This window comes from Lonchura striata, chromosome 11 (assembly GCF_050655825.1).
Source record: "Lonchura striata isolate lonStrDom1 chromosome 11, ASM5065582v1, whole genome shotgun sequence".
Lineage (NCBI taxonomy): Eukaryota > Metazoa > Chordata > Aves > Passeriformes > Estrildidae > Lonchura > Lonchura striata.
The window spans coordinates 22588837-22733015 of NC_140713.1; the positions used below are offsets into that span (position 1 = coordinate 22588837).

General features: G+C 43.8%; 2 long non-coding RNA genes across 10 annotated transcripts; both read left to right on the top strand.

Moving 5' to 3' along the window:
- The first annotated feature begins 16807 nt into the window (after positions 1-16807).
- Positions 16808-50915, top strand: LOC110474494 (uncharacterized). 9 transcript variants are annotated; one of them, XR_014958002.1, is made up of 4 exons: positions 16808-16851; positions 26087-33855; positions 39129-39208; positions 41107-50914. It is a non-coding gene; the product is annotated as an uncharacterized LOC110474494 (long non-coding RNA). The 9 variants fall into 9 exon arrangements; XR_013340736.2 differs by lacking the exons at positions 39129-39208; positions 41107-50914 and having other exon boundaries at positions 26087-26315; positions 27608-27793; positions 33572-34493; XR_014958000.1 differs by having other exon boundaries at positions 39129-50915.
- Positions 50916-81967: 31052 nt separating this feature from the next.
- Positions 81968-89279, top strand: LOC144247041 (uncharacterized). The gene is made up of 2 exons (XR_014958003.1): positions 81968-84305; positions 88006-89279. It is a non-coding gene; the product is annotated as an uncharacterized LOC144247041 (long non-coding RNA).
- The last annotated feature ends 54900 nt before the right edge of the window (positions 89280-144179 follow it).

Genomic DNA, 144179 nt, shown 5'->3' on the forward strand with positions numbered 1-144179 from the left:
CATCTGATGGCTTTGGTGTTGACCACCACAGGCCCTCACTTTGTCATTCATTAATGTGTCTATAAAAAAGCCTTTTTATTGTGATTAAGCTTTCACACCTACATCCTGACACAGAAAGCATATTTTTTTCACAAATGCTACATAAAATATCTACTTTCCTTATTCTGTCTGTTCAGTGATGCTCAGCTGAGACATTGGAAAATATTCCTAGAAGTTCTGTTGGCAGAAAATGCTGATTTTGTCACTAAAATAAATGTACTGGAAACACTAATGAGTGGGGGAAAATCTTTTCCAAGAAATATCCATATTTTAGGATGCAGGACCATCATCTCCTTACAGTGGTGATGATCAATATTTGTTCCCAATCCTGCTCTCAGAGGTGAGTCCCAGTCTTGTGCTCCAAACTGGGATTTGGGGAACCACGAGTAATTTGTGACCACAATTAATGTTGCAGGTGCTGTTTCCATCATTAATATTGTTCGTATAATTTAAATAAAATTGCAGGGTATTCTGGGATGGAAAGGACCCACATGGATCATCAAATCCAAGTCCTGGCCCTGCACAGCCCCATCTCCAAGAGCCACACCCTGAGCCCAAGAGCATTGTCCAAACACTTCTCTCCCCCCCAAAACAGGAGAAAAAACTTGCTTTAATCAGGTAAAATGCAGTCCTTGCTGGTTTTCTCTGCTTGGGAATGTGCTCAGCTCTGCTCTGAGTGGTTGGGCTGAATCCCTGACCTCTGGATGCACACAGGGTGGTCTGACAGCCACCACAGTGCTCAGGGACCTTCTCCTGACGCTTTCTTCCCTATTTCAGCACCTCTCTTCTGGGTCTCAAAGGATGTGATAGAGTGGGAAGCAGGGCCTGGGAGTTCATGGAAGGATTTTCCCCTTGTCCCCAGATGCTTTTTTCAATTAAATAATCTGTAGGCTCAGAAACTGCTGGTGGATTTACATACCATTAAATATCCCTGGGTGTGGGTAATTGAAAAATGTGAGGAGTGAAGCATAAATCTGTTAAAAAACCCTCCGCAGAACCTGCTTTGGAGATTATTACTTAAGTCAAGGATATTAAAAACTGTGGTGAGGTTATTGGCTAATCCACCAGCATCCTGCCACTGGGATTTCCTACAATTCTCCAAGAGATAAAAAATAAGGTGATCCCAACTGTCTTCCAACTCCCTTGTGTCAAAAGGAAGCCTGTTTTAATTACAGGAGACAGACAAAAGAAAGATTTGGTTTAATTTAGCAGAAGACCAGCACAGCACTGATATCCTGGGGGAATTTTTTGGTTTTAGACATTTGTAAAAAATTAGAATTTGTGGTAATGGCACCCAAAATAACTGTAAAAGCTTCAAACCTGGATTTTACACCCTCAGAAGTGGATCTGCAACAGGTTCATAGGTCAGTCTGCAAGATTTGAGGTGATGTTTTGAACTTTGAACAAGTTACAAATACTTCCTTGAACAGCAAATGCAATAAATATCTCAGCAGAAGAAATTTCTTTGACTTCTTTCCCTGGATGAAATCCAGGGAAGAAAGTGGGGCCAGAGCCGTTACATGATGAGGAGGAATTTGAAAAGTCAGCTTTAGGAACCTCAGCAGAAAGCTCATTTCAGGCTTCGTGTGAGTTTTTGATGAACATTTAAGGTGTCTTGAACTATTTTACTCATCCCTGTTAAATTGGGGTTGCATCTGTTAAGTCCGTCAGCCAGGAGCCGCCGTAAATGTGAAAAGCAGAAAAGCCTCTGCTGAAGGTTTGAAACCAGCCCTTATTTATCATTTTGGGTGGAATTGAGAGCTTGTTTTCCTTCTGTCTGGAAATGTCACCTTCAAGATCTTCTAAATCCTCCATCCCTCACAATTTGGGTTTGCATTTGATTGGAAATTCGTCTCCAAACTCGGCAGGGTGGGCTGGGATCCCCAACTTCCATGACAGACAGTCCTTTTAGAGTAAATACATTTTTATGCTACATTTACGAACGGTGAATGATGGAGGGGGAGTGACACATTTTCCTTGATGTATTTTGTCACCCAGAGCTGTTCAAACTCGGGGCAGTCAAATTAGTTTAGGCCTGCAGGAAGTGAGTGATGTGCCCTTTTCTCTGAGGTAAAGAGATATTTGTAGTGGCATGAAGCGAGCTGGGAACATTTCTTGTAAGATTGCCCAAAGGAAATAGCACCGTGAACAACTGGCTTCTTGTAGGGAAGACTATATTAAAAGGAAAAAAAAAAAAAAAACAAAACCCAACAGCATAGTTTAAAGCTATATTTATAAAAAAAAAAAGGGGGTGGGGGGGGAAGATGACATATTTCAGGTCTTTCTGAAACGCCTGAAAAGTTTCCCTGTGACACCAAATGATCTAAGTCTTGTCTCCAAAGAGTAGCTCATCATTTCTCAGACAACAGCAGGAATTTGTGGCTGACCTCCTGAGGGAAATGGTCAACTTTCTCCATCTTTCCTCTCCATGCCAATGTTTGCCTTTAATTTATGTTGGTCAGTTGAAAATGGAAAGTTCAGCACCAAAGCTGAACTAAAAGTGGGGGGAAAAAACGCAGCCTAAGAAAGGACTTGTTTTGTGGGATGTTTTCCCCAGCACTCTGGTTTCACCCAGGCTGTTTCCGTGTGTTTTCCAGCCCGTTTCTCACCCCGGTGCTGCACAATCCCAGTGTCCTCCCCAGATGGAGAAATGAAAGGCTGCAGTAATTGAGGTCAGTTCTCGTTCCTGCTGACTGTTTGCAAAGGGTTTTTTACAAGCTGTCAGGCCACCTCCATCTGGTAAAGAAGCTCCACATCTCTCCCAACCAGGGAAGGGTGTTTTCTCTCAAAATATCTTAGAGGGAACGTGTTGCTTCAGGGAAGATACAGGGAATTTTCAGTGAAAGCCAGGAGCCTGGACTCCATGATGGCCATTGGTATCTCAGCCTCTTGTAGATCTGGAGATTTAATATTTGGTAGTAACTGTCCTGCAGATTTGTAGAATTTTGTTTAAACACTACAACAAAGTAGCACAAATCATGTGAGTGCCTCAATTAGGGTGAAGAAAATGAGGTGCACCAAGAGGACAGCACCCGAAAATGGCACAGGAGAAAATCATGCTCCAGGACATGAGATGAAGAGGGGTAAAAGAAGCTAAATTTTGGGTTTGTTGACCCTGCTTTGGTGGGATGAGTGCAGGGTGAACTTAGCTGTGCATCTTCCTGCACCAAAGGAAGATCTGAGGGACAGCAAGGAGTTCTGAGCTACTTCCATGATGCCTCCAGAAAAGCACTGAGGTGTTCCTACTCCAGGAAGACACAGCTGCTTCTACCTTCACCAGGATAATATTTAACACCAGAGCAGGTGGACATTGATTTTGGATGGGCTGAACATGCCCAGTCTCACAGACACCTACAAGAAACCCTTTTGCTCTGACCTCTTTAAAAGTTCCCTTAAAAAATAACAATCCAGGTCTCCAAAAAAAGCAATGAGAAGCTGATTAGGATGCAATCTTCATGGCAAAGGTGATGAATATTCTGTGATGAGTGGAAGATTTTATTTCGCTGGAAGGACCATCACGGTGATGCTGTTTACCTGACAACATGAGGCACAGATTTTGTCAAAGACAATTAGAAGGAAGATTTGAGATTTGTGATCTATCACAGTTTGGAACAGATCTCCATCCTTCAGATATTTATTACTTTTGCAATTCCTTTTCTATCTGTAATCTGCTTTTTATTTCTTTGTTTTTCTGGTAAGGAGACTTTATCAATCCATGTGAGGTTTTTATCATTTCCAACAGGCTGTTTTTGCAAAATACAGCTTCCAAAACTGGCAAAATGGAGAAATTTCTATTTTTCTTCCAGAAAAAGGCATTTACATCCATGGCAAATTTAAATGCCACTTAACTTGAATTTAAAATAATATTTATGCCAAGATAATCCCTTGAATGCTGTTCCACCCACTTGGGAGAGACCATAGGCTCATGAAAAGATGAATTTCAGCAGGTCACACACTTTATGGTCCAAATGAACAGTCCCGAATTGTGTAAACCTGAATAGCAAAGGGGTTGAGCTGTCTGTTTGTCCTCTGGTGGTTTGTTTTTTCCCCTTCACCCCAGGCACATCGTGCTGTCTCAGGCTTTTCCACACCCAGGACATCGGAAAGAAGTCACTCCATAGTTCAGCTCCTGCCAGAATCTCTCAGGCACGAGCTCATTTCCAGGGCTCCCACCCAAGATTGCCACTACCTGACACCTCACCAGACTTCCTCCCTGATCTGGAAACTTCTGCACTTCCCTGCAGTGCACATGTGGATGAGGCACAGCTGCTGGAGGGTCACTCCCAGCAAGGGAAAAATCAGAGATGTTGGGAAGATCTCAGAGCACCAGCCAAAAACCTAATCCTACAATCACCATCAGTCCGACCATGGTGGGCTCCTTCATGGCCGAAAGGTTTCAGCTTTTTCCCATATAATCAACCCTTGGCACAAGCTCCAAATACATCAAACTGGATTCACCTCTAACCCCCCAGGTTTCCTGGGTTTTTCCTAGGAAAGAATCTCCAGCTGATGAGGGGAAGAAGAAGATGCTCCCATTTCCCAGCATGGCAGTGAGAGGATGATCCACACCCTGCACTGGCTGCTCCATCCCTCTCAAACTCAGAGCTCAGCTGAAGCACAGCAGACTCTGAGTCCTGCAGACCACGGGGCTCTGTTAGTGATGAAGAGAACTCTCCGAATTTTGGGCCAGATCTGGAATGACGTATTTTATTCACAGATTGCTGGGAACGGCCAACTTTTCCCAGCTGGGAGTGGGCAGAGGGTGCTCCTGTAGCCCAGGGCGTCTGTGCATTGTCTGTGACAGCCCTGGCAGTAGCAAGTTGGGCCCTGTATATGAAATATGGTATTTTCACACATCCAGGGAATGCCACAATAAAACAAGGAACTGGTGCAGTTTACGACTGGGCTTCATGCTGAGTCCAATTAAACCTACTGTTTCCAATCAGGTTTAATGTGAGGATAAAGTGAATGCTCCCTGAGATTTGGAGGAGGATAATTTGTCAGTAATAATAAATGTAGACAAACAGGATGTTCCACAGTGCAGGGGCCTGATTAAAACCAAATGTGTTTCCAGGGATCCTCTCGAAACTCCTGGCAGCCAGCGCAGCCAGCCTTGCTTGCAACTACAGCAGTTCTTCTGCAAAAACTCACAGCCTTTGCAATTCTTCCTAAATCCCATGGAAAAAAATCAGAGCCAGGCCATTGGGTCACCCAAGAGCCATTTCTGTGCATTGCTGTTGGTTTTTGAGGGTTTGTTTCAGAGTGTGTTTCAGCTTTATAACCTGTCAATGCAAGGACATCCTAACAGGAAAGGGAAAATATCTTGGATTTTCAGCCTGGCCCTATCCTACTTCCTGACAAGAGCCTGTCTAGCTGGTCTTAACATTGGCAAAAATGCATTTCCTGATCAAAATGAGGTTTTCTACAAGAGGTGAATTCTTTCTTGATGAACTTTACCATTGAAACAAAATCTGCCGTCACCAGACCAAGGTCCAAAAAATCACTTCAGCTTGGTCAAGTTTATTGAAAAGAAACACGGAAAGTTTTAAACTATCCCAGACTTCAGGTTTTAAATTAGACTTGAAATCACTCTAATAACCTTTATTTCTATTTCCTAGAAAAGGATTTTCTCACTTTTTTGGCCAGATGGGAGCCTGGGTACCTCAGTGCTCATTAGTCAAGTTACAGTCCCTGGGAAATCAGTGGTTACCTGGTGCTTTTGTTTATTAGAGACAACCAGCCTGAGGTCAATGTGCAGAGCACTTAACATACTAACAAACCACTAATTAGCCCAACACAGAAGCAGGAGCCCGTGCCCAAAATGTGTCTCTAATTCTCCATCTTTCTGTGCTTCCAGCGGCACAATGGATCGTCCCACTGCTGCAAATTCCAGAAATCTGAATTAGGATGGGGAAAATCTCTGAAATAAATGCAAACCTGGATGTTCTGTACTGCTAATTTTCCATGTATATAATCACCTTCTTTGGGGCTGTAACTCTCTATTTCAAATTTACATTTGCCATAAGGATGGTTCAACTTTACTGGAAATTTTCTGACTGGATCCTCTCTCTGCATCTGCTCTGGTGGCACTTGCTTTTTTCAACAGCAGATTATGGGAATCACTGCAATCCTCAAAAATGGGAATTCTGTAGGTCTCAATGCTTTTTTGGTGCCTTATTTCCAATAACATCCTCAGAAACCTCCATTACTTCCTTACATCTCATTCCTTAACAACTTCTTGTTGGGAAGGTCTGATGGGCTCTTCCATTGTCCTCAGGACCAAACATATATTCTTATATTTTAAAATATACTTTATATATATAAACACAGTTAATAAACCCCATTCTAAGCTATAAACAGGGAGACAACCCCAGCACTGGAATACCAAAGACCACTGTGGATGAATTCCCATCAAAAATGGAGCACAAGTAGAAAAAGGTGGAAGTTTTAAAGTCCCAAAATAAAGCTCTGATGTGGTTTTTGGGCATGTCCCCAATGAAGTGGCCTTGCTGGAGAAAGGCTGCACAGGCACTGAGGGGTTTATTTCAGTCTCAAATGGGTGGAAAGCTCTCTCCTTCCTTTCAGCCTGGAAAAAAAAATGCAGGTGAATTCACAGGGTTGAAGAGGCCTGGAAGAAATCAAACTTTGGAAGAAGATGTTTTGAGGCACCTGAAGATTTCTATGTGTCTGGCGTAAAAAAAATAGAATTTCCACAAAATTGGGAATTGAGATGGGAAAATGGCACCAAAACCACATCCTGGATGGGAGCATGGATTGAAAAAGCCCCCAAAACGGGGATGCCAATATGACAGAGTCATGCCTGACTTTTTCCTGACAGAAGTGACAGTGGCAAAGATTTCCTTCCAAACAGCAGCAACTTCTCCAGAGAGCCCTCGACATCTCTGAGCAAAGCTGCCCCAGACAAATAAACCATTTGATTTAATTTAGAGCCACAGCTTGTTCCCAGGGAAGGGTAATTGGATCCGTGGTAGGGAGCTGGGAAGGGGGCCTGGGATGAAACAAAGGAGGCTTGGGATACTTCTGTTCTCCAGTGGAAATTTCTTATGGAACAGAAGGGAACAGAAGCCCTTCTCCAAACAGCAGGGTAGTTTCTGTGACCTAATTTCCTGCCACTGTTCCTTCTCCTCTGATAATGGGGAAGAACGCTGGTTTTCTCCTACAACTAACCAAACAAAGCATGGAATGAGTGGGAATGTTTAATGCCAAAAGCCTGCAGAAGGAGAGCTGCTGTGGCCTGGAGACCTTTGCAAACAGAAGGTGAAAGCAGGGTTATAACGTGATTGTTTCTGCTGCTGCAGCTTCCAGGCTTGGTGCATCCATCTGTGCTGAGAACTTCCCTGGAGTGGTGAGGGGCTGGGAAAGAGGAGACGCTGCCTCGGAGCTGAGAAGGGTCTGGAGCAGCAGAAGAGGCTGAAGGAGCTGGGAAATGGGCTCAGCTTGGAGAAATGGATGTTCAGGGGAACCCTCCTGGCCCTGCACAGCTCCTGCTCCAGGGAACAGGGACAGGAGCAGAGGGAACGGCCTCAGGCTGGGCCAGGGCAGGCTATGTAAAGATAAAAAGATATATAGAGGCAGATACAAAGAAGATTTCCTCTCAGAAAGGGTTACTGAGCTTTGGAACAGACTGCCCAGGGCAGTGGTGGAGGGATCTAAAGGTTGTAAAGGTGTCACAGGTGGGGACATGGCTCAGTGGTGGCCATGGCAGTGCTGGAGTTGGACTCGATGACCTGAGAGGGATTCTCCAACCCAAACACCTCTGTGGTTCCATGCTTTGCCTCCTCCCTTCCTGACTCCAAAGTCGAAGAGCATTGGAGGAGGAGAGGTGGGGTTTCAGCTGTTGGCCATTGCTCCACGCTGGCTCTTGGTGGGACACCTCCCACAGGTGCCCAGTGCAGGTGATCCTTGGTGCCTGGTGTGGGCTGGGAGGTGGCAGTGAGGCCCTGTGGTGCCAGGGGGTGGTGGCAGCCCCGCGGGTGGTACCATGGACAGTGTGCCCATCACACGATGCTCTTCGATGAGTGAAAACCTGACATTAAATGACCAAAAAAAAAAAAAAAAAAACGGGGGAGGAAATTTAAAAATATCCCATCCCAGCACATGGCCACAGGCTGATCTTGGGACTTGCAAAGAGCCTGGAAAATCATATCAGTGTCTGAACCTGATTTGAATCTTCTTGGGTCTTCCTGACCCGGAGTAACTCAATTCTGACCTTTTCTTGGGTTGTCACCACTTTGGAACAGCTGTGGAGCAGAGCTACATGGATATATCTACAAGATAAAGCATTTGCAGTTTTGTATTGGTTTGGTTTTTCTTTTTTCTGTTTTGGGATCGGTAGAGAAGTAATAACACTTGTTTGTGGTGTTGTTTGATGGGATTTTTAACATTTGAATGGAAGTTATGGCTATTTTCCTCTTTCCTTCTCCCCATTGCACATCATTAAACATGCAGCTCTGGGCTAATCTTCCCCACACTTCTCAGATGTGTCATTTTCTCTATTGAAAAGAAAGAAAAATCCACAGCTATTCAGGATAAAAAAACAGTTGTTTGAAATTCTAATGCATAATATAAACATTTCCCTCAATGTTGGATTTCCTTTTTCTAGGCAAGTGCTGTCACTATCATTGCTTTAAATCTGGGCAGAGTTCTTGTAACTTTATATACTTGTTTTGTAACTGTGACTGGCTTAAAATTCAGATTGAGGATTGTAGAAAGCAAATTGGAGATGTTTTTTCCTCTTTTTTTCATTGATTGTTTAAATTTCATACCCCTGAATAATAGACCTGGTCCTGCTCACAAGACTATTTTCTTGTTTTATATTCCTCTCCTAAAATGAGTGCTCAGTGCTAATTATTTTGGGAAGATTACTTTTAATAAGATCCATACAGTTATAAAACATAATCAAAATATATTAACTCTTCTTTAGCTTTGCTTTAGTCTGGAATTCTCTCTGCCTTTTCATGCCTAGAAAATGAAAAATATGTTATAAAATATTCAGCTTTCTTCCCAAAAAGGCAAAAAGATGTTTGCTCCAGAAGGTTTCTGTTTCATGTCGTGATTTTAAATTTATTTTATATAAACCTGGGGATGTGTTGAGGAGCTGCTCAGCTACGCGCTTGGCGGGGATGGAAGTTGCATTTAAAGCTCTTTTCCCGATTTTTTTTCCAAAGGAAAATGCTCTGGGAGTCCACTAGAGGGTCCAGCTCGGAGCAGGCTGCAGCCTCCGGGTGAGGCAGGTGGAGCAGAGCCCCTGCTCCCGGCTGGATGCTGCTCCAAGCCCTCCCCAGGTCAGAAAACACCTGCGGGCGGAGGAAGGGAGGAGATCAGTGGGGAAATTCATCCCAACCGTGGTCAGAAAAGGGTCAGTTGTTCAGGTGGTCCTTAGTTCAGTTAATTCGGAGATGGGCGTTTACGGGAAACGGAATTACTGCTCCTTCTCTTTGCTCATTTCTTCTCCCTTCGCATTCCCTCAGGAGCTCTCTGGACTGCTAAAAAATCTGTTTTGTTTCGGTTTGAGCATTTTTCTTGCAACTCAAGGGATAAATAAATAAATAAATAATAAATATTATAAAATTATATATATACACACACTATATACATACATACATATATACATATACACATACATGCATATATACATATATACATATATACGTACATATATATACACACTATATACATACATACATATATACATATATACATACATGCATATATACGTATATACGTATATACGTATATACGTATATACGTATATACGTATATACATATATACATATATACATATATACATATATACATATATACATATATACATATATACATATATACATATATACATATATACATATATACATATATACATATATACATATATACAATCACCTGGAGCCTTTGGAATTCCAGCTGGCTTGAGCTGCACTCAGCAAGTCAGCCTGAAATACAGAGTGGCAGCAAAATTCATGTCTCACCTCCGGGTTTCTTTGTTTGGTTGTTTTTTGGTGGGTTTTTTTGCACTTTTTTGTTTGGAAAGCACAGAATTATCTGAAATGGACCTTTCTAACACAGCAAGGGGCCCTCAGGGTCGCTGTGGATGCCAAATTGGGAGGGCAATAAACCACTTATTGGCCCATTTAGCACCTTGGCCAAGACCAAAAGCAGAAGAGGACCAGAAAAGGAGCGGATTTTATGGGAGCACAGAATGGAGCTGTTGGATGTCCTCGGGAATGCCATTTTGGGCAAGAAAACCCTATTATAGCTCCATTTTACTGATCAGTCTCCTGTCTTACAGCCCTGGGAGTGTTAAATAAACACGGGGAGAAAACAGATGGGACCCCAGGGGGGCAAATGTGGGCACGGGGAAGGGGAGCAGCCCCACGCTGTGCCCACCTCCTTTGGCACCTCAGTTCCCAGAGCTCTCAAGGGACACCTTGGAAGGTTTGACCTAAAAAATCTCACGGTGCCCCCAAACCTCAGCGCCACGTGCGGTAGGAGGATGCCCGGGTGCTGCAATTCTGCCTGGCACAGCTCTGCTGAGGAAACTGAGGAGATTCCTACCCCAAATGAGTGAGATTGCAGCAGATTGTTTGCATTGCTGCCAGCACCCAACAGCAATTGTCCAAAACCAGCTGCAATCCAACTGGAGTATTGTTTTATCGAGAGATTTCATCTCTTTCTTGCTTAAGTCAGTGACAATAATTTCCCCCTGTTTTCTGGGGCTCTGGATTTTGGTTTCATCCTGGGGATAGGGAGATGATATCCACAGTGTTATCCTCAGAGCTGACAGCTCCTGAGAAAAACCTGCTTGTAATGTGGCTCCATGACTGGGATTAGGGCTAGGTTAGGAGATTCCTGCTCCTGCCTGAGCCCAGAATTCTGTGTGTGCCATGCCATGGGGAGTTCTGACTTGTCTTTCACAGGAATAATTCACTCTGCTACTGCCCTGCGTTCTGCTGCCAGCATGTTGGAATTTGTGACTGGTGATTCCCAGATTGTAAAAGTCTCTGTCTTTCAGCCCCGCTGCCAAAGCAGAAGCCATAATTGGTCTGTGCTGGTTTCCAGGTTGTTTATTCTGTTTATCTCTCACATGTTCTGCTGCCCTGCTCAGCTCTGTCCTGCAGGGCAGCGTGTGGGGCTCTGCCCTCAGTGGGATGTGACAAACATTCAATACCAGAAACTCCCTGGGCTGGATTTACAAGAACGTGCCAATATCTGTCACCTACGTTGGACAGTGTGTCCCCAGCCTGAACCAACAGAAAAATGCCAACACCACAGTGAGACATGGAGGGCATGAAGGAGAAAAAGGACAAGGCACACCCAATTTCCTCCAGCTTGTCCCCTTTGGACCCCTCATCTAGAACCCTAAAATTTTACTTTTGCACCCGTGCCACACTTAATTATTACTGATATCAAACCCTCATAGCTGGTAATTCATCCTGTAAGATTGAAAACTCTTTTCCATGGCCAGAGATCACAGCTAGTGTCTCTGGGGGCTCTGTCCAGGGGGTTCCTGTCCCCTGCCAGGGTCCCTGAGCTGCCAGGGCAGCCAGAGGGAAGCCCTGGATTCCCACACCAGCAGAATTGGCATGTTTGATGGATAGATCCACAAGTGCACCCTTCTATAAATGCACAGTTTCAATGGAGAGAGCAGGCTCAGATTGCAGCAATCCCAATTTGAAAATGCAGCTTGGAAGGCTGATTATTTTCCTTCCTCCTGCACCAAAGCTCCCATTTTTCTCCAACCCCACCACTCCAAAGGCCAGGCCCCAGAGTTGAGAGCTTTGCTTATGTTAAATAAAACAAAACACAGAGAGCTGCTCAGAAAGGATCAATAACAAGTGATCCTTTACCAGGCTGCTCAGCCTTCCCTTTGAAAGCAGTGCTAAAATTTCCATCGACTTCAGCAAGAACCAGAGCTTTACCTGCGAGTCAGCGTGGCTTTGGTCTGAGCACAGCAGGCTGGGATGGAAATAAAGCTGTGGTTTAATCCTGCACTCTGCCACTGAAGTTGCACCTTGAATAGTCCTCCTTTTTCTTTTTTTTTATTCCCTAGTACCTCACTTTCCTCACCTATAAAAATAAAAACAAACATTGCTGGTTTTCATATTAGACTTCAAAACTAGAAAATAATTAGTTAAAATAGCAGAATATCTTTCTAGTTACCTCCCAGATTTGTTTTTTTCCTGCTGTTATTACTTTTATTAAAATCTGCTCTTTCTGGTCTCTACTCCCCTGCAGTCCACTCGAGCATCCTTACATTGATAAAACTCTACTAAGGGGAAAAATGAGGATCCAGGATGAGGATTTAAATCTTGTCAATCCTACTTAATCCATGCAATTATCCAGCCTCACACCGTGGATTTGACAAGCAGTGCCAGTTCTGAGGGGCTCTCACAGCTCCTTCCTTGCTGTGACCATCTCCAGGGCCAAGGGGGACTTGCTGATGACTTTAATTTGAATTTAGCTGGACCACACAGCCCTGACTCAGCACGTTCCAGCCTCAGTGACAGCTAAAAGGATTGGCTCCTATTTTCCATATTTTTTTTTAAATATACATAAACCTGCTTCTATGGAGAGCCTGTGTATGTGATCAAAAGATAAAATTCACTGAGAAGAAATGACAGACAATATTAAAAATGGATGTCAAGACCTCAGTCACTCCACCCAGATTATCTTTTATTTGTTTTGTAGGCAAACAAGATTTTAAGGATTTTAATCCACAGAATTACAACCCACCAAACAAAAACAAGGAAAAGGTTTCTCCTGGCACATCAAGTCGGGATTAAATCCTCCCATTCCAAAAGGGACTAAATAAATATTTCCCTCTGGGAGCTGACAGCCCCAGCCTCTCCATAGGCTAGGGAGGTGAGTGTGGCTTTAATGGTGTGTAGATAAGCGCTTATCTAAAGGATACAACTTCACTTTACAGCCTGCACGCTTATTTAATTTATTTACCAACTGCTAATGCCCCGCCTTGGTGGCACTCCTGCCTGGGTGACAACAGCCCCGCTGATCTGGGCTAGGTAACCCGATTTTACAGTCATGCCCCAAACGGCCCCGAAAAGGAGTTTTTGGTAAAAAAACCCCATGATTTACAGGAAAGAAAAAAAAAGTGTTCTGCTCACTCCAAACGCTGCTTTAAGCGAGCAAAGTTTGCCCCGGACGCTAAACCGCGCGGCTTCAGCTGAATTTCAGCCGCCTTTGGGAGTTTGGATTTCTGGGTCAAAGCGATCACGAAGGTGATTCTTTTTATTTTTATTTTTTTTTTCTTTTTATTCTTTTACGCAGAAGAAAAGGAGGGGAAAGCCTCTGCAGCCGTGTCCCTGCTGCTGCCGGAGGAGGGATGCTCCCTGCGCAGGGATCTCCTCCCAGGTGATGCTCAAGGCACAGAAAAATCTCCTCATGCCGGCGCACAATGGCCACATTGTAAACGCGTCCCTTCCCATCACGTAGGACGCTGGGATCGTTAGTTTTGGCTGGAAATAAAATATATATATACTACACGCAAAGCGCTCTGCTAGCGGGCAGCAAACGCGCGCTGCCGCTGTAATGTTTCTCATTATATTTCCCCTTTGTTCCTAAAAAAATGACTGAGTTATTGCATAATGCAGGAACCAAGGAATAGGGAAAATACAGCAGGAGGATGGAAACGAAGGCAGCCTGTCAGTTTTAAGCGCAAATGAATGCTCGGTTTCTTTTATAAAGAAATCCCGCTAGAAGACTAACCGTCTGAAAAAAAAATCCGATTTTGACAAGTAAATAATTTGTTTTCCTCCCCGTTTCAAACAGCCTTGAAAAGCCTCCAGCACCTAGTCAGAGGATTTATTTAGGCTTTCTCGATTCTTGAGTTTTCTCCCGAATTTTGCGTGCGTGCGTTTTATTAGGTTAATAAAACTCGATTTCCAAGCTTTTGGACGCCTCGGGGGTACAATGAGCTCGGATGTCAGATGCATCAAGCAGCTAATGAAGGGATTTCAGAGGTCTCCAAGGTGTCCATAGCTGCAATTTGTAGAGTCTCAGAAAGGTGAAACCCACTCTGGCTCCAGCGTGTTTTGTCTGACACTTTTCCGGGCGCTCTCACTCCGATTTGCTGGTTTATTCCGATTTTATGTCGTTTTGAAACGCCCCGGTGGCGCTGTCACAGGGATTGTGGGCAAAGCGAGTCAAACCAGCATCCCCAGGCGAGCTCATGCCACTGGTACAGGGCAAGGGAAAACAGGGGGAAAATCCCAAACCTATCGTGCTTTACAGGGATTTACCAAAAGGGACCCAGAGGCGAAAACCACGCAGGGGAAATCCTTATCCAAGGAAAATGTTACTGTGTACAGGTCTTGTTGGGAGTGGGGTGGGGGAAGCTGAGTAGTTTTTTCTTTTTTTTTTTCTTTATTTATTCTTAATTTATTTTCATTTTTAATGGAAAAAATATCTCTTCTATCTTCCCTTCCCTTCCCTTCCCTTCCCTTCCCTTCCCTTCCCTTCCCTTCCCTTCCCTTCCCTTCCCTTCCCTTCCCTTCCCTTCCCTTCCCTTCCCTTCCCTTCCCTTCCCTTCCCTTCCCTTCCCTTCCCTTCCCTTCCCTTCCCTTCCCTTCCCTTCCCTTCCCTTCCCTTCCCTTCCCTTCCCTTCCAATCCCAATCCCGGCCCATCCCGGGGCTCTTCTTCCCCCGGGACTAGTGCGTTTATGGAATTCTGGGCAGATGACCTTGCCACTGCCGGTTTTCCTGCTCCTTTTCCATTTGCAGAGGTTCCCTAAAAGCCGAGCAGCGCTGCCGGTTCTCCCTGGCCGGGCTGCGGGAGGTGGGGAAGGCGCTCCTGCCAAGGGGCCGCTGGAAAACCACGCTGGCAGCTCGCTCTGACATTGCTTCCCAGCTCTTCTCGACCGCCAAATTAAAGATTTCATCATGATAGTAATAATAAAAGATATAATTTGAAATTAGAGGGGTTTTTGAAGCCGCTGCTTCTGCTGGGAGGACACCTCGAGTCCTCTGTAAAGCCCAGGCATGGGAGAGATGGGGATGGAGGAGTGGGGGGACACCAGAAACACGGACAGGGAGAGATGGGGATGGAGAAGGACTGGGGGGGACATCCAAAACCCCGGGCAGGGAGAAATGGAGATGGAGAAGGAGTGGGGGGACATCCAAAACCCTGGGATGGTGATGGAGGGGGACTGGAGGGACACACCCAGAGCCCCGGAAAAGGAAAGATGAGGATGGAGAGGGAGTGGGGGGACACCCAGAACCCTGGACAGGGAGAGGTGGGGATGGTGGGGGACTGGGAAGACCCCGGGAACCCTGGGCAGGGACAGATGGTGACAGAGAAGTGGGGGGACACCAGAGCCCCAGACAGGGAGAGATGGTGATGGAGAGGGACTGGGAGGACATCCAAAACTCCGGATAGGGAGAAATTGTGATGGAGAAGGAGTGGGGGGACACCAAAACCCCGGACAGGGAGAGATGGTGATGGAGAGGGACTGGAGGGACATCCAAAGCATTGCTGACTCCCAGGGAGGGGAGAGATGATGATGGAGAGGAATCAGGGGGAGACCTAGAGCTCCGGCTGGTGATGGAAAGGGACCCCTCTGGGGGTGTTGGGACCCCTCTGGGGGTGTTGGGACCCCTCTGGGGGTGTTGTCACCCCTAAAACCGAAGGGCCCTTCTGGAGAGTACAGATGAGCAGCGGCAGAGCTCTCGCCAGGCAGGGCTCTCGCTGTGACCTTAGAAGAGCAGTGTTAATCTTCTCCGCAGTGTTTGCAGAGCCACCTCATCATCCGTGGGGCGGGTGCAAGGCGGCCAGCTCGCCCGAGAACGCTCTTTATTAAAAAATACAGACTTGTGTTGCTTTTAGCAGTGATCCCGGTGCGCATCCCGCATTTTTGGGGGAGGGAGGCTCCCCTCGCCCGTGGGAGACGGGAGGTCCCGGACCGCTTCCAGCAGCACCTGGGGGAGTGCCTGCCCGGAGAAAATCCCTTTGCGGGGGTTTAGGGGGTGATTTTCAGCCGAACTGGAGCCTAAGGAGCCACTCAGCCCCGGGCAGGACAGGGCAGCCCCGCTCCGCACAGCTCCGCGCATCTTCCAAGGATCCTCCCGTTTGTTTGTTTTACCTCAGGGAGTCGCGGAGGGGGATGTGAGCGTCTCGCTCCGCAGAGACCCAGATTCCAGGATGAGGGGGGGACGGGTGAATTGTAGTAAAATTAGGAAAATATAATATATATATAAACCAAACTCCTCTGAAACCTCTCCCTGCTACCTTCGTCCTTGTACAAACGGCGCTTGTGGCAGAAACGCCAACACGGAACTCGCTCATTCCTCCATCCTGCTTATCCCAGCCCGTGGGAAGGGAAGATAATTCCTGGGAATTGATGCGCATCCCGCACGGGCGCATCTCCTTTAGCGGAGAGATGTGGGCATTTCTGCCGGGGGTGGGGGACGCAGGAGCCCATCCCTGCCCCGCGTACCTGGCCGCAGAGAATGGGTGTCCGTGGGATAAAAAATCCCGCAGGAATGTGAGGGAATCGCGGCTCGGAGCCCTGGGAGCGCTGCGCAGCTCCCTGCGCTGCCTGCGCGCCGCCCGCCCTCGCTCCGCCGCCGCCAAAAAAGCGAATTTGTTGCATTTCCTCCATTGTTTGTTTAGTCGGAGGTTTTGCCAACTTCCTGACGGTTCGTTTTCTGATTCCGAAAAAAAAAAAAAGAAAGAAAGAAAAAAAAAAAAAAAAGAACCGCATTTCCTTTTTGACTTAAGAGGGAGAGAGAGAGAGAGAGAAGCGGAGGCTGGGGGCTGGAGGACGCATCGAGCTGTAGGTACTGCACTTTTTCTCTTCCCTCTCCCCATCCCGAAACCCTCCTCCTCTTCCTCTTCCTCCCCTGCGAGCCGGGGTTTGCAGCGTCCCCGTCCCCGCTGGCAGCTCCAGGGACGGAGCCCGAGCAGGGGCAGCGGCTCTGCGCAGCTCTTGGGTTTGCTTCCTTCTCCTGAAATTGCCCTTTTTTTTTTTTTTTAATTTTTTGTTTCTTTTTCCTGTATTTTATTTCCCATTCCGTACCTTATGCTTGCAGTTCTTGTGGCTACGACAAGGGATCCAACTGCAGAAAGAAAAGTAAACATGGAAATCTGTTCCATTCGCCTTTATTTGCTTCGGGTTTTTTGTTGTGGGGTTTGTCTGAGCTTGGTTTACTATTATTTATTTTTTTTTAAAAGCAGCAAAGCTCCCTTTGCATTTTATTCCCAGCTCTACTGTCTTTAATCCCGCTGAATTGTAAAAACTGTAGAGGATCTGTGCAATTAAAAACCTGTAAATCTTAAATCTGTATCTTTCTCATAGTTAATTTTTATCCCTAATCTTGCCATACCACAGTGTGCTTAAAATTGGTGGTGACGGGGTGTAAAGCTTGGCATGAGCAGAGCAAGCTTTATGGAAAATTGATGTTTTTCCTCCCCCTTCAAGCCCCCTTTCTAAACTTTTTTGTGTGTTGGCCGATATTTATCATTCAAATCAGCACAGATTCACCCCTGGCTGCAGCAGGTCTGGAGCTGCAGAAGTGCAGGGCCCTACCCCAAACCTCCCGAAATCAGCGGGAGCTTTGGATCCAGCCCTAGAGAAATAAATCAGAGGGAAATCCTAAGTATGGTGTAAATAAAATACATTCGGGTCAGAGAGAATGGGGCTTTGTTCAGCTGCAAGGGGGACAGGGCAGAGCAAAATCACAGCTGCTTGCTGGACTCCAGGGGTGTTGCACCGGGAAATCTCCAACCACCTTCAGTGGGAAATCCCAAACCATCTTCAAATTGGGGCCTGCTTTGGGATTCAGTCCGAAAAGCTGTTCCCAAAAGCGGTTTGGCCCTGTGTTTATCTTTGTGCATGGCTAACCTGCGTGTGTGCAGCGCTGCCCGGCGGGTGCGGGAGCATTCCCGGGGATGTGCACGCACGGGGAGTGTGCTGGGTGTGCTGCAGAGCCCCGACCCGACACGCCGAGGGCAGCCGGAGGCCAGGACAGATTCATCCTCAGCCTGTCCCCGCTCTCGGTGTCCCCACGTGTGAGCCGAGCCACGGGGAGGACGCACAGAGTGCCCCGGCCACGCCTCAGGGAGGGGGATTTACGCATCCCGGGTTAGTTGCGCATCCCGGGTTATCTGTGCATCCCGGGTTATTTGTGCATCCCGGGTTATTTGTGCATCCTGGGCTATTTGTGCATCCCGGGTTATTTGTGCATCCTGGGCTATTTGCTCATCCCGGGTTATTTGTGCATCCTGGGCTATTTGCTCATCCCGAGTTATTTGCTCATCCCGGATTATTTTCTTCACATCCCGAGCCATTTTCACATCCAGAGCCATTTTCACATCCCGGGCTCTTTTCATATCCCGGGCTATTTGAGCATCCCGGGTTATTTGCTTATCCCGGGTTATTTGCTGATCCCGGGTTATTTTCTTCACATCCCGAGCCATTTTCACATCCCGGGTTATTTGTGCATCCTGGGCTATTTGAGCATCCCGGGCTATTTGTTCATCCCGGCTATTTGAGCATTCCGGGTTATTTTCTTCACATCCCGAGCCATTTTCACATCCCGAGCCATTTTCACGTCCCTCTACACCCGGACCAGCGTTTTCCTCCCGTCAGGAGCTCGGGATTTCCGCGGAGATCCCAAATCCGAGCCTCGCACCCCAAAGCACCCCCAAAATCCCACTTGAGGCACCGTGAGCCGCTCCTTTGGAGCGCCGGCATCCAGCCAGGCGATCCCAACATTTGCCGCGGGATTTTGGGATCCCACCGCGGCAGCCTCGGCTTTCTGGAGCTTTTTTTTGGGGCTGGAAAAGGCCAGGAGGGATCGCTGCGAGGTGCGGGCTCTCCATTAGGTGGCATTGGAAGTTTGGAGCTGGGACAGGCAGAGTCGCCTCCGCCTCGCCTTTGGGAGCGTATTTATCTTTTCAGCACTTGTTGGATACTCGCGGCATAATTTGCTTTATCAACAGGAGGTTTAATGGTTTTATCGGGGGAAAGCGACCCTCCCCTGTCCCCTCGCGGGGCGTTGTCGCTGTTTTTTAGTCAATGAAAGGCGTCATCAAGATAATTAGTTGTTGCGCAGCACTTAAAACCCGCAACAATGTGATGTATATATAATATACTATAATGCAAAGCAGATATACATAATGTATATATAATAATGTATAATGTAGAGCAGATTAGACACAGCCCTTCCCTGTTTTCTACAGTTTCAAACACCTGAGAACTCAGCCATGCCTTGCTGCACCCATCGGCAAAGGAATTTTACACACATTTTGTGGGGGTGTTGTCTGCTGAGCAAAGAAAAAGATGAAAATAAGAAGAAAACCCGTTTTTTAATGTCTATAGCATGAAGTACTTTTGTCCTGGTGAGTCATGGATGCAGTTTTAAATAGTAAAAATTAATAATTTTTTAATAAAAGCAGATATTAATAAATATTTAAAAATAATTTTCTGCTCACAGTTATTTTGCGAGTTCTGCTTTTACATTTCATTCCAGCAGTTTTTGTTAAATTAGAAAAAAAAAAAGTCCTTTAACTGTTATTTTTTTTTTCTTTTGCAATGATAGAGATCGTTTTAATCATGGGATAATGAACCTAATTCAATTTACACTGTTGAAATCTCATTAACTGAATTAGAGCCAGCCCCTTGTTTACAATGAGCAGAATCAGTCTCAGACTGTTTGCTATTGTTTGGTTTGTTTTGGTTTTTTTTCCCCCCTGACTTCTTGCTGTCATTTAATTTAAAGGGCAGACTCCACATTTATCCTCATTTGGGAAAAACATTCTAAAGAATTAAATCTGGATTTTGATTTCAAGGCACTGTGTTTGAATGGCTTTAAAACCTCCTGATTATTATTATTTAATAACAAACCAGTGTTATTTGTCAGAATTAAGACTGACAAGCTGTATCAGAAATGTTACCTGAAGATTTATATATAATTAAATATACACTTCTACTAATGGCAAAATATATGTTAAAGCATTTATTTTGTTTTATCTAGTGAAAAACATTATTTTAGGCTACAGAATTTTCTCATAGTACAATTTTTGCCCATTTTTTGCATTCCTTACTGTGCCTTTCTTTACCTGCATTAGTTTTCAGAGCAAATGCTCAAAGGCTGATGTGTTGAACTTTTTTTAATGACCCTTCCTCTACTCCCATGGGAGGGAATATTCTGCTTATTTTGATAACTGATGTGTTCAAATATTTTTTAATTTTTTTTTAATGCAGTGGGCACATAGTTTTATTTCAAAGTGTGACTCAATGATAATTAGTAAAAATTTATAATTTAAATAGCTTCATTTTCTAGACTCCAGCAATAACAAAATGAGCGTTCATGTCCCAGATATACTTTCAAATGTAAGTTTTAAATATTGTCCCTGTAATACCCACAAGAGCTCAAAAGGGTCAACGAATACCAACATTTATGTTGATTTATCTGAAAAAAAAAAAAAGTGGTTCAACTCTTGGGAGCCCTTGGGAGCATCCCAATCCAGCTCTGCAGCAATTAACAACAACGATAACAAAAATGTTGGGGTTTTAAAGGTCATTTTTGCCCCTTGCACAACCGGGACACAAACACACACACACACACACACACACACACACAACCATGAATTTCCATGGCTCATTCCATCCAGTTTGGACGGAGAGTTGGAGAAATCCAAATTTTCCCAGCCTTGCCTCTTGTTTGGAGCTGGGAGCAGAAGGGCTGAGGCCGCGGAGCTGAACCCAACCCAAGCCAAGCCAACCCCTCCAGGGCGAGCCGGGATTCCCAAAATTCCCATTTCCAATCTCGCTCTGCTGAATTCTGCCACGCTGAGCTCCTTATTCTCCTCCGCACAAAGGCACCGGCACATTCCCATTTTTTCCCCCACTTTTTCTTCCGCTCTTTCTCCTTTTTCTCAAGGTGGGTTTTCCCGTGGGCTTGGTTTGGTTTTTTCCTGAGGTATCCCCTGTGACTCAGCACCGACCTCCAGCACACCGGGATTTTTGTTTGTGCAAAATAAATAAATCACCATCCTGAGCTGAAACAAAGCCGGGCTTCAGCTGGGGGGCAGAGCAAAATTATAACCAAGGAGAAATCGGAGACCAGATCTTAAACAAGGAGAAATTGGTGAATTTCCATGAAAAATCAATGAGAAGCTGGAATTATTTTTTTTCTTTTTCTTTTTATTTTTCTTTTTTTTTTTTTCTTTTTTCCCCGCGGTGGAAGAAAACCGATATTAAAGTCAACAAGCTCCGAGCTTACCCCAGTGTGTGGAAATTTCGACATCCATTACCTGCTTTTGACCTTTAGCAGGGCAGCAGAAAAAGCAGCGTTCAAACACTCGGGAATGGCACAGCACCCACACAGAGTTTCTCTTTCACCACGAAAACCAGAGGGGAGAAATTCAAATTAATTTTTTTTTTTTCTCTAGCTTGCAGCGGGAATCACTCCCTCTTAAAAACCACGTACACAAATAAGCGAATTGTAGGAATTAAAGCATTTTCGTGGCTTTGTTTTGTTTTGGTTTTGGTGGGGGTTTTTTTATTTGTTTGTTTTTTGGTTGTTTTTTTTTCTTTTTTTTTTTTTTTTTTTTTTTCTTTTAAGGCCCCCGGCTTTGCTCGCGGCTGAAACTCCTGGAAAGCTCCGGAGAAAAAAACAAACAAACAAACAAAAAGGGGATGTTTAAGCCCTGGGGGTCAGGTTACCCTGCTTGCCTATTCATCACCGCCTCCTCCAGGAATGTTTAACCACATTTTAGGGTCCTCGCAGGCTGCAAATTGTTCGCTCCGACTCCTCTTCGTGACGGCATCAAAAATGCTCAGCATTTTGGGGAGGGAGAGATCGTGGGATGAGGCTTGGGACATTCAAATTGTGCTCTTGGGAAGCGGTGCGAGTCTAAATAAATACTGAAAAAAACTGCAGGGAGAGCTCTGCACGGGCTTCTAGTTAAAGTAAAACCGTAATAATAATTAGGGAGTAAAAACCAGGAAGGGCCAAACTCTGCTTTAAGCAATGCTAATGATAATTAGGTTGTGGTAATGAGTGTGCAGGCCAGTTTTAAATAACATAAAGACAGTGGCTCTGTGGTTTTGCCTTCACAGCGTGTCAGCAGGAATAGATTCCTTGTATAATCCTATAGGAATTCTTATAGGAATTCTTATGGCTCTGACCCGATGCTTTATTTAGGTGGATCAGGGCTTTTTAGGGTGGCTCTTCCCCATCACTCCTGGCCCCTGTGAGGCATTTCCTTGCCTTGTTCATGGTTTTGTTAAAAAGAGAAACCACGGGCTGGCTGTGATGCTCACATCCACCTTCCAGCCCTGGGAGTGTTTCAATCCGATGTCCCCAAAGCAAAAATCCCATCACAGACAAATCTCTTCACACAAATACGGGGGGAAGGTGAAGCATTACTTGATGAATGAAAGCAAGGAGAGGATTTCTTGCCCACGATCAAAAAAATAAATTGGTTTTAAAAGAACACATTCCGTTTATTCAGTTGTGAGTTTGGCTGAGGTTTGTTATAAAAATAGTGCCGTAATTTTTTAAGAAACATTTTCTGTTTGGATAGATTAACTGTACACGCAGGCACTTTAGCTTTTGATTCCTTTCAGTAATAGAGTAATATTCATTGCTGGCATACAAAAGTCCTCTTAATAAAAACAGTTTGGGAACTCTTCCATGCTAGACAGATAAAATCTCTTTGAAATGTCAGAGGGGTGATGAGCAACAGTCAGAAAATGGGATTTTCTTTGCCCCCATGTTCCAGCACTGCAAAAGCATCAGCATCACTGGCAGAAGTGCATCTCTCCAGTGCTCTGCTGAATATTCCTGGGTTAAAAAAGGCATTTGGGACTGACATTATTCCTAGATGATTGCTATAGCCAGCATTCTGTGTATTTGGGACAAAAATAATACCGGAGTCATATCATGTGGGGACCTCCGTCTCTGTACTTCATATCTGGGGCAGCATTCTGGTACCAAGCAGAATCGTGGCACATCCTTCCCAGCCCACCTTGTTCTTTGGGTTCCCTCAGGCTCTCAGAGAACTGTTTTGCTTCCCTTTAAGTGTGGGAAAAGGCTGAGTGAAGCAGCAGGGCTGGGGAGCCAGCACAAGGGATCCCCTCCCTTCTGCCTCACCTTCGAAACAGCTCCTTGTGCCCATTGCCTTTAATCTCTCTGTCACAGGGTTTTTGCAGTAATTCCTCTGCTGGCCTGAGAACCCGAGAAGTTCCTTTCTGTCATTTTAAGTCTGTTAAATCAGGGCAAGGTTCATCTGAGTTAAATTTTCATAGTTCTCTGAAAATCCCCACTTCCCTGAGCTGAGGCTGCAGCCCTGAACCCCTGTGCTGCTGCTGTCAACTCAACGTCAGCAGAAGCAAAAATTGAAACAAAGGAGAAATATAGCAAAATACTGGAAGAAACAAATATTTCTCCCATTTTCTGTCTCAGTGGGTGAGGGCCAGCCTGGGATCTGGCTGGGTCCATGTCTTTGGTACCCCTCTCATCAATCCAGCCCACAGAATCCATCCCAACCCCAGTGCATTTGGGGCTGTTACTGGTCCAGATTTTGCTTGTATTTGCTTTTGCCTTGCAATTCTCTTTTGGAAATCCCGAACCATTTCTGTGCTGTTCATTTCAGCCCTTTTCAAAGTTGCATTTTGGGTGTTTTCTTTCTCATTTGCGGTGGTTTTACTTCGGCGTGTCCATGGATGTGCTGCCAACACAACCGTGAACGCACCCAAAACTGAGGGTTCAATTTAGCAGCTCACTGCTCTTTTGACATTTTAATTTTATCCCTCTTTTTTCTTTTCTTTTTTTTTTTTCCTAAGAGAATTAGTGGTAACTTTATCTCTCATCAAATTCCAGGATTTTCTCTAATTCAATTATGCCTATGGAGGCTCTTTTCTTTGCCTTTACTGAAGTGACACATATGATTGTAGATCTGTTTCTGAGAAAATCCAAATCACCCTGGAATTATCTGCATTTTTGTTTCTTTGTTAAGGTCCAATAATACGTCCTATAATTCTTCAAGACTGGAAAGTTCTGATCTATTTTTTTTTTTTTTGTTTGTTTCCATATTATTATTAAATCACTTCAATGATCGCTTGCAGAGATTGGTAATTCGTTCCCACAGCAGTGGTGATGATAATACAAAAAAATATTAGGAAGCAGCACCTCTGTGCTTTAGACTTCCTTGCCATGTTCCCTGTCAGCTTGCATCCCCTTCTCCTCATCTGTGGGATAGAAATAACCTTGGGACTGGGAGAAAAGTGTGTTTCTCATAAGAGCACAGGACAGGAAAGTCTTTTCTTTAAATCAAAAGCAGTTGGCTGCTGCAAGAGCCTGGAGGCAGAAACTCTGCTGCTGCTGTTGATGTCTGTCAGCCCCTCCACCTGCCCACAGGCAGAATTCTCTGGGGTTAATATCGACCCCAAAGTCCTTACTTTTAATACTGCTCTAATCTGAGACCTGCTGCAAAGCTCCGTGTGGGAACAGCCCGAGCTTTCCTGGAGGCTGGAGAGAGCTGCCTGTGGCAGTGGAACGGGTCATGGGACATTCCCCAGGCAGCCCCTGACCTCCCGAGCTGCTGCTGCTGGGAATTTGGGCTGGGCTTTGCCCAGAGCCCCTCTCCTGGAGCTACACCGGGGTTTTTTAGGGGCTGTGTCCAGCCTGCTTCCACCACCATCCTCTCCTCCCTCAGGCACATCACAAGGACAGCAGCGATGCCTGGATGGTCAGGCCACTTTGGCTTTTCCCTCTTGGCAGGGAATTTCACCAATTTCCCTTCTGAAACGTCATTTTCTGGCCAACTATGGAACTGAGATTCTCTTCCTCTACACAACTTTTTCTTTCCTGGGTGGATGGGAAGTCTGTGTGAGCCCTAAGAAAATAACAGGGATCATCCCCTAATTGTAACCCAGTGACTCTCATGTGCTGAAATACAGAGTTTGGTTTGGAAGGACCTTAAGGATAATTTAATTCCAATCCCCAACAAGTCCAACCCCGCCAAGTGGTCCCACAGCATTGCTGGTGGTGTGTGGGAATCCAGAGCTTCCCTCTGGCTGCCCTGGAAGGTCTGGGACCCTGGCAGGGGTCAGGAACCCCCCTGGACAGAGCCCCCAGAGACACTGGCTGTGATCTCTGTCCATGAAAAAGAGTTTTCAATCTTACAGGATGAATTACAAGCTCTGAGTGTCTGATATGAGTAATAATTAAGTGTGGCACGGGTGCAAAAGTAAAATTTTAGGATTCTAGATGAGGGGTCCAAAGGGGACAAGATGGAGGAAATTGGGTGTGCCTTGTCCTTTTTCTCCTTCTTCATGCCCTCCATGTCTCACTGTGGTGTTGGCATTTTTCTGTTGGTTCAGGCTGGGGACACACTGTCCAACGTAGGTGACAGATATTGGCACGTTATTGTAAATGCAGCCCAGGGAGTTTCTGGTATTTAATGTTTGTCACATCCCACTGAGGGCAGAGCCCCACACGCTGCCCTGCAGGACAGAGCTGGGCAGGGCAGCAGAACATGTGAGAGATAAACAGAATAAACAACCTGGAAACAGCACAGACCAATGATGGCTTCTGCTTTGGCAGCGGGGCAGAAAGACAGAGACTTTCTACAATCTTGGAATCATCAATACCTCAGATTCCGACAGTAGTGCTGCATTTGAGGGGGATGCGACCCTGTGAAAATTGATGCTGTTGGTTTTACACAGCTTTGCTCCAAAGTTATCAAAGCCCAGGATGGACACGTTGGGAACGCCGGGAATTCCGGCACTCGCGGGCCTCGTGTGCTCTGCAGGTGGATTGGTATGTGGAGAGGTCACACCTAACCAACTTCTCAGGCCTCTGGTGTGAAAGATAAAGCCATCTGGTCACCATTTGACAGCTGAAATTGTAATTACACCATTTGGCTTAGGAATTGCTGGCAGCCACCGTTTGAAGCTGTCCCAGATAGGGATCGAGCCATTCCACGGGAGCCGGCTCGCTGGAATTCATCTCTCCTCATCTCCTTGGCCCGCTTTTCACCTTCCCGAATTTATCTCCGCAGATCCCTCGTCCCGATTGTGAACTTGGCAGCGACTGCTCGGCGTGAATAACCCCAGTGGCCACTAACCAGGAACACCTGCTGGCCCCGTTACCCGGAACGGGAGGAGAAGATGGGCATCTCCAGCGGAATTCCACCGCGGAATATGGAAGTGTTTAAAGGAAGACCTTCCCCGCTCGGGGTAGCAGAGATCTGAACCTTTAAATTGCAGCCATCCCCGGCCTGACGATAAGTAAATAAACAATTCACAGCTGCGAGGGCTAAACACAGAACACATCTATCTCTCGCCCCTGCCTGATTGCTGAACAAGTAATTAAGTTCGAAATGTGAGCCCCCAAAGTCACCGGGAGACGATAAAGGTCTCGAGTTGTAAATTAAGTGAACTCCTCGATTTTAACCCTTCTGGAGCCCTTGGGTGGCACTGGGTGCCTCAGCGTGACTCCAGTGCAATTTGCATGCAATTATTCCTGACATTTGCCCCTGGGAATATGGAGCTGTTATTTTAACAAATTAAAAAAACAAGGGAGGGAGTTGCTTTGTCTCTTGTCCCCGAGTAGTGCAGGGCAGTCCCAGTCCCGATGCTGGTCCATCACATTCCCGCTGTCCCTGTCGCTCCCGGCCATAGCAGAGGTGTCACAAACCCAAAATACATTAAAGCCTCAGCTCAGGCTCTGAGATAAAGGGGGCTGCTGGCTGGGATGGGCAGATATCCATCAGTGCCTCCAGATTGTATTCATTCGGGATTCACCTTGAGAATCAGGGTGTAAGGAATGACCCTAAATTGAAGTATCACCACTTGTTAAGTAATTCATTAAAAGGCTTCTGGGGTTTTGCTTTCTTTGGTTGTGGCTGGATTGTGGAATTTTTTTTTCCTTTTTATTTTTTTTTTGTGAATGAAAACTTTACTTTGCATGGTGTTTGATAATTTATTTTAAGAACTCAGCTCCTGCAATTTTATGACTATGATCAATGCATTTTCAGATGCATAAATAATTATTTTAGCACACAATGAAAACTTTGTCAATGTCCAACAAGTGTCCGGGTTTCAACCCAAAGGACTGCAAACTACAAGACAAAAATAATTCAAAGTCGACTTTTTAAAATAAATAACTCTTAAACAATCCAATATTTTTTGAGTGCTTTATACCAACTTGGCAACTTCTAGGGTACATTTAATTTAGTGGAGTTTTTCTCCATAGATGATTCACAGGCTTAGATGACCTGTTTGATGCTGGAGCTGGATTTGATTTGAATCCTGGACTGTGAAGCCATGGAGGGATGGATCTGTGGATCTAGATCACACTCAGATCACTCTATAGTTAATTTTTATGTGGACCAAATTAATTTTTGGGCTCTCTGATGAAGGGAGAAAAGCAGGGAGTGATTCACAGCAGGACCTCAGCCTCCTTCTCACTGAAGCATGAGGTTTGTTTGGGATTGGCCTCGTTATTACAAATTTCTTCAGATTTAACTCTCAGACTTGCAATTTTCTCCTGTTCTGAAGGAGCTGCTTATATTTTACAGCTTTTCTTGAAGCCATGGCAGGAACTGTGCTCGAAATGGTGCCGTGGGAGTGGGTATCCCAGGTCAGGAGACCAGACATCAAATCCCTGGTGCACCTTGGCAGCTGGGAACGCTCCACAAAGCAGGACTGCTCCAGCAAACCCTGCCAAAGCAGCTGCTGGGAGCACACCACCAAAGGTACAAATGGTAGGTGGGATCAGAGGAGAACCAGCCAGGGATCTCCTCCTTTACCAGAAAATCCTTGTCTTTCCCCAGTCCCAGAGAATCCATAAAAACCACTCAACTTCACACAGCTGCTTTGCTCAGAGCTGAGGCCACGCAGAACACGGCTCATCCATTTTAGATCCTACTTCCAGTGGAAGCTGGGCAGGGAGACAGCAAACCTTCAAACCCCATGCTGTGAAGGAGCAAGAACACTCCTAAAATGTCCCTTCTAAAAGGGAGCCTCCCTTTTGGGCTTCAAATGCTATCTTTGTTACCACCCTTGCTAACCTCGCTAGCAAAGAGCTGAATGTTATTAGAAAACAGCTGAGCATGGGTGGGAAGACAAGAAAACAAAAGGAAATGGAAGTCCTGGAAATTGATTTTCCATTTGAATCTGTTATTTTTTTCTTCTAATTTTTAATAAGACATTTTATGAAGATTATTGCACTGCTATCTATTTTCTTTTAGGGTGTGTTATCTTTTGTGACTTAGTTTAGACTAAAAAAACCTTAGTTGCTAATTAAGGGTAGAAATGGAAATCCAAAGACTTGCTTCTCATCAATGCCAAGCAGTAAATCCTTTAATGCTCTGGGATTTTGCTCTAGAGCTCTAAATTTCCCATTGGTATTTAGTAATCTGCTGATTGCATTTACTTTAATTCTTTGGTCTTCGGAGTGTTCATGTTGAGGCACTCACTTACAGTAGCTCTGCGTGTTGAGGGCAATGAGTTAAAAGCTGTAGAGGTTTTTTTATTAAATTCCAGCTCTGTTTTTCCTATTGAGTTCCCAACTACTGGGTTATATCACACTAATAGGAGTTGTACTCTGGCTGGACAAATGGCAGCGTGTTGCAGTGTCCTGGGGGAGCCATGACATCATTTTTAATTTGCTTATCTGGACTCGGAAAAATAGGAGGGTGTTTGGTGAGAAAGTGAATTTATTTTTGCTCCAGCTCACCTCTTCTTGCTGTGACGTTATGGGAACCATGTCCCTGTGCAGGTTACAACCCCTGGCCACTCCCTGGAGGTCAGAGATGTCCCCATTCCACCACCTCTGAAGGAACAGAGGGATTTAATAGCCCATAAGCCCATTTTCCCATTCCCTAGGAACTGTGGAGGACAAGACCCCATTTCTTTTAATGCATCCCTCAAGGTTTGCCTGCAGGCTGAGAGAAGCCAAGGAAACCTTCCAGGCAGTTTTGTGGTTGGGTTCCACAAACAACTTGACACTGGGCTCAAGAAGAATAGGGACTGGGAAAATTCTTTGGAGCATCTTGGATACCTTTGGCTGTGTTTGGACTCCATTAGCTCAAATAGGATTTGATTTCTAATTTTTTTTCATTTCCTCTTTCCAGCTGAGACTGGAAAAGGTGTTCTAGTCCCATGGGAGCTGGAAAAATGCTTCCTAACAGAGCTCATCTAACCTATGCTGTGAGCGTCTCATGGAATTAGGACAGGAGACAGGAATTTTAGAATAGGAGAGAGCTTTTAAGTCATGTCATTCTGAGTAAATAGCTTACATACAGATGATGTTGCATAAATAGTTAATAAATCAGTAAATGCTTGTCCAATTTGACCCAAGTTTTTAAGCATTTGATGAAATAATGGTTTTGTCTTCTCCAGAGAAATAATCTTGACATAAAGCCTTTAAGAACTGTGTAGAACTCAGCCTGCTGGGAAATTTTATTTTCCCTAAGTGAAGGTCTGGCCTTTCTGTCCACTTGCTTTGCAACAAGAACCTTCAAAATGGAAGTGCAACAACTTATTTTTATCATTTCTTTACTGCACTTATTCCAGAGAATCACTTGTGAACTATAGCTTGCACTTGCAATTTCCCACTCCTAACACAAATACACATTTAATTAATCTTGCTCTTTTAAGCTTGAAGTCTCAAAATTTGGATATTTAAATTCTCTTTATCAATTTGGATAAGCTAGGTTTGAAGGAGGGAACCAAAGCTGTATTTTCTGGGTGATTTGGGAAAAGAGAATCAGTCTCAGTAGGTTTCAGTCCAACCAGTGCCATAAGCTCCTGGACACCTGGAACAGCTGACTTGGCATTCCAAGCGAGCGAGGACCAAAGGCTCCAGCTCCCTGCAGTGGGAATGACCTCACAGCACGAGGAAGACCTGATTACATCACGGAGATAACCTGTTCCCTTAAAAATAGCAAGGTCAGGGAGGCAATAAAGCTGTCAGCATGGCAATCACAGCTTGTGTTCCACCAGCTCCCCAGGCTGGGGACCAGGAGGGTGGGGACCTCACAGCGAGGACGGCCATGTTTGGGTAAACAAACCCATGGCAATACCCCAGTGCTATTGTCTGCTCAACAGCTCTATCTGTGCCAGTGATATTTCCAGGTTAGCTCCTCCTAGGCCTATAAAAATCCCATTTTATTCTTTTTGCTGTTCTTTTTTCTATTTTTTTTTCCCCGGGATGCAATGATAGATGGAGTGCCCATAAAAACCTCACGGCTCCATGTAGGACATCCCCAAGCAGCGAGCCAGATGTGGAGCAACTGGTCATGGAACAGGCTTCCACCCAGGCCAGGGCTTGGCTCGAGCCTCTTGTCCATCACTGGGATGCCTCACTCTTTGTTCACATCCAGCTGTGGGAATGTTTCACACCAGAGGCCAGGCCAAGAATGGAAAACCATCCAATCTCTCCAGCCAAGCAGCCTTGGGAGGTGCTTGTGGTGCAGGTGGCAGCACAGCCCAATATTTTCATTGTGCTGGGCTGACTGGTTTTCAGCAAAGGAAGATGTTGTGGAGGGTTCACATCCTGTTGGTGCCTCAGATACGTTTCAGCTATTGCTGTTTTCCTTTGGATAACGTGTCTCTTGGCTCAGCCTCCAGCTTAGCTGGCCTTGGACAATGGGTCAGAGTGATGCAACTGATTTGGGGGCGACTTTTGGACACAAGTGTCAAACTGTGCCATTTTGATAAAGATTGAACATGTGCAAGGCAGTGTCTAGGGATAAAACATTTCTTATTATATCCAAAACGAAGCATAAACTTGTGCCACTGATAATATATAGCAAGGCTTTGTCTGTTAAACACCGATTCTCCAGCAAGTTTTGGTGAAATTTTTGATTTTTAAGATATTTTTCAACTTAAAGCCATGTCAAGGGTTGAGGTCAGAGGTGAGAAAGACCAAACGAGGCATTGGCCTCATGTGAGTGAAATGTGGTTGCAGTCAGGGCAGCTGCCACTGCCTTGCAGAGCTTTTCCCTTCCTTTGGTGGTGGCTCAGAGCTGCACTCAGAACAGCTCCAGGCACTTATAACCTGCAATTCTCGACAATTGGATCCACCTTCTCCCATCCTGGCCAAGAAATCCACTTGGAAATTAAGATTTAAACCAAACTTCCATTGCTGTTGAAAAGGGTTAGAGATGGGATGAGATTATGAGCAGATGCGATAAAATTGGGGTTGACCAGAAAATTTAGCTGCAACTCAGAGAAAACTTTAGGAGTTTTTTTAAGTATATTTGCTACTTTGCATAATATTTTGTTGTATTTTCACACTTACTGATTTTGATGGGACCCCAAAACCAGAAGTATTTTGAGATGGGGCTGCTTCCATGGGCTATTTTTGTTCTGTACTGGAGGGGAGAAAACCTGTTCTTGTAGGATTTTCATCCCAGAGAGAAATAAGAAAAAAATATTTTGTGAGTATTTGTCTAAATTGAATAATTAACCTAAAGCTTGCCTATCACCAAGTCCTAATTATCTGTTGATGTTAATTCCATTGATTGTCCATAGGTGAGTCAGAGTCCTAAGGCAATGAAGGAATTTAATTGGAATGAGTTTTCAGGTTTTGGGTCTATTTACAGACTGTGGTATGTCCATTTGATCAAGTGCCAGAATGTGAAACTGAAACACCAGTGTTTTCTTCTTGCTATAATTGGAATCTTTTAAGACAAGATTCCAACATTTGGAGGTGTTCACTGCAAGGTTTCAGTTCTTTCCCATCAAGATTTCAATGCTAATACATAAAATATTAAACTCAACATTGGCCGCCTTCCTCTTCCACTGAACTCAACGGGGATTTAATTCTTTGATTTCAATCAGGACAATGTTTAGCACTTTTGGCTGCCCAAAAAACACCGTGGTCCAACCACCTGCTCTGGATCTGCAGGCTGAGCTCCACAGGTGTTACCAACCCTTCCCAAGCCATCACTTGCACGAAAACAGGAATTTCTCTCTGGGTTGAACAAATTATGGTGACCTGAATCACGACTGATACTTGGGGCTTCTTGGGAGCAGCCCTGCCAGGGAGGAAGCTGAAGGCTGTTAATTTTTCGGGATGATAACAAAATCTTTTAATGAAAGGGAGGGGTTTGGCCTCCAAGGGCTTTGCCTCAGGGAGAGGGTGTGAAGGGGAGCAGCCCCGGAGCCCCGGGTTTGCCATGCTGGCTGGGAGGCCGTGAGAAGAATGATGTTTGTACCCCTGCCAAGCCCTTCCCTGCTGCTCTTGGAGAAACCAAGCTGCAAAAAGCTCTTTCCTGCAGAGTGTCGCAAGGACTGTCTTGAATTTGGCCTCAGGAAATGGTTCAATTCTTTTATTTATTGGGTTTTTTTAAATCTAGCTTGCTCCACGTTATTAAAAAATAAAGATATGATTTCTATGGATCTGTCGCATGGGGCAGGATATCTACATCACCTACAGGGATGGTGATGGGGTGGCGATTTCTCTGTGCTGGAGCAACCAGTCCTCCTTGGTTTAAATCCCTTCCTTCATCCAGTGCAACAATAATATTTTTTGGACAAGGGATTTTGGAAAAGTTGAAATGTTTGCTTTACAAAACAGACGTAAAATTTCTCCTTCAAGGTGCTAAATATGTGCTGAGCTGGTCCAAAACACGACTGCATCTGGCTGTGTCTCGTGTCTGCCACTAAAAAAATGTCCTAAATTCCAGACAACCTCTGGGGCTTTGAAATAAAACTCATTAATCCTGCATTTGAATTTAATATTTGAAATTTTATCCTAATCTTTTTTTTTTTTCTTCCACATGAATTAACTTTAGAATACTTGGAAAGGAGCACAAGGGTGGGTTTTTTTCTTTTTTTTTCTTTTCTTTTTTTTTTTTTTTTTGAGGGAGAGAGAGAGAGGGAGAACATTCTTAACAAAGGGTATAAAATTAAACTAAATTTGACCTCTGCCTTTAGCAGATTTTCCACCTGGTCTGTGCAGGAAATCAACTTCTATATAGCAGCTCTTTCATAAGGAATAACATACATGAGTCTGTAAGTGACAGTTTTTCTTGGGTGGACAACAATGTTAGTTACTTTTTATGATTAATTGATAAATGTTTTGATATGGTGCCTGGGCTCGGAGTCAAAAATCACTCCAGTTAGATGATCCAACACTTGGTAAGCTGGGCCAATTACAGCTCAGGCACAGTGAAAACAATTCTAAAATATTTGAGCCTAAAAATGTGCATAGTTGTTAAGGAATCTTACATGTGGGTGTATGGTGGTATCCTGAATTACAGCGACTTGGTGGGCCAATTTCTTCAGGAATGCAGGGAAGCGCAGGGATTCGAGACTCTTGCATCTATATTTCAAAAGACTTGGGAAAACAGAAGAACCACATGGGCTCTTGTGGCTGGGCACGTGCTGAGGAAAACCAGAGCATGGGCCAAAATGTACTTTTAGTCCCTTGGGTTGCACAAATCCCTTTGCTTTTTTGGGAAGGTTTTAGGTTTCCAGTCTCCTTCCCTTGACTCTTAACCTCCTCTGAGCTTGCTCTTGTCTTTTTTTAGGCTCCAGAACTTTCTACACCAGGCTTCCAACTTTCATCCTCAGATCTGCACCCTGATGGATTTTTAAATGGTCCACGAGGAGCAGGATTTCACATCTGTGATCAGGTTGCCCCTACCAGCAGGGTGGGCTGGACTCGGAGGTTTTAGGTAGACCCCAGCACCAAAAAAACTACATCAGACACAGCTCTTGGAGGGCCTCCAAAAGAATAAACTCATTTGCAATTAGAGTTTATTTTCTCAGATTTTTGAGAGAAAGAAAAAACACTGTATTTTTCATTCTATAGGTAAGTGAATACAGTAGGGTTTTTTTTTTCAGTAGGATTTTGGGGTCATCAACTCAAAGACCATTTGGAAAACTCCCTGTTGCAGATTGCTGATGGCTTTGTGTGTGACAGAGCTGTTCCCAACCAAGTCAGTGGAAACAGAATACCTGTTTTCTTTTCTGGTTCCCCTATCCTTCAGTTCCTAAAATGTTACATGGAAATTTTGAGGGATGCATGTCTGGAATTCAGTGCCACCAGAGATCTGGAAACTGAGGGGCAAATCCTGAGCTTCAGAAATCTCAGGGGTTTTTGATTGTTCAGCATTTTCCATGTAAAGATCTAATTCTAGCCCCAAGCATCTCATTGTCTTCAATGGATTTTTATTCCAAGGCCAAGCTTCACTTGTTCTACTGGGTTCTACTGGGGGCTGTTTGACATCACTAAGGCCATTAGCTTCTGAAAGGCTTGAAGATATTTGAATAGAATTAGATTTAGAAATTAATTGACCTTTTCAGAGCCCTTGACTCTTGATACATTGTGAAGGAAGTGAGGAGAGCTGAGGAATATCTTTTCAAATGGAAGAGCATCTTTCCTATCCTTGTTTTCCAGTAAAGATCCAGTCTGCTCTGTGGTTAAAAATAAAATTTCCCAAGAAACTGTCTCATTTCAAGTATGATTTGAATGGCATGACACCCCTTCTCAACCCTCCCTCCATCCCTGACACCCTGTTTTGATCCTGGCTGCTGGATCTAAACACACTCCTGCTTTCACTTTATTTAACCCTGGTGGATTTCATCACTGCTGATCCAAAAGGAAAATTTCTACCAGCACACTGTAAGCTTTACTGCTCGTGACTTCTTAATCATGCAGATTTTATTTCATGTTAAGCTAGCAACTGAACTCTTCTAATAAACAGAGTAAAATCTAATTAGGCTACTGGAGGGGAATAGAAGAATTTATACTCCTCCAGACACACAGACATTGGGAATTCTTCCTCAAACACACAGCCAGGCTTCCTGGCAGCCGTCTCCCTCAAAGAGTGGCTAATGATCCTACTAATTTGCACTTAGCTGATACTGCGAGGAGCTCCTCGCAGATGGAAAATATACTTCTTCCACGAGATCATACAGGGCAGCACGGCCTCGTGGACTGTGCACAGAGAAAAAGAAACCCCAGCTCCAAATCCCACGGCTCCCACTCCTCGCTGTGTGGTCTCTCTCTCTCTCTCAGTTTCTCCATGCACAATCTCGCTGTTCATTCATGGGCTCGTGGTGATTACTCACTCCTCTGCTTGTGTTCCCAAAGCAGAAGATACAATTAAAGCACTGAGATGCCGTGGTTAGAGACTCCATGCCACCTCCAGAGCATCTGTGGAGAAGATTGACAGCACAGATGAATTTGGCTGATTTTTAGTCTTCACTGGGTTCATAATTATTTCAAGTATTGCCAGGGAGAGGGAGATCAGAAACCAACCCCCACGGAAGGGGACACATCTCACCACAAGAGGCCACACATCCAGGCTACACCCAACCCCTCAGGGCCATCTCCATGCACACAATCATCCCTGCACACCCATGGTCACCCCAAAGGGGTGATGCTCCCCAGAGAAGTGGTGGAGTCACCGTCCCTGGATGCATCCAAAGAACATGACACTTTGGGATATGGTGAAGTGGGAATGGTGGTCAAAGGTCAAAGGTTGGGCTGGATGGTTTGGGAGGTCTTTTCCAACCTTGATTAGCCTGTGGTTCTATGATACCACCTCACGTTTTTACGCCTTACAGCAAAAGGAGCTCAAAAAGGCAGTGGGGTCAAGCTTGGCCTCTCTGCTGGTTTGGGCTGGGGTTGATGAATCGTGCAACGGGCAGGGAGTTCTCCAGCACATTTCCTCACTGTTCCCTGCCAAGGACATCCCAGATGTCCCACAGCAGTCCCAGATGACATTGGGAACCATGGGATATATGTCCAGAATTGACTGGGAAAGTGTGAACACCATGGAAGCAACAAGTAAACCCAAGGCATGCAACCCTCCCCAGGAATTGGTGCTCAAGGCTCTTCCCCAAGCCTCTTTTTTTTCCCAACAGCCTTTTTTTGTGGATGGAGAGCTGTCATGTCCTTTTCCAAGACTGTTTAGCCCTTCCATTTTCTTGTCAGAATTGTTCCTATAAGACCATCAGTCATTACTTTGGTTTGAATGAAGGGCAGGGTGAGAATATAGGAGAAAATGTTAATATAAAACCAGAATAAAAAGGGAGTTGTTCATAAGCAAAGAGAATAATAAAATTATAGGATCATAGAATGTTTAGAGTTGGAAGGGACTTTAAAGCTCATCTTGTTCCAACCCCCTGCCGTGGGCAGGGACAATTTTCACTACCCCAGGTTGCTCCAAGCCCCTTCCAACCTGGCCTTGGACACTTCCAGGGCTGGGGCAGGCACAGCTTCTTTGGATAATAAAGCAGGACATGACCCTGGTAATCTCAGGAGACAACTTTCCCCTGATGACATTAGGGCAGAGTGCCAACAGCTCTGGCCCCTGGAGATGTAAATGCTCCAGGAAGGATTCAGGTCCTGCTGGGCACAGGTTTGTTCAGGGAAGGGTGTAGCCCCAGGAGTGGGAGGAGAAGACCTTCCTCCTCATGTTTCAGATTTTTAAAAGTCAAAACACAAAAAGTTCCAGAGAAAACCAACCCTGCAGCGGGCTGAAGCTGATGTATCTTTTTCTAGCACATGGATCTTTTGTGAAATGAAATCCCTGGCCTGAAACCTGGAGGCATGGCTTACTTTTACTTTATTCAGGCAAACCTCCAGCTGATGGGAGAGAGCACTGGGTCATGTTAGGATTTGGCCCACAAGGGCAGAGCAGAGCCAAGCTCCCAATGTCACATAAACATTTTAACTGAGATTTGTGCAGGATCCCAGGGATGGAACAGGGCTGTGATCTGGTGTTCTGTCGGGCATGCAAGGAGTTTAAACTCGTCCTGCCTAGAGCATGAAGAGAGCAGGATCCAACCAGCTGTATCATCTCTTCCTCTTCCCAGAGATGTCTGGAATATCATCTGTTTTGTGTGATGGGTAGAAACGAGCTAAAAACTGCTTAACCTGTTCTGTGTGGGTGAAAAAAAAATCAGAAATCAACCCCTGGGTTGTTCATGCTGAAGTGGGAAGTGTGTTCTCGCTGCTGCTGAGGTATGAAGAGGGCATATTGTTCATTTAAACCACACTCTATAGGTTTTGCAGCAGTAAAGTATTTTTGAAAGTTTACAGCTGTAGGAGAAATTCCCTGGAGCTTATCCGTCAGTTTTCTGCCAATCAGAGAGCTGAAGGCACTCCGGTTTGGGCTCCAAAAGTGACATTTTAGTGTTACATGTCTGAAATGTGGAGCAGTTTTGAGAGAGCATCCTGACAGGTTTGGAACTCTGAAGAAAAGATTTTCTGGTGCCAAGCTACACAGTCTGGGAAACGCTGCACGCCACGCTCGCTCCTGTGCCTCTGCCAGAACCCAAAATATAGATTCAAAAGAGAACAAGAAGTATGGCTCAGGACTCTGCTTTGTGGATGCATTTCAAGCAGGAGCTCTCTCTGATATTTAATGTATGAACTGCTGTCTTAGCCATAAGAATTCCATATAAGAGGAGGTCCATGTTCAAGCAGATCACGTAGCAACGCCGTGGAGAAAGGGAGAGACTCTGCAGGAAAGAAAATGTCCCAGGCTGACCAAAAAAACATCTCCAGCGTGGAGAAAATGGTGAAACTTGGGCCAATCCACTGCAAGCCCATTAATTTATACATTTGAAAGTTGTTTCAGAGTGGTTTCTGAAAGGGAAAACACGGGCATCTGAGAAGGTGTGGATGCTAACGCATTGATGTGGGAGCCGTCCTTCAGGGAGCAAGAGTGCCAGGCCAGGCCTGTCTCCACAAAATGGTCACAAAGAGGAGCTTGAAAGACCTTTAGAATTATTGCTTCAAAATCAACCCCAAAGAATGGTTATGAGATGGAAAAAGAAATACATTTGGTTTCTCAGTATTATTTTATTTAAGTAGAGCAGAGAACAGCTGGGAGAAGAACAGGCCACATTTTTGTTCTTAATGAATGGTTCTAAAATGTTCTTTAATGGGATGATAAGAACAGAGAGTCTTTTAATTAAGGCCTGGGATGAATCAATTTGCAATAACTTATTAGAGCTGGTCAAGGAAGGAGCTGCACTGCAATAGGCAGGTTTATCCACAGGAATATCCCTGGAATGTGATTGCTTCAACCCCAGTCAGGGTTGGAAACAGCTCCTTGAAGGGGAACAGCTCAGATGTGGTTCTCATATCTCTCCTGAAGAGCCCTGCCAGGACACCAGGGGAGAGGATCTCTGAGCTCAGCCCCTTCTGATGTCCTTGAATGTGGGAAGCTCAATATTTTCAAACACTCTGTCACAGATTCGATGACTTTGGCCCAGCAGCTTCTGTTTATTGTTAATGAAAGTCAATAGAAGTGTGGAAAAGTACAAAATGTCAGCCGATGACCTTGTGAAATCCATGGCAGGAGGGAGCAAAGAAAGAAAACCACCCTTTGGTACAGGCTTTGTCCCTCCTGCCGTATTGGGATCCAGAAGTAAAAGGATTTTTTTCTCAGGGCTGGGGTTTAGTAAGTCAGGAATTTTGTCCCTCCTTGTTTTCCTTGCAGTTAGTTAAATCCTTAGGCTCCTGTTAACACTGAACTCCAAGTTGATTTTTGTGTTAAAATGCTGAAACCTAATTTTCGTTTAACAATTTTCTCTCGGAGGCCAACATCAAATTAGTGTGTTTTCCACTGGCAGCCCCTGGTAATTTGGTAGGCAGGAGGCTCACACATACTTAAGTGATTCAATACATTTTGTTATACTCTGTACAAGAAACCCAGTCAGAAAAGGCTGATTTATGATATTCCTCAGGTTTCCTGTTACTTTAAACCTCCAGCATCCTATGGCCAAGCCCTTCACAGGCAGCCAGCACATCTGGCCCAGAGTGCTCCTGTCACCTATGGCCAAAATGCCATATTTATAATCAAGTCATCATAGGAAAGAAAGAATTGATTATGATGAAGAGGGGGAAAAAATGGAAATCTAAAAAAGGGAATTTATCAGTGGACATTTGTATGTTCTGGTGGGTTTTTTCCAAACATCCATCCCAGACAAAGAGGAGCCCACAGCTCAGTGAGCAGGAATATTAGATGTGTGCAATCACCTCTTTTAGCCTAATTAGAAATTACTGAATGCTTTGATTTTCCCATTTCACCCATTTTAATGCAATTTCATTTTCCATTTATACAGACAACCCACCCCTGGCTGAAGCCAGAGCTCCACAGTCCATGTGAAATCCCACCTGCAATTCTGCAACTGCCTGTGAAGAAGTGAGTCTGCTCCTCACAAAATGCATTTTAGCTGCCCTCCTTAGGGATTTCAGGCTTATGCAGTCCCTGTGTCTGCGTTGTATCTGTGTATCCATCTGTCAAACGGGATCAATGAGCCAAACTCTCCCTAAATATTAACTTCCTACACGTTTCATAAACTAGTCAGAGGCAGAAATTTGGCTTAATGTCCTCCATAAAGGGAAAGCTGGATTGCCTGTCGGTGCTGTAAAAATCATACACAAATCCACAGGGCATCAAATGAGGCTCACAGCACAAATCCTTAATTTTTCTCATAAAACCATGGGTTTCAAATGTGCTGTATAATAAAGGGAGTGAAACACCTGCAATGCTCAGGCTGTTCCAGGCTGTGAGGTCAGGCAGTGGTTTGGGGTTACAGGTCATATAAACTGGCATGAGCAGGGGTTTGTGTGCACCCCAAAAGGGCACAGGCAAAGCTGTATTTTCTTCTTTGGAAGATTAATTTTTAATAAGAGAGTAATAAAAGAAACCTATAGATGACAACAAACAGAGGCTGAGCTGTGTCACACCCTGGAATGCTGCTACGGAAATGGGAAGAGCTGCAAAGGTTCAACATCCCTGAAAATCTGATCACTGAGTAGTTCTAGTCAGCTTCCCCTGCCAAAGGAAAATTAAATTTTCCAAATCTGTGCCAAACTCTGACGTTCATGAACAGTTCCTCAGGTAGGTTTGGATGATGTAACCGATGAACATGAATCCCTCCTCCACTTTCTAAATTACATCTGGTCGGGATGAATTTTTATGTGGACAACACAACCAAAATATGGATTGACTCTCTTTGTGCTAAACCTTATTATGCAGTTGCATAGTGCCATAGAAAATTCAGGAAAAAAAGAAATTTTGCCTCATGAGGCCCTGTACCCCTGGATTCCTGGAAGTGCCCAAGGCCAGGCTGGACAGGGCTTGGAGCACCCTGGAATAGTGGAAGGTGTCCCTGTCCATGGATGGGGTGGCACTGGTTGTGTGACCCCATAAATAGCTGGAGAAATAAATAAAAAGAAAAAGCCCCAAATTAATTGTTGCAGTCTTAGGTAGGTACCTTTTGCCCTGGAGCCTGAACACACATTTCTATCTATGAATTTCTGGGTGAGAATAAAATTAAATCCAAATGAATGATGCCATTCATCGAGGAAGGAGGCTTTGTGTTCTCTGTATGTGCCCAGCCAGGCACTCACAGATCACTGGTAAATACAGAATGAGCATTTAAATACAAATATGGAGGTTGCACACTCGAATTTAAAACTCAGATTTGTTTTTTGCTGATAGAAAGTTCACTTTTAATGGAGAAGAGATAAAATGAGAGACACATTGCCTTGAGCTCCAGAGCTAAAGGGAAAGCTGGGAGGGAAACTCAAACCTTCAGCCAGACATGGAAAACAGGAACATATCAGACTTTGGGGTCTAAAGAGACTCTTATCACCCAGGAGGGGCTGATAGAGGAGGATTAATGGTGCTCAAATACTTCCTGGCAATGACCTTCCTGCAGCATTCCTCTTCCTTCACAAGGGCTTGGTTTGCCCAACGACAACAATAAAATAATTTATTTTGTTGTGATTTTACTTCTTCCTTTTATCAAAGGATTTGAAGAAAATCAGAGCTGGTGGCAGCCCTTGGATTGTCCATAAAAACGGCACAAAAAAAGTAAAAATTCTCTGAGATTTCTGCAATAGAATCTGATTTTTATGGCATTGATTTCCTGCCATTACAGCAAAAAATCTTGCCCTTACTTTATGAACCTTATTTTATTAATTGGGCCCTTTGTGTTCATGAAATGCTTTCAGAAATAAAGACTGGACACTGATTTTAATTAGAATTTAAATTTTCTTTGTTTAGAGGATTCTCTTGCTTTACCATGACAGGTGTATGTGAAATTGTGCGCAAAATTCAGGAACATGGAAGAAATTTCATCAAATTTTGCATAAAGGTTTCTGACTGAAACCTGTGCTTCATCCACCACGTGTCATCATCAGCTTCGTCTTTAAAGAACGTTGGAGCGAGGTGGAATTGGTTTCTTCTCCCAAGCAACAAGTGAAAACAGCCTCAGGTTGTGCCAGAGGAGGTTTAGGCTGGATATTAGGGAAAATTTCTTCCCTGAAAGGTTTCTTAAGCACTGGAAAAGGCTGCCCAGAGCAGTGGTTGAGTCACCATTCCTGGAGGGGTTTATGACATGTGGATTTGTCACCTGGGGACATGGGTTGGTGCTGGGATAATGGATGGACCCAGTGATCTAAGAGGTCTTTCCCTAGCTAAATGAATCCATAATTCTAAATTCTCAATTTTCCCTGCTTTTCTGACTATACTATAGGTTTTTTTAATGGTATGATTTTATGCCTTTCATTTTTTACTTTCAATAAGCCAAATGGGAAAAAAAAAAAAAAAAAGAAAAAATGTCCTCTTTGCCTCTTTGGAAATATTTGAAATATTCTCCACTGGAAAAAGAATATCTTTTAATAGATGGATAGTCATGCAAACACACTGCTGCCTAGCACAACAAAACCAGCCTGGATCCATGGGAATGACTTCACATGGCATCGTGGGGAGGCTGCAGGAATTTTGCAAAGAATTCTTACACCAGGTTTGAGCCTCTGGGGATGAGGGTTCCAGTTTGGGCTCTGTTTGGGAAGGAAAATAATAAATCAGGGAAAATCAGTGTGGTGGTCTCATTAGCACTCGTTACAGAAATCAGCCACACGATTTGGGGCCGTTGGCAGCTTTTTGCTGGGTAAATCCAGGGCTGGAATAACAACGTTTATTGAAGGTTAGGTTTGAGGAGCATTGGAGGGGGAGAAGTTTGCACAAAGCCTGGCTGTGCCCAGGCCAGTGTTAACATTCCCTTTATTTCCATTTGCTCAGAATTCACTCAGATATTTGGATCAAAAATAATTTTAGAGTTTTTTCTTAATTAAAAAAAAATTAAAAAGAAGGAGTAAAAAAGACAGACAGGTTTTGAATTGTAAAACATGTAACAGAGCCCATTCTCAACAAGTTTTATTGCTGTTCAAGGAAATCCCTGAGGTCTATCCTTGAATTAGCTGAATTAGGAAAGATGTAAAACTAATCAGAGTGTTGCCATCCTGATACTCCTTTGTCTGAATCACAGGAGTTTTATCTTCTGGTCAAATCATTACAAATAATGTTTTCTAAAGGGCTAGTAAATCAAGCAGTTTGCATTTCTTGAAGGAATTTTTTTTTTTTTTCCCAATTAAACAACCTCAGCAAAATGCATTTATAAAAAATGCCCCGGGTTTCCTAAGGATTTTGCAGAGCAGTTTGCTGCACACCACATCTGAGCAGAGCAGGGGGGATGGATGTGTGGAGGTATCCCCCCTCTCCTTCCCAGGGGAGTCTCCAATGAGCCAAATATTCAGCTGATGTAAATCAGTGTTGTTGCAGATCCTCCTGGACATGATATCGTGCATTAAATCAACAGCCAGCCCTGCACAGCCCACCCCATCCCTGGGCCTGGAATTAAAGCCTGGCCTGCTCAGGAGTTCGTACCCAGCAGCCTCCAAGGATTAATTAGGGCTGATATTTATTTCTTTTGATAGGAAACCCAGATGTGTGCAGTTAAGCAGAGAAGCAGAGGGAGAGCCATCCTGCTTTTTCCTCCTGCAAACAGAGGAAAAGCAGCGTTGCCCACCCAAAGTTAAACAGGAGCAAAGAATTATCAGCACTGAAAAATTTGGGGTTGCATCATCTGCTAAACCACTTTACCTGGAGATTATGAGCTCATTCAGATAACCTCCACTTTCTTTTTTTTTTTTTTTTTTTTTTGTTACCAAATATTGTAAATATGTGTATGAGTGATGATTTATTTGTCTGAAAGTTGGGAAGAAAAATATGGAGGGAATACTCTTGCATTCCACAGTTGCAGAAATAAATCAGCTTGGATTTCGCACTAAGTACATATCCTTGAATAAGTTATAAGACCACCTGTCGGTTCATTAAGGAGTTTTCCTTCAAATTAATTATTGAGACTGGAAAATAAAAGTGAAAATACTTTAAATCATGAACAAGTGCAATTGAGGTTTAGAAAGATGTCACACTCAGAGCATTTTTATATTGAGTGCCATGAGCACAGCTTTGGCAACAATATTTCACTGAAAATATTCCCAGAATTGAACTGATTTCACATGAACCATGGAGCACTTTCATATCTGTGCAGAATTTCTTTGTCGGCCTTTTGTTCCAGTGGGAAAAAATTATCCAGTCCCATAGACAGCATTTTGATTTCTTCATTAAAGGAAAAAAAAAAAAATGAAGCAACAAGGAGTGTTTCCAGCCTTTAAATATAACTTAATTTTGGTGTAGTTAAGGAATTCATTCTCAGCCTGTAATTCCCCTTCTTTTCCAGTGATAAGATGGAAGCAGTAAATCTCCAAGGAGTAGGGATCACCCAAAAAATCATTGAAAAGAAACATAAAAAAATCAGAATTTTAAATATTTTCTTCCCTTATTCCATTGGAAAGAAACTCTTAACACTTTCAAAACAACAATTCAATATTTTTGGTACCAATTTCTATTTGTTCTTTTTTTTGTGTGTGTGTACCTGAGTATTGATCCCCAGTAATGAGACTCCCACTGATTTCACTGAATTTTGGATTGAATTCCTGGGCAAGATTTGAGCCAGTGATGTAATGATACAAAACTGGAGAGCCCATTCCTTTTCCCTGATGCAGCCAGCACATTATACTGGAGAAATGCAACATTTTTCCCATCTGAATAATTCCTACAGAATTTCAAGGAGCCTAATTTTTCTCTCTTTGTCACTGATTGCATCGCTCTGTTTTACAGTATCTTCAAAAATTTAGTCTGCGAGGAAAAGAATGGGTGGGACAACAGGAAATTCACTTTTTTCCTCTTTTTTTTTTCATTGTTTTGGATGTTTCTGCTATTTGTTTTTGGGGGGAGATGTTGAAATCGGGATTTTGTATCGTTTCCCAGAGCATTTCCCCACTTCTTTGCATCTCGTTGAGTTCCGGTTTTTATTTTGCCTGGGGGCATCTCCACACCTCAAAATCATCTAAAAATCCAAGGACACTCATTTTATCTCCTCCAGTTGATGCAAGACACCTCGGGATTGAGGGGAAAAGGGGGAAAAATGCAAACCCGCTGTTTTTGGAGTTGGAATTTGCTACTGGAGGTGTCCTGCTCCCCTTGCATGTTCTGGAGAACATCAGCCAGGCTGAGCTGAGCCCTGGGCTCCAGCCCCTCTCTGCTCCCCCCAGGTCTCTGCTCCGCTTAATCCTGTCAGAAAAGTCTCCAGCAAACATTTGTAATTGCAGGGAGAAAGAACACTGCTGTCTTTCTTTTTTCCCCTGACTTGACATCTATCAAATTTAGTTTAAGTGTTCCCCTGGGTCAGGCGAGTTGCTGAGCTATAAACTAAAAATAATTAAAATAAAATATTAAAAAAAAAAACCCTCAAGCCTGCTTGCCAGGAGGGTATGGTTGGGAGTTAGCAGCTCTCAGTCATTGGTTTCAGAAAGCTGGAGCAGCTGAAACAAGGCAGGTAGGCTTCGTGCAGCAAAAAACCTGAAATTTTTTGATATTTTGATGCTACAGGTTTGATCCTTGCACTTCAGGACAAAACTGGTTTCTGTAACAGGCATTCAGAATCGAATTTTTTTTTATTATTCAATACTGCAGCTAATATAAATTTTACAGCCAAAAGGAAAGGCAGAGAAAGGTGGAAGGAATAGTCCTGCTTAATATCCCAGATAATTAAAACCTCGCCCTGACAATCCCTCCAAGTCCCCTTCCCATACTATAAAAGATGACTCTGCCAATTTATTGACCCCAGCTGATGGATCAGCCATCCCCAAAATTGGAAATTCTGGTCACAATGACTTCAAGTTTTGGCTGCAACCCGCCCAGACAGACAGCATGTTCCCAGACTGGTCACATTCATAAATGTCATAAAAAACATACTTGTTCTCTGACATGCACAAAATAAAATCCTCCAACAAGACATCTCTAACCAGAAAGGCATGAAGGAAAAATCTGTGAGCACGTGACAGGGAACGAAGGCTGCTCCAAGTGGTATTTTGACATTGGTGGAAGTAAAACCGAAATAAAACTTCTCCAGGCATAACTGGAATATTGGCTTTGTTATTTTTGTTATTCTTATAGCTCTGAGAAGCCATGGTGGGGAAGAGTGAAACGAAGGAAAATTCAGTCAAAACACGGTTCAAAATTATTGTGTGAGTTGCTGCTGTGTAGGTTGAAAGAGAAAAAAATGAAGTCGAGGATCACGTTCAGGGGATCTGAGGAGAATCAATCACTGCATAATAAAGAGCAAATCTTTGCATGCCAGCAAAGAATTAACCTGGGCTGTCTAAATGAGTCCATTTGCACTTAATGATTTACCTCTCATTATGCATCTTCTGCATTTTATAAATTCTTTTTACTACTAGTGAAAAAAAAAAAAAAGCCCATGAGTTCAACTCATCTTTTTCATGTTATCACTGCGAGAGACTCCTGGAAAACTAATTTTTACTTTAAAAAAGTGGGATTATCAATACTTTTCTATTTCTTTCAAGACTTGCCGAGTTCTTGTTTCTGTGAACACTTGAATACAACAGGATTCTCTATTTGCCAAAAAAAGGAGAGGATTGCCCACACTTAACCTTCCAAAAGAGAAAATTGATCATTTCAAGCCCTAAAAAACAGGATTTTTTTTTTTTTTTCTGAAGTGTGGCACTGCAACTCGCTCTAAATCAAAACCAGACACGGCATCATTATTCTGTTCTTGTCAGAAATGCTGAATAACACCCTCCCCAGCCTTAAAGCCAGGCTGTCACCTCCAGAAGGATTGCACTCCTTGGACACAAATTCCTTCCCTGTTCCGTGGGGCCACCTCCCTCGCCGAGGGGATGCCCCGGAGTGGAGGCAGCTACACCCATGGAGGGTTTGGTCCATGGTTAGCCCAGGATTTGGGAATGAAACGCGCTCCAGAGCACAGGCTGGAGGTGGTTGGGAATTTTCCAAGGCGCTTTTTTGGCGGGGTGTCGCAGAATGGCAATTTGTTGAAACTGAAACCATTCACAAGGGAAGGTCTGTCTGAACAAAGCTCCCAGCTCAAGGGGGGAAAGCAAAAGCAGGAAAGTGAGTAAGAACACAAAAAAATAACTTTAAAAGGGAAACTGCCCCTTCCCAATAATCCTGGAGGAAAATTCAGGGGTCTGGCTGGACGTGAATCTTGCTTTTCTCACTGCAAATGGCAATTTCTGCAGGTTCTTAGAATGAAATTACAAAGTCCAAATGGAATAGAACAGCAGAAAAGACATTTGCTCAGTCTGATATCCAGAAATAAACCATTCCTGGGCTCTTTTAAAGATGATTTTTGACCCATTTCTGAAGCCACGTTTAGTTCTTTTTGCCAAGAAGTGCTAAAACATAAAATGGGACTGATTGAAAATACCTGATCCAGCCACGAGGATGTGATTAAACAACCAGTACCTGCAGAAAATCTTCTGTCAAACCCATTCTTTACTGGAAAATTGCTCCTTTTGCAAGGAGCAATTTTTCATAAAATAACTTTTTCATAAAATCACTTTTTCATAAAATCTACCTGATTTTTGGAGTTGGAAGCTGGATTCACTTTTGGGTTCACTTCTCAAAAACCCAAACATGACAAACCCAGATTATTTCATGGCTTTTAGGCACAATAAGAAAGAAGAAACAATTCTCTACCAGAACTTATAAAAGCTGCCTCAAGGATGTATTTCCTGAATGAGTTACCTTAGAATAAGGTAAAATGACTTTAAAATAGTGCTGGAGGGGGTTTTCATTGAGCAGATGCTGCTGTTTCACCTTTTTTATGGGCATAACAGAAAGTTTATGGTTCAGTCACGCCACGCTCGCTCTGAGGCCAGGAATTATGGCCTGGCTGTCCTTTGCCACTCATTTCAGTGAGATGTTTTCTGTCCTCTGGGGCTCTGCCTTCCCAGCCTGGGAGAGAAGAAAATAAAAGCAGGCTGAAGTGAACATGCACATGGTAAAATCAGATTTGATGCGAGTGCAGCTCTCATGATAATTCCAGGATAATTCCTCATTCTTGTATCAGATATGGTTTTGGTCTAGTGTAGGTGGAACTTTGGTTCTGATATAAGTCAGGCAGGGAAGGCCCAGGAGTTAAAAGGTTGGTCCTGAAAGGTGGGAGAATGAAGATCTTTGGTGGACATGCAGAAGTGGGATTGTACAGACCATGAAAGCTGCTGGACACCTAGAAAAAAAAATATAATAGCCTGACAACTGCAAATTTTGACTTGTTAACAAGCTGTAAGTAGCCACAGCCACAGGTCTGGCATGAGTTTAACCCCTGGATCAGTCAAATGGGCTTGAAGTATTTTTGATTCCATAGGGAGCACCTGATCCTTGGCGGATGCTGTCACCAAAGTGGTGTTTGAACACCTGAATGTTGTCACCCACATTGTGTCTTTCTCCCTCTTTGTGTCTCCCATCCAAAGGAAGGAAAATCAGGAATTGCTATCCATGTGCAGAAAGAGAGGCAGATTTTAGAGCATCCTCCCTGAAGAAACTCTATTTCCTTTCACCCCAATATTCCTTTTTTTCCCTTGCTCTTCCCTTACCCTTAGCCAGGAGAAGGAGAAAACAGACAGAAAGAAAAGAAAAGAGAGAAATTTGCTGCCTGGATTGGAAAAGTCATCTTTTCCCAGGAGCAGCGTAATAACATTAATGGAAGGGAGAACGGGAAAGAGGAAATGTTTCGCTAACGTGGAGAATTTCTGGCCTGGGTTCTTTCTGAGGCCTGTTTGTCAGGGGGAAAAGGAAATTGGTGGCTGGATGAAATATGAGCTGATGCAGCTGCAATGCCTTTAAATACAAGCTTTTTTAGGCACACTGGTGCTTCAGTTTGGGGATATAAGCAGATGCTGAATGCCTTTCCCTACTTCACATGGGGCCTTTGCGTGCTGTGGTTTTAAGGCCAGTGTTCAGGTGATAAAAAAAAAAAAAAAAGGAGGGGGAATGAAATGTCATTTTTGGAGAGGCAAAAAATACTTCAGGCTCTTTGGCGTAAGTCATAAAGGGCTTTTTGTGCACAGGCAGTCAGTGCAGTGTCAAGAGAAATCACTTGCACAAGGTGGAGTAACACTATCTGAAATTAAATTCTGGCCTCCATTTACAAGTAACACTTTAAGGTTAATAAAAAAAAAAAAAGAAAAAAAAGAAAAAAAAAATTTAAAAAAGTTTTTTCTTCTCAAGGAATTGAGGAGAACTACGAGACACCCCCTCCTCTTCTCCGAAAACATGCCCCTGGTGCTCTTGCCATCCATAACATGGCAGCCCCACGCACGGGGTAATTAGCAGAGCTGATTGATCAGCCAGCCCTAACGAGCACACTTTGTGCAGTGGGGTGCAGCCTGGCTGGAGGCTCAGGGCTGCTCTGCTCTGCAGGCGTTGGGATCGGGAGGGTTTGAGCTCCCGTGCTCCGGCTCTCCGGCCTCTTTGAGCCCCACTCCTATTTACTCGGAGTTTCCTCAGCATAAAGGGGCCTTCAAGTGGGCATGCAGTGAGGGAATATTTCAAGGCAAGGAGCATGCAGAGCGGGCTCTGGCTCCCCTCCTTGCACCTTCCTTGGAACAAGCCCCTCACTGTTTTCCTGCGAGGGGGAAATGCCAGATGTAGCTCCAGGCCGAGGTGGAGGAGAAAGGCTCCGGCTCTCAGCCCTCTTGGAGCTCTTTTGCAGTGCACTGCCACAGCTCCAGGACCTAAATAATTACTTAGGAGAGTTTGTTTTTTGTTTTTTTTTTTTTTTTTCCCCCTGAATTTGCTTTTTATTCCTGCTCCTGAAGGCCCCGTTTCTTACGCTTTCTCCATTCAAAGTCATCTCGAATTTGGTCGTACAAGGTGGAAGCTGTGCCAAAATGCTCTGGAGATGTCATTGAACTATAAATAGCAAATAAATGATTAAAAATAGTTTGTGCCCTTGAATGGTTGCTTTAGAATTTAAGGATATTTCCTGACTTAGGAGACCTCCTTGGCTCAGTCCTGGTGGGACATTTAATTTATTTTTAAATGCCAGTCCATGTTCCTCACTCCTAAGGAAATTCAGGCCCACTAAACACACTCCAAAATCTGGCTTTTTGTCCAAAGACAGTCCCAGAGTTTTCTGTGACAATATTTATGAACTAAGACTCTCATCCAGTCCCCCAAAGTCCCCAAAGAAAATGTCTCTTACCATTTATACCTGCTCCTTTGCCAAGCAAAGATCTTTCAGACTATAGAATTATCCCCCTAAAGATGTACTGGAAACCTGGTTTGGCCAGTTCAGTGTAGCTGAACTGATTAATGTAGGTGGTTGTCATTTTTAGAACTAATTATTTTTAACAGAAATGGTCTTCTCTAAGCCCCCAAAGCTTTCAATGCTTTCTTTCCACATTGTCATAATTTCTATTGAAGGGTTTTGCTATAACTAGCTTACCAAAAATATCCCAATATTTCATTTTAATCCAATAACCGTTACAGAACGAACATGAATCTGTTTCAAAGCATTATGAATTTGAAAGGATCTATTTTGACCTCGGAATATTGAAACTCCGAGTAATTGCAAACACAGGTTTTCAACAATCAAGTTTATTTTCTCTGCAGCAAACCCCACCCATGTGCCTGCAGGGAATAACTGCATTTGCCAAATCCAACTTTTGGTGCACAGAAGAAGTGGGGTATATAAATAGAAAGTGTAAGCTTTTGGATATACAAAGTGGGGTTGTAATTTAAGGCCTCCCAGCCAGTGGCAACAATTGTCCATGTCTTGTGCAGTGTCAATTTTCCCTCTTCTCTTTATTTGGCTCAGCAAGTCGCCTTCTGCAATCCCAGTTTGAAGTTTTGGCTTGTGCCTCCTCCATCTCCCATCTCACGTGGAAGCTGCGGGATGCTCTCCACTAATCCCATGCTGCAGGCCTGTGGTGGGATTTGAAACAAATACAAAATTAAAAAAAAATATTTAAAAAAAAAATTTAAATAAGGAAATTTTGAAAAAAAAATAAAAAAGCTTTCCTAAATGATATCCCCAATTGCACATTACTCCACTTGACAAACAAAACCCCCTTTGTGGTTGGCAGAATGCATCGTGTACGTCGTAATTTTGACAGCGAGTTCTGAGGCTGAGCTGGCTCTTGAAACAATTTCCCTGTGTACGCAGAGCTGTTCCAGCTCAGTGCGAGCATATGGCAAACACAGAAACTGCGCTGCCTGATGCCAGGGCATGACCAAAATCTGTAATAATGTTGTTTACTTTCACCAGCTCCGCGAGGAAGAATGTAGCCTCATGCACTGAAACGACCTCAGTGCAGTCACACTTTTGCTTTGTCAGTAATTTACCCCAAAACACTCATTTCCCCTTTGGAACATAAGGACTTGCAGCAGCAGGGACAAACTCTTCCACAGGGAATCTCCTGGAGAAATCCTAAGGAAAATCTCTCCTTGATGTTGGTGAGGGTAAAAGGATGCAGCCGACAAATGAAGCTTTTGGAGCACCTTTGGCTTGCTCTCGTTTTGTTGTAGTTTCTGATAAAAATCAGACTACTCTGAAGTCTTTACAGACAGAGCTTCTCCCACGAAATTGGCTCTTCAGTGCCAGGAAGGGACAAATTTCAGCATCTCAGAGCTCGTGGTCTGGAATTGGGAGGCTGAGGGGGGTTGGCCACTCCTCTGCAGGAGGCTGCAGCACCCAGTGCTCAGGAGGGTTTCCCTCCTCACTTCTGTCACTAAAGCTGCCACGGGACAGGGCAGGCTTTGAAATGCTGGGGAAATAAATAAACTCGTCCGGCCACCTTCGGAAACTCCAGCGCTGGCAGGAAAAACATCCCTCTTCCCAGCCCCAACCAGAGTGCCAACCACGAGGAGAGTCCTCGTTCCACTTGGGTTTGAAACATCAGGGAAGAAGAGGGACAGCCTGAAGGGATGGGATGTCCTAAATAAACCTCTGTTTTGCAAACAGAAGTCAAGGAATTCGAGCAAATGTTGGCAATTTATTGAGTAGCTCAGATAAATTTGCAGATAAGATTGCAGAATCTGATGCCACGAAAATTCAGGAGATTCCATGGAAATGACAATGTATAAATTCGTTTCCCAGTTGCCTAAAAAGCACCTGGACATGCATCCCAAGCATCAAAGAGTCTGTGAGGAGCTCAGCTGAGCTACGTCCCACTCCAGGCACTGAGGAACAGGACTCTGCATATGAGAGCACACTGCTTAAAATCAACATTACCTCTGCTGCAGACAGTGTTTGCACAGGGCTGAAGCAGGAGAACCCATTGGTGGAGTCATAAATATTTATTTATGAAGGGAGAGAACGTCATTAATTTACTTTTCCTCCCTTTTACAGTTCCTAATTCACGGTGTCCTCTCCCATTTCTGAGTCAGCACAGCCACCAAAGAAAAAACCTGATAAAAATTTGAGAAACCAATAAACACGGTACCCAAATAGAAACGAGATATTTTCCCAGCAGTTAAAACTCAATTACAGTCCAGTCACATGTTCACCCCACTCAATAGCTCATAAAATGGGCAATGAACTCACCAGGTGCTCAAGCACTGGATGGATGAGAGAAGGTATCAGGGGATGGAATCCTCCAGGGGCTGAAATTTTTGGGATTTACTACCTGAGGTTCAGCCTGAGCTTTGATTGTCCCTGGGAAGAGGAAGAGCTGTTTTGCACTTAAAAACTCAGCTGGGGAATGTCTGGAAAACAGAGCATCCTCAAATGTTAGGAGTTAATTTTGACTGTGGAAAAGGTAGATGTCACATGAGAATGGAAACATCCCAGGGAAATCCAAGGGTTTAGCCTCCAGCAGTTACACACACACACAAAAAAAACCCCAAACAAACAAACCAAACAAAAACCCCCACAAAAACCCCAAACAAACAGCAACAACAACAAAAAAAAAAAAAACAAAAAAAAAAAAACCAAACAAAAAAGCCGCCAATTGAAAATAGACATTTACTAATTTGCCTGAAGCAGAATTTATAAATCTTCTCAGCCACTGCCCTGCTGATGACTCCTGCAGGAATGTGGGGATATATCCATGTTTATGGGCAGAGATATTCACAAGAGCAAAATCATTTCAAAGACCTTTGGGCCACAGGTACCATAATCAAAATCCCAGCGAGCAGGTTTTGCTGGAGGCCCTGGAGCATCCACATCCCACCATTCTGCTCCTTTTGGAGGAAACCCAAACGTGAAGATTTCCACCCCGAGCCCCCAAAGGATTGCTCAACATTTAGTTTTGATTTCTGCATGTGATTCATGCCTGGCTGGGACAGGGCCACTACTAATAACAGAAATGCAGGCATCAGCATGGATCATGGCCCTTCTTTTCCTTTGGGTTTTTTCTTCCTACTTTTCCTTTTTTTTTTTTCTTCCTAGTTTTCCTTTTTTTTTTATTTTTTCTGAATACACAGTATTTAAAGCATTTTTTTTTTTTTTCCCTGGAGGTGCACACTTTCATTGACACCAGGTTCTCTACTCTTTTAGCTCAGACCTCTGCCTTAGTGTGTTTCTATCAGTCAGGTCCTGCACTGTTTTTATTTTTCTTTTGGTAAGCAGAGGGTTTGCAGCAAAGGGATGTTTCCATCAATTCTAAAAGTTCAGGTTTGAAAGCTAAACCACACTTTGCTCACTTGGACTTAAGATTAGTTCCTCTGAGTTGATGGTTTACTCTTCCAACTTGTAATCTAAGATCCTTCTCTCACCTCTCTGGGTGAGTCCAAGAGGATTTAAACTTTCTCTTCAGCTAAGAAAGCCCCACTTTTACCAGCAAAAAATGTTCTAAAGAACAGGGGATAAAGGTGGATCTGATCCATTGCCTAACAAAATATGTTAACTGAATAAATAACACCAATGAAATTAATAGACTTAAAAGAAAAATGCATCAAATAAATATTACTCTACCATTTTGTGGTTATGCAGATAAACCTATGGCCACATTTATTCTTTCCAGAAAGGTCAGTGAAATGATTCCCAGTCTCTACTTTCACATAACTTTGCAGCTTTTAGTCCAGCACTGAGGAGAAACAGAGGTGCTGAAATACAGAAAGATAGGATATCCTCTGTGTGTCACCTTTCCTACTGGAAAGAGGAAATAAAGGAAATCTTGTAAGAAGTCCCATTCTCATGAGCCTTTCAGCTTCTTTATTAGACCAAATGATCCTGGCTGGTTCAGATAAGGTTACCTTGGCTATTTACCCATTGTGAAGTAAATTATCAAAAGTCTTCAGGCTTGTCCATCATTAACAAAGGTTGGAAAATCCACTCTTTCCCATGCCAGGGTTAAGAAAACAATGTTAAAATCTATTTCAGGATCTAAGAGATGCACAATTCAGCACCACAAGCACTCTTGTAAAAAGATAGTAAGTTTCTCTGCAGCTTTTCTACTTATCCATGCTTTTGGTGTAGAAGTTGTAGAAGTTACAAGGAAATTTCTTTAAGTCAGATTTTCTGAAACCTTTAACAAATGAACATCTTTTTCTGGGATGATTTTTCTCCTTGTTCTATTTAAGCTGAACCTGGTGGCTTGCTTAGGGCAGTGCTTTATCTCGGATGCACGGATTGTTCTCTTCCTTATGAAGCCAGGAATTCCCAGCCTTGCTGGTGAGAAATCCTAGCTCTAGAGGAGGGAATCACTGCTTGAGGGAAGATAATTCCTCTCATATCCTCCCAGACAGCCTGACCTGCCCCTTCAGCCGCGTGTAACACCAGGCTGAGCCCCTACACCAACCCTCTTCCCATGCCTGGCCTTAAGGTGTGTCCAAAGAGGGATCACGGGAGGGAACTGGGCTCCCCCAGGGGCCTGTGGAAATACCAGCACAAGATTTGTAGCATCACCTGGTGATTTTTCACTGCTCAGCTGTACCTCTGCACTCAGGCACTCTTTGTTTATTGTGTGCCCTTCTAATCCTGGCACTGTCAAAGCCCTCCCCATTACCTCTGCGTTTTTGGGATTTATGAGCTGTGCGTGGCTAGCACAGTGTTATGACAGTTGGGATGAGATTAGGTTGCAGGTCAACCTGCTCCACAGCCTGGAACATTTTCAGGTCTCTTTGGAGCTAAGCATGAGGCTCAGACAGAGGAAATCCCAGAGGAGAAAGAAAGGGAGGGATGTGGTGCTTCTCCATCCTACACTCATGACTCCTCTGATAAATGGCAGCAGAAACCTCCTTCTTAGAAAGCAGAGGTGGAAAAAGAAAAGGTATTTGATGAAGGTAGAAGCACAGCACTCCTTCTCTCCAAACAAGAAGCTCCCAGACCGAGGGAAAACACCCTCACACTTTCCAGCTCACGCCTAATTTCAGACATAATTTATGAGTTCAAAACACCTTGTTGATCAAAAGTGGGCACTTCTTGTGTGTTTCTCATTTTTTTCCGCTTCACTGAGAACAGTTGGGGAGACATTCAGTCAGACTCTTCACACGCCAGAAATCCCAGCTACACGCAGCAGAAATTTCTCTGAATTAGAGCGAGAACCCTCTCTGGTTTGCCAACTCCCGAGTGAATTCTTTTATTTTGCCGAGCAATTATCTCTTTGTTTGTCCAGGGGAATATCTCATAACTCCCTGCTCACGGAAAGGCACTGACCTCTGAACAAACCAAAAATAGCCCAGCAATAATTCCAACAAGCTGCTCAATATCTGCTTTGAAGGCCCTTCTGGATCCAAGGCATTTCAAGCCATCCCACCGTGACCAAGAGGAGCAGGACAAGGTGTGGAGCATTTCCCAGCAGGAAAATCAAGAGTTTGCTGGGCAGGAGGGCTGAGGGTGCTCCCCCATCAGTCATCCAGATCTGCTGTTGTTCAGTGCTCACATCCAGTAAATTGTTCCAACCCATTTGTGGTTGGGAGAAATATGCTCCAGATAATTCTCTGCAGCCTCCTGCCTGTGGACTCTGCTGTGTGGAGCAGGGCCTTAAATGCTTTTTTTTTATTTTTCTCTTCTTGCTCAAGTGAATTGATTTAGAAACACGATATAAGTTAATGATAAAATCCTTCATTACACCACTGATGGCTACGTGCTGCCTGGCTGGGATAGACAAATAGCCTGTTTAGCCTGGAATCCTTTATGCTTCTGCAAGGGCTCTAATGTGTTTAAATTGTGCAATAATACAGCACAGAGATAAGTGATTCCATGGCAAAAGCCTATGTATTAAACCCTTCCAAAATGCAGCAGAGTGTGGCAGGAGAGATGATGAAAATGACTGGGTTCTCTTCCAAGCTCTAAAGCTGAATTTCTGCACAACGAGCACTGGGCATTTGGCCCCAGTCAATGCCAGTTCCTTCCTCCTCTTCTTTCTGTCATCTCCATGCTCCTGCTCTGCTTCCGGCCTCTGAAGAATACCCTACAGCCTTATTCTTAGCCTATATTTTATTGTCACCCAAATGACACGGCTTTGATATCAGTAATGATCTCAGATAGTCTAGTAATAATTAATTAAAAATAGCTTGAGCGATATTTTGACTGCCATCCAACCTAAATCCTTTTGCCTAATCTTCCCAATCTACCCGCCTTGGGTATATCCCGAGGCACTGAGTGCCAAAGATTAACCATAAACTGCGTGATATTTTCTTCCACAGATGTAAAAGTGCTTCCCTTAAAGGCAACACTCTTTTTTTTTTTTCCCTTTAACGGGTAAGCAGCCTCATTAGTACCAGGTGATTCATTTAAAGCACAATTACACAGGGAATTCAGCTAATTGATTGGATAACCCTCGATTCCTTTGTAAAAACACAATCCTCCAACCTGAAGTGCTTGGACTTAGTGGTAGTCATGTACCAAGAAGTTTGCTTTGAAAGCAAACGTTTAGGTTAATGGGATCCATATGATATAAATTCCTAATAACTTTTCCATGGGTGGGCTTATCGAAGTGCTTATCATAACACCAGTCGGGCCATTTCAAAGGAGCTTTCTTCTGAAACTTTCTGAAGACTTTTCTTTCACCCCAGATCTGCAGAAAACTCCGTTAACTCTCCATTGAGAAAATATTTGAGCTCCGTCCCAGGCCATATTCAAAGGGATTCTTTTCCAAAGGGGTATGCATTAACCCTTTGCTGGTAGGACAAAATATTTAATAGGGGTTTGTGGTGCTGCTGTTCTGGGGTCCTGGAGGTCACATTTATGGATGGGGGCTTGCACTAAACCTGGTTCACTTGTCTGGACTCTAAAATAAGAGCTCAGCATTTATTTGGGCTCACTCAAACCCAGGGAAGTAAAAGCTAACCTCTGTGGGTTTAATCAGATCCATTTCTAGAGGAATAAATGGGAGCAAACATCCCCTAAAGAGGCTTTGGGATATTTAGGAATCAGAGAACCAGGGCCACCTGCACTGTTGGAAAATAAAATTTTCTATACAGAGCTAAACTACCTTAGAAGCAAGCAGAGAATCTGTTGCTATATCTATAGTTTACCAATTTTTTTATATTTAAAAAAAATTAAATCCATTTACATCTGCCAAAAGCATGTTACAGGAACTTAACTCCTCTCTTTTTTGTGAATTTTGTTAGCGTTGATTTTACATTTCTCCCAATATAGATTCTTTGTAGAAAAGCATAAAAATAAGTTAAAATAGCTAAACATGGCAGTAGAATTTTATATAAATACACGTGTATTGGCAGATAAAGAGAGATCCAATATCCTGATTATCTCTGGGAAAGAAGAACTGCCAGAATCATGGCACGGAATGGCACGGAAATTCTATCATTATATTTGCAGTACTTAATCAAAATAAACCCATGATCACTCAGCAGAGGAGGGGACAGCATCCTAACGCATGATGATACGGATAAGATTCCTGCTGGGATAAATGCATGGACTGAAAAAAGAGAAAATATAAAAACCACTCACTGTGGTCATGTTTGGCATTGACCAATGGGGATGTTAAAATGATCTACAGATATGTGGGAGTGGGTGACCAAAAGTGGTTATTTAAAATGACCAAAAATAAAGAGGAAGAAATAGAATTGTAATTGTAATGGTCCAGTCTGAAGGGAAAAACACAGATTATGTTTCAAGGAGAAATTCAGAGAGCGGCCCACTTGAAGTGGTGCACAGAGCTCAGACCATTCATGATAAATAAATCATTGTAAACAGAAATCCCATTGGAGGTTTTGGCACAATTTAACCCAAAGACATGTGATTCTTTGATGATTAAAAAAAAAGGGAAAAATAAATTGAATGATACTTTGAGCCTTGAGTGCAAAATGTGAAATTGAATTTTACAACATCGTTTTATGCTAAAAGGATCCAGTATTCACTATTAGCTATTGTAAATGCAGGTGAACCCAGTGGGAAGAAATGCTGATGTCTGACACCAGTTCAGAATGCTGAACAATTTCTTTATTATAACTATACTATAATACATTAATATACTATTTAAAGGAGATACTAAAACTACATACCTACTTTTCCTAACTACCATATCTAACTAATTCCCAAATTGTGACCCTCTGTTGAGAGTCCAGACAATGGTGGGTTGGATTGGCCATCAGCTCAAACAATCCTCACCGGAATCCAACCAAGCAATCACCCCAGGGAAACAATTCTCCAGACACATTGCACATGGGAAAACAAGGAGCAGAAATAGAAATTGTTTTTTTTCCTCTGTGCTCCTCTATGAAAAATCCTGAAAGAGAGCAGAATGTACCTACCACAATTAGCCTAGTTTGCAATGTTTACTCCTGCCCTCAAAGCTTGTACAGCTTTGTTCAGTTGCACCACACAACCAATGCCTAAAACAGTTCAATTTCACTGCTGCAAACGCTCCCCATCTGCAATATTATTGCAAAGAGGAGCATTTGTGAGCACTGCATCCCTCACAGCAGGAGGGATAATGGCCTGGCACATCAGGAGCCCTCCAAGGTGATGAGAGAGCAGTGCAGGAGTCCGGCGTGTTGCTGTACGGAGTTTCCAAACATTCCTTAATGCCAAAGGGAAGTCAGCAGTGGAAAATCTTGTTCTTGACCGTGGTGGGACAGCTGAACCCTTCATAACTGTGTTAATTAATGTGCTACAGACACTGAGCTCCTCAGAGGGGAATGCCAGCTTGGAGGTGGGCATGTCAAAGGAATAGATTTGGGTTTGTTGGCAGGGAAGTGCGGGAGATGCCCGCAGGGTTCTTGTCAGCACCTACATTAAATCATGGGATGCAAAGCCAAATGTGGACATACATGGATGGGGAAACAAAATACCAGAGGCTCTACAGCCCTGTCCTTCAGGCCAACACACTCTAGAAAGAGAGAAGAAACCCTCTGTTCAATGATAAGATCCCACTAAATCTCACAGTCCTGAAGGCCTTTCCAAAAAAAAAAAAAATTAGAAATTAAAAAACTTGGATTGCAAAATCTCAGAGATCGAATTATCCTGGAATCTGGCCTCTAGGAGGCCTCAGGAGCAGCCAGAACTGGGTACAAGCTGTGATCTCTCATCGCTGGGCTGTGAAATTATTGTGTTCGAGGCTTAACGGGGGCTCAAAAAGTGGGGCTGGAGCGGCAGTGAAAGAGCGAACAGCGTTTATTGAGCAATAAAAACAACATTACATTTCATGGCTCAGCCAAAGTGCCCTACAGAAGCAAATCCCCGTGCTTACAGTACGGGGTGTAATAAATGCTGATTCCATAAAGGGGGCTGTTGGAAGGAATCAGCAGGGCCTGTGGGGGTGTAATCAAGCCCCCTGTTAAATTAGCATCGCCCTGCTCTCGCTGCTTTATTGTGTGACGGCAGCGAGCCCGGGGGCTCGGGAGGGTTGGGTTCACCTCCTGCACGGCTGCACTCTGCTTACCCTCTCCCAGGGACAGCTCTCCGAGGCCAAGGGTTAGGTTTCCTCCCAAGGATTAAGCGGGAGGCTCATGTCAACAAGGTGGTCGTGGAGATAGAGACAGAGCAGGAAGGACTCGTGAGGCCAGCGGAGAAAGATCCAACAATTTCAAGGCAGCAGATTAATCCTGATAATGCAGAGTTGGGCCATTCCTTTCCCCCTGGTTGGGTCAAGTTCCCTTAGCAACCACAAAGCCTGTCATTAATAAAATTTAAAAAAACCCACCATAATTTCCAACCCCTGTGCCCTTTTCCGAGGCGAAAAGACAAATTGAATATAAAATGAAAGCCTCTCTTTTTGGCCTTTTTAAACCTTTTCTCCCTTTCCCACTTTCCCGCCCACAATTCTGCATTGCTGACCTTGCTCCAGTCGCAGCCATCTCGGGAACACATGGAACATATGGACCTGATTGTCCTGTGGAGTGAGGAGGGCACAGGGACACCATTCCCACCGACCTTTCTCTACCAGGGATGGGGGACATCGGTGACAGCATCTACACAGCCCTACCTGGCTGGGCTGCATCAGCTTCTTCTTGAACCTCTTCTTTTTGAACCCCTTCTTTTTGAACTTCTTCTTTTTGAAACTCTTCTTCTTGAACCCCTTTTTCTTGAACCTCTTATTGAATATCTTCTTCTTGAACCTCTTCTTCTTGAACCTCTTCTTCTTGAACCTCTTCTTTTTGAACCCCTTCTTCCTGAACCTCGTCTTCTTGAACCTCTTCTTTTTGAATCTCTTCTTCTTGAACCTCTTCTTCCTGAACCCCCTCTTCTTGAATCTCTTCTTTTTGAACCTCTTCTTTTTGAACCCCTTCTTCTTGAACCTATTCTTCTTGAACCCCTTCTTGAATCTCTTCTTTTTGAACCCCTTCTTTTTGAACCCCTTCTTCTTGAACCTTGAACATGTCTGATATTCTAATTATTGTCACTGGTGGAGCTGCCTTCCAGGGTTTCTTTGGAACAAAAAACAAAAAAGATGCCTTTTTATCCCTAACTTAATTTTTTGGCTAAAATTTGTATTTCTGCTATGATGATTTAGTTGCTGCGTTCTGTGAAAAAGGAGTGGTTGGAAACCAAGTGGGACAAAGATATGGATATATCTGAAGATGCTTCAACTTCCAGAAACCATGAGTAGCTGGAGAGGAATTGTTAAAAGTTGGAGAAGTGTTCAGTTTGGGGGGTTTGTCAGTAAACAAGAACATTTCTGTGGGAATTCAGGGGTTTTCAGCTGCTTGCAAAAATCACTGGAGAACTCCCACACTCCAACCACCTCTTTTTCATTTTCTTCTGGTCATATAACACCAGGTTTCCATTTGCTGGAAATAAATGAGTGAAGCCATGGGGTATCCCTGCTCTTTTTATTCAAGCAAATAATGCCATTAAAGTCCACAGGAGTTCTCGTATCCAGTGGGCAGGTGCTGACCCCAATTGTTTTAACAGTTCTTTTTGTTCACACCTCATATTCCAGCTCAAAAGCCTTATGGAGCTTGACAGAAGGCTTAAAATCACGAGCCTGCCCAGTGTTGGAATTGGTATTATATATTTGTGCTGCTTAGTTGACTTAAAAGTGGGGAAAATAATAGAAGAAATCAAGTGTTATGGGTAAACAAATGGCTGTTTTGGTCAGTCAGGTTCATACAGGTTTAATCTTCTTTCTATGAGAAACCATAATCAACCTCTGTGCCTCAGTTTCCTCACAGAAATTGTAAACTGGGATTTATCAAGCTTCACTTTCTCAACATGTAGTCAGTGGTAAACATCAGGTAATCAAAAGTAGGAGAGAGAACTCAATTTTTCTTCAAATAATTTGAAAATCAGTACTTTTTGGTAAAAGGTTTTTTGGTTTTTTTATCCTTTTATTACCCAACTGCTGTTCAGATTAACAATGTGATGAATGATGTTGCATCACAAATGCTGAAAATAAAACAGATGAGTGATGCAAAGAGGGTGAGCTCTGTGTACTCACACAGTCCTATCCACCTCTTCAGAGTGATGTTTAAAACAGACCCATGTTTCTTCTGAAATACTTCTGAAACATTCTAAATTTAGTGAAATTTCTTCAGCACTTCTAAAAGTCTTTTCTTCATTATAACATACCACACTGCCAGGAAGTGTTTTGCTCTTCCAGGATGAACTGAAAAAGAAAACTAGATAAAACCTTTTCCAAAATTCCATTTATTTCCTTTGTTGTGTGGGTTGGGTTGAAATTTGTGATTTATTTATATTTATATATTTATGTGATGCCAAAAGCATATACAGAGCAAGGTAATACAGTCTAATGATCTTCCTCATGTGTTAAATCTTACAGTAGCCAAGTTAATTGTACTGCAGCTTAGAAAGAAACAAAAGTCTCCTCTAAGTTCAGACTAAACATGAGAAATTGCAACCAGAAAGGAAATTTTTATATATTTTTTTTTTAATTATGTGGGAAGATATAAACCCAGCGGGTTGGACTGGAGTGACTCTTTCAGCTCGAGTTTATTGTGTTTACAGTATTACTCAAGTTCTGTGAAAACTAATAACCATCACTAATCTCCCCAGTGCCCCATATTTTAGGGCTTGAGTTTTCTTACATTTTCTGCTGGTTTAAAGCCCAACAACAAAGAAGGTTCTGGATAGGACGAGCTCTAAAATTAAAACTACTCTGACATACCGAGATCTACAACCTCACTCTGGGGGAACCAACGTTTCCACCACAACTTTAACAAATTTCTTCCCCTCCCTCCAACCTCTCCTCCATCCCATAATAGCCTCTATGTTTCCAAAAGCAGAGCTCCACATCTGTAATATATTATGTGCATAATTTGCACTTAATTACCAACCACACTGATGAAACCGTGGCGTGACAATTAAACCTAATTAGGATTTTTTTTACAATTCCCTCTTTAACTGGGTATCTTATCAGCTCTCATCTTGCTGGAGACGTTTAGCCCCAAGTGTGAGCACCATTTCTTCCCAGTTCCAGGTGAAGGCAAAAGTGGGGATTACCAAATGTGTGTCGGGCACTTTGCATCCCCAATTGTTTCCATGTGGATGTCAGCAAACGTGCATCTCCCAGCTAAAAATAGGTGACCAGGCTGCCCCCTCCATGAAGTCAGACAAGTCTTGTGGTGCTTCCCAGGGGTGCTTGTTCACTGTTCAGTTGTGAAATTCAAAGGGCTCATTGAGTTTTCAGTGATAATTTCAAGATATTTTCCTCAAGCACACAATTGTAGCTGCTGTTAAAAAAAAAAAAAAAAAAAAAGTTACAATTGCACAAGTTTTAGCTGATGATGAAAATAATGAAGCCTAATGAGATGTACAAATACTGAAAAACTGATAGCTACATTTAAGGAGTTACTATTTTTCCCCAAAATTGGTGTAGGTGAGGTATTTCTATATTGATGGATTTGAGAGGATGGATTTTTTTTCTCTAGAGAAAGCAACACCAAAATATTTGACACCTTGAAAATGTTGTTTCAGTGTCAGACACTGTGGGCAGACCTTCAAGTAAATCTTTGAATTAAATAAGAAAATGAAATAATACTTTATTATGGTTTTACTGGGGCTGAATTTGGGGGGAAAATTGTAAATGAAGGGAAAAGATAAAATAGATTCTCTAATTCATAGTTCACTCTCTGATAAAAGAAAATACACTAAAAATGATTCATGGTCACTGTTGAATTTCAGTGCTGTTAATGGGATGTTTGTAACTAAAAGCTCCTGAATTCACTGATACTTGAAATTTTCCCTGCTCCTCTGAGTATTGTTTTCTTCACAGTTACAGACTTAGTGAATTCTTATCCAAATTATATCTTTATCTAATATTCCTTGTACTTTTCTTATTAGTGAGAACTTTTTTATATTTAATTCACATACTGAAAAAAGTAATCTGTAAGACTGAATATTGCAATAAGATAAAGATGAAATATATACATCATATATAAAAAATAATGTGGCACAGGCTGGACTCTTAATTTTGAATTAAACTTTTCTAACTGTGTCAGGTTGTCCTCTCTTTTTCAGGTGCAAGTACTCAATTCTTTCTCCTATTAAATTTCTTAAGAAACATTTTGTTTTGGGGGGTGGAGGATTAAGTTAATTCTGCTACAAGTGGAATGAAAATTTCTGGGTTTTTTTTCAATAGCATTTTACCAATTGTTTAAAAATTTTTCTTCCTTGGCAGAGAAAATCATTGTAGTATTTTGATTATTGTCTGATCCACCAGTGATTGGAGTCTGTTGAATAAATTCACAGGACAATGCTTTTGGCAGATTTTTGCAGTCTTTTCATAAATTGACTCAAATGATATTCATCTCTTTCCCAGCTGATAGTATTGCTTTGGGAATTTGCCCATCCATTCCAGAGGAGAAAAGATTCCTGTGAAATCTTTCAAATAATCATTTCAAGCAAGAAATATTTTCCTTCAATCCGCTGTCTGCGGAATCCGTACGGAAGGCTCAGCGTTCATACACAGCACCTCAAATAAATAAAAGCTATTTTCATTTTGCTCTAATTTTGCCTGTGATTTTTGCACTCATGATTTCTAAATTATAAAAGCAGCAGCAGGATTTAGCTGCAAATATGCCCTGGATGCTTGGAAAACCAAACTTTCCCTTTGAACACTCACCCAGAGCATCGCTAAGTGGGGTCTGCATGAGGAGAGTGGTGTGGGGTGGGGGCAAACGTTATTTTGGGGGGGAAAACATTTCTTTTTGGGGGAAAACATTTCTTTTTAAGCAGCAGGAGAGTTGCAGCCCCTGCCATGGGTAACACAGAGCCTCCCTCCAGCATTCCCAGTGATTCCTGCAGCGAGTGTGAAATGCTGGGAGGCGCAGCCCCGATGCCTTTATGAATGGACTGTTTGTCTCCCTCTCCCCTCCCAGCCCCTTTTTTTTTTAATTAGTTATTTATTTTCCCCTTCCTTTTTCACCCCACACTTGTCCAGTGGCCCAAAGCAGCTTAGCAGATATGGCAGCTCCAGGAATTATGGAAATGTGGATCTGGCTCTGCTGATTTGTACCCAGTGTGCCAAAGTTTTGTCAGGTTGGGGTTTTTTCACGACAAAATTTTCTTCTTTTTCAGAAGGTGCAGGACAAGGAACTGCTTTTTTTTTTTTTTTTTTCTGTAAGATGTGGCTCTGGGCACCTGACATGCTTAAAATAATTGCTCAAATTTAAACACACCCTGTGCATAATATAACCCAGATCTAAAATGTTTCTCCATCACCAGCAGCTCCAACACCGCCGTTGAGGTCTGGATCCAGGGATAATTTCTGCAGGTGGAATTCATCTCTGAAATAAATCCATATCTGGGAGACAACCAAGATCAGGCTGTTTGACTTCCCTCCTTCGTGCCACCTTCCAAAAGGACAAAATCCATCTTTTGTGCACCCTGGGAGAGAGGAGTTTAAAAAACGCTGAAGGTTTGTTTAATTAGGTGGCCTTGCAGTTCATTTGCTGGCAAATCACCCAAACTGCTTCCAGGGCTGATGTTAAAATCTGTTTCCATATTTTCTCGTGGGGGAAAAAAAAGAAAAAAGAGGGGGGGAAAAAGGTTATCCTTCACCCTTTCCAGCAAGCCAGGAAAGCTTGAAACCTGAAATAGTGGCTTGATGCCCAGACAGAGAGGAACTGAAATAAATACGAGCAAGGTTAAGAATTTTCTTTATTGAGAGCACCTGCTCCAATTTTATATGCAGGGTTGCTAAAAATTCCTTCGTTGCAGTGTGGGAGCTCAGTGGAGTTTTTGGTGCTGAGAAACCCAAAGGAGTCCTTTGGATTTCTCCATGGAAAGGCTTTCCCTGCTGCTCTCCAAGGGAATTGTGTGTGTCCAAAGGGAGCTGCAGGTGAAGCCAGGTGCAGGCGGTGTAACTCAGCCTGGCTCTGGGTGAGTGTCAGGGCAGGGACATGAAAAAATGAACTGGCAAATCCTCTCCAACTGGGAATTTTCAAGCAAAAAAATGTAAATTTCTGCTGCTTTTCCCAGGGAGCTGCACATCTCCTGGGTGTATCTGTCCCTTGTAGCTGTTCAATCACCTTCTCGAGAAAAACATGCCAGGGGAGCTAATTAATGACCTTAATTTGTGATGCACCAAATTTGTGGTTGCTTTGATGGGAGAAAAACAAAAGCAACACAGGGATTCAGAAATAGAAAAATATTGTGGTCTTATTGAAGCAGTTTTGTAGCTGGAAAAGGCACACACCAGGCTCAGGTATTAAGCAAGAAATTTTAAGCCAATTTCTTGGCAAAATGAATAATTTCAATTTAAACACACTAATATTAAGCCATTAGCCTGAGACTTTGAAACAGCACCATTCCTTTGGCTTTTGTCTGAGGGTGAAACAATTAGGGACTAATCCTTTAAACCGTATTATTTTTGGAGTTGAGGTTGATTATTCCCAGACCACTCAAACCTTCTAGCGCTGCTGTCAGAGTCGAGGCCTTTTGCTGCAGTTGTGATGATCCAAGGACACACACCCTAAGAATAGGAGCAGCCTCTGTCACAAACCCACTTTCAGCTACAATCTCTTTATTTTTACACGGCCTTATGACAAAAGAGGTGGTCTTTGATGTTGGAAGTTTAATCTCAGTGTTGACAATGAGTCTCTCAGTAGCCCTGGTTAAATTTTTTGCTTTATTGCACCTTCCTTTCCCCAAAGAGATGATGATTCCTCTGTTAATGGCCTGAAAATAATATTCACAATAAACTTTTCAACTAGGTCAAAGCCTTCAGATGACAGAAGTGCTTTAGGAAGTGCTGTTGGGGTTTTAATAAAAATTATTATAGGTAAGGAAAGAGCAGCATGCTGGAGATGGCCAACAGATCTAGCGGAGCTGCCATGTTTTGCTCAAAATTCCTCCCCAGTTGCAGCCAGAGTAATTTTGTACCGGGTTGGTGCCTCCTGAGGGGGTTTTTCACAGTTTGACCCCCCAGTGATTTGTCACAAGTCCATAATCCTGGCATAGATGACACTGTGGTCAGGATGGCAAAGTTGGTTTGTATGTGCTGAAAAGTGGGAGAGGAATTTGGGAGGTGTAAAGACCTGCTCCTTGGGGTGGGAAATGGTCCCTCAGTGCTGGTTTTGGTTGGTTTTATGTATTTTTTTTTCCCCAAATCTGAAGCCTAGCCTCAAACTGCAGGTGACAGGGATGGCTGGCACCGTAAGGGAGATGACAAGAAATATGAGTGACAATTTACGATGGTCTGGAGGGACAGGACAAGGCAGAACAGCTTCAAATTGACAAAGGGAAGGGTTAGATGGGATATTAGAAAAAAATTCTTCCCTGTGAGTGTGATGAGGCCCTGGTAAAGGGTGCCCAGAGGAGCTGTGGCTGTTCCATCCCTGGAAGTGTCCAAGGCCAGGTTGGATGGGTTTGGAGCACCCTGGGCTGGTGGAATGTTTCCCTGCCCATGGCAGGGATGAGATGAGTTTTAAGGTCCCTTCCAACCCAAACCATTCCATGATTCCATGACTGTAGTGGGAGCAGGGCTTCAGCAATGCCACCACAGTGCAAGGCTGTGGTGAGGCACAGGGATGTGACCAGCACCAGGAAAAGAGGGAGATGAAAATGTTCTCCAGAGTTTTATCTGATGGATGTTCATTTAACACAGGGCATGACTTTGGCTAAATGTGGGCTAAACCCAGGAAAAATCCAGCACTGGGAATTGGTCATTACTCTCGTCAATAATGGCATTTTCAGAAAGATTGCCTTGACAATAAACTTTATCTCCCTTTAATAACCCTGCTCCAGTGTCATTAGATGTCCTTTATTAATTGTCACTTTTTTTTTCAGGCCAGCGATGACACCTTAGGTTCACCAACCCATCAAACCACAGTTTTCTGTCCTCATTTTTGTGCCAGATCTAAGACCCCACAGTCACACCCCACGAAGCAGAGATCCAGTATAAACTGGGAAATGAGACAGGAATGCTGCAGTGAATCCAGAGCTGAGCCAGAGCCAGGATCTGTGGTTTGAAGGGATCTGCAGGGTGGAGAGCCACCAGCCAGCTGCCACCCCAGCACATGGGAAATCAGCCCCAAATGGCCGAGGATGGGCACAAACATGGGTGGAAAACAAGAGAACCCTCCTGCATCAGCTGCTACATTGAGATGTTTCCCAAGGGCTGCCACTGCCTAAGCCCAGGAGCTGCCAGGGATTTTTGCTTCACTGGGAGAGAAGTAACATTCCTGAACTCACAGAAATTACCCCGTTTTACTAGGGGATAAATCTAATCAGATTGTATCCAAAATGGACTATCTGTAAATTTTACCCACAGATGTATCCCATTTTCTTAATACCTAAGCTGCTTAGAAGCTTTAGTGTATTTATTTTCCTTTCACCCCTGCACTGGGGAGAAGCACTATCCCTATTTTACAGCTGGGGAAGTTACTCATGGGGAGATTTAAGAGCAGGAATTCACAGCAGTCACCGGGTAGAATTCAACGTGGCTGCAGAACCCACCTGCCACGCTGGGTAGATGTTCAGGCAAGGAGCTCTGTGGTGAATGCCAGGAGTACCTGTGCTAATTCATGGAAAACAGGGTTAATTGCACTCCCTGCAGGGTAGAAATGGGTTCAGGGAATCAGGCAGGCGAGGCTGGAGCAATCCCAGGAGCTGATCTCTGTCCCTGAGGCTGCTCCCTGTTCCATGGGAAGCACTCACCCACCAAGAACACTGAATTATGCCCTGGGAGCTGGATACAAGGTGGAGGGAACTAAAGGGAAATTAAAATATCTGGGTTTTTTCATTCTCAACCCTTTCATTTCCCTGAACCTGTGTAAGCAGCATCCACCAGCCCAGAGCAGATTATCAGCACTCCTGTCCCCTCTCATCAATCACTCCAGCTCAGTGAATTCCCTGTTTTTTTGGTTTTTTTTTCTTTTTTATTTTTTTCTCAGAGACTTGAACAGAACCTTTGAGAGGAGCAAGGACACAATGATAAATCAGAGCAGCAGCACATGCACGAGTGTGGCACCGCAGCAGAGATCGTTCCTTGAGTCCCAAGTCATAATTAACTCCCTGAAGGACAGAAACCTGACAGGAAATCCAAAATCTCTTTGCAATCCACTAAATATTACAGGAATGAATGGCTGGCATGGGGGAAGGAATGCTGGCTGGAAGTGAAGCCTTTTGGTTTGAGCTTTTCCTGGGCTGTTTATTTAGCATACAGCTTGGAGGCACTTGCTGGTTTGTATCTGGGAATGGAAGTTCCATGGTTGAGCTGGGAGATGGAAGGGTGGCAGCTCAGTCTGCTGATACCTGGAGTTAATTCTGCACCTGCACAGGGCCTCGGGTGGTGTTTGAAACATTTGAAGGGTTTAAGTGTGGGTTTATGTGGAACAGTTCAAAACAGGGCTGCCCTGTGGGTCTTTGCACTCAGACCGTGACGTCTGAGGTGTGAGTCCTCCTGGCTTTTTCTTTTTCCCTGGGTGAAATGGAACCAAAAACCTTAAAAAAAAAATCTGAACCCTTCACCTGTCAAGCCAAAAAACATTCCACTGCTTTTCAGATCCAGTTTCCCTCAAGGATAGGGCGAGAGAAAGAAAAGACATCAGATGTCATGTAACCGCTACCAGATGATGTTCACGAGGGTCACAGCGAGGGTCCCATATGAAATAAATAGAATATAAATTACGAGTCTCAGTGAAATGATGCTGCTTCACAACAGCTGCTCGTTGGCCCCTTCCTCAAGAGCTCTGGCTTTGCCAAGCTTGGATCTGCAGCCTCGGGGTGACAGTTCCCATCCTCAGATGTGTTGGAGAGCATCACTCTGGGCCAGCTCGCCTCTGCTGCTCCATGGCCAGAGCCCTGTGCTCCTTCCCATCCCAGAGCAGCAGAGCTGAAGGAGTAGAGGGCTGGATTTTAGGAGGCATTCCCGAGGAGCCCTCGGTGTTGAAAGTGCAGGTGATGAGTTTCCAATCAGATAAGGCGATGGTAATTCCAGATGACCCTGCCATCGGCCTCGGGAATGGCCAGGCGGGGAATGTACGGATTGGGTTTCACTCAGGGCCTGGACACATTTATAATGTTTCACTAAATGAATAGGGAGTACTGTGACCCAGCTGGGAAATTTATGGCCTTGGTTGTGGCTCTGACAGGACTTTGGAGTGAGATATCATGGGCGTCGGGGGTGGAGGCTCATCTCAGCCTGAAATTGGGGTGGGGGTAGGGGTGAGAAGCGGAGATAAAGCAGCTGTTGAAAAGCTTAAGCTCTGTGTCTCTGGCTAAAAGCAGCTTGGGAACACACTCACCAAGGTGTCAACCCTCTACCAAGTGCCCAGGAGGTGAAAAATATCCCAAGTGAAGGACAAATCAAGTCCCATGTTGGGGGGTCCAGGAGCTCGGTCATAAAATGTGCAGAATCATAGGAGGAGGAATGGGAGGAATAGTTCCATGGGAGGAGAAGAGGTCATTCCTGACAATGTGCAGCTCCAAAAAGCTGGAGTTGTGCTACACAGGGACCTTTCACTCCACCATCTGTGGTCACTCAACTCTCAGGGTTGGACCGGGGGATTTATGGCACATTTGGATTTTCAAGCATCCCTTGCACAGCCCAAACTGAGCTCCTCAAGAACTGGAAGTTAATCTTTGCCTAAGCTACACACAGTGATCTGCTGTGACCTTCCTAACTGATGCTTACAAAAGCCTTCCTTAGAAGCTGAGGGAGAAAAGCAGGGTTTAAAGATTTACTGGGACATTTACAAGTGTGATAACATTTTTCAGCCTGTTTGGTTTTATGATAAATCATTTTTTATTGCCCCAGAAAACCTGGAAGATGGTGACCAGAAGTCGAATATTTTTTGGCTTTGTCATTGGAAAATCAGACCCAAAGTGTTTCAGCTATGAATGGAAGGAAATTTAAAGCACAGAACAATCTGAAGTAACCAGGCAAAACACTTGCTCTGGCTGTCCAAAAACAACCAAAAAGATGCCTAGAAATAAACAAAAGATGTCTTTTGTAGGCCACTGAGAAGGTCTTTATTTTTTTTTCCCCTTTTGATATTGAAGAATTTTTTTGAATATTTTCCAAAGAAAGTAGTGAGGTTGAAAAATTGTGGTGGGGGATGTATTAAAAATATCAATGTTTGGAGCAAAGCCAAGTGGTCATGATTTGTTTTATTTGAGAAATGTCAACCAGCTGTACCTATGAAACTGGAAACCAGGTAAAAATTGCCCCAATCTCAGTTTTTTCTTTTTTTTTTGAAGCTGAAAAGTCAACCAAGGTTCATCAGAATGGTTTGTAACCTTCCAAATGAGTGTCCTAGGCTTGCTGGAAACTGGACCTGGCTAACAGAATTGTTGGAAATAATGTGGACTCAGCTGAGGTTTCACTTTCATTTTTGCACACAAACCCAAGTTATGTGGCATTTGTACCAAAAGTAAACTGAGATTTACACAAAATCTTTCCATATGCATTGGTACCAACAAGCTGAGCTTCACAGCAATGAATTTGGGGTTGCAGTGAAGTAATCAATTTGGCATTGGCATGATTGGAAATTGGAGCTTATCCTGGGTGAACTCTCCACCAGCAAATCCCTGTGACTCCTGATGTGATATTTGTAAATTAGTAGTGTTTAAAAATAATTATCTCATTTTTAATTCTTCTAAACCTCCCAAATGAGGAAAAACTGATCAATTTATCTCTGTGAACAGTAATTCTTTGTTGAAAGATAGCACGGTTTGAATTTCTTTCAAGTTCAATTATGAAGAAAAGGGTTTGTCAACCAGAAAACCCCTTGGATGTCGCTTCTACTCCATGTTAACACCATCCTTAGTGGTTAAATCCTGATCCATGAACAAGGCTCAAAAACCTAAAGCAATAGGAATTAGGGACACAAAACCAGCTGAATAACAAAATGAAAGCCATTTTCAGTCTCCACTCAGCTGAAGCTGTGTGCAGGTCTTTTTTCAGCACTCATAATCCCACAATTCTAATTTGAGTAGGGAGCTCCCAAACCTGTTTGGCTTCAGAACCCCCCTTTGGAGAGTTCACCTGCAGCAGGAAAAAGTGGTTGGTGTTCAGGGTATGGAGTGATCCAAAATCAAAGGCTCCAGGTCTGTTTTTCCAGGGCAATCTACACCTGTGCAGCAGCTTCCCTGGAATCTGAACCATCTCCTGCAGCCCAGAACACTGAACCCCTGCCAGGAATGATAAACACATCCCATTTTTCTTTCCTTATCTGTTTGCATTTTGTTAATATCTCCTCTCAATCCCTTCCACTCACTTCCAGTGGCTCTTATCAACAGCCAGCAAAGAAATCCTTCCCGGCCAATGTCTGGAGCTTTTGTGTGGGAAATGTTCTCACCCGTGCACATAAGATGTGATTTACACGAGTTGTGACATGGGGATTCATTAGGGAAGTTTAATTAAGATCAATCACATAACAGGTAAAATATAGAGATGGAGGATGACACAACCTCTCAAACCTCTGATTACATGAATCACCAAAATATATTGCCACAGAAATTGTGGAAAACATTCCTTTGACTTGCTGAGAGAAGTTTAACATTGAAAGCCTTATAATAGTGTTTGTTGGAACACTGGTGTTCATTGCTAAACCTTAAAAACAAAAAATCGAGTGGGAGAAACTAGCATGCTAAGGGTTAGTAATTCAAAGTTCCAAATCAATTTATTTTGGGTTTTTTTTATTACATTATATATAAAATGCCATAAAAGAAAAAAATGAATGTATTCTTTTGTATGTCTAAGCAAATTGGAAAGCTCTTGGGTAATCTATAGAAATAAATTTAAATGAGTAAAGCTTTTTTATGTAATCATTTATATTTCATATTCAGTGTGGAGGGAGGGAATTTGCCATCAGTACTTCTTTATTCAGTGTTTAATTAACGTGATGAATGCTGCACAGTTTGGAGCATGAGAGGTTTCTAAACTTAAGGGAAGCTATGAAGTAGATACATCACTAACAGTAAAATATATGAATTAATATAGATTTTTAATGCTAGAGATGCCATGGTGTTCAGGTGGGAATTGGAACCTTTTAAAATAGTACACTCCAGATAGAAATCCAGCTCAATAATGCTTGCTACAAATGTGGGAGTTGCTGAGGGAGAAGCCAATATTGCATTCCTCAGGTCTAGGGCAGAAAAAGTGGAGGAGTTAAGATGAAGTGCAGATTTGCTCCTAATCAAATCCAGAGGACGTGCTGCAAACCTTATTGGGAGAGATCCGCTAAGTCTGCAGCATGAACATGACAGGCAGGCGAAATTGTGGATTTGATCATTTAAAAACCTGTGGATTCCTGGGGTTTTGGCTACGTTAAAGGCTCTGAGTAAAGACACGCTGAAAATTGCTGAGGGGTGTTACCAAAGCCAGTTGCCAAAGGCTTAGTCTGTTCAGTAATCCAGGGAGCAGCTGGTTGAGCTAACTCCCAGTTAATTACCTCTCCATTTCTGCAATCACTCCGTGGTTTGTTTAGGGCAAGGTGGACTGGAGGGTTTGGTGCTCAAATCATTCAATTTATTCGTTTGCTGTAGAAAATAAAAGTTGGGAAATAAAGACCTCATTATTGTACATATTTTTTCGTTTAATTCGTTATGGGCATGTTACAAACTGGCTTTGTAATTTGGGTAATCACGCACAAATGTTGGGGTTTGCTGCAGCATTTTCAAATCAAATACTTGTTGGGCTGGAGCTGGCAGGCAGTGCTGGGGCAAACCCAGCTCGCTGAGGGTGTTGAGGTGATTGACTAAATGCCCTCATAAATCTTCCAGAGCCAGATCCTGATGTCTTTTCACGCTCTTCAACGCCCAGGATGTGAAAAGCACTTTTATGGGTGGAGTGTGGTGATCGAAGCTCTACATTAAATCATTTATCTGAGGAGGAGAATGAAGGAATGGCATATCTTCCTGCTATTTAATGGGATCTCTGGAGAACTGTTTCCTACAATGAAGAACCTCAAGTCCTTTGTGGCATCTGCTTTGTTTAAATACTCTATGGTAGGTCAGTTAAACATCAGAGTCAATCCTAATTTCCACTGTTGAGCTTAATCCCTGTAGATTATCCTAAATAATTGTGCTTTTCCTTTGTCATTTCTTACACAACTCCAAGTTACAATCTCCTACAATGCCAGCCTTTTTTAAACTCTGCAGCACATCTAAAATCAGCATTGAAAGAAATGTTTCAGTTGTAAAGTCAAGCTTTCAGAAGATTAAGAAGTGCTTGGATCCAGAACACCCAAGCAACCTTAAACTGTCCCATTCTATAAAGCCTTTAGACATCTGATTGCTCCAAGTTCATGCCCCTTCCAACTACTGTGAAAAAAGAGGTGAGACCTGCAAAAACTACTCCATTTTGAGGCACAGCCTGGAATCATTCCCACTGCATTTTCCATCCAAGGCTTTGACTGAAGTAGGGAGTTATATGGAAAAAAACCCAGCGTGATCAACATTTTCTTGTGTGGAACCACAGCAGCTCCAGCAACTGGGGAGAGCAGATGGGAGAGGGATTTCCCCTTAACTTTTGACAACTTATTGTGTGAATTAACTCACCCTTCTCTCAGAAAAGATCTTGAAAAGTTGACAATAATCTATTATGACTTAGTGATGAGGAGTTGTGATGGAAGACTGCAGGGTCTCTTGAAAATCTGATATTCTACTGAGAATGTTTTCTAGTCTACACTGAGAGTTAGAGACCAAATTTAATATCTGTTCTGAGATTCAGATCCCCTTGTCCAAATCTTTAGATGCTCCTCCAGCCCCTGATTTTGCATCCTTCATTTTAGTCCTAAATTTAAAACCAATCAGAAAACACACATCCCCCCCAAAAAATATCTTTGCTTTTTCATGAGGTTCTAAATGACTTTTTCTTCTCACTGTGGTGGTGGGGAGGTCTTCAGGAGCCTTTCCAGTGCTGGATTTGACATCTGTTTTCTGAGGGACTGACTGGAGTACTCTGCCCAAGGTATGATCCAGCTGGCTGAGTATTCCTAGGTGCTGGATTATAATGCAGCAGGCAGGAAAGACATACTTGTGGGTATGGCCAAAAATGCCATTTAATGTGAAGTATTCCAATGTCCCTTTGTTTAGGAAACCAAGCAGCTTCTAAGTAAGATGACTATTTTACTTTTTTTTCTGTATTCTCAATAATTCTCCTTCCCAACTCCCCAAAGAGAACAAAAATACGTAAAACATACGAGATAATTTTCATGTTGCATCAAGCTATAATCCCTGATAATTCTAGGCTGGCGCTGTGGAAGAAATGACCAAACTCAATTCTCTTTCTGTTGTGAAAGTTTTAAAAAGTAGCTTTCCAGCTGACTTTCCTACTGCTGTACTCACTTTGCCTGAAATGGTTTTGGCTTTCACAGCCTGGGTAGGCTCAACATGGCCACGAGGGATTTGGAAGACCTCCCAGGGAAGACCTCCTACAATCTGCAGTGGATGCTGTCCCCTCAGTTAGAAAATTTAGCTCCAAGGAGGTATTGCCTCAGCATCCCAGGAGAGAGACCTGCTCTTGGAAGGGTCTTTCCTTGAGTGCTCTCAAAACCTTGACCACCCTTTTGCCAAACGGCTTCATGGCAGAATTCTGTTCACTCCAATATCCTCCCCACATCTGAGTTTGTTTCCATCCAGACTAGAGGCAGTTGTTTCCAAAGCTGGAGGTTCTTTATGGAGAAAGCCCTACTCATTTCTCTTTATTCAGAATTTTTTTTTTATTTTTAAAAAGTGCATAGCCGAAGCCATCTAGAGTTTTAAATGTCAGAACTCCAAGTAGAGCACAGCTCTGGTGTTACTAGTTCCAGTGAAAAACCCGACCCATGAAGTGGGTTGATGAGCTTCCAGTTGATTGAAGATGTTCTCCAGAAGAACAGTCTAATTGAGAGTTGACAAAGGCAACTGTGGAAACTATGTCTGCTTCCAATAAAACTCCCTGCCTCCTTGCCAGGCTCAGAGGGAAAAACCTGCCTTCCAACTCCTGGCCACGAACTTGCTTCATGTTTTAGCAGTGCCGCTCCTTGGCCCTGCAGGATCACTAAGGGACGACCAGAATATCCCCTGCGTCCAAATCCAGGATGTTCCTGGATATATTTGCTTGGTTTTGCCCCATCCCAGCAGCAGCACATTGGTCTGAGCTGGGCTGCAGGCTGCCTCTCTTCTTCATGCCAGCCCAGCAAGATCCCAAGCACAAACTGGGAAGCAATTTGGCCAGAGGTAAACTCTTCCCTCTGTGGCCATGCCTGATTGACGAGGTGCTGTCCCAGCTTTGGAGAAATGCTCTGGGTGAAGGTGGCACGTTGGGTGGGTTTTTGCTCTCGCTGACAGTGCTGAAGGTGCTGATTTTCCTGCAGTGCAGTGCATCATGCTGGATTCATTTCTTGCGTGTTCCGTGCCCGTGTCTGGGATTCATTGGCTGCACTGCAACGTGATTTTTGGAACCCTGCTCCAGCAGTGACTCTCTGACATGCAGTTCAAACCCTCAGCTCGTCCCAGACCATACTTTTATTACAGTGAGCAGATCTGTGTATAGCTTCAGACTGCTGCAAATTTCCAAGGGCTGCGTCCCAATGAGTATCACTTTCCAATTTCATTCCCCTCAAGAAATTCTGTCAACAGCTTCTCCCAATTCCATTAATCTTGTGTTTTACCATCTTAAAGCCTCCCATTCTCTCAACCCCCTTAAAGATGTGACCAGTGTTTCTCCCTGAGTGCTGACAATTACTTTCTCATTCTTGTGTGGAGCTGCTCTCCCTGCTAAGAACCACATGCAGTTTTCAATAATACCTATTCATCAGTAATGTATGGAGTGAGCCAGGTCTGGATTTCCACACTGAGGTACTGATGTGTTTTACATACCTCTCCTTACTCAAAAGGGATTTTCTGTCTCTGAACGCTTAATATGAGAAGCATTTTTCAAATTCTTTGACAGAATGCTTTTAACATATCAGCAGGGTTAATAAATCTTTCCCATTTGTTCTGTTCGCTTTTATTCATAGTGAAGTATTGATCAGGAACAAGCAGGGATTGTGAGGACAGTTCTCAAATCAAAGTGATATATGGTGCTACCAGGACACTGATACAAATGGTTTGGTTTGGAGCTGTGCTCCTTTAGCCCCAAGGATTTTTCTCCAGCAGCAAGAAAATCCAGAAAGGGATCATTCAACCACCCCAGACCACCAACCTGTCAGAGTTCTCTGCATTAAGTTTTCAGATTTGTTTTTTTTTCACCCATTTTTCACTGTGCTGCACTTGAATAGCACAAGTATTTTATCTCTCCAAAATGCAAGCAACTGATGGGTCCAAGCGGCTGATTGAAATCAGGGATGGGGTGGCATAGACTACAAAAATATTGAAATTAATATTTCACCTTCTGTCCATGCCTCAAATCTGGAATATCCAGGGGGGTTCTCTTCAATTTTTTTATTTTCTCTGGGGCTACCTCTGTGTGTGTGCTTTCTTTAGAGGTACATTATGCTGTGCAAAAAACTAATCAGTTAAAACCAAGGGCCAATTGGAAAGGTGAAAGTTAATTTATCCTAATTAGAAACATAGAATCATTAAACTTGGAAAAGACTTCTAAGATCATTGAGTACTTCAACTTTGATAAAACAAAAGGCAATACTATCCAACAAATATTCATGAAAAAAACCCAGATATTTCTTATGGAGAAAGTCTCAATACCTCAAGTCCTTTTGTGAAGACGGGATGGAAGGACTGGAGACCCGTGATGGAAAGGGAAAAGATGCTGTTCAGAGGGGAGGAATTCAGTCTTAATGTCAGAAATTCTCAGCCACATCTTGTCTTGTGGATAATCTTCTTAGATGCTGGTAAGAGACCTCTCACTTAGGGCTTTTAAGACAGTCAGTGGCACAGGGGGTTATCCTGAATTAGCAAACAAGGATGACCTAATCCATTTTCCATTTTGAGTTTCCATGAGTCTGTAGTCCTGTGAATGTTTTTCTCTGAAAAACTTCTCAACACATCATTGGCTTTTTTCGTTGGTTTTTTTCTTTTTCTTTTTTTTTTTCCTTCTTCTGGTTCTCAGTCAGAATTCCTGTTTAAAATTTTGGTGGCACGTTGTGCTTTTTGTCAGCCTTGGCAAGGAGGCAGGAATGGTGCATGTGATCCACCGAGGAGAACAGAATGTCAAAAAAGCAGTGGTGGCACAACAGGAGCTGGCAACGTTGGGAATTGGGCTTCTATTTTTAGTGGCCAAAGCTTGTTCCGAGGTTAAAGGAACACACAATCCTGGGGGAAGGTGGAGGGAATATTTGCCTTCCCGGAGGGAATCCAAGAGGATTGCAGAGTAAGAGGTCAGAGGAGCAAGGGGAGGGGAGGGCTATCTGTGACACAGCTGTTTTGGGAAACAAAAAGGAAAAAAAAAAAGAGGAGTTGGATGGCAATTCCTGGTGAAACATTTCTCAGAGTGCTGGAGTCAATGAAGCACAGTCGTATTTAAGGCATCAGACCACCTACATCTTAACAGATCCACAAATCGACCTTAATGATGCCATTTATGTTTAAAAAGAACTTTAAATTCAGCTGAAAAAATAGAATGGATGCTGAAACATTGCCTTACTTGTTCCAGCCAACTTTCTGAAGCAGGATCTGATAAATTTGCTGGAGGAAAGAGCAAAAAGGACCAAACCCTATAGGGAAGAAATATCTCAGGCAGTTCTTCCCTTCAGGAGTTCTGGCCAACACTGGAAGCCCTCAGGTTGTAGCAGTGGCAAATTCTGTGCACAGAAAGGAAAAGATCCGTTTATTTATTATTTTGACAGCAAAAAATTACATTTGGGCAGTGTAGGACCCTTTTGGAGATGAAAATTGCTAAAGCAGTAAGATCTACCCGCTGTAAATTAGTGATGCCTAAAATTGAAAAAATAGTGGGATTTTTAATTTTTAAGTCACTTGTACATTATATAAACCTTGCATGTTTTTTTTTTTCTTGTGTTTATTTAATAAATTGAAAGTACAGCAATTTTTTTTTTCTTGTAGAACAATACTGTTGACTCACTTTTGCAAAAGGACAGGGACCAGCTCAAAATCTGCAGCAGGAAAAGGCACGGGAGCTGCCTAATTACGCCACATTTTTCTTTGCCATGAAGAACTGTGAGCTTTCTCCAAGGAAATGTGGAGTGAATCATTAAGCTCCATCTAAAACCAGAGCCGTGTGTGTGTATTCCAGGGTGTGCAGAAGTTAAATTGCCTTTCAGGCAGATTAAGGACATTAAGGATTATTTCCTTTCACCTGTCAATCCACAGTTACTCACACAAGCTTTGGATGTGCATCCAAGTCTTTCGGAGGTTGTTCTCTGTGATTGAGGATAGACCAAAAAGCCAATATTGTTATTTTTGGGCTCTTTTTAATGTCTACATACAGACAGCTCTCTAGAGTTGCCATAAATATCCTGTTTGCTGTCTTTGTTTCTCTTTCATTTGGCTCCCTTGGTATCAACCAGACTATTCTTCCTAAAATGTTTTACTATGTCCCTGCTTCTCCTTTTGGAGGAGAAAATCGGGGAAACACATTTGCAGGGGGAAAGGGATATTTATCCAGCAGTGAGCAACTTTTAAAAATAGTTAAATCAATTTAGAACAAACTTTCAACAGAGAGCATTCACCTTTGGACAGAGATCAAGAATGGAAACTCTCAGACCAGAAGGAATTCGCGCAGGATGTAATGAGGAATCAAAAAATGTGAGTGGGTCTGGAGGGTGCCAGGACCAAAATAAGGCCAGGTCACCCTGGCTGCCAGGCAAAAAAAGCTGCTTTTTCTCCCTCTCACGCAGCTCACAAATGTCTAACATTTCGCTGAGAGTGTGAAGTGCAAATCCAAGCACCCACAAGGATTAATTTACGTGCCCGAGCGGGGCTCAAAGAGCCCAGCTGAGCCCAGCTCTGTCCCACGTGTGCACAAATCCACAGGCAGCCATTCCAGAGCCTACAGAGCATTTTCTGCCCGTGAAAGGCACGTGTGATGCTGGGCTCATTAGGAGGAGATGTGAAATAGGATCCTCCTTTCTTCCTGCTCAGCTCTGCCTTTCTGCTGAGTGCCACAAAAGCAGTTTGCATTTGTTCACCCTCTGCCCGCAGCACTGGAGCTGAAGTTTATCTCCATCTTTCTTCTGTTTTTTTTTTGCCTTTTCAAATTCTTGGTTCCTCGTTCAGAAGCTGGAAGAGGGAAATTCTCCTAGTGCAGCAAAGCACTTAGGTACTGGAGCAGAGAGTTGTTTGACTTTTTAATAAAGCAGATGTTGCATTTCTGACCTTCTCCCGTGCCCGTTCTCCAGGCTGGCATGTGCAGAGTCCAGGAGCTCCTGCCTGCTGTCACTCACACCTGGGCTGAGAGCCTGGCCTCACCAGGAGGGCTTTGCCTGAGCCTTCCCAACAATCTGGGGAGAAATCCTTCCAGCAGCTCCTCTCACCTCGTAAAAAAGCCTGAGTGCAAATTGCTGGCGCATGTGGGAGACCCTGCAGGTCCTGGGGACACTGAATCTCTTCTGTTCCCCACCAAAACTGCCCTGGGCCCTCAGCAAATTTTCCATGTTGGCAGCAGCACCGTTACCTCCTCGGGTGCTCCCGTCCCTCTCGTGCGTCACTGGGAATTTGCAGGTGGTGACGTGAGGCAGGAGGATCAGTCCCAGTTTCTTGTTCCTATCCATCATTTTTGGTGGGCACTCGGCCCCCCTGATCATCCAGCACGTGGATTTTAGGGCCATCCTCAGCACCAGGGGGGTGACACAGGGATCTGCACGTGGTGGTTACACCAATCCAGCCATTGTAGGTACTCTGGGCAACTCTGCCAAAAACTGGGCAACTGAAACCTGGAGAGAGACTTTAGACAAGTCCATGTACAGATAAGAATGTTGGTATCAGTTTCAAAATGTGAAGAGGGCAGATCTTGATTAAATATCATGAAGAAACTCTTCCCTGTGAGGTCCTGGCACAGGTGCCCAGAGCAGCTGTGGCTGCCTCTGGATCCCTGGAATGTCCAAGGCCAGGTTAGACAGGGCTTGGAGCACCCTGGGACAGTGGAAGGTCCATGGCAGAAACATGGTGATCTTTTTAAGGTGCCTTCCCTCCCAAACCATTCCAGGATCCACGACTTTATGATCTGAGGAATTGTCACAGTACAGGAACAGACAGCGAGGAAAGAAAGGCACGACAGAGTCATGGCCATGTCAGATGTTTGTGCTCCTCAAGGATAGACAGCACCTGCCTCCCTGGAGGAAAATCCAAGGGAATTGTAGATGCCTTTGTAGCCTTGTCTGCCTTATTAGGTTAAAGGACTCCTGGTTTGGCCTTTGCCTGAGGGTATCCAGTTGCCCTTGCCCAGCAGGAGCTGAGGTATGCTGAATTAAGATGATGTATTCCGTGGACAGGTGCAAAATGGAGTCATTTCTTCAGCCAGGATGGGAATAAAGGAGGTGATTAGAAAGTTCATCCTATGCTACAGAAAACCACAGCACTGTATATCAGGTATTTAACATATTTATTATTATATACATCTTGTAAGTTCAGTGTCAGCTCTTGCCTGTGGGTGGTAGGAGATGCTGGGTCTCCTTGAGGGTGAGGACTTCTGTTCTTTGGGATATTTGGATTTTTCTGAAGAGTCTGTGGCTCTTGGGAAGGACCTTGCTGCTGCAGGGGGGCTCAGATGCCCAAATAGGACCATTTCTGGCAGCTAAATTCACTGGATGGCTTGGTCCTTCTCAGAGAGACATGTCCCCATGTCACTGACCCTTCAACCCACGTTGCAGTAGAGGAATTTGCTCACTGCAGTCCCCACAAGGAAGCCTGACAGAGGCTCATCATCATCTCTCCATGGCATTTATGAGGGAAATCTGCCACCCTGGATATTTCACCCCGCCAGTGCCACCCTCCCTGACAGACCAAGGGCATCCACGAGCCAAACAGCAAAACTTTTGAGTTGTCAGCATGGCTGTGGTGGCTCACAGGGAAATCTGGGCAGACTGTGGCGTGTTTACACATTGTCCCTGAGTGACAATCCCTCTCAGTGTCCCCCCAAAGCCATTAACACTCTGAGGAGTCAGCAGATGAACTGGAGTGGTTAAACTCATTAACACCAGGTTAACTCCCATTGTGAAGCTCCTGGCTCGACTTCAGAGGGCAATAAAACACCAAGAGCAACATGATGACTGTTATGATCAGGAAATTTGGGACATGTGTCATTAGAGGGAACAAACAGGGCAGCAGAGGTGTCTGGCAGCAGCGCTGCTGAGTGTTCATTGCCATTCACTCCCCCTCCATGTTCCTCTAATGCCCTTTATCAGCTTCCTCCTCCGTTGGGTGCAAACAAAGTCTGGCCCTTACCTGAGGGTCAGAGAGATGAGAGACAGTGTTAGACAGGATATTCCCAGCATTTTCAATGCTTCCTTTTTGGTGGGTTATGATTGTCTGACTGACACGGCCAAGCGAAAGTGCTGCGGGTTCCCGCGGGACCCGTGCGGCTGTAAAGTTCACAAACATAATAATAACAAAGCCATAAATTCTGACCTGTGGTACAGTCCCAGCCGAATAACAGCTCCCCAGCTGTGGAATATGTGCCCTTGTTGTGTGAAAGTGGCAGACCCGGGGGTAAAGTTCACCTCGTATTTGTCAGGTTGTGTAGAGCCAGGCCCGTTTAATGACCGAAATGCAGCCAAAAGCCCCAGCAGCAGGACAGATGCCCAACTGTGTTTTGAGCCTGTTATGATCCACTGAATATTTTGTGAGCAGAGAAAGCTTAAAAAAATACACTATGAGGGACAGATAACAGAGGCAGGGTGAAAAGTGGTGGTGATCCCATTGCAAGGGATGAGTTTATCCCCCTACACAACAGCCAGGATTTTTGTGTCAGCTGAGCTTTATTCAGTGCCTCAGTGCCATCAGGCCATGATTTTTGTATCAGCAGAGCTTTACCCAGTGCCTCAGTGCCATCAGGCCATGAGGACTGGATGCAGCCCAGGAGCAGGGATGAAATAACCCATGGCTGTTTCTTCTTTCTCCAGTGATTTCTTCCCAGCCAAAACTCTGCAACTCCAAAGCCTGAAACACATTAGGAAAGCTCCAAAGCTTCCAAAAAGGTGGGGAAGTGCACTGGGTGAATATTAGGGAAGAGTGACAGAGCCATGAGCTAATTCAGATCCTTTCCAACAGAAGAGAAAGAGTTGGACAGGTGGAAAACCCCCAAGTACCCCATGCCTGCCTTTGGGAGATGCTGGGATGGGCTGGCAGCAGGGAGATGCTCATAGGAGGAGTTGGGGAGAAAACTTGGTTGGGTCTGCCATCATCAGGAGGGGATTTTCTGGGGAAAAAGGACTTGAGAGATGACTTCTCCATCTCCCCCATCACCCCTGCCAGACTGGGATCGCGTCCACCTCAAGCCTCAGTGACAAGCAGGAGCGGGCTGTGCGCCATCCGGAGAAGGAAGGACGAGATGATTTGTTTTTGTGTGTGTTTTTCTTTCCATGCCTGCTCCTTGGAAGGAAACATGTCTGCTTTTAGAGAACAATGCTGCCCAGGGCCGTGGGAGTGAGGGACGGGGCTGTGCGAATCCCAGCCCGCAGCCCGTTCCCAGGCCGGCCTTGGCCGGGCTCAGCCCTGCACCAGCCCCTTCCAGAGGGTTCAATCCTAAACGAGGAGGGCTGGGGGCAGTTGGGAAGTGCAGCCTCTATGGGGATGCAGCACTTGCTGTCCCTGAGCTGCTGTAGCAGGGGTGCTCTGGGGCTTCTTGAGCACTCCCCAAATCCCCAGCCTGCACCCCATAACCTGCACTGTTACCTTAACTTCTTCCTCTGCTTCTTGCCCCAAAATACTTTCCTTGGACTTTTCTTAGAGCTGTCTCTTCTCCTCCACCCATTTCCCAATGGATTGATGAGGACAATAAAATGGGGACAGGACAGCCACCAATCCAGTAGGACAATCCACCAATTCCATCTCTCTGGAACCAAGTGCAGTTATGTCAAATCTCCTCATCCTGAGACAGCAAAACTCCCTTCAAAGTTGTGAGATTCCTACCACACATTCCACACGTCTATTAATCACCCCGAGATTTGGAAGCACAGAGGACTCCATGGGCTGTGGGATGAAGCTCTACCAGCCAGGCCATGTTTTGTCTTGATGTTCTCCACACACCAAATTTTGAGGTGAATTTTGGGCTGCAAGCTGCTAACTCCACTTGGAATGGGGTTTTGGGGTATCTCAGGGCTGCTAAGCAGCATTTTATGGATTCCCAGCCAGCTCTCTCCAGCCTGACTAAAAGCACTTGGCATCAATTAGGGAATGGCCAGAAAGGCTGTCATTTCCATCTGCGCCTGAGCAGCACAGGAGGTGCTACAGAGGAGTCAAATACTGTGGATTTGGATTTCTTGGGGTGAAGGGGATTGACAAGAGGTGCAAAGATACCTTTGGGAGGGTTTAGAGCTCCCAAATCTCCAGACAAGTACTGAGTTGAGAAAATACATCCCAACAGCAGGGATTAGCCAGGCATTTTCCTTATTTTACAATATTTTTTGTCACCTCGTAGCTCCCCTGTCACTGCAGCCCCTTGAACCCGGCCGTGCCCAGGGGTCGGGAAGGTTTTGGAGGGAGGTTTTCCTTTCTCCCAGCGAAACAAAACCCTTCTGGGGTCCTTCCTGGTGATCCTTACGGTCTGCAGATCACCTTTAAGAGAAACCCTTGCCCTGGCACTTGAGGGAAGGCTTGAACAAGGCTCCTTAACACAGCCCTGTGTCCTGCAGGCACTTCTCCCGCCCGGCCGGGCTGTCCCGGGGCTGAATGGGACCTTAGTTCCAAGGATAAACACATCCATCACAAAGCTGCTTGGCCCACATCCCCTCCATGAAACCCCTTTTGAGGACTCTCTGCCCAGAGCCTGCATCCCTGCTCCACTTTCCACTCCCCAACCTGCTTTTTCCAACACCCCCCCAAGCAAAATCCTGCATTTTCCAAGAGTGGAAGAGGCGCAGGAAAACAAGGGCCACTTTAACCCCTGTTTTAAAGCTGGAGCTCCCTCCTAGTTTGGTATATTTAGTTTGGGCACAGTTGTGAAACAAAAGATAAAAAGGAGCCAAGTCGTTGGGGCAGGGGGAGGGAAGAAAGTTGGTTTGATTTCGAGAGCCTTGGAAGATCATTAAAATTTCATAACAGGCAGGGGAAAAAAAAAAAAAAAAAGGTTGTTTGCTCCTAAGGTCTCTGGTGTTTAAAGAGCTCAAGACAAAACTGCCGAGCAGAATATTCCAGTTTATCCCGTGGAATAGGAAGGAATGGCCCCAGTCGTAATTACAAGTAAGTAGAGCAGCGAGAGAGGGGAAAAAGCTCAGGAAATCTGATGTCTAAGAAGTATTTTTTGCCAGGGTTTAATCAGTTTGCCCGGTTGTTTGTTTGTGGTGATTTTTCTGACCTGCCTCAGTGAAATGTTGGATATTTTGACAGTAAAACGGGCAGGACTGGGGGGATTTTGGCTTCTGGAATCTGGGGGCGAAGGAAAGCGAAGCAGGGAGCAGGAGGGAAACGTGAAGCGTGGTTTGTGAGTTTACAAAGCTGGGTTCAGGGGATGGGGTTTCACCAGTGGTCTCGCTGCTCTACTGATTTTGGAGTTTTTATCCGCTGAACAAGCAACAGGAGAGAGATTTTTACAAAAGCAGGGAAATGATATCTCATTAATATTCCTACCTAGCAGAAAAAGAAGGGAATAATAACATTTAGTGGTTCTAAAGCAGCGGGGAGATGATGATGAATGTTAGGCTGTACGTGAAAACTATACAAGGCTGTATAGATTTCACAAAAAGAAATCCGTGCTATTTCTGTTCTTGGGCTTCACTCTTTAAAAATACATTACCACTGAAATGGAGTTTTAGAAGGGAATAACAACACCGGCAAAATATTTCTTTGAAGCGCAGAACTCCTGATCTGAAAAACAAAATGGGTCGTAAATCACAGAACACATTGAGAGCTACAAGATATATGTAAATGTAACATTATAAAATATTCTTCTCAGGATGAAATAGTATTTAAAACCAGAATTTTATAGTGATCCAAACACTAGTAAAGGGATTATGTTCCCGTCAAGGCTGTAGATATCAGTTCCATTCTAAAATAACAGTACAGTACTTCAAAAAATCATTAATAGTGATTAGATATTTGTATATATGACATCAGACTTATTCATGAAAAGGAGAAACGTTTAGCTCTATATTTATATTTTAATATTAACTTACTTTTAGCTGTCTGCAATTTGTAAAACATTGCTGTGTTTAATGGCATAGTTTTTGCAGTAAAAGATATGTATCTTACTTTTTTATTTTGTTTTACCAAAAAAACCCCAAACCCTATAAAAAATAATCTTCTTATAATTTCCTGTAGCTAAAATGATTGTTAAATAACCTTCAAGCTAAACACAAAGAAAATACATTTAATTATTTGCTGAAATATATAATATTTTCTGTTTTTTTAATGAGTAGAGCTTATTATCCTTCCTCTTTTTATACCTAATCCATAAACGTTGTGCCCATAAGAGCAGCTTTGTAATCAGAGGAGTTTTTTTAAAGGAATATTGTTAAATTCAAAGTTAAATCTTATTATATCTTATGAGATAAAATCATTACCTACAGTAAATATTGTTCCTCTGATTCGAAATGTTCATCCCACAAGGAGAATTAATTATTCTACCAGGATACTATTTTCTCCTTATTTTTCTATTTCCAGGGAAAAAAAATCAGCTTCCCCGCTTTTCGGTTTTTACACAAGTGCACAAATAAAACACGGAGATTATTTCTGAGGATTGTTCATTTGCAAACTCCCATCATTTTTTAAGGAGTTTCCCAGAGAGGAGCCTGATCCAAGCCATGTTGGAGTTAATGAGTCATTTCTATCTGCTGTAAAGGGATTTGGAGCTGAGCTCTGGACTCCTTACAAGCTGGAGGCTGAACTTTCATAAGAACATGCATTTTATCATCTTGCAAAATCAGGAATCATGGAATAATTTAGCCTGTAGTTGGAGAGTGCAGTTTGGTCTGATAATGATATTTTCCTCCGTGTACTTTGGATTTATCAGTGGTTTGTGGCTAACACAGACGCGTCAGCTGATTTCTCGCCCTCGTGTTAATAACACTGTGCTTTGGTATTGTGTTTGTGTAGAAAAACAACACATTTTAAACCTCTGATTTGGTTATTTTTTGAAAATAGACAAAGATATTATTTACAAAAGAGCCCATTCCACAGTTTGATCATTATCAGAATAGCCTGAAATCTCACCAGCTCTACTAGAAAACGGAGAAGTCTGAGGGGTCACAGGAATTCTGGAGTCAGTGGAGGCTCAAATGCTTTTTGCCTCCTTTTCTCTCCTTTATTCCTTGCCGTGGGCTTCCTACAAAGGCTCCATTGGGAGCAGGGTCTGGAAAGGGTCGGCTCAGTGGAAGCACGGGCTGGAACAAGGCGATGTTGTCCCACCAGCTTTGCTCAACCCTTCCAACCCAACCTGGCTCTCCATGTCCTTCCATGATGCAAATGAGGCTGTTCCTGCTGGGAACGTGGCATTCCTGGGAACGTTCCCTCCTGGGAGCCAGGGCTGCAAGTCCTCCTGATTTAAGAGCTCCTATTGATGCTGCTATTCTGACTTTGCAGGCATTCACAGCCTCGGCCTTTCCCTTATTTCTCTGCAGAAAGAAGTGAAATAGGAAGGCTCCCAGCTAGACGAGTTTGTAGGAATAATTGGAGCGTGGGCTTGTAAAAGGAACCTCCTTCAGGTCACTTTTTGCTTTAAAAATGCAACTCTTCTTTAAATTCCACCCACCCCCCCCAAAAAAAAAAAAATAAATAAATAAAATACCCCTAAAAAAGCCCCACCAACTACCAGAACACCAAAACCAAACAACCAAACAAAAAACTCCCACAGAATTAGTGATGCAGCTATTTGCAGATAATGCCATTTAAGAGGCCAGAAGTCTTCTGGGATTTTTCAGTCTGGACAGATGGGGGTACAGGGAGGGTCTCATCCCCTTGGGCCAGGGGAGCTGGCACTGAAGGACTCCTCCCCTGATCCATGGCACAAAACATTCCAAGTTATATGAATCCCCCCCAAAAAAAATTTAAGCATCAAGCTTGCCTGGGAGGAGTGAAAATCTGGATTCTACTTAATTTCTGCTCTTTCAGTGCAGGAGAAATTCACAGAGTCCAGTGCAAAGAGTGCAAAAGAGCCCAGAAGTGCCAGGGGCAAAATGCGATGGATGATTTCCAATACCACTGACGTCCCAATCTACTCCCACCCCTGGACAGAAATCTTGGCTGCCTCAGGGATGCAGTTTGCAACCTCTCTGCTCCAACAGTTGTAAATAAAGGCCTTTTTATCTCTGGGGTTTCATGTTCAGAAAAAAGTTATCTGTGGCCATAAAAAGCACATCTGTCACTCTGCTGAGGGCAGAGCAGCCAAGGGTTCAGAATGGCATGGAAATGCTTCCAGCAGGCTTGGAGCCACAGCTATGCCCTCTTTCTTCCCCTTTTCCATACACTTGATCCTGACCCAGACAGTTGCTGCTCTTTCTGGAGGGTGGCAACTCAGAAAATGCCAAATATCTGTGGTTTTTTTGGGCTTAAAAAAACTGTTCACTGGTGAGCAGAAAGATTTTTTGTTACAATATGTGCCCAAACCCTTAAACTCACAGAAACTGCCCTCAGCACTGGTGCTGTTACCACAGCTCCAGCACCCCTGGAGAGGATGAAGCTCCTTATCCTGAGGTCTGCCTGAGCACAGCTCTGTCTGCAGCAGGGGCAGGACAGGGATGGGAATGGGGCAGATAAATGAGCTTGTCATATGTTGGGGAGCAGCTGTAAAACCCAGTGTGCCAAACTCAGCAGAGAGGCAGCTGCCCTTCCCTAGTCCCAGTGAAGTCTCTTCCTCCTGCCAGTTTGCTGAAAGGATTTCCATTGTGTGGTACTTAGCACATCTGGGAATTTATTGCGAGCTGATGCTTTCTGTTTTCTGTCCCAGTGACACCGACAGAAGATGCGGAAGGACAATCCGTGCCAGATCTCTGCTCCACGCTGCATCCAAATGTGGTAAAACCCTGGAAAGCTCTGACGTAGGAGAGCCCTGCTTGTCCTGGTCTGATCCTGAATGACACTGACACCCACTGACTTCTCCCTGGAACAGATGCTGCTTAGGAAAAACACCCAGATCTGGATAAACGATAGGAAAAAAAAAAAAAAAAAGGTTTATTTCCAAAACACAGCCTTTAAATGCAGGTCACTGGCATGTGTGGTAGGCATGGAACACAACATTGACCAAATTCCTCAAGTCCTGGCTTTATTACCCTGCTGGATATGGAGAAAGGGAAAGAATAAAGCCTTCCCAGGCAGGAATGAAGCTCAAATCTCAGCTTCTCAGACTCCATAAAGGAGCACGGAGGCATGGTGCATGGCAGAGAGATCTTCCCTGGTAATATCCACATGTCCCTGCCTTTTCCACCCAGCAGTTGCCCCAGGAAATGGCTGATGGCTGGGTTGTGTTAGAGCAGAAAATAGGGATTTTTCAGCTGGACAATGAGCTGTGGCCATAGGGCATCTGCATCCCAATGCCTTTCCCTGCCCTTTACCTCAGCTGGCCTTTGCAATAGGCTGCAGTGAAATCGTGTTCCCAATGGCAGGAACTCAAAATAACTCATGCTGTGCCCCAAACTGTGAGCAAAGAGGATCTGATCCTGCCCAAACACAGATCTGCTTGCTTCAGAGGGGGCAATGTCTACACAGTAATCAACATCTAATTCCCTTTTCCAGCCCGAATATTCCCTTGTGTGCTCAGCCACATTTTCTGCTCATCCAGAAAATCTGTTGGGTGAACGTGGGGACGTGAGGAATGCTCCCAGGGAATGCCTGGATCCCAGGGGTCATCCCAAGAGCTACAAGCCCTCACAACCCCAGAACCAAGGTTTGTCTCCTGGCTCGTTTCATTCATGATCATCAAGCTTGGCAGGGCTACTAAAAATTCAGTATTCTGTGCTTTCCACACTTTCTGAATTAAACTTTTCTCCCATGTAAGTGAGCAAAGAAACACCCTTCTTGCCTCAAGGATGGGGAAACAGGAACAAATAACCAAATTACAGCCTCAAAGTGCAATTTAGAACTCCCAGGAGACACAAGATCTCCCTCTTGCCAGCCATCCCTTTGCTGTCTTCACCAGCTCAAAATGACCAGCTGGGCAGAATGAAATTCCTTCCATTCTCAGATACTGCGATAAAAATTTAATAAATAATCAAATTAAACCCGGATGTTGCTTGTATTTATTTTTTTTCCCCCTTAGGTCAACATCTGTAGCTTCTCGTGCTGTTATTTGTGAAACAGCTTTATTAACCTATTACGAAAGCAGGCATTTGTTATGCAGCAAATTGAAGTTTCACAGTCAGTGGATGTTTTGTGGCCTGGGAAAAAGTAAACATCAACTGGAAAAGTCACTTGTGCCTATTCTTGTTTTTGCCCAATAAGAATTAATATCAGATGTGTAAATGGTGGAATTCCTTGAAGGAAATGCATCTCCTTTGTTAAGGGACTGTTAGCTGGAAGCTCCAGAGCCTCAGATGATGTAACAGCCAGACGTCTGCAGACTTTTAGAACAATTGTCATTTATTTCCAGGAATAAGAGGAAATTTCTTTCTACTTCTCTTCCCACATCACTCATCCTAGCAGGGAAAGATGCTTTCCAAGGCATTTCAGCAGTCACTAATGGCATAGTTCTGTATGGGTCACTCCACTTGACAGATGGATTAGGATCCAGTGTCAAACTGAGGAAAAACGGAGAAGAAATCTTCATTTGAGGATGGAGACAGACTGATGAGTCCACCCTGCTGATAATACTAAACTATTCAGGGGCTAAAGATGAAAGGTGACTGTGATGAGATGCCAAAAATCCATCTGGAAGCCCATGGCTGAGTGAGAAAACACCAGGTGAAATTCAGGACAGATAAATGTCAAGTGATGTACACAGGGAGGAGGGTGCTGGAAACGCTCTAACGTGACCCTGACACTTACACTGTAATCATTGAGGAGAGAGGGACCTCTGAGGGTGATTTTCCTGGGAAATAGCTTGGACTTGTGGCTCTCAGGAAGCCAAGTGAATATTAGAAACTGTTAAGAAATTAAGAAGATAAATAGATGATAAGTAGATAGATAGATAGATAGATAGATAGATAGATAGATAGATTATAGATAGATGATAGATAGATAGATAGATAGATAGATAGATAGATAGATAGATAGATAGATAGATTATAGATGATAGATAGATGATAGATAGATAGATAGATAGATAGATAGATAGATAGATAGATAGATAGATTATAGATAGATAGATTATAGATAGATAGATAGATAGATAGATAGATAGATAGATAGATAGATTATAGATAGATAGATAGATTATAGATAGATAGATTATAGATAGATAGATAGATAGATAGATAGATAGATAGATAGATAAATAGATAGATAGATAGATAATAGATAGATAGATAGATAGATAGGCAGACAGATAGATTATAGATAGAAAGGAAAGGTGTTATTTTATAAACTTTGGTGCATCTCCACCTGGAATACCTGAAATCTCCCAGCTCCTAAAGGAATTAGTCAAGCTGGGACACAGAGGATGCTGCCAAGGATAACCAAAGATTTAGTCCTCAGTGTGAGAGCAATTAAATGGATTCTGTTTCTTCAGGCAGAAGAGAGATGAGTGAGAGGATGTGATGGCCTCCTCAGGAATGAGGAATGACAAGGAGAGAACAGCAAGCAGCTGTTTGCTGTTTCTGCCTCTAACAAAAACTCATGAAATGAAGCTGTTGGCTGGCAGGTCCAAAGGAGCAGGAACAATCCTCCACACCGTGCTTTGTCATCCCGTGGAACTCCTTGCCACGGGATCCTGGGAGCATTAAAAGTTTACTGGATGCATTCATGAAAGAAAAACTCATCACTGTTTTTTAAAATCCATCAGGGTTTTGTATTAAACAGAAAGGCTCCATGTCTGGTTCGGAAAGAACCTGAGCCAGAAACCACTGTAAGCTGGGCAAGTGTTTGGGGGGAAGTATTGCTGTAGGACTGACCTACATTTGTACTTTTTGCTGGGCTCTCACTACTGTTGCAGATAGGAGGTTATTTGGCATGGGCTTCCAGCCTGACCTGCTAAAGCTGTTCATATCTCCTTGCGAGCCCAGACTTCCAAGTGATAAGTAATTCCAGACAAATGCATTCCTTATGTTCTCTCTTAAATGTAATAATAATGTTAACTATTAAGTCAGGTGATGACAAGCCAACACAGAGCAGCCTCAGGTCTTGAGCTTCTCCCTTCCCAGTCCTTATTTCCTTTGCTCCGGGCTGGGGTGACCCAGGGCAGCCCACAGGTGCTGTAGGGGCAGGTCTGTGTGGGTGAACATCAAGTCCCTCTGCCAACAACCTGTGCAGGGCCACCAAGAGACAAATGGAGTTATTTGATGTGCAGCAGGGCACTGATGGGGTTGGTCTGGTGACCAGGCTCACTTTACTTTGCATCTGAAAATCACAGGTCGAGGAGCAGTGCCCAGATTTCCTCTGACTACCAAACAACTCCAATGTGCTGGTCCAGCTCTTGGAGCTCAGGGTATTTTAAGTATAGAGGAAAGCTCAGTTAAAAACATTCCTTCTGGCTCTAAACTAGCAGAGACCTCCATAAGAGATATTCACAATTTTGCAACCAGCTCCTCCAACTCAAATTGCCTGAGCAGAAAGATTAAAACAGCTACGATGGTTTCTGGGCAAGTATCTCTGTGTTTTAGTGAAGCGTTTGATAGCCCCATAAAATCCAAATTGAAAGCTTGACTCAGTCTGGCCTGGATATGAGTACTTGTCTGTGGTCTCTGCATTGGCTGGAATACCACAAACCAGGATAAAGTTTGATATGTCACATTTGAGGAGATGAAGGAGGTGCTGGTTGGAGAGGAAAGTGCGTTAAGCCTGACTTTATCTAATTTCTTCATGGGTACATGGGAGGGCACAGCAGACAAAATGTGCATGGGACTTGCAGATGGGGGAAAACACTCGAGAAAAACACAGGAGATGAATTCCTGGCAAATCTTCAATAACTCAGGATAAGTCAGCTCCAGCAGAAAGGGGATGTGACCACCACAGAGGAGAACATTTTATCTGTGCTGGTTCGAGGATATGGCAGTGAAAAACTTGTCCTTTATGAGGCTCCAGAAGGAGAGATGGAGCTGAATCAACCATGGAGATAACAGCTTTCCAAACTACCCTCATGGTGATCATCTCAATTCTTGAGTGCTGCTCCACTCAGGGAGCCTCAGCAAGGAATCAGCACCCCAGAGAGAATTCTGAGACAAAAAAAGGAAAAAAAAATTTAAAAGTAATAAAAATAATGAATAGCCAAAGGGGAATGGCTTACAAGAAAAGATTATAATACCTAAATATGGCTAAGTTGTCCAAATTATGACTAAGGGAGGATATGATAACTGTCTGCATGTATATGAGGGCTGTAAACCACTAGGAAAGGAAAGGCATTTTTTTGATTGGTATAAGAAGAAATTTCAGAGAAATCCCATTAAATTAAACAAAGGAAAATGTTGAATGAATAACGGGAATTGTTCCTAATGGTAAACTTGACCAGAATTTGCAAAATGTTTTATATAAATTGATCTGAAAAAAACATGAAGGAGATGTGAGAAAGCTGCTTGGATCCCAGTTATTAAAGATATTGGCTTCTCATGTTTCCTGCAGCAAAGCAAGGAACAAGAACAATCGAACTCAATGGAAAGGGTTTGGCTCTCTTTGTTTTCTGGTGCAGGAAACCAACGATTTCAGAAAACTCTGCCAATGGTCTCGTTGCTAAAAATGCAGTGAGTGCATCCAGAAAGCTCAGTCACAAAAGAACATGGGTTTCTGAGGGCTTAGGACTGAGTCTTCCGTCTTTCCAAGTTTTCAAAATATTTCTCAGCTAACCCTGCCAGCACCAGGTGTGATAAACAGGGGAAGGAGCATCATTTACATTCCCAGCACAAACATCAGCCCATGCAGGACAAGCTGGTCCAGGTCCAGCTTTCTTGAAGTGGTTTTTGAGCAGAATTCCCAGCAAGGTGCCCAAATGTGGGTGAGAATTCCCGTGTTGTCTTTGTGGTTCACCCAAACCACAGGTGGAGTCCATATGACCTGGGGAAATCCACATCACCATAAGGCCCAGCTCTCCTACTGGGAGATGTTTAGAGCTGGCAGAGGCAGTGAAATATGGAATTCCTCCCTGGCACTGGGATCCACGTTCCTTTCTCAGAACCACTTCCATCAGTGGAGGCTGAGAGCAAGTCCTGTGTCCCAGTGTGACATCAAATTGAGGTGTCCTTGGTGGATTTCCTCCAACAGGAATCACACAGCAGATTGAATCCTAAAATCCTGGAGTCCGAGAATTATGGAATAGTCTGATTTGGAAGGGACCTTAAAGATCATTCAGTCCAAACCCAGTGCAATAAGCAGGGACAGAGCATCACAGAATAGTTTGGATTGCAAGGGACCATAAAGATCAGTTTGTGCCAGCCCCACTTCAGTGGGCAAGGACACCTTCTACTATTCCAGGTTGCTCCAAGCCCCATCCGACCTGGCATCTTCAGCTGGATCCGACCCTGGATGTTTCCATGGGTGGAGTGAGGAGAGGTCTTTGATAAAGCTGTTGTGCCAAGATTCGGGTTTGGCCATGAAAAGATGAAAGCAGCTTTTAACACTGACACGTTGGATTAAAAGAAAAATAGCAGGTGAGCAGCTGAGAGCTCAGATCTCCTGCAGGCACCTGGACATTTCCTTGCTAATCTTGAAAGATTAAGGTTTTACTTTGAAAACCTTGAGTTTCTCAGACCCATTTTGATTCTGGAATAATTTCTTTGCTCTTAGATGAGCTGATTCTGCAAAGAACTTGAAGACCGAGAACTTCCACCGAAGCTGCAGCAGGGAAGGAGGAAGAAATCCTCACCTTTCTGAATCTTTGCACAGTTTGTGTCACTTCATCGTCACCCTACGAAGGCTGTGCTCATAAATCAGGTCTCTGTCAAATCCCTGGATTGCTGCTAATCAAATCCATGGAGGTGCCTGGCATCAGTTCAATAATATGGATTGTATCAAGACTCAGGATTTTCATATTTCAAAGGCTGTTATGATTTTTAAAAACCCAAACAGGGCTGTATTTATGCACAGCCCCTTGCTGTGAGCTACATTATCCACTTAGACTCACATTACAAAAATAAGCTGTAAACACTTTTGATGAAAGGGTTGGACACTTCGTTTACACCCTGAGAATGGACTTTTGTTTTAATGCCCAATTTCACTTTGGTATTTAACCTTTCCCCTCTGTTTTACATATATTCTGTCACTTTGTTCCAGCTTGCTATTTATTTATCTTTGTGCAGGGAAGAAAAAAAAAAAAGGAAATAGTATTAAAAAAAAAAAAAAGGATAAGTAAATACATTTACAAAAAAAGTGTTCACTCAGCTCTTAGCTAAATGTAGGCATAAAATCAGAGTCTGTTTACCCTGAAAGTGTTTTGGTTGGGGTCTCAGATGATTTCCATTGGCCATGAATGAGCATCAGCTAAAAGCAAAATGAGAAACCTTTTACCTGTCAGAACATTAATTAAAGTTTCATTAGCTCCTGTTTGCACAGTGCTTTGAAGACCTGAAAGCATTTTGGAAATCCTGTGTGTGTTAAGGCCTGCACTGGCTGCCTCTGGAGCAGCTTTTGGCACTGGATATATCCAGGATGGAATTGGGGCTCACAGCATCACGGTGAGGGCTTGCTGACCAGTGCCTGCCTGGGGTTGCCATGGAAATGCAGAAGCAACACATCTTGGCAGCTGCATAAAAACAGATTTTTCATATAGTTTTTAAAGGCTGGAACCCACCCTACTTGGCTTGGGCTTCCCCACAAATGAAGCCTTGCCTCAAGGACGATCTGTGCCAGGAGAACTGGGAGCAAGCTCCGTGTGTCTCGTTGAAGGGCCCAAAACATCCCAGCAAGGATAAGGGATTACAAGGTCCAATTTCTTGGATGCCTTGTGCAGCAGAATTCATCCTAAAACCACATAAAATAGTGCAAAAATTAAATTTTGGCATGGTTGGTGCCCTTTGCTCTCTGAACAGCCACACCGAAGTCAATGCAGTTCATAAATATTGGCAAAATTACTTCCTCATGCCAGGAAATGCAACTTTTTATGGATTTTATTGTTCCTTGTAGGCACTGTGGCAGAAGAAAATGTTAAAGGAGAGCTTTGAAGCGAGGAAATGAGCAATCTGGATGGATCTTTACGGTGGGATCTCCTCCCAGCTCTGTGTAGGAAGAAAATGTGCAGAGTGGGGTGGTGGATGGTGCTGTTAAGAGGGAGTGGCTGGAGGGTTGGAGAGCTGCATGGACAGGGAGAAGCAGCACTTTGGGATGAGCAGAATACAGAAGAGGAAACCAATAAAATGTGATCTCTAGAGAGATTGTTCAAAAATTCCTGATTATCATCTCAAATTTTTCTGGACCACCGAATTCTCCCTCCTATTTTTTAATTTTTTTTTAATGTTTAGCCATCACTAATTGTAAATGAACCCTTTGGCTTCCTTTGCCCCCAGACCTTTAAACTGCCCAGGCACGATTAAACAGTAAAAAAATGTCACAGAATTCACAGAGAGGGAGTAAAATAGCAAAATCTGTTCTTCATTTTTTTTTTATATTTCATATGGGATGCGAACCGTTTACTCCCTAGTAATTGCAGATGTTAGACTGAGACTATAATAATGTAGCTGGCAATAACTGTTGCTTTACCACAAAAAGCTTCCCAGTAGCATTAAAAAGACAACAGAAACAATAGTTTCAACACATTCATCTGCACCAGGATTCTGGAAGCACTCAAGCTACTGATTTATCATGTAAACTTCTGCTGGTGTGCGTAGGAACTCCAAATATTTTCTCATGCTGTTGCTGAAGAGATGACAATCTCACATTGTCTTCCATCGCGTAATCTCTCAAATTTGCAGATGAATTTTGCCTTCCCATGGATTAAAAACTCTTTAATTTCTGTCTAATAGAGATCAGAAAATATATGCTTTAATATTTCCTCTTTTTTCCCCTATAATATTTCTGGTTTGTTTGCCCACATCAGTCTGGTGTGCTGGGTGGCAATTTTGCATTAATTCTCTAAAACTGACTGCAAAAAAGCTTTTAGGGCCTCCTGGCCTGTGAGTTATCCTGAATAACATGAGTATAGGTGATACATAAAGCAAATAACACCCTTAAATCAGCCTTTCCAAGCTGGCTGGGTGCCTTTATCACACATTTTAACGTGCCAGGCAGGACCAGGCACATATCACCGTACCTTCAAAGTGCCACGTTTTTGTCACGGATGTTTTTGCATAAATAAATGCTGTCATCCAGGCTGATTAAATCAATACATCTGTATCAACTCGCAGTTCCTGGCGGCGTGTTCCAGAGGATGCCTTCTGCTCCCGCAGCAGCCTTTGAAATCTCAGAGAGAAACAAATACCAACAATAAAAACCCCACTTGTTTTTTCCCAGGTTAAACTTTTCATCTTTATCTCAGCCTAACAGGGGTTGTGCTGATTGTGCTGGGGGAAAACAACCCTCGGGTTGGGTTCCAACCCAAGGTTATCCATCTGGTGGTACTGCAAACCACAGGAGCAGAGCTCAGCTCCAGTGTCATCAGATCCCTGAGCTGGAATGTTCTCCTGCTCCAATTTAGGTTTTCCAGCCATTCCTTTCCTAATCCAGCAGTAATACAGCGAGGCCTTCTTCTCTTTCCATCCATTGTTGCATATTTGCGTGTTTGGGTGAGATTAGGAAACAGCAATTTGAAAAAAGAGCCTGGGGCTGTGGGTTCTGGTCGTGTTCACATTGCAAGGAGGTCACTCCTCCATTGATGCTCGCTGAAAGTAATGAGAATTGGAGCATGCCAGTAATAATATCACGTTGTGTATCTGCTTGGTGCATCTGGATATCTTCAGAGCTTCTATCCATCGTGTGAGTGACTAGTAATAATATTAACAGTGTGACATTGGGACTGGGAACTGGGATTTTTGGGACTTTACAGCTACCAGGGGAATAAAAGTCCCAGAGATATTGTTCACAGTTTTGCATTCAAATTAATAGCAAGTAAACAGATGAGTAATGTATGGCTGGAATGTTCTGCACAGAGAACAGGCTCCCATTAGGATTTAAAAATCACATTCTCCTCTGGCTGCTCGTTTCTGCCTCACTTCCTGGGCTTACATCATTTATGGAGCACTTCCTGAGCTGGTGCAGTGTGCTCCTGGGTCTGTGGCATCCTTGGGTGCAGAACAGAAACTGGTCCACCCAAACTCAGCATGATGCACCAGGTGGATGAAATTTTGGACCTGATGCCAATTATGCAGATTAGATTTCTTTTTATATGTGATTGTACCTTGTCTGGCTTTGAGAATAACACTACATTCTGGGATTTTTTTTCCACAATTATGTTGATGAAGATTAGAGATAAGCATGGATCTATCTAGGACGTACCACGGCAAGGCATAAACACTCCTGGAAAAAAAAAAGAGCAATATTACGTTACCTCTGGCTCTTTGGTGTCAGGAATTGCCAGGGCCCCACTCTACAAAATGGAAAAAAAAATCTTGGAATCAGAATAGACAGGATTAAAATACTAATAGGATTTCTTAGCATTATCCTCCCACAGCTCTTCTTTGGTGGTTTTACAGGGTTGTCATCAGAGACAGCATCTGAGTACCTTTCATATAAAACTAAAAGCAACATAATGTTATAAATGAGCAAAAAAATAGGGAAAGAGTGAGGGAGAAAGTGTGTCTTCTCTCTCTCCAAAGATCCGATGTTTTATGGGTAGCTGGAATATTTCTGCCTTTATTATCTGTGTCTTGACTTGGCTTATCCTCAACCCCCAAGTTTTATAGAAATGTATCTCTGTATCACTCTGACCTTCCAAAGACATCAGTCTGGCTAGGAAATCCAGAGAATTTCTGGCACTGGGGGTACTGACTCACTCATTGTTCCTGCTCATTGTCGGTTCAGGAATTTCCTCTGGTTTGGTTGGAAGGAAAAAAATCCATCCAATGGCAGTTGTTGGTATTTTGCTGTTGTTTGCCAGGAGTCTAAACCCCAAAATATTTTCTCTTCTCCACAGCATCGTGACTCTGATTAATCAGAGTCAACTCTTCCTTTTCTCTCCTGACCTCTAGTAGTGGCCCCAATGTTCCTTTTAATTTCCTTGATCTATTTGCAACGTTCCCAGCCAGGTCTCTGGAGTGTTGAAGATCGAAAGTAATTTCCAAACACCTTCAGCTGTATTCTGGTTCCAGCTAAACTGGTCTGACTCAAGGCTCACTCTGCAGCAATCGCTGGGCAAAATGTATGTGGGAGCCAAACCACAGATTACAACATCAGGGATTATGTCTTTCCAAGGGAAAAAGAAAGCTCCCACAAAATCTCTGAAATATTTGCCTTGCCTTCATAATCCAGAACTGTCCTTGTCTTCCTCATCAACAGAACGCTCTCTGTATGGGGATGTTCTCCCAAATCCCTTGGTCAGAGGACACAAAAAGAAGAGGATGTCTGTGTTGTGTGGACAGTCAGGGGATTTTGGGTGTTATTTTTCATTTCTGAATGACTCCATCCAACCTCTTCCCCATCAATGCCAGACTGACAACAGGGGCTATTTTATAGCCATGCTCTGGGCAAAGAGATGGACCTGGACTTCTTATTCTCACCAAAACAGGACAGAAAGGGAAAAGTTGACATCTCTTGTTAAAATATATGCCAGGCTGAATATCCCCTGGTGTCCAGCTAACCACGTGTTCTCCCAAGGATCCCTTGTCAGGGATGTCTGCTGTCCAAGACTTGCTTTTGGGAGGCATCAGCTCTGTCAGAGAGGAGCTCAAGAGGTGAAGTTTGAAGAGCTTGGCTGTGTCTGAGCCTTGGGGCTGTGCTCAGGACCTCAGAAGTCGGGTTCTGCTCAGGAACAGGCTTTGACACAGAGGGTTCTGCTCAGGGAGGCCTCGATGATGGATTTGGGCTTGAAAAAGGAACTGTAATGTATTTACACCATAATGCACAGAGTGGGGTGTGTTTGTGAGGGAATGCTGGTTGGGGGTACATACATTAAAGTGTGATTTATGTTGGGTCCACAGAGGATTTCTCCTCCTTTCATCCCATCTGAAGGGAAGTCTGAGAATTTCATCTCAGCAGGAAAACAGCGAGGTGGAAAATCATCCTCTCTTTAGGTGATCTAAGCCTGGTCCAGCTCAGCAGCATCTGGGAGCAGGTGACCACAAGCACAGTCCTGGTGCCAGGACTTAAACAGTTTCCATCTCCCCATAAAGGCCAGTTCACGTTATCCAGCGGAGATGAACAGAATTTCCATTTGCCATGGTGGGCTCATTAGTTCCAGGTAAAATTTGTTCTCCTCACTGGCTAAATCCCTTAAGGGTACTTTGGGCCCATTCCTAGACTCATTAAAGCCAATGGCAGCAAGGTTGAGTATTATTCTGGTAGTAGTTTCTGGTATTATTCTTAATTTAAACATTAATAGTTTAACTCTCTGTTGTTAATAATAATAACCCCTTGGAAAATTCAGCCCGAAATCCACTTCCTTGTGGAATTTCTCCTCTCCCATCAGGCATCCAGGCTGGTTTGTTATTGTTGGGTTGCTCCAGAGTGCTTTGGGTTGCACACACTGGTTTGTTATTGTTGGGTTGTCCTTCAGCGCTGGGCTGTGCACACCAACTAATTTGTTTTTGGAGTGTTGCTCTGAGCTCCACACTCCACTTTATTACTGATGGGCTGCTCGCTGCCTCTTGGGCTGCTGTCCTTGTTTTACGATTATTATTGCTGAGCCCTTTTGTGAAGCTCCTACCCACACAAATAGAAGGGCAGGAACTGTGGTGAATTTAATGCAATGTTTGGGGATTAATCTATTTTGCTTCACTTTTAAAAAGGGGCTAATTAAGGCTTTCAGGATTAGGAAACCCGCTTCTTACTTTAATATGGTTTAAAATGCCATTTCCTTCCCTACTTTCCTTTCTTCCCACATCCTTCTTTTGAAACATAACTTTTTATAGGTATCCTATCTTCCATCTTAATGCTCCTGTTAGCTTCCCACTGGCCTTTCAGGAAAAACTTCTTTATGGAAGATTTCCTTTCAGGTTCAGTGCAAGAGCAAATACTCATGACCCTTGATCTTACTACTTACTTTCTTCTATAATGTCTCCATTTCATCTTGCTGCATATGTTCATAATCATCAGGAAAATGGAAACAAAAACTATTGGAAAATATTATTTGGACAAGAATCTGACATATTTATATGATATAAAGCAGAATTCTTCATTACCATCATTACTGAGCAACGTAATATTGAATAAAATTTTTATTTCCCCTGCTCCATGAGCAATGCCTCTGGTGATCTGGTAATGCTAATTTGGGGAAACTGAGGCCAGAAGTAGCTGTAAAAGCACATTATTATATAAAGCAGCCAAGACCGCTGAAATTACCGCTGTTTACTTCTTATTTGCCTTTGCCAAACATCATTCTTAAAATTTAAAAAGTAGTTTGAGTGGAGTAGGTGTATCATTCTTCAGCAGAGGTGAAATGAAAGAGCTACAGAGTGAATAGGACAGTTGTCCACAGCAGTAACTCTCTCACTCTTATATTAACGTATTTAAAAGAGGAAGGAGAGGAATTCTGGAGTAATTACTGAAATATTCCTTGCATGACCCATGACAAAATCTCTCTCCCATGTGCATATCTGGGTTTGTGTTTGTGTCTGTTTTCAATTCAGTTAAATGACTGTAAAACCCCAAATGCGAGCAGAAGACTCAAGACTGAAGGAATCTCATTGCTAAATCCACCCTCCTGCTCCCAAAGCTTCCCACAGCAGTCTTGGAGCTCCATCCTGAACCCACTTTGGGTTTGATTCCACGTTCCCAGCTCTTCTGGGCAGCAGCCATGGACAGGACGATGACCACAGGCATGGACATGGAAATGCCCTTGCATTTTTTATTTTTTCTGTCTTGTCCACCAAACCCCAGAGAATGGCAGCTGGCAGTTTTGAAAGGGAAGTGATTATTGGTTTGTTGTAAGAGAAGCCAGGGAAGGCCGAGCAGTTCAGCCTTCAAAGGCACGGGCAGTTTGGGAGAAGAGTGACCAGGAACAAGAAGTGGATCTCTGACTCAAAGCAGCTTTTCTGCTCCCACCAAAAACCACCCAGAGCCTGAAGAAGCACTTTCACCATCCTGTCAAAGAAAGGTTGTGCTTCTGCTGTAAAAGCACTCACTGGTCAGAACAGTTGCATCACATCTCAGCGTCGTTCTGGGAAGAGAAATGCATTTTCAACAGAAATTTCCAAACAGCACCATCCCATACTCTCTGTGGACTGCTCCTCAGAGTAAAGATACCAGTAGCTTTTGATTTGCATAACTCAAACCCATCTTGCTTGAGGTCTTTATTTTTCCTTTGGAAGGAATTAGTTGTCTGAGGGAGGTTCAGGCCTGGCTGGGGACGGTTTCCTTCAGCGGAGTGTCCCAGGGACAAACAGATTGAGGGGCTTTGGGTCAAACCCTGCCCTCAGCTGAACCTTCCTCATCCTCATTACTTCCCAAGCTGCCCCTCCATATCTGAGGGCAGAGCTTGGCCTGCAGATGTGTTGTTTTGGTTATTTTGCCATTCCAGCACAGAAATGGATTTTTTTGATTTTTTTCCCCCTCTGAAGGAGAGGAGTTGAGTTTATCAACAATGACTTTTAACTACTGGGCTGATTGGGGTTCTCATGTTTTACAGCCAGGGTAAAGGATCTCTGATATGAGCACCCCAGGATTTATTGGTCCCACAAGGACTCAGGGCTCTGCTGGCAGCACAGTTCAGAGAGTCAGGAGAAGTCAAAGGTTATCTTTTGTAGGGTAGTATGGGATTTACCAGCTGACCCTCCCCCGTCCTCTGGTTCATCTGCTAAAATCATTAACGAGTTTTCCTTTACTCTCCAGAACTGTTAGTGTCTTTTTAGCACCGAGATCGAGTTACTGCCCTGGGCAGTGCCAAAGTACCTTGAGGATTTCAAGAGCCTGGGGGTGTTTTCAGTGCTAAAAGGAGCAGCAGGAAGAAAGATGAATAATAGGTGGGTGCTCTGCCCAAAATGAATCTTACTGCTTTTCTTGCTTGTTAAAAGGAGGCCTCTCTTGTTTATATATCACCATCTCAAGAGGGTTTTTTTTTGTTTTTGTTTTTTTGTTGTTGTTGTTTTTTTGGGTTTTTTTTTTTTTGTTGTTGTTGGAGAAAAAGTTTCACTCTTGCAATGCAATGGGAAACTAATGGGGGTGAAAGTGGAATGTTAAAATGAATGTGTGGAACTGCAAATGCTGAGCTGGGGTGGTGCTCCTCTCACCAGGGAAAGGGGAAGATGCTGATGCATCATTCCTACTGAGGAATGATGGGAAAATCATTTTGGCATTCTACTACACTGCTGGAGGACCCTTCATGTCTTTCCTGAGCTTTCTGGGAATCATCTCCTGGGTCTGTCAGAGACCTTTCCTCACCCTGCCATGCCTGGTGGTGAACTGCACAATTTTGGGGAAAATCAGCAGATGAGAGCTGCTGCTCCACCCTCCTGATGGGCTCCTCACCCCTCCAGCTCCTCCACAGGTCCCCTTGCACAGGCTGCAGCAAATTTGTTTCCAGTTAAACTCATCCTGGAACGAGGCCACCCCAAAATGAACAATGAAATAACGACAGCCCTGCGCCATGGGCTTTTCTCCTACATCCCAGAGCAGCGAGCAGAAGTCATTTAAGGTCTCCCAGTGGTGTCCCTTCCTCCTTTCTGCCGTCCCCTGCCCCATACATCAGTGATCTAATCACTTGTGAAACCCAAGGCAGGGGGCTCTGAAGTTATCCCGTTACAAAATCAAGAATTATCGGAACATGAGAAGCCTGGCAGAGTTTTATGATATGCACGGCGCCATTCCTTGCCCTAAACCTATTTGTTACATTTATACTCCGGGACTTTTTATCATTCCTGACACCCCTCCATCTGTTCCTCAACATGCAGTAGCTGGGAGTCTTGTTTCACGGGACAGCAAGGATGAAATCGCTTCATCTCAATAATGGGTTACAGTAATTAAGTTGCTGTTTGAACACTTGGATTTTGATCTGCTTTTGGGATAAAGTCCCTGGGCTTCTTTTTCTTCATAGAATTTCACACCCATACAGCTGCTACTCCACCAAGTATTGACTTTAAAATTTTATATATTTTCCTTCTAACAGGAACAACCTGAATATCACACTTCCTTCTTGTAAACGTTAAGGCGGGGAACAAATGTTCTCAGGCATTAATTGCACACAGATTATCTGATATCGGGATCCAGAGAGCAGATTTTTTAATACGTAGCGTAAAGTGCGAAAAGGAGACGAAGAGGGGAGGAAAAAAGTCTCTTTGTTTTCACTTCAGTGTGAAGCCATTTGGAACCTGTTAGCTGAGCACAACAGCTCCAAGACGCTCTTGATTAACAGCAATTACAGCGATGCAGCAACTACCCCAGCGCCATGATCGACACTGCTGGCCTTGCCAACACTTTTAACGACCTCCTTAAAAACTCCAACTCTGCTGGCGCTCCGTGGAATCCGTCAGGAAATTGGAAAATGTCGGGGCTGCTTTGAGCCTCGCCGATGGCAGAGCCAGATCCCCCGCGCACGCTGTGTCACTGCTGGCAAAACCAGCCAGGAAGAGGTTCCTTCGTGTCATTCCCGAGATGACGATATCCAGATACGTGGAGGGAGGCCTGCGGATGGAGTTCTGGACATGACGCGTCTGCTTTATTAAATCTGGGTTGTTGAGCTCAGCTCCAGCCCGGTGGACCCGAAATTTTTTGTGGATGCGTCACAGAGCACGTCTGTGCACAGCAATTGTCCTGCAAACATCTCCCACCACTTGTCTGCATCTGTTTGAACACTTGGCTTTTGATCTGCTTTTGGGATGATGTCCTTGGGCTTCTTTTTCTTACCATCCTTCATAGAATTTCGCACCCATATAGCTGCTAGTCCACCAAGTATTGACTTTAAAATTTCATATATTTTCTTTCTAAATAAATATCTTTTCTTTCTAAATAAAATTTTTATGTATTTTCTTTCTGGAGCTGCTGCTCTTTGCAGATCAAGTTTGCTTCTCACTGAAGCACTCAGAAGAGTGGCAGAGCCTGGGAGTCTTCCCAAGCTCCACCCAGAGAGGCTGGAGCAGGTCTTTGACCAGCAGAAGTGGTTTTATTAATTCGAGTTGGGTATGTGAATGTCAGAAATAAGGATTATAAGCAATGCCTGTGTGAAATGTGAGTGTAAATACAGTGAGGTACCTGCCAGAGTGGGCTTTGCTCATGATGACTATCAGCTCCCAAAAAATCTTCTGCTGCCTTCAGAGGGAATATTTGTAACACAAAGGCTGGCTCCACCTGTCCGTGAGTACAAATGTGCTGCAAACACCCATGCTGAGAGAAAACACGAGAAGTTAATAAAAGAAAGTTATATCTTATTACTATGGAATTGAAAAATTGATCTCCTTTCTTGGAGTAATAACACGGCTCTGCGCTGGCTTTAAAGTTTGGTTTCAAAATGACCATTTTCTGCCTTATTTAGACTCGGTGCCCCAGCAAGAGAGCTGGGAGGCACAACCATTTAGAGAAGTTCAAATAACTCAACTGGCCGTGACCTGAACTAAAACTAATAGTTTGTGTTTGTGATGGCTACGAGAGCGGCATCTGGCTTACATTTAAATAGAAGGCTATTCAATAAAGCCTCTGCTTCTCCAAACTGCACAGAAGCAAAGATTAATTATTGCAGCTAATGACATTTCGGCCATTCATGCACCCAAGGGAGAAAGGCAACCCGTGCCCCAAGAACCAGTAACAACAAAAATCTTGCAGAAAGCCCCACAAGGGAGAAGCCCCCAGAATATATTGTTGCTCCTGATGTTCTGCCCAGGCAGCCTAACCATGGAATTAAATATAATTTTTACCAGCAAATTCTTTTTTTTTTCCCCTTGTTATCCTCCCAGAGGAGAACCCAGAGTTTCAAATGGGCTTTTAATAGCAACGCTCTGAGAATCCAGCCTCTGTGTCTTGCAGCATCTTAGGGAGATCATATTTCACATTTCACTCATTCCTCAGTGTGTTGGCACAGCCTAACACTGGCTTCAGATATTTGGTATTTGAAACAGAAAATCTTGGTGTTTCATTCCCTGCCTCACTTCTCCCCGTGTTTCTCCAGCATCATATAATATTGACAGCCCCTGCCTGGAAAGAAAGGCCAGGTTCTCTCGTTTATTCAGCTGCAGGCTTTAAAAATGGAGAATAGGGGTTTTGTTCAGAGGAAAGAGCAACTGCCAGTGAACTTTTTCCTTCTTTACATAGAAGTGGGATAGCACAATAAACAATGGTAAGAGAAGTGGGACCCGAGGTATGTATACATATATGTAATATTTTTTAGCTGACTGATTTTTCAGTGCCCGAGCTTCAAGGTACAAATCTGCTCCCGTTTGTGTGAGTGATTTATGTCCTCTAATAATCTCAAAACTTGGGCAGTGAGAGCTCTGGCCATAGGTATGGCTCATGTTGTGGTGAGTCACATTCTGCGACCACACTGGTGTCTCCAGGGCTTTCAGGAGCAAGAACATGCCCAGATTTGGGAGCAAAAAAAGTATATGAGAAAGAGAAGATACAGAAACCAGTCATCTTAATCACAAGTGGAAAAAATCCAGTGAGAATGCCTCTCTGGAAAGTTTGTCCATGATTACTTACATTATTCCTAGAATCAGGAACCACTGAGATTTTCTGGCTGTTCTCTCATGTGGATCAATTTTGTAAGGAGGGAGAGTAGGTGTAGGTTTGTCTCCTCTTCCACTCCAACCACTTTCCTGGGGAAACCACAGTGGACTTTTGTGACTGGAAGTATTTTTAGGTAAATGTCTGCAAGGTTTTACTCTTTAATACATCATTTCTCAAAGCAGCGCTTTGGCATCCAGAGATGCACCAACACCCTTCATGTCTTTCCTGAGCTTCCTGAAGATCATCCCCAGGGTCTGTCAGAGTCTTTTCTTCACCCTGACATGATGGTCAAGAAATAGAGTCACAGTTTCCTTGTGGGTATGAAACTGAAATCATCACTTTCCTTCGCTCGGGGGCCAGTCCCATCTTCTCCAATTCCTCTGTTTAACCTCCCCGTCCATCCCAGCTGTTCCCCTCACCTCCAAACCCTCGAGGAGGCAGCATTGGATGGGCAGTGACCCACAGAGGCCACCTGTTGGGGACAGACCTTGGTAACCCCTGCTGTCCCACAGCTCTGATGGGGGCATGAGAACGTGGCCTTCCCTCCCCTGTGTGACATCCCCATGCAAAGGAGGGTCCAGAGGAGGGAGAAAAGGTCCAAGTGGAGGAAAGGAATGATGATGGAGAGTTGTTGAGAGTCACTAGCACCGAAACAGCAAGAAGAGAATTAAATTGCTCTGCCATGAACAGCACCAGAGCTGGATTCGTATCCCTGCTGACATCATCTCCCAGGTGTCCTCACACAGGATTAATGCTGTTTCCCTCTGCTTCTGCTCTTTCTTTGGGGAGTTTTCCTCCTCCTTTTGGCCAGGAGCACAGCAGGGGTGTGAAAGAGAAAGGAGAGCAGCTTTTGGGTGGTTGCTGTGCCTGTTGTGAGGAGCGGAGAGCGCAGCCGAGCTCCAATGGGAGCTGCTTGCTCGTCGGGGTGTGACAGCCCTGGAGCTGTCATCGGCCGTGGGATTGTGTAAAAATATATCTAGGCACTTCTTTTGGAAGTGGATCTGAGACCCACCAGGCTGGATTTAGCTCCTTCTGGCCACGGTGGGAATGCGTCGTCTTTGGCAGAGCCAAAAGGAGTCCGAGTCTGCCCTGTAGGAGTAAGGACCTGCCAGGGATGGAGAGGGAATAAATCCCTCAGCCAGAGGTTGGAGCTGCACCCAAGATGGGGGAAAATCCTGAACTACCAAAATTAGGGACTTATTTCCATCTATGTGGGTCAAATTTTCCCTTCGGTGCTCAAAGTACCGACATGAGGGGATGGTGCATCCTTCAAAGCTCTCTCTCCGCTGTGGGTTATTATTGAAAGCCCTGAATTTGCTTTACATGGAGGCTTCAAAAAGGGAAACATCCTGGGGAGGTCCAAAATGCTCCTTTGTGAGCACAGCAGGGTCCAGATGAGACCCTGAGATGCTCCTCTGGGTGCCCAAAAGGCATCCAGGAGGGACCCAGCTGATCCACAGTGCCCATGGGGAGGAATGGTTTGGAAACCTCAGTCTGCAGGTGAATAATTTCAATTTCAAATGCCCAACTGAGCATCTAATTGATAACACACTATGGGAAGGTGGTGGAATTTTTTTTGAGGTTTCTTCCAATTAAAAAAATGCCTTTTAACCAGAAATTTCCAATTATCGCTTTCCACTGCACTTGTGGGCATGATTCTTTTTTCATGAAGTCTTATCCCCAAAATATATTACTTCGGAGCTGAAAAAAAAATTAAAAAAAAAAAAAATCCAGGTTTAAAAATTTAGGTTAAAACTGAATTCCTAAAAATCAGAATTTATTTTCATATTTATTTTCAATTAACTAAGATTACTTTAGGCAGAGCCCTTCAGAAAGACAGTTGAAAGAATAAATTGATATTAGAATGCCATAATGCAATATATTGTTTTTATGTGTTTGTATTTAAATTTTGTGTTTGTATTTATTCCAAGCCTGCTTAATACTATTTTAAAATCAAATCACAATACGATTTGAATATCAGAATGTTCTTTTTCCCTTCTCTAACTGAAAATATGAGTTAACTTATAATATGCCTATTCTAAAGTCAAAAAATAGAGTATTTAAGAGGTCCAAAGTAATTAATTAGATAAAAAAAATAAAATCTAAGGATTCTTATTGAGTTTTGTCCAAAAATCTGACTCTGGTGCACTTCCTTTCCTCGATCTGATAGTTGGGAGCTGGAATGAAATGGAAGCTGTGATAAGCACATCCAAAGGCAGGACAAGCTTTTGGGTTCCAGGGGCTGCTTTCTGGAGGTCTCTGTCTCAGATACGGATCACATTTCCTCCTGTTTACATGTAAGAAGGTTGTGAAGATCTGCAATTTCGAGATACATCTGGTTCTCGCATCAAATTAAACAGCAACCCAAGCCCGAGCGCCGGGGCAGATTTTAAAATGTAGGAATGAATGTGTGTTTATACAGTATTTGCATTAATGCTTCCTAGGGTTTATTTTGAAAGTGAAGAAAGAACATTGCATGGTAGGCAACTTAACCCAAACAATATCGGTTTAAAGTTAGGGCCGTGCTCCTTGGAATATTTTCCTAGAGTTTTGAAGTGTCCACTTGAAGAGGGAGCAGGGAGGAGGTGGGGAGGGGGGGAAGAAAAGGATTGTTCTGTCTTCTGCTCTGTGTTTGGCCTGGCTCAGTAGGGCTATTGCTGTTGCTCATCTGGTATGGATTAGTCCTTCTCTCTCACACTCTGTCAACTTGGGTGTTCTGCACGCAGGCTGTTCCTGCAGGGGGCTTGGGTTTGCTTTTTTTAACGGCAGGAAGTGCCCCGCTCAGACCACATGTGAAATTGTGTGGGAACAGTGGGGGGGATGAAAGAGCCCCATCAAACATACCAAAAGTGTGGGTGGAGAGACAGGCAGCGCAAGGGGAGAGATACCAGCTGAGTAATTTCACCTCCTGGGCTGCCCAGGCTGGGGACACGGTGGAAGTTCTCTGCCTTAAGAGTGGCTGCTGCTCGTGGCATCCATTTCTAATATTTTATCATCTCGGGGCTGTTGGGAGTGTGAGGGATTACAGCTGCTGCTTAATTTGTTCTAAATTTCCTGCGAGCCTCACCAGACATGTACAGGAAATAGGCAGTAAATGTTTAATAGGTAATACCTGACTGGACAATTAACAGGTGCTGTCACACTGAAAATCCAAGCCTGGCTCTGCGGGTGCACCTTGGGGACGTGGACATCAACCACCAGCACTGTGGTACCCAGCCTGAAGTCCCTGGAATTCTAAAAGTCATCCATGTTCCCACACCCAGACACAGACTCGAGAAGATTTTTTTTCTTTTTAAAGCACTCACTGATGATTTTGCCGTTTCCATGAATAAATGTCACCACAGAGACTGGTCCAGGCTTCATGTCTTGTATTTATTTCACACACAAATTCCACCCTTGTTTTTCACAGCCTGGAAGAGGCAAATCCAATGCTCATCAAGAGATAGAAAATTATAATCTGGTTTTCCACATCAGTATAAATTCCTGTCTGTGCTGTCACCTCAGCTCTATCAGGGACCATCAGATATCATCACCAAAAATTGCACTGGGCAGGATATATTAAATGATCTTTCCCTTCTGGACTTTCTCAACTCCTGGCAATCAGCAGGTATGAGGTTTCCTGCTCTGGAGACTATATCTGGACTTTAATAGTCATTGATGGATGTTGTTTCTTCATTTTCAATTAATTTTTACTTCTGGTCTCCATAAAATCCCGTGGCAATGAGTTCTACAAGTTAATAGTGTGTTCCGTGAAAAGTACTCAGACTTGGTTTAAATCTCAATATTAAATGTGACTTTAATTCTATGCTGTCTTTTTTTTCTCCTCAGTAGAAGGTTATTTTAAAATAAATTTTCCATGGGATTGCCAACACCATGGAAATCAGGTACTGTCAATCAGACACAACTCTTGAGATTGGCTTCTCTGCCTTAACGTGCCAATTAAAATTTAAAAATATTTTTTATTATCATATAATTTCTATTTTTACATTATTATTTCTATGAAAATCTGTTATATTTTAACTTCTATTACACTCCAATTATTTTGCTGCAATTGCCGCAATCCTTTGCAATTGTTCATTTATTGGCAGATAGAATATTAGGGAATAACCCCTTTTCAACCTTCAGCCTTCCTTACTAGTTATAAGCCTGCAATTAAGCTCTGATTGTTGAGAATAATTGTATTTCCAATTAAGGCAGAATTAGGCTAATTGGAACGCCGTTATTACCTACAGAGCAATATTGGTTTAATATGTTTGGCCAACACAAAGCAAACCTCTCCTCTGGAATTTGATTCATTAAGTTCAAGTCCAATCGAGTTCAAAAGCTCCTCCTGCAAAGCCTCGCTGTCCCCTAATAGTGCATGACTAATGTCTTACACTTGGCTTTCCTATAAATTGCTCTCTTTACTGAGCAATTTCGGTGTCAATACTCAGACATCCTTATCAGCACTTGATGTTCGTGTAAACCAACTCTGGTTAATGACTACAAGGATGGGGAGGGGGGGAAAAGTAACATTGCCCAGACCTCAAGGCTCCTGCTCCATCTGAACTTTGAAGTCCAGCTGTTAATAGCAGCGTTGACTACTTCCATAAAAATGTGCAGTAAACTGCACTGACATTGTCTGATTTCCAGGGATTGCTTTAAGCCATCACCAAGGGCTGCAGCTCCCACCCTTTTCTCATCTCTGTCACTCAGGGTGATTAACGCTGCTCTGATACCCAGGCCATTGTCCCAGCCTGAAAAAAAGTAAACATTTTTACAGTTGGGAGCAAGAAAAATTTCAAACAAGTTCCCTTTTGCCTGAAAAAGGGATCCCCAGCTGCTGTTTATTATCTCTCTGTTTACATCACACATGTGCATGTGGAGGACAAAGTAGTTCAATAAATTACTCCTCGACCATCAGCTTGGCCAGTCCAGGCTGCCAGGAACAAAAGCATTTAATGGTTTGTTGAATGTCTCTGAATGCTCCTACGGTCATTTTTAACTCTCACCAAGTAGTTGATCTGATTTCATTTGCTTTAAACTTTGTTTAGGGCTCAGGATGTTTTTTCTTATTGCGTGCAGTAAAATAAATTATAGCCGTGCTCTGCTATTGGAGTAGTTAATAGGGGTGGATATCACACTGGGCTATCTGACATGGGGATGGGGATTCTCACCCTGGAATTCCCCACAGCTTCCATGAGATTTGGTAAAGCTCCTAACTCTTCACTTTTACACTCAGCAGTTTGCCCAGTATCTCCATTTTACTGGAGAATACCTTCTTTCCAAAGGAAGAACTACTTTAAAAATTAACCATAATAAATAGAAGCAGCACTGTCTGAGTGGTTGCACACACACACTCACAACCTTGGCCACCTCTCCAGCTTTGAAAATGGCAATTCCTCACATTTTTTTATGCTTTAAGTCCCTGTTCAGACGTGATCTTGGCTGTTCTGCTGCACACAACCTGCAGCTGGGCACTGAGGTTTCTCCAGTGGCCAGAGGAGCGTGGCTGCTCCTCCCAAGCCCTTTCCACACCATCCCTGCTGCCCCTGCTCCCCTTTCAACACTGAACATCCATTTCTAGCACAAATCTATGCAACAATGATCCCTGTAAAGAAATAAAACCTCAACAGCTGAAATCCCTGACCTCTCTCTTCCCAGTTCTTGGACTTTCCAGTGGAGTTATTCCCAAATAAATCCTGTACCTGCCTACAGGTGGGACACCACACACATTTTCCTCAGTGGTATCCCTTGCACAGAAACATAAGTGAAAAGATCTAAAGATCTGGGTTTAACAGAGACACTTCTGAGCTTTTTTTTTTTTATTTTATTTTTTTTGCCTAGATGATTCCATAATTCCTTTTGCAGCAGAGCCCCCTTAGAGCTGTGTAAATAAAGATTTGCATTGGAACTTCCCAAATCAAATCCACTTCACCACCACAGGAGCTGCTCCACAGTGTGGGCTGTGCAAAGCCAAGGTGCTCTGGGAGCAGTTACCATAAATCCACATCCAAGTCCTACATCTTATCATAGACCAAAACCCATCCAGAGAGTTCATCTGGTATTAACATCAACAATCCACTTCCCTTCCACTTGCTGTCATCCCAGTAAAATCTGGGAAGTTCTCTTGATGGTCTCTCAGAAACAGAGACTGCCAAATCTGGGATATATTTGTAAATACACTTCAAAACACCACCAGAAAATTCCCTTTAGGAACTTAAAACTTGAAATATCATTGCAGAAAGAGACTCAGATGGGATTAAATCTGTGTTGTTTGCAAGCACTCTGGTTTACTGCTGCTGGGAGTGTTTCAGGAACATAGCATCTCAAGAAGACTTTGTGAATAAAGATAAAAAAGCCACAATTCGGAGCCTGCTGCCTCAACAGCATCATCTCAGTGCAGTGCTGACACAAAAAGATGCCCAGCCTGTCTCGCTGTGATAGAGGCAGAGAATGAACAGTCAGAGGGCAGAAAACCCCAACAAGCTCTGTATTTATTTGGATTTTCAAAAGAGAGCAGCAGTTCATCTTTGTGCCACTCTGAAATCCCTGGTTACCTTTCTCTGGATGTGCTTGGACATCGTGTAGATGTCACACCACTGTCACCAAATGTCACACCACAAGGAAGCATCAGCCATGGAAGCAATAAGGAGCAGGAATTTCCCACAGACACCTTGTTTTGGTGCAGTTTTCCAGCCCAGGTTTCTTACCTTAAGAAATGCGGGTTTTTATAAGCCTCAGGAACCAGGTGAACTCTGGGAGGATCCTCTGACTGAAACCCAAGATTTTTTAGGCTCTCCAGTGACCACGTTACACTGAAGTTGCACCAAGCCTGAAGTTACACAGTAGTTGTAGTCACTCAAATAAAGACACTGACTTGCTTGATTCATTTTTGGCTAAGAGCAATCCCTTGTACATTCCTACCTTTCACCCCTTCCTCATTAAGTGGAAAATCCAAAGTTTCCTTTAATCAGGTTTGAGCTTGGGCTGATGTGATGTTTACTGACTGAGACAGTGGTTTTCAAAGACATCAGGAACATCTGGCCTCGTGGCTTGGCAGGGAGCCCAGCAAATTGCCAATCCCAAGGCCCGAGTTCACAGGCAGCTTTGGGGCTTTCATCCCATCCCAAGCAAGCCCTGAGGGCAGGGCTGGTGCTGCTGCTCCCCTCTGCTCCATCTTTCTGCTTTGCTACCTGTGTGCTCCCCTGGAGCAGAGGAGGTTCCTCCTGCTGCCCACCCCAGCTCGGCCACACTGACCGTGCCACTCTCACATCCCACCAGATTCTGCCACTCCCAGGGAGCAGCTGGGACAAAGGAGGGCAGGGACAAGAGCCAGCACCTCCCTGTGTCCTGCCCAGCAGGTCCCACCCTGCCAGGCTGTCCGTGTCTCCATCAACTCCTGTCCCCACAGCCCGCTGTTCCCTGCGGCTCCGGGGAGGCTGTGCCTTGCTCAGGGTTGAACCCAGGTCTCCAAACTCCCAGCAGAGCAGCCTGAGCAGGAGCCCAGGCTGACATTTTGTCAGCAAAGCCCGCCTGGAAAGCACAGCTGCTGCAGATGTTCTGCAGACGGAAAACATTTGCGTCCACTGCCGTTAATGCCTGGTTTGCAAGCTGAGTCTGGGATGCTTTACTGGTGTGAATCACTTCTGCTCCAACAAGTAGAGCCATCCACTCCAGAAAAAGGGGAAATAAAACTTCAGATGTAAACTAAGGCTGGATCTCACTGTGAGGAACATTGAGTATCATGACCTGGGTATTTCTGGTTCAGATTGCATCCTCTTCACTGGGCTGTTGGCTGGAGCATAACATTTTAACCAGCCAAAGAACGAGCTTTATTCTCAATATATGTCACTACAACAAACCTTGTTTAGGGAGGAAACCAGTGCCTGACTGCACACAAGGGAAAATCTCTGAAGGTAGAGGCTTGTGTGGCTTTCACTGCATGGAAAATGGATGTGGAGAGGGCCATAGTCAAATGAAATGTTTGTTTGTTAGAAAACAAAACATTGCATGGCCCTTTAGGGATTAGCACCAGTTGTCTTGAAATGGTTTGTGAGGTGAGGGAGACAAGCAGCCAAGGGGAAAAAAGTGTTTCCAAAAAGCAGTGACCAATCACCAAGAGAACAGCGCCTCTCTGTCCTGACCTCCCGTGAGCTCTGAACTCTGCTGGCACTGTCCAGCCCCATTCCCTGAGAAACACAGGGCTGAGGGAGAAAGTCATCTTTGTTTCACGAAATATTTACATTGGAGAAGGGAAAGTCTTTTGTATATTGTCACTGACCTTTGGAGGGAGGGGGGGCGGTCGTAATCAGGTTTCAGGATCACAATTTTCACAGCTGCACATAATAATTTGATTCAGGTATTTGATTCATGCGCTGAGGCTGAAAACTCCTCTAGAACCAACAACTTCTCTGCTTTCCCACAGGCTCTGCACAGAGATACCCCCGACCTGGGCATCAACACGTGGAAAAATTTTGTGCTAAATGCTAGAAGAAAAGGAAAAGGAATAAAGAAATTCCATAAAAATTCCTGGGCCTGGTTATCTTTTGTGTCTGATGGATTTTTTTTTTTATTTTTCCCTTCCAAACAGTCACAAATGAAAAGGAAGAGCTAATAGGAGTTTGGCTCCATCTCCTCTTCCTGAGACAGAGTGGGGTCTACAGAATTTCCTGCTCCTGGGCAGCTATCTTAGAAAGGCTTAAAAACACAGCCGGGTCCAAGAAAAATCAAAGGGCCATCACTGAAAAGGGATACAGAATTTCCAGATCCTAGGGTGGGAGCTACATTAATGTGGCAAGAGCCGTGGCGGTGGAAAAAGGAAGCAGGTTCAGGGTAAGATTTCACGTGGATGGCCTTTGGTGCCTCAGCAGCATTAACTGGGATGGGGGTGGAAAGGGGGCCTGCATGGGGGACAGGAAGGATTCAGACTCCTCATTTCCTCTGTAGCAAAACTTACTGCTTCTAACAGTGCCCTGCACGGCAAAAAATGTGGGATTGCAAAAAATTCAAGCTTAAAACATTTGTCCCTCCAGTGTTGAAGCTTCAGAGTTATTAATATGCAGCCTGCTCTGGCTGTAGGATCCCCCACAAATGCCACTCTGTCCTAGTTCAAAGGGTCAAAATAAGGCAAGAGGGTTCAGAGGAAATTTTTTATTCCCCAAAAGATTACAGCTGCCTGTTCTAGCTGGAAAACTCTTTATTCACCTTTTATGTGTTTGGATATTTACCTATTTTCACACATGCAGTGTCTTCAACTGTGTGTCTGAGACTACTCAGGATGGATTTTTAAAAACAAAACCTCAAAATAGAAATTCACCCTTTCCTGCAAGCAGCACTGTGTTAGGGGTCTGATTCACACCAATCAGAAAAAAAAGAGTAGAGAAGTGAATGAAGCAGACACAAGATCTGCAGTCACAGAAACCTCTCAAGGATTTCGATGCACTTGGATGTAAATTGTCACAACAGGGCTGAAAATCCCCAGGAGCTCTGAATCCTCAAGCCCTTCTCCTATAACATAAAAATGCAGGGTCTTTTTTTTCATAAATATGTGTCTGAAGTAGCATTCCTTCATTTTGAAATAAATTCTATGGAAATGTTCCAAACCTGGGAGTCAGTGGGAGGCAGCGAGGTCTGGTGGTCAGCAGAGATGTGCAGCAAAGCCCGTGACCTCTGAGCACCTATTTTGCCATTTATACCATTGCCTTCCCACGTTTTAAGCATCAGGGATAATCTGGAATGTGCTCCTCCTGTCCTCAGAGACATATGGCAGCGAGGAAAGCAGGTTGGAAGAAAGGAATAATAAATATCCCAAGGTGAGTAAATGTCTTGGCTTTAGGCAGCTGCGCCTGTGGTTTTTCTCAGGGTGCACAAATGTCCCTGGGCTTGTTCCTAGACCCACTAAACTTTTTTATGACGTGTTTCCTGCACTGTCTGGCCAAGGGTCAGGGATGTTAAGTCCTGGGGGAAATCTGGAGTTGAGAGCAGTGCGTGATCGGGGGGGTGATAAGGCAGATTGGTGGGCTGGGTGGGGCTGGGAAGGCAGAGTTCAGTTTGCAGGGCAGAGAAAGCTGTGGAAAGTTCCTTTGTTAGCAAGAAGGGTTATTTATCCCGATTTTTGGGTGACAGTTTGCCTCCACTGCCACGCTGTACCTCTGCAGATGAGCAGCAGCTGGATATGAACCACAACCAGTTTGAGGTGTGCTCCTGCTCCCTTTCTGCCAGGAGCTCTGCGAGCGTCACAAACTGGGACTCACCACTGGGGAGGGGACAGGTTTTACCCATGTGAGGTGTCTGGGGGCTGGGTGCCCCTGGTTTGGGGACAGCTCTGTGCTGTGACACTCCCTGAATGATGGCTTTTGCCAAGGGTGCTGCAGAGCCATCCATCAGCTGGAAATGGATGGAACAGGGCAGCCAGCTTCCTGCTCCCATCCATCCCCTGTCAGGACTCACAGACCTCGTGCACAATTCACGTTTCCACCACCCAAAGAGCATCGTTTACAGGGAGAATTTTGGGGAACTTTTCTGCCCTTCATTTCTTTCTAGGGCAAAGTTTGCATCTCCAAGTTTGCATCCCAAACAACCACCACAGTGTGGAGGAAGGGTAATTCAGCCCAAATAGCACGAAGCAGTGCTATGCAAGAGTTTAGGAGAAATGGAGAAGAAATCATCAGAGCCAAAGAACACTCCATGGAGTTGACATAGGAGGCTGGAATAAGATAGGAAGTTTGTAATTACTTACTTTGGGATGTGGCCAGGACATGGAGGTTAACATCACAGCTTCACAAGGACTGCAGAAGCAGCTGAGGATCTCTCCAAGCTCAGGAGACACACAGGGAACTTCCCTGAACCTCCTGGCTTGGGCCATCACATCCAAATCCTGCGAGCCAAGGATGGGAGGAGCACAATGGGTAGGAGCAGGATCTGATCATGTTCAGTGACATTCCAGAACCAAATAAACAAGCTGAGGGGCTCTTGCCGCTCAGCCCAGGGCTCTTGGGCTCCTGCCATGGAGTTGTCACTCTTCCTGACAGCGAGCATCTGCCTGGGATAGTTCACCTTCAGAAATGAGAGCATGGGAGGGACACAGGAGTGAAAAAACAAAGGCAGCTGCAGCCCATGAGCATCCCACAGCACAGCAATGGGAAGGGAGAGCTTTAAAAACTCCACTCAGCCAGGGGATAATCAAGATTTTTTTTTTTTTTCCCAAATAAATTCATTTCAAATGAATTTGAAATTTAAATTTTTTTTCAAATAAATTTATTCATAAGAAGCATCTCTGAGCTCATCCCACCTGTAAGACAGACTGGAAGCACAAGGCACTGGGTATGTCCCTGCCAACACTGTGTTTTATGACAGCTCTTAATTTGACCCTAGCCAGACTCAGAGGCAATAATTCTGGAATGTTTCCCTCCAGAAAGACTGTACCTCAGGTTTTTCTTGGAACTCGGTTCCATTAAGAGCAATCTTTAGAGGCAAAACCTGGATTTTTATTTCCTGCTAAGAACTCAGGTGTTTGAGCCGTGGCCTAAGATGCCAGTGGTTCACCTTCTTGCTTTGATTTAAGTGGCTGCAGCCTCACAGGAGGAGCACACAAAATGCTGAAAATATAAAAGGCAAAGGTGGCAAATGGACCAAGGACATTCCTTCTGTCCATTAAAGCCCGTGAAGGGAGAGGGAGAGGAAAGGAGGCTTTGGCAAAAGGCCTTTTGCACATGTTCAGAGATGAGCTCTCGACCAGTCAAAATAGGAAATACCACCCTTGAAAGCTGGATGTTGGAAGGTCTGAGGAGCTTTGTGAAACTGTGCCACTGAGCACTGAGCAGAATGGAAAAATCATTCCTAAAGCAAACCTCTGGGGATTTCTGGGAAAATTGGCTCACCCACTGATTTTTGCTCCATTCTTGAGGTGACTGGTCTTAACCCTGGCAAGGGCTTCAATCTGCTCACTTAATCTGGCTGCAGAAAGGGCTGAGATGCTGTTTAGGTCATTTAGCTTCACTTTTTCTTCCCCCTGTTGCAAGCTGAGCCAGCCCTTTTTGCTCACTTGAAAAGCTTCCTCTTCAAAGGCCCTGTGGAAAAGTCTTATTTCTTCCCCCCAAGTGACAGATTCTGAAGCAATCTCAAAGATATCTTGTCCAACACAATTACCCTCCACAAATCTGACCCTGACAGAGCTGAGGCAAAGTGTGATTTTTAACCTCGAGCACTAAAACATGTCAGGAAAGTTGTACTTGTGGAAAGGAAAAACCTTGAGGTGGCTAAAATTTATGGAGAAGAGACGTTAAAAGGTTTAAATTCCAGATGTGTGAAGCTCCAGCCATTTGGTGATCGATCTTGGAATTTTGGGCTCTTTTTCAGGCAGGGATTTCAGCCTCAGAAATCTGTTCAGGATATGACCCAGCTATTTAATTGTTTGTAATTTATGCAAAGAGTTTATTTTCATCCTAAAATATGGGACATTTGCTGCTCCTTAAAATCATGGAAGGAGGAAAATCAAGGAGCATCCATGTATTTCTACAAAAGCATCTCCTATAAAACATTACTCAGCTTTTTAATTTATTGAGGAAACATGGAGATGATGTGTTGCAGAAAAAGCTTTTTGCATTTGAGTCTCTTTAACCTCTGGGATTGTTTTAGGCTAAGTATGAGGGATAAGGAATTCACTGGGACAATATTGATTTCTACCTCAATTCCTGCTTCAAATATTTAGCTTGGTTCCAGTTCCCATGAATCTATGTAGGATGAGAGTTTATAACAGCAGAAATATGTGTTGTAAATAAAATTGTCCCGAAAGATGGGGAAAGAAAATCAGGGAATCTAATAAGACAGGAGTGGTTTGTATCTAGATGGGGTATATTAATCAACTAAAAAGGGTAAAAGAGATTTAGGTAGACAAAAGAAACATGTAATATAAGGATTTTTTTTTTTTTTTACCTTTTAATCTTGAGAGCAGAAACATCTTTCTGCTGGAACTTGGACCATTTTCCAGACCAGTCATGGGTGTAATTTTGGGACAGCAAAGGCAGCCAGACTTTGTCTTCTTGACTGTCTCTGTCTGTGTCTGTTGCAGAAAATATTTTGCTTTAAGGTGATGCTTTTCCACAGCTGGTTGATCAGAGCAGCCTGAGCTAGCACAGCCAGATCCAGCTTCATTTACCACCTGGAAATGTGGGATTTTTCAGAGGGAGAAGGAATGGCAGAAATGCTTTGGGGTGAAAATACGCGGGCCAAACCAAAAAGCGAGTGCCTGCTCTGTGCCATTCTCAGCCTGGGAATGGCAATGACAAATTAGAGGCATGAAAAGAAGTGGGAATGTGACAGCAAGGGAGGGGAACGGGGCGCAATGGATGGCTTAATAACAGCTTGTACTGATGGACAAATTGCACCTCTGGACTGTTTGGCTCCTTGTGTCGGCAGAAGGATGCTTGGATCCTTGTCAAGGAAAACTGAAGGATGGCTCCCAGTTGGACCATGCAAATAATCAGCTGGCCCCAGGCTCCAGCCCTGGGCCATGGGCCTGGCAGAGCCCTAAAACCCCCAGCTCCCTGGGGCCCTGTCAGTGGGAAACCAAAAGGATGGGAGGGAAAGGGTCAGGCAACTTCAAAGGAGACATGGACTTGGTTTGAAATTTAACCCCTTTGGAGTTTAAATTTCTTCCAGGTCTCCACATGGCCAAGTGCCCCTGATTGCCTGCAAGCAGCCCGTGGGACTGTCCAGCAGGAGCTGCAAACACCCCAATGTCAAATATGGGAGATCCTGGTTTTCTCTCCTGGTAGTCTTCAATGAGAAATTCCAAAATTTGCTTCCATGACCCAAAAGCTGCTCCCAAGGAATAGTGCTCTGGTAGTCTTCAATGAGAAATTCCAAAATTTGCTCCCATAACCCAAAAGATGCTCCTAAGGAATAGTGCTCTGGTAGTCTTCAATGAGAAATTCCAAAATTTGCTCCCATAACCCAAAAGCTGTTCCCAAGGAATAAGCTGCTCTGGGGCTGTGGGAATTTCACCATCACACTGTGGGGTTTCTGTGCAGGCAGCTTGTACTCCAGCAGCTCATTTATAACCAGCATTAGATAAGCTGTCATTATTAAACATCTCATGACTTTAATAAATAAGGTTTCCTAAAGGAACCTATGATATTTCAGGAATAAAATCTGTCTTTCCTCAGAGTTGGACATGAAATATACATTGACCATGACCTTTTGTAATTCTTCCTAGTAGCTTTTGCTGGATCTTCGGTGGTCCTAATCCTGAGGTTGCTCTTCCTCCACTTTCTCCTTCTCCAGCATGTCCCAGGACATTTTGTCCCCTTTGCCTTCCCAGTCTTCTCAGGAAAAAAATGTCACAGCCTTCCCACCAGGGATGGGGAGAAACAAATTAGTGGGGGAAAAGGAAATGCTGAAGGCAGCTGGGTGCTCCTGGGGCCACTGGTGTTCCCCTCCTTGGGAGGCATTCCCACCATAGGCCCTTGTGCAACACAAACACCAAAAATTTAGAGAATTGGCTTGTGGAATGGCCCCAAATGACTTTTGGTGTGGAGAGAAAACATGACCTGTAAGCTGCGGGGGAATGAGAGCACGTCCTCCCCACCAAGGCCTTTTGCTGGATTTTGAGGCACATTCCTTAGCCCTCAGCCACTGGGGTTGGCACAGATGCCATCTTCCAGGGCAGTGATTTGCTCTGGAGATGCCAACCACAGGAAAAAGAGGAAAAAAAATTGTTCTTGACTTTTTTCCCAAAGACCAGTTTCCTCCAGAACCAGCTCTTGTTAAAAAACTTATTGTCCAAGATGAGACAATTCAGAAATATATTTTCCATTCTTTTTTATCTTAAGCATTTGGCTTTTTGTGTATTCCCTGCATTTTGGAGGTGACTGTGCTGTACCAAGAACAGCAAAACCTCATGCCCTAAATCAGTTTTTGTTATGCAGCTACTCCTCTTGGTCAATTTTAATTCTATATCCTAAGGTTTCTAGTGAAGATATCTAATAGTCATTGCCTTTGGTATTTTGGTTAAACAAAAAAATTGAGAGTTATTTGTCTTCTATTATCCCAAAAATAAAATCAGTCTCATTATCCTTTCTGCCTACACCATTAATGCATCAATCTAATATTATTATTGCTATTTTTTTATTGTTGTTGTTGTTGTTGTTGTTATTTTAATTATTTTGGTTGGAAGGGATCATGTAGTTCCAACTCCCTGTCATGGGATATTTCACCTCTAACTGTATTTGTAATTAGGGAGTTCTAATTATGAATACAGGAACCTACAATGTATTTGTAATTAGGGATTAATAATGATGAATGCAGTGACCTGCAATCCTTACTGAAAATCTGAGTAATTCCCAAACAATAGTGATTTGAAAGCCACCACAAAGAACTGGAGAATTGGGATTTAGGGGTGAAACCAATGCCACCAAAACACTCCAGGGATTGGAAGGGGCAGGGTTGGACCAGGAAAAACAGGTTCATCCTTCATAAGGTGAATTCCATGTTAAAAGCTGTAATCCTCCAGTTAAGAAAAAACAAAGTGCATTAGGTGCAATACATGCCAGGAGGCTGAGAAGGGAAGCATTTGAAAATCATGAAGTGGAAAAATCCTAGTTGCCCAGCCCATTGCAGTGGTGTTAATTAAGATCCTTGGAGCTGGGTGCCTTGGAGACACACGGAAGGGAATTCTCCTAATCTGGGATGAACAAAGTCTTCATCTATGGAGATTTTGGAGTGGGAAGCCAAAACCTGAATCATTGATTAAAAAAGAAAATAAAAACAAAGAAGGCAAATCAGTGGGTTTTCTTAAATGTGTTTACACACACGCACACACACACGCAATTGCTTCTATTTAACTGCTAATGAAAACAGGATCCACAGGCAGAGCTGGGCCTTTTAGTCATAAATCCATGTACAGTAGGCCTGTAATCCATGATTTCACGCTCAGGGTAAAGGTGGACCAGTGGTACCATGAGTCACACACAGTTTAAATTCCTGGGAGAGGCTGCACGAGCGACAAGCGGCAAACCAAAAATTACATTTCATTCTGATTTTGTTCTTGTGCCTCAAGCCGTCAGATTTCTCACACTTTATCAGTCAAGCAAATAATTTTGTGGCTGTAGAGCACACAGTCACCCTGACACTGCCTGAACTATTCAGGCAGGATTTTTCCCTTTCCTCATCCTTGCAAATGTGATAGCAAGCTGGTTTGGTTCACAGGTGGAAGGAGATTGTCTTTAAAAAATGGCATTTTGGCAAAGCTACTTTTGAGGCTGTCATCCTATCTGAAGCCTCGGAAAATTAAAACTTTTGACCCTCTTTCAGTGGAGAACCTCAACTGTAAAGATCAGAAGTTCAACGCGAGGCTCCATATTTGAACATTTGCCCAATGCTCGGCGCAGTGAAACTCCCGACGCCTTCCGCTGAGCTCAGCCTGAACTGTCAGAGCCATCCAGGGCTGAAATCCCTTCCAGCCTCACCCACTGGGGATGAGCTTCCTTTGATCACCAGGGGTAAATAATCCCGGTGTGTCAGTGCTACAATTAACCCACTGTGTCCAATTCCCAGATGACACAAATCTCTCCCGGCGCTGCTTCAGCAACTTCACCTCCAGCTCTTTCAACTGTCGACTTAAAGCCTTGGTGCAATCGTGCAGCCAAGGGAAAAACACTGAGAAGTGAAGTCATTCCCTCCCTGAGCTTTTGCTGTGTTTTATACTTCCCAAATAAGTGAATAGACTCATGTTTTTATTGACCACTACTTTATCTCTGAGGAGCATTGGCCAAAAGCAGCCCAGGACCCAGCAGGATTTATTTGATGTCCAGCAGATGATGGATATTTCCTCCCAGGGTGGGTTATTTATTTGTCTGGGGCTGTTGGCACGCACGAGTTTCTGACTCTTACAGGTAATTTTGAAAAATGTGGCTTGCAAGAATATGAAAGAAAAGAACACAACAGGACTTGGTGAACACACACAGCCCAGAGCAAAAGGGGCACCTCCAGCTTTTAAAATGCTCGTTGTGTCTTTGGTGGAGGAGCTTGAATGAAATCATTTATATGAACTGCAATATCTGGCTGACTCCACTGATCTCGATAATCAAACGCATGAGATTTGGAGGGGAGAAGGGAAGGGGGGTGGGGGAAAATGTGTATAATTAAAACCTTGTTCTAATCCTGCTTTGATGCTTTTGCCAGGACAGGTTGGAATAGTCAAAAGCCCCAAACATTTTAGATAGATTTTTGGTTTGTGTTTTGATTTTTTTTTTTTTAATTCTGTCAGTGGCTGCAAAGCAGCAAAGTGGTTATTACCCTTATAAGGTATCAAGGTAAATATTTCAGATCCCCTGTGACTTTCAGTCTCTCCCGACTCAGTTTATTTGTTCTTGTCAGTGGACAGTGAAGTTTTGTTTGTGGAAACCAGTTGGGGCAAAGAGTGACAGCGCCGAGGCGCTGTGATTTATTTTCTGCCAGCCACCACTTCCCCCCGAGCTTCTTCCCCAGCTGGCTCCAGACTGGGATGGGGACACTGCCAGCACCTCGGGGACACAGCTGTGGGGTGACCCCGCACAAACCCCAGAGGCACCAGGGCTTTTCCTTCTCTCCTTTTGTCTCAGGACCCGGCTGCTGAGCAGCAGGAAGGAGTGACCCTGCCTCCCATGGTCCTTGTGATGCCAGGTTTGTCTGCAGGCCTTGTCCCTTGTGCTGGTGGCCCTGGGACAAGTGGCACATCCAGCATGGCCACCACGGGCATTGGGGCTGGTGCAAACTCGGAGTGTGAGCACGACTCCAGTGGGTCCCATCTCACAAATATGGCAACAAAGGTGTGTAAAACTGTATATTTAGGTTGGAAAAGACCAAAAGACATCAAGTTCAACCACTCCCCCAGCACTGCCAAACCCACCACTAGCCCACGTCCCCAAGTGCCACATCCTCAGGGATTTTTAACCCCTCCAGGGATGGAGACTTCACCTCTTCCCTGGGTAGCCTGTTGCAATGCTTGATGACCCTTTCCATAAGGAATTTTTTCCAAATATTCAATCTAAACCTCCTCTGGCACCTCATCCTCATCCTATCAAAACTGACATCCTCTTGTCCTTGAAAACATGATTTCATTATCCAAAACTTCATTGCCAGCTGGAATCTCTTCATCTTGAAGGGGCTGAGAGCAGTTGAGGCAGTGAAGGCTCAAAATGGCTCTTTGGGGTATTATTTTGGAGAGGATGTACTGAAAGTCTGGAATGGGTGTTGAAAGTGGTGCAAAAATCAACTTTCCTTTACAAAAACTTTTGTTTAAAATATAGGAGGTGTCTGGTGGAACAGACTTAAGGAAATTGGTCTGTTTAGCTTATTAAAAAGATCAAACAAAGGTTTGATTACAACATATTAAGTATTTTCACTGAGGAGAAAATAACATCTATTAAAGGTCTCTTTAATCTAGCCAAGAGAGGACAGCTGAGCTGCAATGGCTGGGAGAAAAAGCCAAATAAATTGAAGTTGGAAATGAAGCATTTAATGTAATTCTGTTCCCTTTGTGGGGAAGAACAAGGTTGGATAACAGTGACAACAAACAACAGGCACGGCCAAGGGTGTGTGATGGAAGTGATCTCAGGGAGAGCCTTTCTGGGTGATGTGGTTTGTGGGGAAAATCACGTCTTGGCCCTTCTTTCTTCATGAATTCCTTCTCATTCTCACATATTTTCTGATTTCCAGGAAACGTGATGGTCACTCCATGTCCTCTTGCTTTGCCTGTTCTTCCTTCATTTATTTATTTCGGTGCTTCCTTGGCATAAACAACAAAACCCACACCAGGAATACAGGAAGAAGCTTAAGGTTCAACATTTTTTCTATTGAAAAACACAAATGAATTATACTTAACAGCGCATTCTGAAGGCTGAAATCCATAATTTAGCCTGACATTTTAAATGTACATCACTTGAATTGCTGCCAGCTTTCTAGAATGATTAGGTGACTTGAAAAAGGCAAATATTTTTTCATATGATTCCACTGAATTGGAGACACTGCTGCTGAAAAGACTTCAATAATCCTGGCTGTATTTATTTCCTAAAGCCTCACTCATCATTGTCAAAATGTTATCATCTATCCCCAGCTTTCTGTCCAGCCCAGAATCTAATTCCAATTATTTAAAAAAAGAAGAAAAAAATTCCCTTTCTGGAGATGAATCTTCTGCAGAACTCTCTATTTTTCATGTAAGACTTAATCAATGACTAAATGGAATGTATTTATTAAATGGAATGTGTTTGCCAAGTAACTGTTGCACCTCAGTAAAAACTCTTCTTGTGTGCTGGAGGAAGCTTGGGAATTCAGGATGCTTTCTGGGAAGCTGGAAGCACATGGGAATCTGCAGGAACACTGGGATTTGGGGGCACAGGATGCAAATTCACCAGTGAGGAATTTGTGAAATTCCACCTCATCAGTGGCAAATTCACCTCCCTGGGGGGAGTATCAGAGGGGGAGCAGCCCTCTCCTGATTTCTTCTCCAAATTGTGACTAGAAATGAAGAATTTGGTTGTAAAACCATCCCCTCCATCTGAAAAATCTCCAGGAAGATGGATCCATCTCAGCTGGCCCCAGAGCAGCAGGGGACCTTGGTGCCTGCAGTAGGTTTGTGCCCTTCCAGGACCTTGGCCTCTGTCATTTGTCACAGCTGGGAGCCAGCCTGTGTTCCCTTGGGGAAAACACCCAGAAAAAGCATTTTGTGCCCTTGAAAAGGCAGTGGGAGAGGAAAAGCAATCTCATCTTCCAGGCTGACACTTCAAGGAAGTGCTTTAGGCAGAGTCCAAACTCCCTTATTCTGGAAATAGTGTTTATTCAGTGATTTTTACAGGATAACTGTATAAATTATTAACTGCATAGTTTTATTCAGTGATTTATACAGGATAAGTGTAGGGACATAAACCCGCACTTTTGCATGGGGCTCCTTGGAAGTCAAAGTTTTGTCCTCAAATCTGATGGGACTGAATTTTTCCCCTTAAAATTCTCTAAAAGAGAAGAAAAAGGAAAAGTTCAAGGCATCAGAATATTAGTTGGGTCTGTAAGATTTTAGTGCTGGGTGAAGGTTCATAGCTATTGTTTGATTGTCACCTAAAGGGAGATTGTTGGTGCTGCAGTGCTTTGGATTGTTAAAATCTGACAGAATTAAGATGCCTTTGAAACAGCCTGGAAAATCCCAGGTTTGCTGATATCTGTGTGGTATCAAGGTCAGGTTTCCACATCTCACATGATGAACTCTCAGTGACTTTCTGGATCTTTTCCTCCTACGGCTGAACTTCCCCTGCCTGCGATGGAGAAAGGCAGAGAAGGAGTCAGGGGCACCCAGGCCTCCAGTGAGCACATTGATACCTCAGGGGGGTTTAAAGAGCTCCTGCCTGTTTTTATAAAGAGTTTTTCAGCCTACTTTGAACTACCTTCAAACAGCAGAGTTCCTCTTCAGCAGCTTGGTTTAATGGAGAGATTTGCTGTATTTTCATTCTCCTGCTGCAAAGTGACAGTGAAGCCAAGTTCAGAAGTCAAAGGGAAGGTGTGTTTAGGAGAATTAAAGGGTTTCATATCATTCATCCCCCCTGGATTGCTTTGCATGCAGAGGACCAGGTCAGTCCTTCACAGACCACAGCTTCATACAAGTAGGGTGCATTTTTATTAAAACGTGCCAATGACAAAATTAACTTGCTGAAATCGAAATTTCTAAATAAAATGCCAAGAGTTTAACTGTTCAGCATTGCTGTACCAGATGCCCATCACCTGCCTCTGAAGGCAGCTCACTGCTGGTGGTGCTGGGTTTGTGCCTGGCCCCAGTGAGGATCACAGAGACACAACCACAGCTTCACCTCCTCCTGGTAAAAGATGAAAATTAAGGAATGCATGTGCTCATTTTTAATCCTGTGAGCTATTTACTGCCTCCAGTGCAACTTTTGAAGTGCTTCACATTAAATATGTGTGTAAGGCTTTTTGAGGGTGAAGATCAGTGGCAAAGAACAGCTTTCCAAATCTGCTCCCAGATTCCCTCCTCGAGGAATCCATCCAGTTGCTGTTTGCTTTCCGTGCTTTCCTTCCCAACAGTTTGCACTAGAAATGACCCATTTTATGGGCTGCCATTTTCGACTTTGAGCCCTTTAATCCCACACATAATGCTGGATAAGGAATTTTAGCTTTCGGAAACCTGTGCAACAGCAGCACAGAGAGTGTAGCCGTTCAAAACCTCCCTTGCCTGCTCGGTGCTGAAGGAAATAAGTAAAACAAGCCTGAAATTGGGTTTGATAATTTTTTGACAAGTTTTAACTAAGCACAGTGACAGGGAGCTCTGAAAGAGAAATTTTAGAAGCCCAGGAACCGAGGCATAATAAGCTGTCAGAGAAAAGATCAAGTAGCATTCCCCAATTCATCTACCCAACATAACGTTCCAGCTAACAGTAGACAGTGTTAGCCAGATTCTTGCCCTTTTTATCTATGAAAAGCTACATTTATCAAAATAAGCAAAAAATGTGAGGTATGGAATGCAGTTCATTGGAGGGCAGGGCTTTATTGGTTGATTGGTAAATTGAAACACATGGAAAAGTGCTACATGTAGGAACACACTGCTGACTGTATTACTCCTTTTTTATTGGGTAATCTCTAATAAGAACCAGCTGGTAATAAAGGACGGAGTTCATGGGAACCCACCCTTTGTTGAAAGCGAGGTTGGTGTCAATACCAGAAACACATGAGCACAAAGAAAACAGATGTAATTGGCTTCTGGAGGTCAGGTTATGTAAAGACCCCGGTGAACAGAGGTGAGGGCTTGGCTGCAGAGAATGACAGGCTAAAATAGCCATTATTTCTCTGTGTGTGTCTGGGGAGGGGGTGTCAGCCACGGGGACCTGGCTCGAGTAGGAATTGGGGCTTTATGGTCCCCAGAAAACAGGGTGCTCCACCTGAAACAGGCACTTCATAAATCGGGGAACAACCCCTCTTTAGGGAGGGAAAGCTGCAGCTTTGTCTTCAATCACAGGCAAAAACCTGCTCTGAGAATTCACAGAATTAATTCACTTCAGGTAGCAAACTCATGAAGTCACAGAATGGTTTGGGTTGGAAAGGACATCAAAGCTCATCTCTGACATGGGCAGGAGTGACTTCCACCATCCCAGGTTGCCCTGAGGTTCATCCAACCTCACCTTGAATACTTAAAAAAATTACATCAATGAAACCCACATTCACCCACAGCTATTTATGATGTCCCAGGGCCCTGGAGGGAGCAGGCTGCAGGTTTCAGGTTAAACAGCTGCTTTGACTGTTTCTGGCGCAATAAATAGCATCTATTTCTTCATTCAGAAAATAAAATGGTGTTAAATTATAAAGTACGGAGGAGAATTTCCCTTTTCTTTCTCTGAGGGTAGCAGTACACATAAAAAAATAAATTACATTAAAAAAAAAGTTAGAAAATTAAAAAAAATTGAAAAGATAAGTTAGAATATTACATAAAAAATAAGTTAGAAAATTAAAGAATCAAACTTAAAATATCATGGGTATCATCAACATATATTTTAATGGGGCACTGAAATCAAGCTCTAACCCCCTTGCATGGAAAGGATCCTTTAGGAAGAACCTCAAGGATAGGGATCTGCTTCATTTGGATTTCTCCATTCTTCCTATAACGAGCTGCAAAAGATTTGTAGAAGTAAGTGAGTGAGTTTTCAGATAAATCCTTTTTTTCAACATTATCAGCCAAAATATACTCTGGCCTGAAGATTTTCTGGGGGAAATTCAGCAGTGACAACTCAAAACCCAAGAGCTGTACGTGACATTTGAGCAGTCGTGTGGTGGCAGCTCTGCCCCATGGTTGGCTCCATGTAATCCTCAAATCAGGATTTTGTTGTGACTATTTGTGGTTTGGAGTTCAAACTTCATTTTCTTCAAACATTCTCAAGTCAAAGACACTCTTTCCTGCCCACAGGATTCCTTGCTGGAGTACCACTTGCAAAAAAATCCAGGAGAGACCCAAATGCAGCTCAGGTGAAATCCAGCTCTGGTCAGCAATCCTGGCCTCCATTTGCATCAGAAAAGCTGCAATTAAACTCTTATTTTTGGTTTAATTCTATGCGAGCTGCAGCAATGGCTAAAAAACTTTTTAAAAAACATTTAATGGAGAAAAAAACCACATCAGGAGGGAAAAGTCCATCTCAGCCTGCTGAGATCTTCCCAGGCTGCAGAGGGAAGAGGAGCTGAGCTGCTCCAAGCATTCTGAGATAAAATCTATCCAAGGGGTACCAAGCAGGTAAGGTACAGAGAAGATACCTGAGCAAAGCATGGCCAAAAAATGGGAAGGAATTTTTGATTGATTTTCTCTGGGCCTCTCTGCTGCCATATTTTTGAAACACCTGGAATGAGGGACAGATACTCTATAAACTGTATTTGAAAGGTTTTCTTTCTTGCAGCAAAGGCATAAAGGGAGATTTTTTTTTTCAACTATTTTCTGCTGTTATTTTAAAGTCAGCTTAATGCCTTAATGCCTTTCAAGAAGCAGCAGTCCCCAAAAAAATAAAAGGGCTGGGAAAGAATTATTAACACAAAATTCAATAACATCCCCCTGGTTTCTCTGAGGTATTGCCTGAGTGACTGCAGCATTTACAAAAGGGATTCTAATCTGAAATGAATTTGCAGCTAATTCAACCTGTAGGCTAGTGACTCTGGGATTTCCTAGATAATACAATCCAGACAGTAATGTTGATGGATGTTAAAGACTTGCCTGTGTAACTGTTGTAAAGCTCTGTCATAAGAACAAATGAGGCATTATTGCTTTAACAAAAGTAATCCCAGTGCTCCAGTAAATTCTGCTCTCCTTCAATATCCCCATTATTAGTTACAGTGACTTTGTGATGGGTCTTCCTTCAAAGACACAACAAACACTTCTCTCCAGGATTTTCAGTGCAAAAATCTCCCTGAAAATAACTTTTTTTTTTTTTTTTAAATTATTAATGCAGAGTAAATTCAATGTCACAGCTTTTCTTATCTACATGGGCAAGCTGGAAGAAATGTGGCCAGTGAGGAACAACTGGTACCAGGGTCACGGGGGTGACAAAAGCAGATGGTGATTTTTCATTACTCCCAATTTTGCTCCTGACTCAGCCCTGTGAGGCAGGTCAGGAGGGCTGGGAGGGAAAAACCAGCCTCAAACAGCTAAAGGAATATTTTGTGTTTGGAGGAGACTGAGTAAAAATGGTTTAGTGGTTGCATATTTTCCTAAAGGCTTCTATTGAAGCCACAGATATTTGGCTAACCTGGAGCAGACTCTTTACTACTTTCACCCCAGAACTAATGTGTTTTATGGGTTTTGACTCCTGGACCAAGCCTCACTTCCAACATCCAGGTTTCCATCCTTCTCTTTGCTCCCCACTGAAATGCTCAGCCTGTCTTTTTTCTTTTTTCTCTCCTAGGCAGCCACACTCACAGGCACTACCAAATATTTCACCCTGTGCCCATAATCTATTTTTTTATCCACTGCTTTAGTCATCCTCTCACATATTTTATCATTTACTCATCTTTTGCAGAAAGGAGTCCTTCAGAAAAAAAAATTGGTGCCAAGCCAAAATAACTCTTGACTTTGGTGGCAGGGAAATATTGACCAATGGCGGGGAAAAAAAATACGTTAAATTTGCGCACATTTTACCTGTCAAGTCCTGCTGTGGTGTTACTGTTAAAACTCTGCTTGTAAAGTTTGAGAACCTCTTCTGCTGATAACTTCAGCATTAAAAATACCATTTTTCATGTCTGGTGGTCTTTCTGTTCCTAATGCTTTCCAGGTTTCCTTCTTTGCTTCCTAGCAAATAGCTGATGGACTCAAGCTTTCTGAGCAGCTACTCCTTAAAACTCAGGGGCTTTTTGTTCACTTCTGCTTTTCCTAATGTGACCACTTTAGATACAGCCCTACTCAGAGAGCATTAAAGAGGGATAATCCAACCCCATTTTTCCAGGGGAGAATTCTCCTGCTATCAGCCACTTAGCATGGGAACTGCTTGTGGAGCTTTGCAGCTTTAATGCAGGCCTGGGACAGGTTTGGTTTGGGATGTGAACAACCACCCTGATGGTCCTCAGCAGATCCAGCTGGGGCCACAGCTGGACCTTAAGCAGTTCTGCACGTGTCAGGCTGCAGCAAGAGCCAGGAGCCAGCGGTGGGACCAGCTCCCCTCCCTGTATCAGGGATTGCTTGGCTGAGCAAAGGGAACGTGGCCTGCACTGGGAGCTGTGGCTCAGAAAATAATGATGATAATAATAATAATCATCATCATCATGAAGTTGGACTATCCAGGAAAAATCACACTTATTGGGAGTTTGCCTCAAACCTGCCTTGGAGACAAAGGTTAATGAGGAGAGGACAGGGAGGGGACGGGCACCTGATCTTCCATGATTAATTTGACAAATGTCTCTCTGGCTGCTGCCCAGTTCCTTGTGGAGATACAGCTCTTGGATGCATTCACAATGACCTACTTTTCACTGCTGGCCAGCGTTTTGCTGCTTCGTTGTTATTGTTGGACTTTGCTGCTGCTTTTGGTTCTGTTGCACATGAGCTGAGTGGCCTTGTTGTGCTCAGTGCAGGACTTCTCTGAGCACTCTGCTGACAGGGGCAGCAAAGCTTTGCATCCTGGAGGATCTGTCCTCTGAAGCTCTCAAAAAGGGTTAAAAGCTCTGGGGTTTATTATTTTCCCAGTGCTGTTGATGCCTTGTGAAGGCTGGCCTAGAACAGAAGCTGGACAAAGTTATAGAATAAAGCAGGGATTTATTAAAAGGCCTTAATGGATCCACCTCGGGTAGTACAAGGCCTGACCAGGGCTGCACCCAAGATGAACCAAAATGGTCCCAAAATGAACCCAAGGTGAACCAAAATGGTCCCAAAATGCACGAGCGCTCCCGGGGCTCTCCCTGGGATCAGTTCTGCTCCATTGGCACCTTGGAGTTCATTGTCCCATTCCAGCTCCAGCCCATCAGTCCCACCCTGCTTGTTTTTCTCTCTCCAGCCCATGCTGTTTGTGCTCCTGGGCTGAGGTTTGGATCATTTGTCCTTGGTGCCCAGCTGGAGCAGGAATTATTTTGTCTCTGCTCTGTGCACAGAGCTCACCATCCCCTAAATTTGAAGCCCAGAACTGCACTCTAAAGCAGTACAGAATGTGAAAAATAGAAAAGCTAAGCCTGAGCCATCCCTGTGCCTGGTGCAGAGCTCCCAGGCTTTTCTCTTACACCTGTTTGCTCCCAGCACAGAACAGGGACCAGTTTAATGTTCATCATCACCAGGATAAGGCGGAAGGTGAAAGATGATGATGATGAGGATGATGATAATGATGATGATGATGATGATGATGATGATGATACTCTGTGAAGGACCCCAAAGAATCTGCCTGGGCATGTGCTTTAATGAATTATTGACTCTGGCCACAAGCTTGGCCTCCTCTTTTCCCCCTGCATCCCTGGAAGTGTCCCAGGCCAGGTTGGATGGGGCTTGCAGCAATCTGGGATAGTGGAAGGTGTCCCTGCCAATTTTTTGTATCCTGGGGTTTGATGCATGCTGAAAGTAAGTTCAAGGTTTGCCTGTATGAGTTTTCATCTGCTAAACATGACCACAAACACTTATCAAATAAATAATCGGGTAACCTGGAGAGCTTGCAAGGAGCACAGTGCTCATTTAAGATGTTACAGACAAATCTGTTATGCCAGAGAAGCTTCAGGTAACAAGACCCTTAAAGGAACATGGAGAAATTGCAAAAACTCCCTCAGAATTGATAAACAGAAAAATAAATATATTCATGATGATTTTCCTATTGGATGTGCCAATTCTGATTTATTAGGGAAATAGACCATGATATCTTCCCTGTTAAATGCAAACATGAAGGAGAGGCAAAGGTCTGTGGATGTCTCTTTATTAGCCCAGCAATGTTGATGGCTATTTGGTCATGTTTGAAACTAAAATAATATTTTCTTCGAATGCTGCATTTGCCAAATGCAAACTGAGCTGACATCTGCTTAGCTGGAGCTGGGGTCACATATGAAGTGGTGCCTAAACTGAACAAATATTTCCAAAATAAAGAAAAAAAAATAAAAAGAAAGAAAGGAAAAGAAATTAAAATCATTAACCTTTTGTCATTAGCATGAGCTGTTCTTTGAGCTGCTCAGCAGTTTGAATTAGTGCACCTGCCAAAATAAGCACCAAGTGTTGTTACCCTCTTAGGGACAGCCCTGTTCCATAAATCACAGCCTTTCAATGACAGCTAAATGTGGTTTATATCATATAGAGAGCCTGTGTTTATGAATGTGAGATAAAAGGGGTTTAACCAGTGCAAACACTAAGACTACTGTGTGCAGCCTGTCTCTCTTTCACAATTCTTCTCCTTTTCCTTTCCTGGCATCTCTCCTGCCCAAGCTCTCTCCGAATTTTCTGCCAGTTTTATCCACAGTTGATTTTCTTTCCAATTCTTCCTGTCCTGATGTGCAGAACTAACTGCAAAATCCCAGTGAGTGTCCAGCTGGAAGAAAAGGGGATTTTGAAAAATCAATTATTTGTATGTGGTTTATAGCCAGCTAGAGAGATAAACATATAAAAACATGTATTTTGCAGAGTTAATTCTTGTACTATTCACAACTTGTAGAATTCCAGCATCAGGATGAATTTCCCCATTTTCACTGCTTGAGTTCTTAATTCTTCACTCCTTGTCCAGACACCCTTGTGGTGTTTCAGCGTCACAAAGGAAATGGCAAAAGGGAGATGCTCTTCTGTCTGACGACTTTTCTTACAAGAAAATAAATTTAAACGTTATTACCAAGTTTCCCAATTGCATGGAAAATCTGTCACCTCCCAGGTGGATGAAATGTAGATTCCTGATGTTCTAAAAGTGACCAAACACCCTGGGATGTCTCAGGTGCCTGGTTTTCCCCCAGCTGTTCCAAAGCACCTTATAAATAGAGCGTGTTACAAAAACCATATAACCTGAAAAACGTGCAGCCCGCAAAGCTGAAGGAAGGTAGATTTAAATGCAATATTCAGAAGGAATTATTCCCTGGGAGGGTGCTGAGGCCCTGGCACAGGGTGCTCAGAGAATCTCTGGCTGCCCCTGGATCCCTGGAATGTCCCAGGCCAGGTTGGACAGGGCTTGCAGCAACCTGGGACAGTGGAAGGTGTCCCTGCCATGGCAGGGGTGGAATGAGATGAGGTTTAAGGTCCTTCCAGCCCAAACCATTCTATGATTCTATGAAATTATGGTTTAAACCATCTCTAGCCACTCTCAGCTAAGGTAGTGACAACAAATCCTAAAAAGAAAACAAAGGGGTTGTGGGTTATCCAGGCAACTCCAGGTCCAGAGCAACCACTGACTCATTATTTATCAAGAGTTTCCATGTAAATAGATGAGAACACTGTAATTTTCACTTGTATTCCAGTGCTATATTCTAAGGGCTGTAATTTATCCTAACTGATTTTAAATCCCTTGGAAAGGGATCACGAGAGGTTGCACAGAGAAACCACTTGCTGGCCGTGGCAGGAAACCATCTCCATGCATGTCTCCCTGAACTCTTTCCAGAGCAATATATTGAGCTGAAATGCTGGAATTATTCATTTTTACTGCAGCAAAGGTGGATGGAGGGGGAAAAAAGTCATAGGAGACAGAGATGAAGTTAACAGTAAAGACCTGAGGAAGAATGGAGATAAAATACAGAAGAGGTGCATTTCTCTGTTAGAGCTTTGAGTGTGAATCTGGTTTAATCCCAGGCCAGGAAATCCCATCCTCGTGGAGTTTTGCCATTGAAATCAGGGAAGTTCAGCTGCATCTCTCATCAGCACAAGCCCTACTTTGGGATCCCTTGGTGCTGAGGATTCCAGAGGGATTCCACACCTCCCCATCCTCCAGGAGGGCAGGAACAAAGCCAGGAGAATTAAAACAGCTACAGTTTAATGTGCTCCTTTCAGATGGAGTAAAATAAATTATGGCAAGGTGTGGGGCAACCCCTCCTCCCAGGAAACTTGTGATAGGACAAGAGGAAATGGCCTCCAGAGACACCAGGAGAAGTTCAAGTTGGATACTAGGAAAAATGTCCTTGTTTAGTGTTTAAGCACTGGAAGAGACTCTCCAGGGAAATGGTGGAGTCACCATCCCTGGAAGTGTTCAAACCAGGAGAAAATGTGACATTTCATGGTATAATTAACTGGGCATGGTGGAATTTTCTCGAAGGTTGGACTTGTCACTGTTGGAGATCTTTTCCAATGCTGTTCTTGATGCTGGTTTTGGAGGTCTTTTCCAACTTTAATTACTCAGTGATTCTGTGATGCTGTGAGCTGGTATGAAAATTCACAGGAATATCTCAGAGATTACAGGTTACCTCTTCATTGCTGGGAATCACAGGCACTGCTGGATGCCATCCTACTTTTGGGAGATGTGTCAGGAGCATGGTGCCTTCAGGAAAACAGGTCCAAATGCCGATTCCTACCAGAAATTTGCCACCCAGATGAGCTGTCTCCACAGCAGTGGCTTTTCTACACTTTGTAGTTGCCCCTAATTTCAGCTCATGAGCTCGGTGTGGCTGAGGAAAGTTGTGATCCCATTCTTGTGATCCCATTCCCCAAGGCAGCTCCAGCCCTGCCCCAGGAGATCTGCTGCCCATCGGGAAGGAAGGAAGTGCCTGAGCCATGCCCAGCCCTCCTGGGGGAATTCTTTGCCACCTCAACTGTTGATTCCTAGAAACTCTATTGTCAGGATAGTCCTGAGAGCTCTGTGGATCTTGGAGAGGCTCAGAGCCATTTTCTGCTGCAGCCCCTTGGAGCAGCTCCGTGTTCCTGCGATCTCCATTACAACACAATAACAGGAAGCGTTTCAGTGGCCTCTGCAGTACTTGGCATATAATTTCACTGTAATGCTTATATTGTTCGAGCATTAATAAAACTGGGAACTGTGATATAATTAAATCCATTCTTCCCACAGAGAAATGACTGTCTGAGTTAGTGGCAAGAGCAGCAGACTCACAAGTTGCCTGGAGAAGAGAGAGCATTCCCTTGCCAAGGCACAGCGGACACGTGCTTGGGTTTAAAACCCTCTGAAGAAAAAGAGCTCCAGTTGAGAGCTGGAGACCTCTGGTACCTCTGGATCCAGAGCTGCCAGATTTTATTGCTTGAGCTCTGAGATTATCCCATTAGACCCGAGGATAAAGCGTTCTCACTCCACACTAGCTGAGACACCAAATATCTGATAGTGGCACGGCTCATTTGAACCAGCTGAGCTAAAATCTGAAATTTCAATTGGAGGGGCAGGACTGGGGAGGTGGCAGCCTGGAATTCTCTGTGCAGCACTGAACGTGGGATTCTGAGGTGGGTATTCTGAGGGTCGCTGCCTCCACCTGCACCACCTCACCTGCAGCTGCTCCAGGTGTGCACACACATTGCAGGCTCCCATCCAGCCTCCAGCTAAGTTCATTCTCTTTCCTTTCCCTTTTTTTAAAAAAAACCCTCAGATTTTCCCCCTCTTCTACAAACAGGGAAAACAGAAATTGTGGATCCAGTATCAGTTTAAATAAATTTACACCAAGAGACGTCTCACTGATCACAACCTCCTCCATTGATTTTTGGTGGATTTGGGGTTTCACACTGAAGTTCTGGTGAAAAAACGGCCCTGAGTAATTCAAGTTTACTATAGATTTCTGCTCCCTGAGATTTCAAGATGCAGCCACTTCATGAGGATGTCATCCCAAACCTTTCCTTGAAGTGCCAAGAGCTGCCTTGTTTGGCTGTTGATCCAGTCAAATTAGATCAAATTAGATCACCACATCATCATCATGGCTGAGGAGCTGGAAGAAATTTTTCTTTGGTGACAGCCAGTTAGAAACCTATAGAACAGCACAGAGTGTATTTTCAAACAGTCTAAGAGATCAAAAATAAAGAAGTTTGTCCTGTTCTTGATGGGGATTCCGAGAGGAATCCGGGCATTTCTCCCGCCGTCGCTGTGAACTTTGCGCGCCGCGAGGTCGCGGAATTGGAAGTGGGGGGGAAGATCAGAGGTTAAGGAGCTCAGATTTCTCCCCAACATGACCTTACCTCGGTGGCAACTGGATTCTCATGATGTGCTGCTGTGTTGTCCCGAGGAGGAGCCTCCCCCGGGCACAGAGGGGTGTCCGAGGCTGGCGAAGGCAGGGCTGCGCTCCCGGCGGTGCCTTTGAAAGGTTCCCCTGCCTGGCAGTTACAAGATACTGTACTTAAAATGTCAAATCAGGCAATCTGTTCTGAAAGGAAAATTACCACAGCAATCACAGCCCTCGATTTCCTCGTGGAGCACGGGCAAAATGATGAAAATCGTTTGGCCACCCAGAGCCTTAATGTTGGAGTGCCAGGTCAAGGAAAGCTCCAGCAATTAGCCTGCTGTGCTAATGACATGCCTGTTTGATACAGGAGCTGAATAGCACCCTGATTGCCTATAATATGATTATGCACATTTTGGGTTGCTTAAAAAAAAATTTAAAAAAATATTTGATGCCTTGGAAAAATAGAATCTCATTTCTCTGGTATTTCTGAAAGACCTCTGTTCCCTGAAAAGCCAAGGGCAGGTTTCAGCTCCTTAGGTTTCCACACGTTATTAGATTCACTCCCTGACCTACCTTTAATGAGGAGAAGATGTCATTGTTGGGAAAGATATTAAAATACAGTAGCATGAGAACCTTGTCCCATCACAAAGCTGTCATAATTCAAGGGGTCTGTTTCTCTTCATGCATCAATAAAATGAAAAAAATAAAGGAGGTGAAAGAAGATTGCTCCAGGTTGGATATCCTAAATAATCCAGTTATTGAATACACAAGTTAAATTCTAGTGGTCAGAAAACACTCTCTTTCCTCCTCCCCCTTTTTTTTTTTTTTTTCTTTTGAAAGGCAAATTTTGAGCTGATCTCCCATTTCTGAAAAGTTCAAACACATTTTCATTTCATTTTTGCCTTCCTTCTGGTTGGGAATAAAATGGATGGTGTTGAGTAGGGCAGGAGCAGGATTAGACTGAAACTGTCCCTAAGGAAAATCCCTGCAGGGTCACCATCTCCCATGCTGGGGAATGGGATTTGCCACCAAATGAAACGAAAATAAACGGGAAAAAACATTTATTCCCATGAAGACACAACCACAACACACCGAGGGAAAAAATTGTTAAAGGGAGGATGTGTCCAAAAGACACCCAAACACTCATGGCCAGAAGTTTGCTTATTGGTGATAAACTGAATTAATATCCCAGGTAAAGCAGCCCAAAAATCTGGGTACAGCCTGAGACGCCCAACACTTCTGCAGGACATGGGGACAAAGAAATCAGTGACACAGCCGAGGCTGGAGCAGCACAAATGTGAGATGAAAAAGAAAGCTGAAAAAGAACATCCCAAACCGAATCGAATATTTGGGCTGGGAGGAGACCAGGCTTCTTTTAATGCAGAGGTGTTTGGATACTCCAGCCTGTGGGACCATCACTCTCCACGAGGAAGAGTTTGGAGAATTTGGGACAAAACTAAAAATAAAAGTGTGACCTGCATGCAGTGCCGCCTCTGGGAGCACCTCAGGGACCTGCAGCTTGGGGCATTCCAGCTTTTTTCCTTGGCATTCTGTTGCTGACAGTCTAATCTCAGGCAGGATATTTATTGACATTAAAAAAAAAAAGCAAATCCCCTCTTTGGAGAGAGGAAAGGGAAATCTCGAGGTGGTTCATGCCGTGGGTCTGGGGACAATGGCTGCTTGTGTCTCACAAGCTCCAGCAGGATCTCAAATTATATTTTTTGGATTCCCAAGGAGAGGAGTGGGAGCTTGGGAAATCTCCTGACTGTCTTCATGCATATTCAGGATTTCTCTTTGTTTTCTGATGAAGGGATAGGCTCTGTCCTTAGATTTGTGAACCTTCCCTTGACAGTAGTCCTGGAGATATTTTTTTTTTTTTTAATTAGGCAAGCCTGGAATGACTTGAATTTGGACCCAGTACTGACAGGCTAGCCTTGGTTTAAAAGGGGTTTTAACCTAAAAGGAAGTGGAAATCTTATATGAATTTGCTTCTGCTCGTTGAAAGTTTTTTTCATCCAAAACCTTTTCTTTCCTCCCATGTCTCCCTTCATTTCTGCTGCTCCTGGGGATTATCAAGAGACTTTGTCAGAAGGAGGGGGAAGAAAACTTTTTTTTAAAGCATTTTGCTCTGGACGTAGAGCTGATTTTGAGATATTTGAGTTATAGTTGTACCCCCTGCTCCACTTCTGAGCTGTGGCACTGCCTGCTGCTGCCCCCCTGCTTCCCCTGGGGTGCTGTGCCAGCTCCAAAGCCGTGGGATCACAGTTTGTGCCTCTGCCCCAGCTCTGGATCAAATCAATCCCACCTCCCCTCCAGCCCAGCCAGGTCCCACCGCTCCAGCAGCAACAGATCCCAAGAAAAAGCTTCCCAAACCACCCCAACACTGAGGGAGGACCAAAACAGAGGCAAAAGGAGCATCAGTCAAACCTCAAAATGAACTTTAACAAGAAGAATGAGCAGGAAAAGTTAATCAAAACCACACCAAGTCCTTGGCATTGCTGATCTTCTCTGTGGTGAGCTGCAGAAATGACCAAAAACTGCTTTTCTCTATTTTTTTATAAGACTTTGTACTAAAACATGGTCACTCTTAATCAGAAGAAAAGTCTGCTGCTCTCTAATTTTACAACCACAACATTTTAAATGTTGTTTTCCCATTTTTAACACTGTGGAGGGAAAAGAAAACAAAGATAAAAGTGTGGAAATACAATTAGTTCCCACTTGCATCAGTCCTCTGTTCTCACTACTTGAAAGAGCTTTAAATATTTCTTGAATTTCACATATTGCACTTATTCCTATTTTATTCACACAAATGGGCAATATAGAAAAATAAATATACATGATTTTACTATTCCAGTTTCCCTCCTTGAAATCTGCAGTCCATCATTAGTGAGTTACAAAAGGATAAATTGAAATTCAGACTGGCAAAATTGAATTGAAAAGTCTCAGCTACAATTTGTCTAAAGCAACATGTTTTATAATTATTTTGTCCTTCCCTACTAATGACTTTCTGACTCTTTCCATCCCCTGGGTACCCAAGGGATATTCAGCATTATCTGTGCACATCAATAATTTTTATGGGACATGTGTTTTCACTTTGTAGCAGACTTTTTTCATTGCTTAAAAGTAGCAAATAAAGCTCTAATAAAAATTGATGCTTGTGTCCCTTCAACACCAGGTATAGGTTTTCCAGCCAGCCATAGGATTTCATGTTGCAATCCAGATTGCTGCTGTTCCTGGTTCTCCACACAGCCAGGAAAATAAAATCAGGCTGTTGAGGCTTTGGAAGGGAAAAGCAAATCGACCAACAAATATTTGGAGAAGAGTAATTTGGGGAATATTAGATAAACTTTCTTTCCTTACTTTAGTACAGGAAAATTATCTCTACTTCCACTTTTTTCATATCCCTAATATTATTTCTGCATCTTCTGGCTCTCTGGTTTTTGCTGACTCATCTGCCATTTGAGACTTTTCCTATGCCTCTAACTCACACATCTTTTATTCTCTTGGAATCTGTTTTGGAGCCCTCAACTCACCCTGTGGGATCCATTTAGATTTTTTAAAAACACTCAAGCTCACATGAAACCTCTTAGTCAATATTTAATTTAGACTCTCAGATGCAAAGACCCTCAAACCATTCTGATTTCCAAAGGCAAGGGGAAAATATGGACATGGAAAAGATTTTGCTGCTGCAAGAAGCCAGGAGGCTCTGCCTTGCAGGGCAACACATCCCTGGATTCCTCCAGCTTTCACTGCCACTCTTATCAATCCCAAAATCTACAAAACCCACCCTTCCTGCACAAATAAAGCTGGAACATCTCAGCCATCCCTCTACAGGATGCAACCTGGGAGTTGTCCTGCTGCTTTATCCTTCCTGAAGCCACAAATCCCCCCCAGACGTCCCCAAATTCGGAGCCGTTTCTACAGCAGAGCAAAAATTTAAATCAATGCCACACTGGGATGAAATCAATCCCACAGTGGGATTTAACTCAATCCCTGTGCTGGGATTGATTTGCAGAATGAAGGGTATCAAGTGGCACGAGCCACTCCAGTAGCCATGGGGTGCCCAGAGGAGGGAAGCTGCATTAGTTCTCTGTGGTGTCCAGGGAACATCACCTGGGCCAAAATCTCCCAGCATTTCCACCCCAGGAGTCTTTGTGATCTCCAGAGGCTCTCACACCACTCACAGCCCCAAAGGAAAGGGCTCCTCATGAATTTGGACCCTGTCTTCCCCTTTTCCTCATAGGTATTTGGGCTTTGGGGATGGCTTTTGGGATGGTTTTTGGGATGTTCTGCAGCTGCTGATTGCTGTGGGTTTTCTCCACATTTCTGACAACTTTTGGCTTTCTTGAAACTGTTCAGCTTGAGGTTATTTAGGCTCATCTCTCCCTCCCCGTGCCTGTGTTGGTGGGGAATGAAATCCTGTTTAATTGAGGGACACACCTAAAGCTCTGCTTGGTGCCCAGCAAGGCTCCCCGGGGAGCTTTGATCCACACCACGCTCTGTCCCTCCAGCTCTCTCACCTTTCAATCCTATTCATCCCCTTAAAATCACCAGCCCAAGCTGCTGCTCCAGCCAAGGGCCCTTTCCAGGCTCTGACGGAGCTGGAAGTTGTAATGGAGACACAGATCAACACCTCAGCTCGCTCTTGATCTACTCCTGATCTGCTCCAGGGTTTCTGGCAGGGACGCAGGGAGGGACAGGACATTGCAGCAATACCTGTCTGCCCTCCTGGAACAGCAGAGTCGTGGCCCTGCAGGAGTCTGCAGCTTGCCTTAAAGGCCTGGAGTAAACTCATTACCACCAGGGCTCCCCTTCATCACAACTTAACAGCTTTTTATGGATTTGTGTTGGAGCCGAGTTCAAGTGCTCCAAAAGCAGTGATGTCCTGCCAGTGATTTAACTGGAACCTCAGACAAAAATGTTCCCTTTGCTCTCAGCTCCAGCCTGTGGACCAGGGATGTGTTTCTTCTTAACAGAAACACCTTTTTCCCCCAAAAAAATATCCCCAGAGAAAAAGCAGACAAACCTGCCATGAGTACTTTGCATGTGGTTTTTGCAAGCCTGGGGCAGTGAGGTGGGCAGGATTCACTCTGAGCAGGACCTGGCACCAAGGAAATTTTGCAGCTTTTTAAAACAGGACCAAGAAATTCACACCAAAGGCTGCACTTACTGGAAACCAGTCCCTGAGGGGCAAAATCCTGGTGGTTCCTGCTGGATTTTTACAAGCCAGGTGTGTTGGCAAGAAACCTGCTGTGGTCCTGTGAGGCAGGTAGCCTGACAGCTTCTCTCCATCACATCTTTTCAGGTTCATGGAGCGTCTCCAGGCCCAAGGAATTTTGCTCCAGGCATCCTGGTCCTCTCTGGAGGCTGCAGATTTGAATAGGGTGTAGAGCACGGAGCATCCTGCCTGTCCCTCATTCCCTGCTCCTCTGAATTGGGACAGCACAAAAAGGATCAGGAGTCAGAAGGGTGATTGGGGTGGCCACAGAAGAGCCAGGAACAGATTTCTGAGTGATTACAAAAGACATCACTTCTTGGGAAACAGAGATGAAACAAAAGAGTGCAAAGAGGCAAACACCAAAGCAAAAGCTTGACCAGAAGATCTGGGATGGGGATAAAGAGCTGGAGGCAGCAAGGAGCAGAAGTGACCCCACACCTCTGTCCACAACACAGCCCCATCCTGGCTCATCAGCCCCTCATGTCCTGCCATGGGAGGTGCTGAGCCCCCCTGCCCCAGCACACCACAGCACCCAGCAATAACTCGGCCCCATAAAACTTACCCAGATTTGGGGGTTTTTTCCTATTGCCTAAGCATAAAAAAAAACCCTTTTAAAATTTTAAAAAACCCAACATTTGGGATTTACGCTGTTTCCACTCCCTCCTAACAAAGAGCTGTTTCTTTCCCGTTTTTCAGGGGGATGTTGGGAAACTTTTGGAGTTTGTAGCTCCGAGCGAGGGCGAGCATCTCCTCTTTTCCTGCCGGCGACAAGGGCAGCAGTGATCTAATGAAGTGTACATGTTCTAAGTGGAGCTTCTTCATTTGGAAACACTTGCCAGAGCTCCATAAATGGGACTCCTTCTTTTCTGACCCTTTGCCCTACTTCAAATGAGCTTTTAAACCCTTTGGAAAACATGCGGTTTTGCTTTCAACTGCATTAACGCTCATAATGTGTTATTTTGGCTCTCCTCGGACATTCAGGTTGAAGGCCCAGATTTCAGAGATTTCGGCTGGCAATGTTGACAAGCAAGCCCTACTCAAGAGCTATCAGGCACCCAAGTCAGCTTCTTTTAAAAGCTCTGTTAGCTCAGCTGTATTTTTCTTTGTACACCCAAATCCTTCTGGCCGTGACAGGAGGCTCCGCGCTCCACACGCTCCAAACAGTTCGAACATAAAGCCCTGAGTGTCCACGCAGACGGTGTCAGGACTCACCTGGGCTTTACAAGGCACTAAAGAAAATACTGGTGGCATCTTGCCCTGCTGGCAGCCCTCCCAAAATCCCCCAGCTCGGTCCCCGTGCCAGCAGGGACAAAGCCGGTGTGTGCCGGAGCTCGGCGGCGCTGCCCACCTTCTCCACCCTCGCTATTTATTCAGCTTTGTGCCATGAGAATTTGAATTTTAAAAGAGGGTTTCTGCAGCTGGAGAGAGCCCAGGCTGGGAATAAAAAGGGAGAGGGGGAAAGGGAAGGAAATTTCTGTGCTGTACAGGGGTGGTGGGATGGTTTCCTCCTGCAGACCCCCCGTGCAGGAGCTCTGCGAGTGCCTGTCTGCAGATATCCTGTGAATAAGGAAATTTTCCATTCCTGCTTCGTGGCTGCCTGGTGGATTTCAATTCCACGGACATGGATTCACAGAATCATTTAGGTTGGAAAAGACCTTTAAGATCATTGAGTCCAACCCTTAACACAACGCTGCCAAGTCCTCCACAAACCCACGTCCACAGAAAATAAAAAAACACAAACCCCCCCTCAAACTCCAAAAATCACCAGTTGCAGACAACACATTTTTAAATTATATTTTTATTAATTTTTTTAATTCTTTCTCACTATTTAGAACCAATCAGTTTTGAGCATCTGCTTGCTTAACACATGCAGAAACACTTGCTAAAAATAATTTCTGATGAATATAAAGTTATACAATGTAGTTTAACCACCCGATTTCATGTTTTGTTCATAATAATTTCATTCACAATAACCTTCAATCACTGATTTGTGACAGATAAGTTGTTTTACTGTAAAGCATCAGAAAATCATTTTGTGGTAAATACATTTTGACCTGAATTATCTACACAATGTTTTGGGG